The 137,323-nt window shown below is 49.5% G+C and overlaps 5 protein-coding genes, 1 long non-coding RNA gene and 13 other non-coding genes across 22 annotated transcripts; 10 read left to right on the plus strand and 9 right to left on the minus strand.

Annotated features, from left to right (window-relative positions):
- Positions 1-33,555: 33,555 nt before the first annotated feature.
- On the minus strand, positions 33,556-41,534 carry POFUT2 (protein O-fucosyltransferase 2). The gene is made up of 9 exons (XM_068196743.1): positions 41,356-41,534; positions 40,460-40,710; positions 39,278-39,422; positions 38,874-38,984; positions 36,678-36,744; positions 35,105-35,230; positions 34,375-34,555; positions 34,015-34,138; positions 33,556-33,726 (listed from the first exon to the last, which is right to left on the minus strand). Exons 1-9 carry the CDS (start codon positions 41,532-41,534, stop codon positions 33,573-33,575), a joined length of 1,338 nt encoding a protein of 445 aa, XP_068052844.1. The 3' UTR covers positions 33,556-33,572.
- Position 41,535: 1 nt separating this feature from the next.
- Positions 41,536-42,325, minus strand: YBEY (ybeY metalloendoribonuclease). Of its 2 annotated transcripts, XM_068196755.1 has the most exons (3): positions 41,943-42,323; positions 41,789-41,857; positions 41,538-41,674 (listed from the first exon to the last, which is right to left on the minus strand). In XM_068196755.1, exons 1-3 carry the CDS (start codon positions 42,279-42,281, stop codon positions 41,588-41,590), a joined length of 495 nt encoding a protein of 164 aa, XP_068052856.1. In that variant the 5' UTR covers positions 42,282-42,323; the 3' UTR covers positions 41,538-41,587. The 2 variants fall into 2 exon arrangements, with proteins under 2 accessions (XP_068052857.1, XP_068052856.1); XM_068196756.1 differs by lacking the exon at positions 41,789-41,857 and having other exon boundaries at positions 41,536-41,674; positions 41,943-42,325.
- Positions 42,326-42,551: 226 nt separating this feature from the next.
- On the plus strand, positions 42,552-64,464 carry MCM3AP (minichromosome maintenance complex component 3 associated protein). The gene is made up of 29 exons (XM_068196742.1): positions 42,552-43,410; positions 43,496-43,719; positions 44,365-44,443; positions 45,696-45,843; positions 46,853-47,049; positions 48,042-48,181; positions 48,544-48,741; positions 48,956-49,224; positions 49,403-49,565; positions 50,127-50,287; positions 50,765-51,009; positions 51,817-52,007; positions 52,657-52,757; positions 53,584-53,715; positions 54,342-54,455; positions 54,604-54,756; positions 55,174-55,371; positions 55,718-55,786; positions 56,512-56,646; positions 57,041-57,194; positions 58,358-58,616; positions 58,941-59,038; positions 59,810-60,200; positions 60,321-60,578; positions 61,063-61,192; positions 61,822-62,016; positions 62,641-62,791; positions 62,911-63,857; positions 63,944-64,464. Exons 1-28 carry the CDS (start codon positions 42,567-42,569, stop codon positions 63,067-63,069), a joined length of 5,556 nt encoding a protein of 1,851 aa, XP_068052843.1. The 5' UTR covers positions 42,552-42,566; the 3' UTR covers positions 63,070-63,857; positions 63,944-64,464.
- Positions 64,465-64,646: 182 nt separating this feature from the next.
- Positions 64,647-64,728, minus strand: TRNAS-GCU (transfer RNA serine (anticodon GCU)). Its single transcript has one exon. It is a non-coding gene; the product is annotated as a tRNA-Ser (tRNA).
- Positions 64,729-64,913: 185 nt separating this feature from the next.
- TRNAM-CAU (transfer RNA methionine (anticodon CAU)) lies at positions 64,914-64,986 on the minus strand. The gene has a single exon. It is a non-coding gene; the product is annotated as a tRNA-Met (tRNA).
- A 133-nt stretch (positions 64,987-65,119) lies between these two features.
- TRNAS-GCU (transfer RNA serine (anticodon GCU)) lies at positions 65,120-65,201 on the plus strand. Its single transcript has one exon. It is a non-coding gene; the product is annotated as a tRNA-Ser (tRNA).
- Positions 65,202-65,932: 731 nt separating this feature from the next.
- Positions 65,933-66,004, minus strand: TRNAP-AGG (transfer RNA proline (anticodon AGG)). Its single transcript has one exon. It is a non-coding gene; the product is annotated as a tRNA-Pro (tRNA).
- A 1,352-nt stretch (positions 66,005-67,356) lies between these two features.
- TRNAA-UGC (transfer RNA alanine (anticodon UGC)) lies at positions 67,357-67,428 on the plus strand. The gene has a single exon. It is a non-coding gene; the product is annotated as a tRNA-Ala (tRNA).
- A 254-nt stretch (positions 67,429-67,682) lies between these two features.
- On the plus strand, positions 67,683-67,764 carry TRNAS-UGA (transfer RNA serine (anticodon UGA)). Its single transcript has one exon. It is a non-coding gene; the product is annotated as a tRNA-Ser (tRNA).
- Positions 67,765-69,515: 1,751 nt separating this feature from the next.
- On the plus strand, positions 69,516-69,587 carry TRNAP-CGG (transfer RNA proline (anticodon CGG)). The gene has a single exon. It is a non-coding gene; the product is annotated as a tRNA-Pro (tRNA).
- A 2,348-nt stretch (positions 69,588-71,935) lies between these two features.
- TRNAP-AGG (transfer RNA proline (anticodon AGG)) lies at positions 71,936-72,007 on the plus strand. Its single transcript has one exon. It is a non-coding gene; the product is annotated as a tRNA-Pro (tRNA).
- A 172-nt stretch (positions 72,008-72,179) lies between these two features.
- TRNAA-UGC (transfer RNA alanine (anticodon UGC)) lies at positions 72,180-72,251 on the plus strand. The gene has a single exon. It is a non-coding gene; the product is annotated as a tRNA-Ala (tRNA).
- A 12,190-nt stretch (positions 72,252-84,441) lies between these two features.
- TRNAA-CGC (transfer RNA alanine (anticodon CGC)) lies at positions 84,442-84,513 on the plus strand. The gene has a single exon. It is a non-coding gene; the product is annotated as a tRNA-Ala (tRNA).
- Positions 84,514-84,814: 301 nt separating this feature from the next.
- Positions 84,815-84,886, minus strand: TRNAP-AGG (transfer RNA proline (anticodon AGG)). The gene has a single exon. It is a non-coding gene; the product is annotated as a tRNA-Pro (tRNA).
- A 2,019-nt stretch (positions 84,887-86,905) lies between these two features.
- Positions 86,906-86,977, minus strand: TRNAA-UGC (transfer RNA alanine (anticodon UGC)). The gene has a single exon. It is a non-coding gene; the product is annotated as a tRNA-Ala (tRNA).
- A 332-nt stretch (positions 86,978-87,309) lies between these two features.
- Positions 87,310-87,381, minus strand: TRNAP-AGG (transfer RNA proline (anticodon AGG)). Its single transcript has one exon. It is a non-coding gene; the product is annotated as a tRNA-Pro (tRNA).
- Positions 87,382-87,881: 500 nt separating this feature from the next.
- Positions 87,882-93,947, plus strand: FTCD (formimidoyltransferase cyclodeaminase). 2 transcript variants are annotated; one of them, XM_068196737.1, is made up of 14 exons: positions 87,882-88,084; positions 88,836-89,019; positions 89,379-89,507; positions 89,620-89,708; positions 89,926-90,105; positions 90,195-90,332; positions 90,625-90,756; positions 91,424-91,485; positions 92,161-92,290; positions 92,402-92,563; positions 92,946-92,989; positions 93,052-93,208; positions 93,489-93,584; positions 93,758-93,947. In XM_068196737.1, exons 1-14 carry the CDS (start codon positions 88,031-88,033, stop codon positions 93,842-93,844), a joined length of 1,644 nt encoding a protein of 547 aa, XP_068052838.1. In that variant the 5' UTR covers positions 87,882-88,030; the 3' UTR covers positions 93,845-93,947. The 2 variants fall into 2 exon arrangements, with proteins under 2 accessions (XP_068052838.1, XP_068052839.1); XM_068196738.1 differs by having other exon boundaries at positions 87,883-88,084; positions 93,070-93,208.
- Positions 93,948-94,058: 111 nt separating this feature from the next.
- On the plus strand, positions 94,059-96,238 carry LOC137477657 (uncharacterized). The gene is made up of 3 exons (XR_011001133.1): positions 94,059-94,932; positions 95,319-95,354; positions 95,602-96,238. It is a non-coding gene; the product is annotated as an uncharacterized lncRNA (long non-coding RNA).
- Positions 96,239-97,836: 1,598 nt separating this feature from the next.
- On the minus strand, positions 97,837-121,339 carry COL6A2 (collagen type VI alpha 2 chain). 2 transcript variants are annotated; one of them, XM_068196739.1, is made up of 28 exons: positions 121,126-121,337; positions 116,952-117,088; positions 115,671-116,269; positions 115,177-115,197; positions 114,464-114,529; positions 114,001-114,054; positions 113,875-113,919; positions 113,650-113,676; positions 113,302-113,328; positions 113,135-113,179; positions 112,865-112,918; positions 112,395-112,457; positions 112,046-112,108; positions 111,472-111,561; positions 110,615-110,677; positions 110,172-110,234; positions 109,985-110,047; positions 109,455-109,517; positions 108,986-109,036; positions 108,611-108,646; positions 108,181-108,243; positions 107,889-107,951; positions 107,659-107,694; positions 107,399-107,444; positions 107,120-107,272; positions 106,498-106,950; positions 106,181-106,219; positions 97,837-99,209 (listed from the first exon to the last, which is right to left on the minus strand). In XM_068196739.1, the coding sequence occupies exons 2-28, from the start codon at positions 117,058-117,060 to the stop codon at positions 98,602-98,604; spliced, it is 3,063 nt and encodes a 1,020-aa protein (XP_068052840.1). In that variant the 5' UTR covers positions 117,061-117,088; positions 121,126-121,337; the 3' UTR covers positions 97,837-98,601. The 2 variants fall into 2 exon arrangements, with proteins under 2 accessions (XP_068052840.1, XP_068052841.1); XM_068196740.1 differs by lacking the exon at positions 97,837-99,209 and adding an exon at positions 102,301-103,576 and having other exon boundaries at positions 121,126-121,339.
- Between the last annotated feature and the right edge of the window lie 15,984 nt (positions 121,340-137,323).

The raw sequence follows: 137,323 nt of genomic DNA on the forward strand, positions 1-137,323 counted from the left end.
AGTGGAGCACAGATGCTCAAAAGCAGCAAAGCTGAAGAGCCTGGCTCAGCTTCACTAGTGTGCAATTGACTGACTGCGAAAAACAAAGCAGCAGAGCACCGGGCTTCTGGGCGCTGTGAAGGCAATTGCCAAAACCAGGCAGCTGCTCCTTCCCAAGCACAGGCAGCTGCCTATGTTCTTGCTTGTCGACAAACTCACCGCTGCCCTTCTTTTCAGCAGCTGCCACCGTCTTCTGTGCATCTCGGAGCCTCTGGCGACGAGCAAGACTTGCCAAGGTGGGACGCATCAGGACCAAGTCAAAACCCAGGCAAGTTGTCCTGGAACGCTTTCCATTCGCTTGCCCAGAGTGAATTCAACAGGCAGGAGAGCGGCAGCCACCGTCCTCCGGCAGTCGGAAGGCTTGGCACACAAGCCCGCTTCTTTGCGGCTTCGTTCTTCGCCTCTTCCAAGCAACCGCGATCTCTGCTTCTCGGAGGCGAAGAAGCGGCTAATTCGCGCACAGCTCAGTAGAGCGCCAGCGGAGTGCTCCGGAGCGCCGCTTCAAGCCGAAAGGCGCCGGGAAGCGGCACTTCCCTCCGGATAGCTCCGGAGCCGCGCTTCTGCTTCTCTAGTCATCTCTAGCTTAGCGAAAAGCTTTCCCACTCCTTTTGGCAAGGGGAGAGTGTACCTGCACTGCACACTAACCACGGTTTGCAAAGAAAGAGGATTTGCTGCACATTCCAAGGACACGGCTCTTTCCGAGGCAATCTGCAACCTGCTGTCAGATGGAAGTGCTCTCTGCCCTCTCCTGCCCAGCTCTAGATACTAGCGGGCACTTTCCAGCCTGGCCGAGGCAAACAACCTCGAGAGATGTCACAGAGCCTAAGTGGAGCACAGATGCTCAAAAGCAGCAAAGCTGAAGAGCCTGGCTCAGCTTCACTAGTGTGCAATTGACTGACTGCGAAAAACAAAGCAGCAGAGCACCGGGCTTCTGGGCACTGTGAAGGCAATTGCCAAAACCAGGCAGCTGCTCCTTCCCAAGCACAGGCAGCTGCCTATGTTCTTGCTTGTCGACAAACTCACCGCTGCCCTTCTTTTCAGCAGCTACCACCGTCTTCTGTGCATCTCGGAGCCTCTGGCGACGAGCAAGACTTGCCAAGGTGGGACGCATCAGGACCAAGTAAAAACCCAGGCAAGTTGTCCTGGAACGCTTTCCATTCGCTTGCCGAGAGTGAATTCAACAGGCAGGAGAGCGGCAGCCACCGTCCTCCGGCAGTCGGAAGGCTTCGCACACAAGCCCGCTTCTTTGCGGCTTCGTTCTTCGCCTCTTCCAAGCAACCGCGATCTCTGCTTCTCGGAGGCGAAGAAGCGGCTAATTCGCGCACAGCTCAGTAGAGCGGCAGCGGAGCGCTCCGGAGCACCTCTTCAAGCCGAAAGACGCCGGGAAGAGGCACTTCCCTCCGGATACCTCCGGAGCCGCGCTTCTGCTTCTCTAGTCATCTCTATCTCAGCGAAAAGCTTTCCCACTCCATTTGGCAATGGGAGAGTGTATCTGCACTGCACACTAACCGCGGTTTGCAAAGAAAGAGGATTTGCTGCACATTCCAAGGACACGGCTCTTTCCGAGGCAATCTGCAACCTACTGTCAGATGGAAGTGCTCTCTGCCCTCTCCTGCCCAGCTCTAGGTACTAGCGGGCACTTGCCAGCCTGGCCAAGGCAAACAACCTCGAGAGATGTCACAGAGCATAAGTGGAGCACAGATGCTCAAAAGCAGCAAAGCTGAAGAGCCTGGCTCAGCTTCACTAGTGTGCAATTGACTGACTGCGAAAAAGAAAGCAGCAGAGCACCGGGCTTCTGGGCGCTGTGAAGGCAATTGCCAAAACCAGGCAGCTGCTCCTTCCCAAGCACAGGCAGCTGCCTATGTTCTTGCTTGTCGACAAACTCACCGCTGCCCTTCTTTTCAGCAGCTGCCACCGTCTTCTGTGCATCTCGGAGCCTCTGGCGACGAGCAAGACTTGCCAAGGTGGGACGCATCAGGACCAAGTCAAAACCCAGGCAAGTTGTCCTGGAACGCTTTCCATTCGCTTGCCGAGAGTGAATTCAAGAGGCAGGAGAGCGGCAGCCACCGTCCTCCGGCAGTCGGAAGGCTTCGCACACAAGCCCGCTTCTTTGCGGCTTCGTTCTTCGCCTCTTCCAAGCAACCGCGATCTCTGCCTCTCGGAGGCGAAGAAGCGGCTAGTTCGCGCACAGCTCAGTAGAGTGGCAGCGGAGCGCTCCGGAGCGCCGCTTCAAGCCGAAAGACGCCGGGAAGCGGCACTTCCCTCCGGATACCTCCGGAGCCACGCTTCTGCTTCTCTAGTCATCTCTAGCTTAGCGAAAAGCTTTCCCACTCCATTTGGCAAGGGGAGAGTGTACCTGCACTGCACACTAACCGCGGTTTGCAAAGAAAGAGGATTTGCTGCACATTCCAAGGACACGGCTCTTTCCGAGGCAATCTGCAACCTGCTGTCAGATGGAAGTGCTCTCTGCCCTCTCCTGCCCAGCTCTAGGTACTAACGGGCACTTTCCAGCCTGGGCGAGGCAAACAACCTCGAGAGATGTCACAGAGCCTAAGTGGAGCACAGATGCTCAAAAGCAGCAAAGCTGAAGAGCCTGGCTCAGCTTCACTAGTGTGCAATTGACTGACTGCGAAAAACAAAGCAGCAGAGCACCGGGCTTCTGGGCGCTGTGAAGGCAATTGCCAAAACCAGGCAGCTGCTCCTTCCCAAGCACAGGCAGCTGCCTATGTTCTTGCTTGTCGACAAACTCACCGCTGCCCTTCTTTTCAGCAGCTGCCACCGTCTTCTGTGCATCTCGGAGCCTCTGGCGACGAGCAAGACTTGCCAAGGTGGGACGCATCAGGACCAAGTAAAAGCCCAGGCAAGTTGTCCTGGAACGCTTTCCATTCGCTTGCCGAGAGTGAATTCAAGAGGCAGGAGAGCGGCAGCCACCGTCCTCCGGCAGTCGGAAGGCTTCGCACACAAGCCCGCTTCTTTGCGGCTTCGTTCTTCGCCTCTTCCAAGCAACCGCGATCTCTGCCTCTCGGAGGCGAAGAAGCGGCTAGTTCGCGCACAGCTCAGTAGAGCAGCAGCGGAGCGCTCCGGAGCGCCGCTTCAAGCCGAAAGACGCCGGGAAGCGGCACTTCCCTCCGGATACCTCCGGAGCCACGCTTCTGCTTCTCTAGTCATCTCTAGCTTAGCGAAAAGCTTTCCCACTCCACTTGGCAAGGGGAGAGTGTACCTGCACTGCACACTAACCGCGGTTTGCAAAGAAAGAGGATTTGCTGCACATTCCAAGGACACGGCTCTTTCCGAGGCAATCTGCAACCTGCTGTCAGATGGAAGTGCTCTCTGCCCTCTCCTGCCCAGCTCTAGGTACTAACGGGCACTTTCCAGCCTGGCCGAGGCAAACAACCTCGAGAGATGTCACAGAGCCTAAGTGGAGCACAGATGCTCAAAAGCAGCAAAGCTGAAGAGCCTGGCTCAGCTTCACTAGTGTGCAATTGACTGACTGCGAAAAACAAAGCAGCAGAGCACTGGGCTTCTGGGCACTGTGAAGGCAATTGCCAAAACCAGGCAGCTGCTCCTTCCCAAGCACAGGCAGCTGCCTATGTTCTTGCTTGTCGACAAACTCACCGCTGCCCTTCTTTTCAGCAGCTGCCACCGTCTTCTGTGCATCTCGGAGCCTCTGGCGACGAGCAAGACTTGCCAAGGTGGGACGCATCAGGACCAAATCAAAACCCAGGCAAGTTGTCCTGGAACGCTTTCCATTCGCTTGCCGAGAGTGAATTCAACAGGCAGGAGAGCGGCAGCCACCGTCCTCCGGCAGTCTGAAGGCTTCGCACACAAGCCCGCTTCTTTGCGGCTTCGTTCTTCGCCTCTTCCAAGCAACCGCGATCTCTGCTTCTCGGAGGCGAAGAAGCGGCTAATTCGTGCACAGCTCAGCTTTCCCACTCCATTTGGCAAGGGGAGAGCGTACCTGCACTGCACACTAACCGCGGTTTGCAAAGAAAGAGGATTTGCTGCACATTCCAAGGACACGGCTCTTTCCGAGGCAATCTGCAACCTGCTGTCAGATGGAAGTGCTCTCTGCCCTCTCCTGCCCAGCTCTAGGTACTAACGGGCACTTTCCAGCCTGGCCGAGGCACACAACCTCGAGAGATGTCACAGAGCCTAAGTGGAGCACAGATGCTCAAAAGCAGCAAAGCTGAAGAGCCTGGCTCAGCTTCACTAGTGTGCAATTGACTGACTGCGAAAAACAAAGCAGCAGAGCACCGGGCTTCTGGGCACTGTGAAGGCAATTGCCAAAACCAGGCAGCTGCTCCTTCCCAAGCACAGTCAGCTGCCTATGTTCTTGCTTGTCGACAAACTCACCGCTGCCCTTCTTTTCAGCAGCTGCCACCATCTTCGGTGCATCTCGGAGCCTCTGGCGACGAGCAAGACTTGCCAAGGTGGGACGCATCAGGACCAAGTAAAAGCCCAGGCAAGTTGTCCTGGAACACTTTCCATTCGCTTGCCGAGAGTGAATTCAACAGGCAGGAGAGCGGCAGCCACCGTCCTCCGGCAGTCGGAAGGCTTCGCACACAAGCCCGCTTCTTTGCGGCTTCGTTCTTTGCCTCTTCCAAGCAACCGCGATCTCTGCTTCTCGGAGGCGAAGAAGCGGCTAATTCGTGCACAGCTCAGTAGAGCGCCAGCGGAGCGCTCCGGAGCGCCTCTTCAAGCCGAAAGACGCCGGGAAGCGGCACTTTCCTCCGGATAGCTCCGGAGCCGCGCTTCTGCTTCTCTAGTCATCTCTATCTCAGCGAAAAGCTTTCCCACTCCATTTGGCAAGGGGAGAGCGTACCTGCACTGCACACTAACCGCGGTTTGCAAAGAAAGAGGATTTGCTGCACATTCCAAGGACACGGCTCTTTCCGAGGCAATCTGCAACCTGCTGTCAGATGGAAGTGCTCTCTGCCCTCTCCTGCCCAGCTCTAGGTACTAGCGGGCACTTTCCAGCCTGGCCGAGGCAAACAACTTTGAGAGATGTCACAGAGCCTAAGTGGAGCACAGATGCTCAAAAGCAGCAAAGCTGAAGAGCCTGGCTCAGCTTCACTAGTGTGCAATTGACTGACTGCGAAAAACAAAGCAGCAGAGCACTGGGCTTCTGGGCACTGTGAAGGCAATTGCCAAAACCAGGCAGCTGCTCCTTCCCAAGCACAGGCAGCTGCCTATGTTCTTGCTTGTCGACAAACTCACCGCTGCCCTTCTTTTCAGCAGCTGCCACCGTCTTCTGTGCATCTCGGAGACTCTGGCGACGAGCAAGACTTGCCAAGGTGGGACGCATCAGGACCAAGTAAAAGCCCAGGCAAGTTGTCCTGGAACGCTTTCCATCCGCTTGCCGAGAGTGAATTCAAGAGGCAGGAGAGCGGCAGCCACCGTCCTCCGGCAGTCGGAAGGCTTGGCACACAAGCCCGCTTCTTTGCGGCTTCGTTCTTCGCCTCTTCCAAGCAACCGCGATCTCTGCCTCTCGGAGGCGAAGAAGCGGCTAGTTCGCGCACAGCTCAGTAGAGTGGCAGCGGAGCGCTCCGGAGCGCCGCTTCAAGCAGAAAGACGCCGGGAAGCGGCACTTCCCTCCGGATACCTCCGGAGCCACGCTTCTGCTTCTCTAGTCATCTCTAGCTTAGCGAAAAGCTTTCCCACTCCATTTGGCAAGGGGAGAGTGTACCTGCACTGCACACTAACCGCGGTTTGCAAAGAAAGAGGATTTGCTGCACATTCCAAGGACACGGCTCTTTCCGAGGCAATCTGCAACCTGCTGTCAGATGGAAGTGCTCTCTGCCCTCTCCTGCCCAGCTCTAGGTACTAACGGGCACTTTCCAGCCTGGGCGAGGCAAACAACCTCGAGAGATGTCACAGAGCCTAAGTGGAGCACAGATGCTCAAAAGCAGCAAAGCTGAAGAGCCTGGCTCAGCTTCACTAGTGTGCAATTGACTGACTGCGAAAAACAAAGCAGCAGAGCACCGGGCTTCTGGGCGCTGTGAAGGCAATTGCCAAAACCAGGCAGCTGCTCCTTCCCAAGCACAGGCAGCTGCCTATGTTCTTGCTTGTCGACAAACTCACCGCTGCCCTTCTTTTCAGCAGCTGCCACCATCTTCGGTGCATCTCGGAGCCTCTGGCGACGAGCAAGACTTGCCAAGGTGGGACGCATCAGGACCAAGTAAAAGCCCAGGCAAGTTGTCCTGGAACGCTTTCCATTCGCTTGCCGAGAGTGAATTCATCAGGCAGGAGAGCGGCAGCCACCGTCCTCCGGCAGTCGGAAGGCTTCGCACACAAGCCCGCTTCTTTGCGGCTTCGTTCTTCGCCTCTTCCAAGCAACCGCGATCTCTGCCTCTCGGAGGCGAAGAAGCGGCTAGTTCGCGCACAGCTCAGTAGAGTGGCAGCGGAGCGCTCCGGAGCGCCGCTTCAAGCCGAAAGACGCCGGGAAGCGGCACTTCCCTCCGGATACCTCCGGAGCCACGCTTCTGCTTCTCTAGTCATCTCTAGCTTAGCGAAAAGCTTTCCCACTCCATTTGGCAAGGGGAGAGTGTACCTGCACTGCACACTAACCGCGGTTTGCAAAGAAAGAGGATTTGCTGCACATTCCAAGGACACGGCTCTTTCCGAGGCAATCTGCAACCTGCTGTCAGATGGAAGTGCTCTCTGCCCTCTCCTGCCCAGCTCTAGATACTAGCGGGCACTTTCCAGCCTGGCCGAGGCAAACAACCTCGAGAGATGTCACAGAGCATAAGTGGAGCACAGATGCTCAAAAGCAGCAAAGCTGAAGAGCCTGGCTCAGCTTCACTAGTGTGCAATTGACTGACTGCGAAAAACAAAGCAGCAGAGCACCGGGCTTCTGGGCGCTGTGAAGGCAATTGCCAAAACCAGGCAGCTGCTCCTTCCCAAGCACAGTCAGCTGCCTATGTTCTTGCTTGTCGACAAACTCACCGCTGCCCTTCTTTTCAGCAGCTGCCACCGTGTTCTGTGCAGACTTTCAATTCTCCTCTTTGTTCACCAAAAAATACTTTTAAATTATAAAATCCTGTGGTTTGCGAATAATATGTGAACTGTATGTTTGTAACCGAAAATTATGTTGGCTGTCATATATAGTTTAAGACATCTCATGGACTGTGTGGAGTGTTTATATTATCAAAGATGAGAAAAAGGGGATGGTCCTTGTGTTTAGCTGAATTTTTACTGAGTCAGAAGTTTCTGTTGTTTACAGCTCTAAAGGTCAGGGTCTTGATCTGCAATGCCTTTGTCACAGAACAGAAGTTTAAAGATGTCAGATATAGTGCCAGCCATGGTATGTTGGCTCTCAAACATGCAAATATCAAATACAACATCAACACATTATGTTCCATTCTTTATTAAATGCTTTAGGATTTAATGAAATCAAATGCAGTATCTGGTATAACAGCACAGCTTGTTCTTATGGATTTACGTGCTAGAGAGAAGCAAACAAAGTTACACTATCAGTGAATTATCTACCATTAGTTTGTCTAGAAGGCTCTTCACAAGCTGTTCTTTTCGCTCTTGCTTATTGCAGTAACAGGGGTTTTTATGTCTGACATTACTTTCTTTTTATATGGTTCACGAACAAAAAGAACAAATCTTGCAAGGTTATCAGTTCTTTCACTGCTTAGCCTGTAGTTCAGTTTTATCTTTTCCCAGAAAGATCAAACTCGTTGAGACTAGTTTGTTAATTCCCAGATGTAGCACAGCCTAATCCCTGAGGTTTGTGCAGGAATGTGCTAGTTCTCCATTCCCTTAATTCTTCTAATGAAAAATAAATGTATCCAGTGTCATCCTGGTGAAAACTAATGCTTGCTCTTTTCAGTCATCTATAAATGTTGAAAAAGAGACAACCCTATACCAGACAAGCTCTTTGGAATACATACCATTTTTTTCCCATGTATTTGTGTGAATGCATGCTGCAGATGGCTCTAGGCATAACCACAATGTCAATACAGTTCATGTGTTGTTTTTCTTTCTTAGCGTGTGCATGCAGTTACATAGCCCTGCAGGTTAGGAACCAAAATATATTGCACATCAGCAATTTCAATGTGATCCTAAACGTTTTGAAGAACAGCTGCTGCTCTGTTCAAAGACTACTGAGAAGCCCTTCAGGAGAAGAAAAACTCCTGAATGGTTACAGCAAATGATTAAGTTTGACAAGCTATTTTTAATGCAAAATTGGGAGCTACTTTCTCCCTAATGCAAAATGGGTATCAGACTTCTGATCTAAAGAAGGCTTTGCAAAGATTTAATTAAATAGTAGCATTGGAGCTTAAACAGCAGAAAGCAGTACAAGTTAATTGCTGATTTTGTTAAAGGTTTAAGATGTATAATAATAACACAGAAGAACAGATACATTCCTACTGTTTCCTTTTAAGTGTTACTATCTATTAGCAGAGGATAGATCATTTTCTGGAACAAAAATGTGCAGACTCTGTTCTGCCTTGACAGTCCAACAGAAACTCTACCTGCAGACATCAGCAACTTGGACCGGCAACTTTTCCTTACAGGGAAACGGACCGGTCTTTCTCTCGAGGAGCCTGTGGCCTTGACTGGCCGGCCGCCTCCAAAAAATCCAAACGATTAAAGATATGTCCCAGACCTAACCTGCCCCCACCACAAACTTGTGCTGCCCTGACAGTCCCAAGAGAACGCTATAAACTGACATGAGGAACCTGGGCTGGCAACTTTTCGTTCAAAGGGAAAAGGGCCGGTGTTTGTCACTCTGGGCCTGTGGCCTTGAGTGGCCGGCCGCCTCCAAAAAATCCAAACGATTAAAGATATGTCGCAGACCCAACCTGCCCCACCTCAAAACCTGTGCTTCCCTGACAGTCCCAAGGGAAACCTACAAACTGACAGCAGGAACCAGGGCTGACCATATATCTTTCCAAGAAAAAATGGCTGGTGTTTGTATGAAGGGGCCGGTGGCCTTGAGTGGCCGGACGCCGACAAAAAATCCAAACGATTAAAGATATGTGCCAGACCCAACCTGGCCCCACCTCAAACCTGTGCTGCCCTGACAGTCCCAAGGGAACCCTACAAACTGACATCAGGAAACTGGGCTGGCAACTTTTCCTTCACAGGGAATACGACCGGTGTTTGTCTCCAAGGGCCTGGGGCCCTGAGTAGCCGGACGCCTCAAAGAAATCCAAACAATGAAGGATATGTCCCAGACCCAACCGGCCCCCTCCTCTAACCTGTGCTACCCTGACAGTCCCTAGGGAACCCTTCAAAGTGACAGCAGGAACCTGGGCTGGACACTTTTCCTTCACAGGGAAAAGGGCTGGTGTTTTCCTGCAGGGGCCTTTGTCCCTGAAAGGCCGGACACCTCCAAAAAATCCAAACGATTAAAGATATGTCCCAGATCTAACCTGCCCCCTCCTCTAACCTGTGCTGCCTTGACAGTCCCAAAGGAAACCTTACTAACTGACATCAGGAACCTGGGCTGGCAACTTTTCCTTCACAGGTAAATGTGCCGGTGTATGTCGTCAGGGGCCTTTGGCCTTGAGTGGCCGGCCGCCTCAAAAAAATCCAATTGATTAAAGATATGTCCCAGACCCAACCTGCCCCCACCTTAAATTTGGGGTGCCCTGACAGTCCCAAGGGAACTCTACAAACTGACATCAGCAACCAGGGCTGGCAACTTTGCCTTAACAGGGAAAAGGGCCGGTGTTTGTCTCCAGGGGCCCGTGGTCTTGAGTGGCGGGCCGCCTCCAAAAACTCCAAATGATTAAGGATATGTCCCAGACCAAACCTGCCCCCACCTCAAATTTGTGCTACCTTGACAGTCCCTAGAGAACCCTACAAACTGACATCAGGAACCTGGGCTGACAACTTATTCCTTCACAGGAAAAATGGCCGGTGTTTGTATTCAGGAGCCTGTGTCCCTGAGTGGCCGGCCGCCTCCAAAAAATCCAAACAATTAAAGATATTTCCCAGACCTAACCTGCCCCCACCACAAACTTGTGCTTCCCTGACAGTCCCAAGGGAACTCTACATGCAGACATCACCAACCTGGACCGGCTGCTTTTTCCTTACAGGGAAAAGGAACCGGTCTTTTTCTCGAGGATCCTGTGGCCTTGGGTGGCCGGACGCCTCCAAAAAATCCAAACTATTAAAGATATGTCCCAGACACAACCTGCCCCCACCTCAAATTTGTGCTGCCCTGACAGTCCCAAGGGAACCCTACTAACTGACAGCAGGAACCTGGGCTGACAACTTTTCCTTCACAGGGAAATGGGCCAGTCTTTTTTTCGAGGAGCCTGTGGCCTTCAGTGACCAGCCGCCTCCAAAAATCCAAATGATTAAGGATATGTCGCAGACCCAACCTGCCCCCACCTCAAAACCTGTGCTTCCCTGACAGTCCCAAAGGGAACCCTACAAACTGACAGCAGGAACCAGGGGCTGACCATATATCTTTCCAAGAAAAAAATGGCCAGTGTTTGTCTGAAGGGGCCTTTGGCCTTGACTGGCCGGACGCCTCCAAAAATCCAAACGAATAATGATATGTGCCAGACCCAACCTGGCCCCACCTCAAACCTGTGCTGCCTTGACAGTCCCAAGGGAACCCTACAAACTGACATCAGGAAACTGGGCTGGCAACTTTTCCTCCAAAGGGAATACGGCCGGTGTTTGTCTCCAAGGGCCTGTGTCCCTGAGTAGCCGGACGCCTCAAAGAAATCCAAACAATGAAGGATATGTCCCAGACCCAACCGGCCCCCTCCTCTAACCTGTGCTGCCTTGACAGTCCCAAGGGAACTCTACTGCAGACATCAGCAACCTGGACCGGCAACTTTTCCTTCACAGGGAAATGGGCCGGTCTTTTTTTCGAGGAGCCTGTGGCCTTCAGTGACCAGCCGCCTCCAAAAATCCAAATGATTAAGGATATTTCCCAGACCCAACCTGCCCCCACCTCAAACCTGTGCTGCCCTGACAGTCCCAAGGGAACCCTACAAACTGACATCAGCAACCAGGGCTGGCAACTTTTCCTTAACAGGGAATACGGCCGGTGTTTGTCTCCAAGGGCCATTGTCCCTGAGTGGCCGGCCGCCTCCAAAAAAACCAAACGATTAAAGATATGTCCCAGACCCAACCGGCCCCCTCCTCTAACCTGTGCTACCCTGACAGTCCCTAGGAAAACCTACAAAGTGACAGCAGGAACCTGGGCTGGACACTTTTCCTTCACAGGGAAAATGGGCCGGTGTGTATTCCTGCAGGGGCCTTTGTCCCTGAGTGGCTGGACGCCTCCAAAAAATCCAAATGATTAAAAGATATTTCCCAGACCTAACCTGCCCCCACCAAAAACTTGTGCTGCCCTGACAGTCCCAAGGGAACCCTACAAACTGACATCAGCAACCTGGGCTGGCAACTTTTCCTTAACAGGGAATACGGCCGGTGTTTGTCTCCAAGGGCCTTTGTCCCTGAGTAGCCGGATGCCTCCAAGAAATCCAAACGATTGAAGATATGTCCCAGACTTAATCTGCCTGCACCACAAACTTGCGCTGCCCTGACAGTCCCAAGAGAACGCCATAAACTGACATGAGGAACCTGGGCTGGCAACTTTTCCTTCACAGGGAAAAGGGCTGGTGTTTGTCTTCAGGAGCCTTTGTCCCAGAGTGGCCGGCCGCCTCCAAAATATCCAAACGATTAAAGATATGTCCCAGACCCAACCCTGCCCCCACCTCAAACCTGTGCTTCCCCTGACAGTCCCAAGGGAACCCTACAAACTGACAGCAGCAACCTGGACCAGCAACTTTTCCTATACAGGGACAAGGACCGGTCTTTTTCTCGAGGAGCCTGCGGCCTTGGGTGGCCGGCCGCCTCCAAAAAATCCCAAACGATTAAAGATATGTCCAGACCTAACCTGCCCCCACCACAGACTTGTGCTGCCCTGACAGTCCCAAGGGAACACGATAAACTGACATCAGGAAACTGGGCTGGCAAGTTTTCCTTCACAGGGTAAAAGGGCCGGTCTTTTTCTCCAGGGGGCTGTGTCAATGACGGGCCGGCCGCCTCCAAAAAAAATCCAAACGATTAAGGATATGTCCCAGACCCAACCGGCCCCCTCTTCTAACCTGTGCTACCCTGACAGTCCCTAGGAAAACATACAAAGTGACAGCAGGAACCTGGGCTGGCAACTTTTCCTTCCCAGGGAAAATGGGCCGGTGTTTGCCTGCAGGGGCCATTGTCCCTGAGTGGCCGGCCGCCTCCAAAATATCCAAACGATTAAAGTTATTTCCCAGACCCAACCTGCCCCCACCTCAAAACAGTGCTGCCTTGACAGTCCCAAGGGAACTCTACCTGTAGAACATCAGCAACCTGGACCGGCAACTTTTCCTTACAGGGACTAGGACCGGTCTTTTTCTCAGGGAGCCTGTGCCTCTTGAGTGGTCGGCCACCTCCGAAAATCCAAATGATTAAAGATATGTCCCAGACCCAACCTGCCCCCTCCTCAAATTTGTGCTGCCTTGACAGTCCCAAGGGAACCCTACAAACTGACATCAGCAACCAGGGCTGGCAACTTTTCCTTCACAGGGAATACGGCCGGTGTTTGTCTCCAAGGGCCTGGGGCCCTGAGTAGCCGACGCCTCAAAGAAATCCCAAACAATGAAGGATATGTCCCAGACCAACCGGCCCCCTCTTCTAACCTGTGCTACCCTACAGTCCCTAGGAAAACCTACAAAGTGACAGCAGGAACCTGGGCTGGACACTTTTCCTTCCCAGGGAAAATGGGCCGGTGTTTGCCTGCAGGGGCCATTGTCCCTGAGTGGCCGGCCGCCTCCAAAAAATCCAAACGATTAAAGATATGTCCCAGACCTAACCTGCCCCCACCCACAAACTTGTGCTGCCCTGACAGTCCCAAGAGAACGCCATAAACTGACAAGAGGAACCTGGGGCTGGCAACTTTTCCTTCAAAGGGAAAAGGGCCGGTGTTTGTCTCTCGGGGCCGGTGGCCTTGAGTGGCCGGCCGCCTCTGAAAATCCAAATGATTAAGGATATGTCCCAGACCCAACCTGCCCCCACCTCAAACCTGTGCTGTCTTGACAGTCCCAAGGGAACCCTAACAAACTGACATCAGCAACCAGGGCTGGCAACGTTTCCTTCACAGGGAATACGACCGGTGTTTGTCTCCAAGGGCCTGTGTCCCTGTGTAGCCGGACGCCTCAAAGAAATCCAAACAATGAAGGATATGTCCCAGACCCAACCGGCCCCCTCTTCTAACCTGTGCTACCCTGACAGTCCCTAGGAAAACCTACAAAGTGAGAGCAGGAACCTTGGCTGGACGTTTTTCCTTAACAGGGAAAATGGGCCGGTGTTTTCCTGCAGGGGCCTTTGTCCCTGAGTGGCTGGACGCCTCCAAAATATCCAAATGATCTAAAGATATGTCCCAGACCTAACCTGCCCCCACCACAAACTTGTGCTGCCCTGACAGTCCCAAGAGAACGCCATAACACTGACTTGAGGAACCTGGGCTGGCAACTTTTCCTTCAAAGGGAAAAGGGCCGGTGTTTGTCTCTCGGGGCCGGTGGCCTTGAGTGGCCGGATGCCTCCGAAAATCCAAAATGATTAAGGATTATAGTCCCAGACCCAACCTGCCCCCACCTCAAACCTGTGCTGTCTTGACAGTCCCAAGGGAACCCTACAAACTGACATCAGCAACCTGGGCTGGCAACTTTTCCTCACAGGGAATACGACCGGTGTTTGTCTCCAAGAGCCTGTGTCCCTGAGTAGCCGGACGCCTCAAAGAAATCCAAATAATGAAGGATATGTCCCAGACCCAACCGGCCCCTCCTCTAACCTGTGCTACCCTGACAGTCCCTAGGAAAACCTACAAAGTGACAGCAGGAACCTGGGCTGGACACTTTTCCTTAACAGGGAATACGGCCGGTGTTTGTCTCCAAGGGCCTTTGTCCCTGAGTAGCCGGATGCCTCCAAAAAATCCAACGATTAAAATATGTCCCAGACTTAATCTGCACCCACCACAAACTTGTGCTGCCCTGACAGTCCCAAGAGAACGCTATAAACTGACAAGAGGAACCTGGGCTGGCAACTTTTTCCCTCACAGGGAAAAGGGCTGGTGTTTGTCTTCAGGAGCCTTTGTCCCAGAGTGGCCGGCCGCCTCCAAAATATCCAAACGATTAAAGATATGTCCCAGACCCAACTGCCCCCACCTCAAACCTGTGCTTCCCTGACAGTCCCAAGGGAACCCTAAAAACTGACAGCAGCAACCTGGACCAGCAACTTTTCCTTACAGGGGACAAGGACCTCTCTTTTTCTCGAGGAGCCTGCGGCCTTGGGTGGCCGGCCGCCTCCAAAAAATCCAAACGATTAAAGATATGTCCCAGACCTAACCTGCCCCCACCACAAACTTGTGCTGCCCTGACAGTCCCAAGAGAACGCCATAAACTGAAATGAGGCCACCTGGGCTGTGCAACTTTTCCCTCACAAGGGGAAAAGGGCTGGTGTTTATCTCCAGGCGCATGTGGCATTGAGTGGCCAGACGACTCCCAAAAAATCCAAAGGATTAAGGATGTGTCCCAGACCCAACATGCCCCACCGCAAACCAGTGCGGCCCTGACAGTCCGAAGGGAACCCTACAAACTGACATCAGGAACCTGGGCTGGCCACATTTCTTTCCAATAGAAAATTGCCCGTCATTTTCTTAAAGCTCCTGTGGCCTTGAGTGGCCACAGGACTCCAAAAAATCCAAATGATTAAAGCTATGTCCCAGACCCCACCTGCCCCGACCGCTAACCTCTGCTGCCCTGACAGTCCCAAGGGAACCCTACAACACTGACATCAGCAACCAGGACTGGCAACTTTTCCTTAACAGGGAATACGGCCGGTGTTTGTCTCCAAGGGCCTGTGTCCCTGAGTAGCCGGACGCCTCAAAGAAATCCAAACAAGTAAGGATATGTCCCAGACCCAACCGGCCCCCTCCTCTAACCTGTGCTACCCTGACAGTCCCTAGGAAAACCTACAAAGTGACAGCAGGAACCTGGGCTGGACACTTTTCCTTCCCAGGGAAAATGGGCCGGTGTTTGCCTGCAGGGGCCATTGTCCCTGAGTGGCCGGCCGCCTCCAAAATATCCAAACGATTAAAGATATTTCCCAGACCCAACCTGCCCCCACCTCAAAACAGTGCTGCCTTGACAGTCCCAAGGGAACTCTACCTGCAGACATCAGCAACCTGGACCGGCAACTTTTCCTTACAGGGGACAAGGACCGTGTCTTTTTCTCGAGGAGCCTGTGGCCTTGAGTGGCCGGCCGCCTCCAAAATATCCAAACGATTAAAGATATGTCCCAGACCCAACCTGCCCCCACCTCAAACCTGTGCTTCCCTGACAGTCCCAAGGGAACCCTACAAACTGACAGCAGCAACCTGGACCCAGCAACTTTTCCTTACAGGGACAAGGACCTGTCTTTTTCTCGAGGAGCCTGTGGCCTTGGGTGGCCGGCCGCCTCCAAAAAATCCAAACGATTAAAGATATGTCCCAGACCTAACCTGCCCCCACCACAAACTTGTGCTGCCCTGACAGTCCCAAGAGAACGCCATAAACTGAAATGAGGCACCTGGGCTGGCAACTTTTCCCTCAAAGGGGAAAAGGGCTGGTGTTTATCTCCAGGCGCATGTGGCATTGACGTGGCCAGACGACTCCCAAAAAATCCAAAGGATTAAGGATGTGTCCCAGACCCAACATGCCCCACCGCAAACCAGTGCGGCCTCTGACAGTCCGAAGGGAACCCTACAAACTGACATCAGGAACCTGGGCTGGCCACATTTCTTCCAATAGAAAATTGCCCGTCATTTTCTTAAAGCTCCTGTGGCCTTGAGTGGCCAGAGGACTCCAAAAAAATCCCAAACGATTTAGGATGTTTCCAAGACCCCACCTGCCCCGACCGCTAACCTCTGCTGCCCTGACAGTCCCAAGGGAACCCTAAAAACTGACATCAGGAAACTGGGCTGGCCACATTTCTTTCCAAGGAAAAAAGGCCAGTGTTTGTCTCCAGGGGCCTGAGGCCTTGAGTGGCCCAGACGACTCCAAAAACTCCAAACGATTTAGGATGTGTCTCAGACCCAACCTGCCCCGACCGCTAACCTCTGCTGCCCTGACAGTCCCATGGGAACCCTACAAACTGACAGCAGCAACCTGGCCTTGCCACATTTCTTTCCAAGAAAAAATGGCCGGGTCTTTATCTCCAGGGGCCTGTTGCCTTGAGTGGCCAGACGCCTCCAAGAAATCCAAACGATTAAAGATATGTCCCAGACCCAACCTGCACTCACCTCAAATTTGTGCTGCCCTGACAGTCCCAAAGGAACACGATAAACTGACATCAGGAACCTGTGCTGGCAAGTTTTCCTTCACAGGGAAAAGGGCCGGTCTTTTTCTCCAGGGGGCTGTGTCCATGAGTGGCCGGCCGCCTCCAAAAAAATCCCAAACGTTAATGAATTATTTCCCAGACCCAACCTGCCCCCACCTCAAACCTGTGCTGCCTTGACAGTCCCAAGGGAACCCTACAAACTGACATCAGCAACCAGGGCTGGCAACTTTTCCTTAACAGGGAATACGGCCGGTGATTGTCTCCAAGGGCCTGTGTCCCTGAGTAGCCGGACGCCTCAAAGAAATCCAAACAATTAAGGATATGTCCCAGACCCAACCGGCCCCCTCCTCTAACCTGTGCTACCTTGACAGTCCCAAGGGAACCCTACAAAGTGACAGCAGGAACCTGGTCTGGACACTTTTCCTTCCCAGGGAAAAATGGGCCGGTGTTTGCCTGCAGGGGCCATTGTCCCTGAGTGGCCGGCCGCCTCCAAAATATCCAAACGATTAAAGATATTTCCCAGACCCAACCTGCCCCCACCTCAAAACAGTGCTGCCTTGACAGTCCCAAGAGGGAACTCTACCTGCAGACATCAGCAACCTGGACCGGCAACTTTTCCTTACAGGGACAAGGACCGGTCTTTTTCTCGAGGAGCCTGTGGCCTTGAGTGGCCGGCCGCCTCCGAAAATCCAAATGATTAAAGATATGTCCCAGACCCAACCTTGCCCCCACCTCAAACCTGTGCTTCCCTGACAGTCCCAAGGGAACCCTAAAAACTGACAGCAGCAACCTGGACCAGCAACTTTTCCTTACAGGGACAAGGACCTCCTCTTTTTCTCGAGGAGCCTGCGGCCTTCAGTGACCAGCCGCCTCCAAAAAATCCAAACGATTAAAGATATGTCCCAGACCTAACCTGCCCCCACCACAGACTTGTGCTGCCCTGACAGTCCCAAGAGAATGCTATAAACTGACATGAGGAACCTGGGCTCGGCAACTTTTCCTTCACAGGGAAAAGGGCCCGTGTTTGTCTCTCGAGGAGCCTAAGGCCTTGGGTGGGCGGACGCCTCCAAAATATCCAAATGATTAAGGATATGTCCCAGACCCAACCTGCCCCCACCTCAAACCTGTGCTGTCTTGACAGTCCCAAGGGAACCCTACAAACTGACATCAGCAACCTGGGGCTGGCAACTTTTCCTTCACAGGGAATACGACCGGTGTTTGTCTCCAAGGGCCTGTGTCCCTGAGTAGCCGGACGCCTCAAAGAAATCCAAACAATGAAGGATATGTCCCAGACCCAACCGGCCCCCTCCTCTAACCTGTGCTACCCTGACAGTCCCTAGGAAAACCTACACAAAGTGACAGCAAGAACCTGGGCTGGACACTTTCCCTTCCAGGGAAAATGGGCCGGTGTTTTCCTGTAGGGGCCTTTGTCTCCTAACATGGCCGGCCGCCTCCAAAAAATCCAAATGATTAAAGATATGCCCCAGACCTAACCTGCCCCCACCACAAACTTGTGCTGCCCTGACAGTCCCAAGAGAACGCCATAAACTGACTTGAGGAACCTGGGCTGGCAACTTTTCCTTCAAAGGGAAAAGGGCCGGTGTTTGTCTCTCGGGGCCGGTGGCCTTGAGTGGCCGGACGCCTCCGAAAATCCAAATGATTAAGGATATTTCCCAGACCCAACCGGCCCCCTCCTCTAACCTGTGCTACCCTGACAGTCCCTAGGAAAACCTACAAAGTGACAGCAGGAACCTGGGCTGGCAACTTTTCCTTCACAGGAAAAAGGGCCGGTGTTTGCCTGCAGGGACCATTGTCCCTGAGTGGCCGGCTGCCTCCAAAATATCCACACGATAAAGATATTTCCCAGACCCAACCTGCCCCCACCTCAAAACAGTGCTGCCTTGACAGTCCCAAGGGAACTCTACCTGCAGACATCAGCAACCTGGACCGGCAACTTTTCCTTACAGGACAATGGACCGGTCTTTTTCTTGAGGAGCCTGCGGCCTTGGGTGGCCGGCCGCCTCCAAAAAATCCAAACGATTAAAGATATGTCCAGACCCAACCTGCCCCCACCACAGACTTGTGCTGCCCTGACAGTCCCAAGAGAACGCCATAAACTGACATGAGGAACCTGGGCTGGCAACTTTTCCTTCACAGGGAAAAAGGGCCCGTGTTTGTCTCTCGAGGAGCCTATGGCCTTGGGTGGGGCGGACGCCTCCAAAATATCCAAATGATTAAGGATATGTCCCCGACCCAATCTGCCCCCACCTCAAACCTGTGCTGTCTTGACAGTCCCAAGGGAACCCTACAAACTGACATCAGCAACCTGGGCTGGCAACTTTTCCTTCACAGGGAATACGACCGGTGTTTGTCTCCAAGGGCCTGTGTCCCTGAGTAGCCGGACGCCTCAAAGAAATCCAAACAATGAAGGATATGTCAGACCCAACCGGCCCCCTCCTCTAACCTGTGCTACCCTGACAGTCCCTAGGAAAACCTACAAAGTGACAGCAGGAACCTGGGCTGGACACTTTTCCTTCCCAGGGAAAATGGGCCGGTGTTTTCCTGCAGGGGCCATTGTCCCTGAGTGGCCGGCCGCCTCCAAAATATCCAAACGATTAAAGATATGTCCCAGACCTAACCTGCCCCCACCACAAACTTGTGCTGCCCTGACAGTCCCAAGAGAATGCTATAAACTGACTTGAGGAACCTGGGCTGGCAACTTTTCCTTCACAGGGAAAAGGGCTGGTGTTTGTCTTCAGGAGCCTTTGTCCCAGAGTGGCCGGCCGCCTCCAAAATATCCAAATGATTAAAGATATTTCTCAGACCCAACCTGCCCCCACCTCAAACCTGTGCTTCCCTGACAGTCCCAAGGGAGCCCTAAAAACTGACAGCAGCAACCTGGACCAGCAACTTTTCCTTACAGGGACAAGGACCTGTCTTTTTCTCGAGGAGCCTATGGCCTTGGGTGGCCGGACGCCTCCAAAAAATCCAAACGATTTAAGATATTTCCCAGACCCAACCTGCCACCACCTCAAACATGTGCTGTCTTGACAGTCCCAATGGAACCCTACAAACTGACAGCGGGAACCAGGGCTGGCAACTTTTCTTTAACAGGGAAAAGGGCCGGTCTTTGTCTCCAGGGGCTGTGGCCCTGAGTGGCCGGCTGCCTGCAAAATATCCGAACGGACGAGGATATGTCCCAGACCCAACCTGCCCCCACCTCAAACCTGTGCTCCCCTGACAGTCCCAAGGGAACCCTACAAACTGACATCAGCAACCTGGGCTGGCAACTTTTCCTTAACAGGGAATACGGCCGGTGTTTGTCTCCAAGGGCTTTTGTCCCTGAGTAGCCGGATGCCTCCAAAAAATCCAAACGATTAAAGATATGTCCCAGACTTAATCTGCCACCACCACAAACGTGTGCTGCCCTGACAGTCCCAAGAGAATGCTATAAACTGACAAGAGGAACCTGGGCTTGCAACTTTTCCTACACAGGGAAAAGGGCTGGTGTTTGTCTTCAGGAGCCTTGGTCCCTGAGTGGCCGGCCGCCTCCAAAATATCCAAACGATTAAAGATATGTCCCAGACCCAACCTGCCCCCACCTCAAACCTGTGCTGCCTTGACAGGCCCAAGGGAACCCTAAAAAGTGACAGCAGCAACCTGGACCAGCAACTTTTCCTTCAAAGGGAAAAGGACCGGTCTTTTTCTCGAGGAGCCTGTGGCCTTGAGTGTCCGGCCGCCTCCGAAAATCCAAATGATTAAAGATATGTCCCAGACCCAACCTGCCCCTTCCTCAAATTTGTGCTGCCTTGACAGTCCCAAGGGAACCCTACAAACTGACAGCAGCAACCTGGACCAGCAACTTTTCCTTACAGGGAAAAGGACCGGTCTTTTTCTCAAGGAGCCTGCGGCCTTGGGTGGCCGGCCGCCTCCAAAAAATCCAAACGATTAAAGATATGTCCCAGACCTAACCTGCCCCCACCACAGACTTGTGCTGCCCTGACAGTCCCAAGAGAACGCCATAAACTGACATGAGGAACCTGGGCTGGCAAGTTTTCTTTCAAAGGGAAAAGGGCCCTGCGGCAGAGCCCTCTTTCAGTCCCCCCAAACTGTTCTGCTAGCTCAGCCTTGGGGACTTCAGAGGAGCAGTGCCACAGAAACCAGGAGAGAGAGGCTCGTTTTCCAGGTGTTTATTCTCTGGTGGTATGCAGGAAAAGAGACCGAACAATGGCGGGAAGGTTTTTTATCTAGGTCTGGGTCTAGGGGGGCTGGAGCTATCTGGCACTCAGCCAATGGGGTCTAGCTAAGGTTAAGGGTCATTCGGACATTCCTATCTGTGGGGCCCAGCTGCAGGGTACCCACTGAACTGCAACACCTCCCTCTTTTTTGTTTTAAAAGGTTATAAGAACATTTGATTCATTTGGACCCTAAGCGCGGGTTTCCCCACCACTTACGGTCCTTGGGGTAGGTATGCTTTTTTAGGTTTGCCAACTCTATGTGATTGACTTGTGAGGTAGAAATAAGATTTGTGATGGCTCTGAAAATCACGCGACGCAATATCCCGAACGCTATGGTTACAAGGAAAAGGATAATTACAAATAACAGAATTGTTCTAAATACAGAAATCCACCATCCCGTGATTCCCCCACCCTTAAACAGTTCTTTGAACCAATTCTCAGTTTCTTGCTTCACTTGTCCTATCATCTTGTTCATGTTTCGAAGGGCAGCATGGATGTTTGGAGCTTTTGCAGTCAGGTTCATGCAGCACAGTCCTTCAAATTCCTGGCATTCGTGTCCGTGCAGTAACAGAAGGAAATCTATAGCAGCACGGTTTTGCAGAGTGGCCTGTCTGGTAATTTCCTCATCTTCTAGGAGGGAGCTGATGGCAGTTGATGTTAAATTTGCCTGTTTGACCACCCAGCACTCTAGATGTCCCAATTCACCTAGAGCTTTAGCTGCTGCTACCCACGGAAGGAACAGGGATACAGCAACTCTTTTTGACTTTGCCCAATGGAAAATATCTGCATTACAATTTGGGTCCAAAATATCTGCACTCCTCTTTTGAATTTTATTTGCCGATTTGTTCTTGTGAGTCCATTCCCCTATTAAAGTTTGATTGGGTGTCAATACAGACAACCGCCCTATGGTACATGGCCCTCCTAGAAGCCGAGATGGAATTCCTGCCCATGCTCTGTCCCCACAAACCAAAAACAATCCCTTAGGGAGACTTTTGGGACTAGAATGTGATGGATTGTCTACTGCAATATGGCTTATGTTACGACACCACCTTCTTGCAGTAAACTCTCCTCTATATTGTTTTATAACGTGGTACTCATGAGTGTTAGAAACTTGAGAGAGACCTGAAAAATGCATGCAGTAAACTGCAGGTGAGGATCCCAATAACTCTAATTCTTGGGGTTCCTGCCCTGCCTTAGGCAAATTCCGCAACCACTCCCCTAAGAGTCTCCTCTTCTCCTCAACCTGCTTCTGTTGCTCTTGTTGAGGTCGGGGAGTGGATTCTGGAATTTCATTGGACCTATGTTTATCCAAGGCCGCTGGAAACTCTCCAGCCTGCAATGGAATCCCTACCAGACAGGTGGACATAGGATTCTTTGCTGCTGCCGTGGACAAGCATATATTTTCCTGCTGAAGTGTTTGAGCCAGGGTTACCCAGACGTTTTGGCGTGGCTGAGGGATGATCCATGTGTCTACCACACTGTTCAGCATTAGCAAGATGACAACTTGGATGGGGTTCATCCCACGATTAAGTGGACGGTATGTTTTCTCTAAAAAGGAAACACAAACATTTTCAGAACATGTTAAAATTTCTATTTCTGCCGGAAGGTTCACTTAGGAAGAATCTCCTTCCTCCGTCCGACGGCGTCTTCTCTTTGCAGCATCGGCTGCTTGCTTCTCATCCCCTTCTTTCTGACCTGGATTCTTGGGGATAAAAGGTTTTACCCACTTCTGTGGAATCCACCTAGGGCCTGAGGGAGTAGTCACACATGCATAGCCTCGACCCCAGGTCAAGAGCTCATAGGGTCCCTTGGTTTCCCAAGTTTCTGGATCCCTAATCAACACTGGTGGACGCTGAGACAATTTGAACTGTTCACCACTGTTAAAATGCCGTGTCACTGGTGGACTCATGTTTTCAAATGAACAATTCAGAAAATTGATGGTAAACATGGCTTTACAGAGCTTCTCCCGTGGAGACATCCACGCTGTGGAGTTGCTCTGCCTGTCTAAGACCTTCTTGAGCGTTTGGTGAGCACGCTCAACCACAGCTTGACCTGTGGGGGAGTGGGGAATGCCAGTCTTATGTTCCACTCCCCACTGCTGGACAAATTCTAGGAATTCCTTGGAAGCATACGCTGGGCCGTTATCAGTTTTAAGTGTGCGTGGAACTCCCAAGACAGAAAATGCTTGCAATAGATGTTGCTTAGCATGCACTGACCTTTCTCCTGCATGAGCTGAAGCATACATTGCGCCTGAATATGTGTCCATGCTTACATGAACATATTTTAGGCGACCAAAACTAGGAATGTGTGTGATGTCTGTTTGCCACACCTCACAGCTGCCAAGGCCTCGGGGGTTAACCCCTACGCCCATCGATGGCACAGCCTGAAGCTGGCAGTTTGGACAATTGGCCACAATGGCTCGAGCCTGGCTCCGTGTTAGCTGGAACTGTCGAACCAGGCCAGGCACATTCTGATGATAATGCTGGTGACTTAGCTTTGCCTGTTGGAAGACATCAGGGAGACGTGCTTTCTCAACTGGTGCAGCAAGGGAGTCTGCATGACGATTCCCCTCTGCTATTTCACCTGGCAAATCGGTGTGTGACCTCACATGCATCACGAAATACGGGTGCTCCCTGTGGGAAATTAAATGAATCAGCTTGGTGAGCAAATTAAAGAGTTGTTCATTGTCTATTTCTTTGAGCACTGCCTGCTCCGCTCTGGATACTATCCCTGCTACATAAGCTGAATCTGTTATCAGATTAATTGGTTCTGAGAATCTCTCAAAAGCTCTTACCACTGCAGCCAGTTCAGCCACCTGGGGAGATCCCTCCACATACTCCACATCAGCTTCCCAATACTGGGTCTGTGGATTTCTCCAAGTCATCACCGACTTGTGGGACACCCCGGATGCGTCTGTGAACACTGTGAGAGCCTTGAGTGGTCTCGAGCTCCTCTTTTGCTGAGGAAGGAGGTGAAATTCCTCATTAAACAGCTTATGAGACGGGGCATGGACTGATATTTGTCCCTTGTAGCTATCCAGAGATAACTGGAGACTGGCATTGCTCTGGAGCAAATGCTCGAATTTTTCATTAGTCAATTTCTCTGGAGAATCCTTCCCTTCTTCTGCAATTTTGAATGGAAGGTGAATACATGCAAAGTCACAACCCGCCAATTCACACAATCTCACCCTGGCCTTCCAAATCAGCTGTGCCATGAGCTCTTGTGGCTCAGTGATGGTCTTGGATCTTTGGTGAGATATGAAAACCCATTCTATGATCAAGAGTGGATCTTTTTGTCCCTTAACCCACTGAAAAATCAAGCCATGCAGATGTGGTGGCCTTCCTAGAATTATGAATTGAAAAGGTGTGTTTGGCTCACACCTATGAGCCTGTCTCTCTGACAAGGCCTTCTGTACCTTTTCAAGTGCCTTCTTTGCCTCTGGGGTCAGTTCCCTGGGAGAGTCCGTACGCCTTTCCCCCTTCAATAACTTAAAGAGAGGACCTAACTCCTCATTTGTGAGACCTAACCAGGGTCTTACCCAATTCAAAGACCCACACAAGGAATGAAGGTCTGCTAGTGTCTTGGGGTTACAATCGATTACCAATTTCTGCGGAACAACGGTCCTTGCAGTGATTTCCAAACCCAGGTACTTCCAAGGTGGCATCCTTTGAACTTTTTCTTCCTGCATTTCAAATCCAGCAGAGGTTAAAACCTTAACCACTAGGTCAAGCGTGTGTTGGAGTATTGAGTCCTTGGGGGCACACACAAGTATGTCATCCATGTAGTGGAGGATGATAGCATCCCTTCTCTCTGCACGTACTGGAGACAGTAATGATGCTACATATTTTTGGCATATGAAAGGACTCACTTTTAGACCTTGAGGCAAAACTTTCCAGTGATAACGTTTCATTGGTGTCTCTCTATTGCCCGTGGGAACTGAGAATGCAAACCTTGGGGCATCTTCAGGGTGCAGTGGAATTTGGAAGTAACAGTCCTTGATATCTAGGACAGCCAATTGCCAATCTCGAGGGAGCATTGTTGGATTAGGCATCCCTGGTTGGAGTGGTCCCATGTCCTCTACAATTTTATTTATTTCTCGAAGGTCATGGAGTAATCTCCATTTGTCCTTTCCCGGTTTCTTTATTACAAAGATTGGGAAATTCCAAGGGCTATCTGTCTCTTCTATATGCCCTTGTGCCAATTGTTCCTTCACAAGTTCCTCTAGCGCCTTGAGTTTCTCATTACTCATTGGCCACTGTGCCACCCATTTCGGAGTATTATCCAACCATTTTAATTTGTGAGTGGGGCGCCTCACAGTGGCTATTTTTAAAAATCCTGGGGTGTCTTAGGAATGACCAATTTGACTCCCCACTGGGACATGGTATCTCTCCCCCACAGTGGTGCCTTGTAATCTACAACGAATGGACGGACACTGGCTACTTTTCCATCCGGTCCCTCTATTTGCACCATGCTTTTTGAAATTTTCGCTAAGGTGGTACCTCCTATACCCTGAATTTTGCCTGCCACAGGTTGCAATTCCCACTGTGATGGCCACATGGTCTTAGGTATTACCGTGACGTCTGAGCCTGTGTCTAAAACCCCCTCCACATGGAGGCGGTCTGCTCCACAGGCCAGGTTACATCCCATCGAAGGTTTATCTTCTCCCACCACTTCTGCCCAGTAAATTTCTGGTGGCTTCCCTTCTGCAGTGATATCTGCTGGAACAGGAATAGCCTGGGCAATAATTTGCCCCTTTTCTAAGTAGAATGGTGGGTGTGTACAACGGGCTAGAAGCATTAAACCTTTTGTTTTTCCCTTAGTGTTCATGGGAGCTATCTCAATTTCCATTGGTGTGTGTGCTGTGTCCCCAAGAACAAAATACTCACGGTCCATGGAGTTAACCTTCTGGTTTTGTGAGCTGTTAGACAGGTCCACTATAATGACTTCCCAATCAGTAGATCTGAAATGAAAACCTTTAGTAGTTACTAGGTGATATCGGCCTGGCGGCTGCCGTTTCTTATTAATTTTTACATTTTTCTTTTTTCTCCCCCCCCCACCCTGGGTCCCGCCCTCCCCCTTAGCTGTTGAGAGAGTGGCGTTCTCCCGTGGGGGTCCCGCTACATTTATATCTTTGCGCGCAGTTGTATTGTTCGCGGGAACGCGCTGTTTAGTCAGTTTTTTTGTTTGTTGAACTTTTTCTGTGTCTGGTTTTGTGGACAATTTCTGGCGAAGTGGCCTGGTTTCTTGCACCGGTGGCAAATGAGGTGTTGTTGTTGGTCTGATGCCCTCGGATTCGTCCTTTGTCGAGGCATCTCTGTTGCAGCAGGCTGCGTATGCGCTGTCCCTGTACTTCTGTCAGGATTACCAAGCAGTGCTGCTTTCCTGGTACAAGCGTCTATCATTTGTGGAAGAGTAGGAGGTGGTTCTAAAGGTAAGCTTAAAATAATCCTCCGGCAGGTATCATTCGCGTTGCTTAAGGCCATCTCCTTGATCAGTTCTGCTTGTATCCCTGGGTCTGATACCTGTCTCTCCACCTGTGTTCTGAGACGATCCACAAACTGCAAAAAAGGTTCTAAAGGAAACTGTTTAATTTTAACATAACTGCTTTTAGCTTCCGTGGTTGGTAACTGATAAAACGTTTTTTGTGCAGCTGTGCAAATCCTATTTAGAATTTCCTTAGGTAATGCTCTAGTTTGTTTCTCTGGAGTTTGCCACTCGCCTTCCCCATACAGGTGACTCATTGTCAAAGGATTTCCCTGATTGTCACTTGCTGTATTAGGGTTTTGTTGTAGTTCCTGTAAAAGTGTTGTTAAAGTGTTTTTCCACCAACTATCCCATAAATCATATTCTGAAGGGGTTAATAAGCACCTGAATAAATCTTTAATATCATTGGGAACCATTTCATTTGAATTAAAAGTTGCTCTTATCATGCCTTTGAAAATTTCACTAGACCTGCCAAATTCTCTTTGAATTTTGCAGACTTCTTTTTTATCCTGATAAGAGAGTGGCTGGTAGGTTCTGTTACCGTTTCTCCTCCCAAGATAAACTACAGGAGCAACAGATGGAATAATCTCTGCAGCTAGGTCTGAGCTATCTCCAGTTTTAGCTTCCCCGGGGTCGGTATCTGTGCTCTGACCTTCCCCCCAGGGCCTGGGCAAAGGCTGCTCCTGTCCTGTGTCCCTGTGTTCCCTCCCCCTGCCGGTGGTGCGGGCTGCCTCCCCCTCCCCTCCCCCTCCCCCGTTTCCCTGGTAACCCGGTGATAAGCACAGAGGAGGTGGGGGAGGTAGGGGCGGAGGTGCTCCGAAGGGGTAGGGATATGGGTAAGGATAGGGGTAGAGATAAGGGTTTAGGACTGGGTTTTGCAAACTCCCAGAATTTTGGGGGGGTGTTGGAATGTGTTCTTTGTCCTCTGCCATGTGCTCACTGGAATGCTGAGGAGAACCCTCTATAAGTGAGGGGTATAATTTGGATGCTGTTTTTTTCTTTGGAGGATCAGAGGTATCTGGTGTTGGTTTACTCTGGGGTTTTTCCTCTGACTGTGTGTTTTTTTCTGCTTCTAAAAGCTGTTTTCGGGCTTGTAAAAATATCGGAATAAACTGAGAAGCCCTATCCTCTCCATCTTCAATTTTTAATGTCAATGTGTGTCCTATTTCATCCCAAAAGGAAACTGAGTTCATATCTTGAATATTAAATTCTGGTATTTCTGTTATTAGCCAGCAAACGAATTCCGATATCAGCTTTTTTGAAAATTTAGCATTGATTAAAATTTCGTTAAGGTGTTTAATTATTTTCTTCTCTAGAATTGACATTTTTCCACCCATCTTGTTGTTTTAGATGTCTTTTTGTTCACTCTCTATCCCTAACTTAACGCAGGACTATATCCTTCTCTCCGCCGCGGGGGAGAAGGGAGGGGGGTGGGGGGGGGGCCCGCGCCGCCACGGGGGGTCCCTCCCGCAGGGTTTTTCGGTCTCCCCGGCTCGGGAGAGGTGTCCCGCCGCCTTCCCTGGCTTCGGTTCCCCGTCCCCGTTTCGTTCACCCCCGATTTTTCGGGCTATTCGGGTCGGAGCGGCTCCCCGCCGGTCCGAGGTCCGAACAAAGACACGCCCACTTTTCCCCACAAGCGGCTGCCCTGGGTCCTACGTTCTCCCCGCCGCCGCTTTTAACTTCAGTCCCACCCCACCCTGGTCGCTCCCGGGTCGCGAACGGGGGGGCTTACCCGGACTCCGTGGGGTCGTCCTGGTGGAGTTAGGGTTCCCAGCTTCAGACCGGCTCTTCTCTAGGTGCAGAGAAGAGGTCCCGACCTTCTCCTCCTAACTTTTAACCCCTTAAAGGCTGCTAAAAGTTACAAGGTAGCTGAACAGCCCAAAATGCTTTTGAAATCCTGAAATCAGGACTTCCAGCTGTCCGTGGACTCTAAAAAGACCACGTTGGGCGCCAACCTGCGGCAGAGCCCTCTTTCAGTCCCCCCAAACTGTTCTGCTAGCTCAGCCTTGGGGACTTCAGAGGAGCAGTGCCACAGAAACCAGGAGAGAGAGGCTCGTTTTCCAGGTGTTTATTCTCTGGTGGTATGCAGGAAAAGAGACCGAACAATGGCGGGAAGGTTTTTTATCTAGGTCTGGGTCTAGGGGGGCTGGAGCTATCTGGCACTCAGCCAATGGGGTCTAGCTAAGGTTAAGGGTCATTCGGACATTCCTATCTGTGGGGCCCAGCTGCAGGGTACCCACTGAACTGCAACAGGGCCCGTGTTTGTCTCTCGAGGAGCCTATGGCCTTGGGTGGGCGGACGCCTCCAAAATATCCAAATGATTAAGGATATGTCCCAGACCCAACCTGCCCCCACCTCAAACCTGTGCTGTCTTGACAGTCCCAAGGGAACCCTACAAACTGACATCAGCAACCAGGGCTGGCAACTTTTCCTTCACAGGGAATACGACCGGTGTTTGTCTCCAAGGGCCTGTGTCCCTGAGTAGCCGGACGCCTCAAAGAAATCCAAACAATTAAGGATATGTCCCAGACCCAACCGGCCCCCTCCTCTAACCTGTGCTACCCTGACAGTCCCTAGGAAAACCTACAAAGTGACAGCAGGAACCTGGGCTGGACACTTTTCCTTAACAGGGAAAATGGGCCGGTGTTTTCCTGCAGGGGCCTTGGTCCCTGAGTGGCCGGACGCCTCTAAAAAATCCAAACGATTAAAGATATGTCCCAGACCTAACCTGCCCCCACCACAAACTTGTGCTGCCCTGAAAGTCCCAAGAGAACGCCATAAACTGACTTGAGGAACCTGGGCTGGCAACTTTTCCTTCAAAGGGAAAAGGGCCGGTGTTTGTCTTCAGGAGCCTTTGTCCCAGAGTGGCCGGCCGCCTCCAAAATATCCAAACGATTAAAGATATGTCCCAGACCCAACCTGCCCCCACCTCAAACCTGTGCTTCCCTGACAGTCCCAAGGGAACCCTAAAAACTGATAGCAGCAACCTGGACCAGCAACTTTTCCTTACAGGGACAAGGACCTGTCTTTTTCTCGAGGAGCCTGCGGCCTTGGGTGGCCGGCCGCCTCCAAAAAATCCAAACGATTAAAGATATGTCCCAGACCTAACCTGCCCCCACCACAAACTTGTGCTGCCCTGAAAGTCCCAAGAGAACGCCATAAACTGAAATGAGGCACCTGGGCTGGCAACTTTTCCTTCAAAGGGGAAAAGGGCTGGTGTTTATCTCCAGGCGCATGTGGCATTGAGTGGCCAGACGACTCCCAAAAAATCCAAAGGATTAAGGATGTGTCCCAGACCCAACATGCCCCACCGCAAACCAGTGTGGCCCTGACAGTCCGAAGGGAACCCTACAAACTGACATCAGGAACCTGGGCTGGCCACATTTCTTTCCAATAGAAAATTGCCTGTCATTTTCTTAAAGCTCCTGTGGCCTTGAGTGGCCAGAGGACTCCAAAAAATCCAAACGATTTAGGATGTGTCCCAGACCCCACCTGCCCCACCTCAAACCTGTGCTGCCCTGACAGTCCCAAGGGAACCCTACAAACTGACATCAGGAAACTGGGCTGGCCACATTTCTTTCCAAGGAAAAAAGGCCAGTGTTTGTCTCCAGGGGCCTGAGGCCTTGAGTGGCCAGACGACTCCAGAAACTCCAAACGATTTAGGATGTGTCTCAGACCCAACCTGCCCCGACCGCTAACCTCTGCTGCCCTGACAGTCCCATGGGAACCCTACAAACTGACATCAGGAACCTGGGCCGGCAACTTTCCGTTCCAAGAAAAAATGGCCGGTCTTAATGTCCAGGGGCCTGTGGCCTTGAGTGGCCAGACGCCTCCAAAAAATCCAAACTATTAAAGATATGTCCCTGACCCAACCTGCCCCCACCTCAAATTTGTGCTGCCCTGACAGTCCCAAAGTAACCCTACAAGCTGACATCAGGAACCTGGGCTGGCAACTTTTCCCTCAAAGGCGAAAAGGGCCGGTGTTTGTCTCCAGGCGCCTGTGGCCTTGAGTGGCCAGACGACTCCCATAAAATACAAACGATTAAGGATGTGTCCCAGACCCAACCTGCCCCCACCGCTAACCTCTGCTGCCCTGACAGTCCCATGGGAACCCTACAAACTGACATCAGCAACCTGGGCTGGCCACATTTCTTTCCAAGAGGAAATAGCCGGTCTTTGTCTCCAGGTGTCTGTGGCCTTGAGAGGCCAGAGGCCTCCAAGAAAACCAAACGATTAAGGATGTGCGCCTGACCCAACCTGCCTGAAGCTCAAACCTGTGCTGCCCTGACAGTCCCAAGGGAACCCTACAAACTGACATCAGCAACCTGGGCTGGCAACTTTTCCTTAACAGGGAAAAGGGCCGGTCTTTGTCTCCAGGGGCCTGTGGCCTTGAGTACCCAGATGATTCCCAAAAAATCCAAACGATGTAGGATGTGTCCCAGACTCAACCTGCCCCCACCGCTAAACATTGCTGCACTGACAGTCCCAAGGGAACCCTAAAAACTGACATCAAGAACCTGGGCTGGCCACATTTCTTTCTAGAAAAAATAGCCGGTCTTAATCTCCAGGGACCTGAGGCCCTGAGTGGCTGGACGCCTCCAAAAAATCTGAACTATCAAAGATGTGTCCCAGACCCAACCTGCCCCCACCGCTAACCTCTGCTGCCCTGACAGTCCCATGGGAACCCTACAAACTGACATCAGGAACCTGGGCCGGCAACTTTCCGTTCCAAGAAAAAATGGCCGGTCTTAATGTCCAGGGGCCTGTGGCCTTGAGTGGCCAGACGCCTCCAAGAAATCCAAATGATTAAAGATATGTCCCTGACCCAATCTGCCCCCACCTCTAACCTGTGCTTCCCTGACAGTCCCATGGGAACCCTACAAACTGACATCAGCAACCTGGGCTGGCAAGTTTTCCTTCACAGGGAAAAGGGCCAGTCTTTGTCTTCAGGGGCCTGTGGCCTTGAGTGGCCAGACGCCTCCAAAAAATCCAAACGATTAAAGATGTGTCCCAGACCCAACCTGCCCCACCTCAAAGCCATGCTGCCCTAACGGTCTGAAGGGAACCCTACAAACTGACATCAGGAACCTGAGCTGGCCACATTTCTTTCCAAGAGGAAATAGCCAGTCTTTGTCTCCAGGCGCCAGTGTCCCTGAGTGGCCAGACGCCTCCAAAAAATCCAAACGATTTAGGATGTGTCCCAGACCCAACCTGCCCCAACCTCAAACCGGTGCTGCCCTGACAGTCCCAAGGGAACCCTACAAACTGACATCAGCAACCAGGGCTGGCAACTTTTCCTTCACAGGGAAAAGGGGTGGTCTTTCTCTCCAATGGCGTGTGATCCTGAGTGGCCAGACACCCCCAAAAAATCCAAACGATTAAGGATATGTCCCTGACCCAACCTGCCCCCACCTCTAACCTGTGCTACCCTGACAGTCCCAAGGGAACCCTACAAACTGACATCAGGAACCTGGGCTGGCAACTTTCATTCCAAGAAAAAATGGCTGGTCATTTTCTCCAGGGGCCTGAGGCCCTGAGTGGCCAGACGCCTCCAAAAAATTAAAAGTATTAAAGATGTGTCCCAGATCCAACCTGCCTCCACCACAAAAATGTACTGCCCTTACAGTCCCAAGGGAACTCTACAAACTGACATCAGGAACCTGGGCTGGCCACATTTCTTTCCAAGGAAAAATGGCCGGTCTTTGTCTCCAGGCGCCAGTGTCCCTGAGTGGCCAGACGCATAAAAAAAATCCAAACGATTAAAGGATGTGTCCCAGACCCAACCTGCCCCAGCCTCAAACCTGTGCTGCCCTGACAGTCCCAAGGGAACCCTACAAACTGACATCAGGAACCTGGGCTGGCAACTTTTCCTTCATAGGGAAAAGGGCCGGTGTTTGTCTCCAGGGGCCTGTGGCTTTGAGTGGCCAGACGCCTCCAAGAAATCTAAACGATTAAAGATATGTCCCTGACCCAACCTGCCCCCACCTCAAATTTGTGCTGCCCTGACAGTCCCAAGGGAACCCTACAAACTGACATCAGCAACCTGTGTGGGCCACATTTCTTTCCAAGAAAAAATGGCCAGTCTTTGTCTCCAGGGGCCTGAGGCCCTGAGTGGCCGGACGTATCCGAAAAATTCAAACGATTAAAGATGCGTCCCTGACCCAACCTGCTCAACCTCTAACCGGTGCTGCCCTGACAGTCCCAAGGGAACACGATAAACTGACATCAGGAACCTGTGCTGGCAAGTTTTCCTTCACAGGGAAAAGGGCCGGTCTTTTTCTTCAGGGGCCCGTGTCCCCGAGTGGACAGACGCCTCCAAAAATTCCAAACGATTAAGAATGTGTCCCAGACGCAACCTGCCCCACCTCAAACCTGTGCTGCCCTGAAAGTCCCAAGGGAACCCTACAAACTGACATCAGGAACCTGGGCTGGCAACTTTTCTTTCCAAGGAAAAAAGGCCAGTCTTTGTCTCCAGGGGCCTGAGGCCTTGAGTGGCTGGACGCCTCCAAAAAATCCAAATGATTTAGGATGTGTCTCAGACCCAACCTGCCCCGACCGCTAACCTCTGCTGCCCTGACAGTCCCATGGGAACCCTACAAACTGACATCATGAACCTGGGCTGGCAACTTTTTTTTCCAAGAAATAATGGGGTTCATTGTCTCCACGGGCCTGTGGCCCTGATTAGGGGCATTCTCCAAAAAATCCCAACGATCAAGGATGTGTCCCAGACCCAACCTGCCCCCACCTCTAACCTGTGCTGCCCTGACAGTCCCAAGGGAACCCAAGAACCTGACATCAGCAACCAGGGCTGGCCCCTTGTCATTCCCAGGGAAAAGGGCCGGTCTTTGTCTCCAGGTGCCTGTGGCCTGAGTGGCCGGCCACCTTCAAAAAATCCAAACAACAAAGGATAGTCCCAGACCCAACCTGCCCCCACCTCAAACCTGTGCTGCCCTGACAGTCCTAAGGGAACCCTACAAACTGACATCAGCAACCTGGGCTGGCAACTTTTCATTCACAAGAAATAATGGCTGGTCTTTGTCTCCAGGGGCCTGTGGCCCTGAGTGGCCTGAGAGAACCTTGTACAGATATGAAATGCTCCAGCAGGTGAAGCTGGGTTGAACTGGTGCATCCTGGGTATTGCTTTGCCGCTTCCCATCACAGCTCTGCAGCCAAGAGGCCCCTGTGGTCTGTAGCAACCCATCTGGTGCATGTGGGACCACAAGGCAGCAGGAGCAGGACATACTAGAGACCTAGGTGCAGCAGACACATAGAAATGCTGTGAGGTCCAGAGACACTGAGCAGTACAGTTACCCCAGCGTGTCATACAGTTACAGCGTGTCATAGCCACGCTGGAAGGGGAGCGGGAACTGAGAGTACAGGACTGGGTCATACTTCATTCCAAGGTCATTCCCCATGATTTTTCCTTATTATTTTGAACTCTAACAGTATCAAAACCTTTGCATTTCTCTGTGTTTAATATACAATTTTCCAATGAGCTGGCTGCTCACATTTTTTCTCTCTTTCACCACAAAATCGGTTGTAAGTTGTTTTTGGATCAAATCCCAAGATCTCCCTTTCCTCATGGATTCGGAAGGAAAATGTTGAAACTGAGGTGCCTATAAAATACCTACAGAAAAAAATCAAAAAGGGTTTGTGAGGGAGGGCAAGTTTTTAAAATGCAAGTAATTAGATTTCAGTCCAATGAACTTCACTGTTCAGTGAAATGATATGATAATAAAATTATCATATATACACACAATATAACCATTATACATCTATTATACACATCTTTATTATATAATTGATTATATAATGTCTTACAGTATTTGTAAAGAAGCTTGGGCCAAAAACCATATTCAGTTTTGTGACAGTGCTGAATAATAAGCTTTGGCTGAATAAAAGTCAGGTTTGCTACCTTGCATGTGCGCAAATCCACTGGTCAATCACAGCCAAGCCCCCATCCTTATAGAGTTCCAGCTCCTCCAGAGAGGGTTCAAACCTCACCATCTCAGGCAGCAGTTTCTTGAGCAGTTCAATCTCTTAAAAAACAAAGGATATTAATTTATCTCTACATTATGAACAGCAACTTGCTGCTGTCACACAATGTGTTTAAGGAAACTCTGGGTGAACTGTCACAGAGCAAGTGACACAAAAATCTACCAACAAATTTTACAATTCAGTTGCTGAAATTCACAGCATTGCAGGGAGAGGAGCCAGTGGTAATTGCTGCACTCCTCAGAAGTTACCAATCCTGAAGTGACTGTGATCTGCCTACCTTCCTCAACAGCATCAGTGGCTACAAAAACTTTTTCAAGTTTAAGTGTCTCCAAGAGGCTGTGGATTTTCTTTACTGCTCCTTGCAGGGAAGGCACGTCTTCTCTGTGACCCCAAATGAAGTCTCTCCTTCTGAGATGAACCCCAAGGTATGGGCCACCTAGAGCTGTACCTGTCTTAACCTATGAGAGAAAGATTGAAACTTTAAAACTTGAGAGTATCACTGTTCACACTGAAAAGCCAGAATGCATCATCTCTGGATAAGGCACAGAATCTCTCTAGTTGCAGACAGAAATTTTTAAGTATGGACTGGAAGTAGCTTGGCACACTTGTTGTAACATTTAGGTGGCCACCATCATGCAAGAGAAACTGGAGTGCCAAATCTTTGTAAGCAAAAATTCCTCTCCTTGACCAAATAAATCTTCAACTGGCAGGTGGCAGCTGAACTTTACACCCACACATAGTGCTGAAAACAGGACTAAATTCAAGTTTCCTTTACTGAAATGAGGACAACAAAGATCTGGCCCTCAGAACCAGTCAGGCACACTTCGACAGACCCTGTTAGCTTGTGTCACACAGGGAGAAGAAGGTGCATGAGGAACATGTGTGTCTACCTCGATGTGATCAGAAGAGTGCCACTCACATGTGCCTTCCAACATGCCCTACAGCACATTGACAGGAATACACAAATAAAATATTTGTGATGGAGAACAGACTGTTAAGGATTTTACCTTCATCTGTGTCCAGTCCTCCTTGTATTGAGTCCTGTCTGCCTCATCAGTGGATTGAAGGTATTTCTTCCTAAACTTGTCTCCCACCACGCGGAGGTGTTTAGCAAACACCATGCTCCGACGGGTCTGTTAGAGTAGGAGCAGACACTGAGTCAGAAAAAGTAGAGTTAAAAATGAGTAGGTGGAGACAGTTTCACACACACAGCACTCCCAGGATGCAGTTACTTCTGGTACATCTATGCAGTACTCTAAGCAACGATTTTATCCAAGCCTTAATAGTTTATTTCTAATTATCACCACATTTATAACCAGTATATTCACCTGCCCCTGCAATACACAGGTATAGGGAGGACACTGCAGTTATTTACACAGCAGAACACATGATACACCAAATTAAATACCCCAGCAATATACCTCACTTCTGGCAACAAAAGCTGGGCAAACACTTTAGTGTGCAAAACACCTGTAAGAATAAAGCCTGCTTTAAAAATATTACACATCTAGCCACAGACACGCCTATGAAATTCGGTGGAAAAATGATGAAAAAGGAATTCTTTCCTTAACCTGTGAATAAGAATCTCTAAGATTCTGTGATGCAGTTCCCACTGCACACAGCCACAAGCAGCCTTTTTATTAACAGGTAAAAGAATGAAGGAAATCCCAAATATTCCCTTTTTGTCTGCAAAGAAACAGAGAAGGGAGAAATACTTCTCAGAGAAGCATGGAAAAAAGAGAAGAGGCCCTGGGTCCAAGCTGCAGTGAATAAATTTTTGTTTGGACATCAGGCAAAACCACTGGGGCAATGTTTAAAGTGCCACTGCTAAGAAATGTGTGTTATGGAGCCATGTGGATTTCATGTCTGTTCTTACAGGACAAGTCACACTCAAATATGGTACCTGGGTTGCATTTCTTTCCTTGAGACATTACTCTTAATGCGTAATTCATGGCAGCAAACTACTGTTTGGTCCACTTCTGAAAACATGCCATATCTCAACTGAATAGCCAGGTATTTACAAGACTGAGGTAATTTGTGTAATTTGTTTTGTAGTATCATGACAGTCAGTTTTTCTTAGGAATTTTAACTATATCAAGCACTCCATATCATGCTCCATTTTCCTGTCTGAATCTTAATATTTTATTAAAACGTTTAAGAGAGGAATTATTTTACCACAGACCTTCGCCTTGAAACTCATGGGAATTTTGCCTTTGAAGCCAATGGGGAGGGATTTGGGACAATAATGATCACTTTATGGAATTCTTTCGAAAAGACTAATCTTGAGGTTGACTAGGTAAGAAACTGCTCCCTTCTGACTGCAGATGTCTTATATAGGGGGAGGTCCTTTTAATCACCATGACATGCAGCACTAGGCCTTTAGGCACAAGACAGCAGGGCAAATTTCTGTGTCACATTAATCCACAGCAGCCTGAAAACCATGTTAGCACACATTGCTGAAACAGAAGACACAAGTGACTTTCAAGACAAGAAACCCAAGGCAAAACTGAAGCACATGGTTACTGAATTTTTAGCAGAGCCAAGGAAAAAGTCTAGACAAGCTATCTGTAAAATACTCACATTCCAATAATCTTTCCCTCCGTAGTGGTCATGAAGAAGGTTTTCAGCTCTGTCTAACATCACTGACCTATTGAAAATTGTAAAATTGAGTGAAGCTCCCTTAGGAATAGAATTTACATTATGACTTTTCTTTACACATTTGCTAGGATAAAGCACAGACTATAGTCTGTTTGCTAAGGGAATGTGGGGAATGAGGGACCGGCTCCTATGAGGCAAATTCTAGGTCTCCACAAGGCAAATTGTGACCCACAGTCTGCTAGGGAGAGAAGGCAACCATGCCACTCCCTGTGGCATACTCTCTCCCCTAATAAATGGTATCCTGACTCTGAAAGTTAAACACTAAAAAGCATTAACCACTCCTCACAGTCTTTGTAATAGCTGCTATGGGAGACATTAGATTTCTAACAGGGAGAGTGATCCAAAGGGGAGAAGTGACCTGTGTGATAATGCTCAGCCTCAGAGCATTTCTTCTTCTGGGAGGAAGCAGAAGATCGTGAAAACAAACCCAGAGAAGGTGTTTTCCACATGCAGAATAAAATGTCCTAGAGCAAAACAACAGATCAAAGAACACCTACAACAACAAAGACGCTACCAAAATGTATGGTAGTAGGCAGCAGCTTGCCCTTCTCATAAATAAACACAGTTCAGCATTGTGTACTGGAAACATAACTGCACTATCAAAGTCCTAAGAAGCAGAAGAGATTTTTAGAGCTTCAAGTATTCCAGAGCATAAGAGATGTAGATTTAGCTTGTGAGCACACTGATAGGCAAACACACAGAGAAATGCTTCTGCTAAAAGGGTCATTATCTGCATCTCCTTCCACTAAAAAGAGAGGAAGAAGATAACCAATCAACTTTGGATTATCACTGCTGATCATCAGCTGGACACGTGCACGGAAGGCCCTAAATCACCTGGAAACAAACTACACTGTGCTGGTGAAGAAGAAGCATGCATCTAACAGGATGATTGGAGGTGATTGAGGTTACTAACTGAAATGCATTGAGAAGTTTCCTTGAAGTGACCACACTTGAGAGGTAAAAACCCAGTCCTAGGATCACACAACTGGTTTTCTAGCCAGAAGGGCAATATGGGACATCAGAGCTCTGAACAATCATAGCAGTTTGAAGACACTGCCACACATGAAGTTAAGGGACATCTCATTGACATTGCCTAACAAGATTTCCTGACAGCCTTCATTAAAGGCTTTTAAGAAAACTAGGCACAGAAAGGTTCTTGCATGGATTAAAAAAAAAAAAAAGTTTAGAGACAGGGATAAATATATGGTTCTCATTGCAGAGGGAGGTCACAAGTGGACGGTCTCTTCACCATATTCCTAAACAACCTACAGAAGGGCATGAAATTAGGTGACAAAGCTTAACTATTTTAAATTCCTCAGAGCAGCTAAGGCCAACTATGAATAATTAGAGAAGTCTGATCACTGGCCAATGAAGTAGCAGATGAATTCTAACAGAGGAGTGAGCATAGTAAAAAAAACAAAACCTGGCTTCATCTAATGGTCTTGATGGTCAGGAATGAGGACGGTTTGATGCAACCATCAAGGCAACACTCAGAGATGAAAATAAGGAACATGTGTCTCCAGAATTAGCAGAAAAAGAAGAGAGCACTTGACAGAACATGAATTTGTACTGCAATGTAACAGGTTTACCCACACTCAGTGTGCAGGATCCTGCTGAACTGGTTCGGTAAGTTTCAGAGATTGGCAGTGGTGACAACCAAAGGCATGGAATGACTTTCACATGGAGAACAACTAATGGAGCCAGGACTCTTCCCACTGCAGAGGAGACTAGTGAGGGGGCATGTGCCAGAGATGTAAAACATGTGCTGTGGAGTAGAATATGGAACAGCTGATGGTTCAGCATCTCTTCCACTGCATGATCTAGGGGATATTTGATGATACCTTGGAGGTATGAGTCACAAAAGCTGCCTGAGAGAGAATACAAAGGAGTTGAAGGCTATTTGCTCTTAGGTTTTAGCACTGCAATCTTTAACTAAACTTACAGTTAAGTGTTTCTTACACTCTAAATCCCTTTTGTTATTATTTTAACAGAGTACAATAATTCAGTGATGAAGTGTCTCAACAGTGGACAAGCCTTTAAATTCCCCCTGTTCTTCCCACCCAGCAATGGGGTTGAACAACAATAATACAGGAAAAACAGTTATACAAGGCAACTCACTGTGCTGAAGTGTTCTTCAGAAGGATGGGAGCCACAACAGAGGCAGATCCTTGGACAGACAAGCAAGAGACATTTAGGCCTCGTGTTTCCTTGTAACCCCAGAACCAGCCCCTAAAAGGGAACACAAAGGATTAGTTCACAGGCTTGTATTTTAAATTAATGCCATATATAGAACAAAACATCCTAAAAAACTACATATGTTACAAATAAACCAGCCATCTCCTTTATGCTGCTTTTCTGTGTAGCAACAACTTTATAGAATCAGATCTTCTCATACCAATACAACATTTTACTTTTCACGGGCTTTTTAAAAACAAAGTGAACTCCAAGCACCAAGATATCTACAGTAGGCAAATATCTCTCTGAATACAACTGAAAAGACCAGAAGGAATGCTTGATGTTACCTGTAGTAGCCATGTTTGTCTTTGGAGTACATAAGTTGATCAATGCATGGTTTTTCATCTATTTTTTCTTCCCATGTTCCTTCTTTCCATCCTTCTGCATAGCCTTGTAGCACATAAACCTGTTCAATAAAGGGCCCACCTGACTCTGAACAGAAGGCAAAGCAAAGGATTTGTAAGCATTAAAACCCACACCGTAAAAGTATGAACAAGCATCAGTTGCAGTAAAAAATCTGCTAGAAATGCTAATGTTACACTACTCTCTCTTCCCAGTTTTCCCTATGAAAAAGGAAAGGAAGTTCTGTGAGAGCCAGAAAAGCTAAAAGAGTCAGGCAATGTGATCACCTGCTAGCCCACCCAGCTCTGTGCGATTTATTGTGCCAAATGTAACAGAATCACTGTCACCTGGGTAAAACACACTACGAAGCACATAGGTTTTCAGTGCTGTAAGCAGCTACCACAGGAGGAGTGCCTCCAAGAAAAATGTCCAGTACAAGTCCTTCTTCCCCTAAATATTAGGGTCTCTACAAGCAATTTCTTGGAAAGCAGGGAACAGGAACAGAGCTCTTTGCAGAGGTGTGACATTTGGTGGCCTTTATTTCCTTTGCTGAACATGCCAGTGTGCAGTGTTCACCAAGTGAACATTTGGTGATTAGCTCAACGTGGCATTAAATCCTAAAGGAACCAACTTCACTTTCTTATGGAAAAACTTTCTTTTAGACACAAAAAGCAAGGGGTATTTAAAATATGCACAATATCTATGTTGAAAAAGTAAGTTCGGGGAGAACCTGCTTTACAATTTTACTGTCCAACCACCACATCCAGGAAAAAGGTGACTTGTCTGTATTTCAACAGGCTGCCTCTCTCCTTATGGTCTTGTCATTATGGTCAAAACCACACAGAAATACCACAGGTGAATTTAACCACAGGCATTAATTGTCTATCTCTGGGGGTCCCAGAAGTCAAGGGGGCAGCAGTGCTACATCAAACAAATATATGTTTGATGCCAAATAATTGGGTTATTCCATCCTAGTGGTTGTGTAGCTCAGCAAAACTCCTTCCCATCCCTCCTCTTGCCACCTCTATGATTTTTTTTACATAAAAGGATAAAAGCCCCTATAAGGACAAACCTATTAGAAATCATATCAAATATTTAGTCATAGATTGCATGATCCTTTACGCCACCTGCAAGGAACTGCTCATATTCAATGACAGGGATGTTCCTGTTGAGGCTTGGGATATCAAAGAACTCGGACCAAGCCAACCGGATCTGGAGGATGTCAGGGCTCTGCCAGTGATAAAGACGTCCCCAGGGAGGCAGAACCAACACCCAGTTTTCGCTTTTCCGCAGGGTCTTAAGAAGGGAAGCAATGCGCACGTAGACATCTCTGCGAAGGTTGAACCCTTCAGGGGGGTTTACATCATACAAAAGGTATCTGGGGAGAACAAAGGAATACCATTTTTTCTGGGAGCACATTGAGGCTATTACTCGTTTCTCATTTTTACCCTACAATCCTGTGATGAAACTGTTGGGAAGAAAGCTGTTGCTCTTTTTGAGTTTGTGGTAATCAGAAGGGGAAGAAGTATGGGAAGTCAGAACAGTGTGTGCTGCAGGGGTTGGAGGGGCCACTAGGGTCTTCTGGAGCGGTGGCACATGCCAGGAGCCTTTCTTGCAGCAGGTCAAGGAGTGAAAATCTTGCTCATCCTGAGGGTAACATGGGGTATGTGGTGAAAATGGTGAAACCACGGGCATGTAACCAAGGCTAACTCTTGTAAACTGGACACAAAGGCAGGAGGACATGCTCCAGAGAAGTAGGGGGAAAGAATGCATCTAGGAGCTGGCTGATCCCTGTGGTGTCCGTTACAACTCAGGACATTCTACAGGCGAAAGCTCTCGGGCAGCTGCTATGACACCTTCCAAAAACGACCCAAAAAAGCACCAGTAGGCGAAGGAGGCCCTTTACCAGCTGATGGCCGAGACACGGCAGGTCGCCTGTGCAAGGGGACACCGCACGGCGGGGGGAGATCCCAGGGGGCAGGACCGGCCCGGGGTCGGACGCGGCGGGGCCGCCGCATCTCACCTGTTGCGCGAGGCGGCAGCGGCGACGGGCAGCGAGGAGGCGGCGTGGCCAGCGCGGAGGGCGGCGGGCGGCGGCTCGGAGGCGGCGGCGAACGATGGCGGGAGGGCGAGCAAGGCCAGGCCAAGCAGCAGCAGCGGCAGCGCCGGGGCACAGCGGCCGCCGGGCCCCTGCGCCGCCATCCCCACGCCACGTCCGGGGCGGCGCTGGCGGAGCCCCAGCCCTTCTCAGTCTCTCAGAAGAGGCCGGCTGTGAGGGGCCGCAGGCAGGAGCCTGTGATGCGGTTCAGCTCCTCCAAGATTTGCGCTTCCTTCTGGTACATCTGCGGGAGCAGCGGCGGTCAGCACCGGGCGAACGCCGGTTCTCGTCACCGGGGCCTCCGGTCCACCGCATGGCGGACCCCGTACACCCTCCCCGGCCCCAGCGCATCCCGCACCTGCTCCCACTCGGGTTTCGTGTCGTGCCGGTAGCCGAGCAGGTGACACAATCCGTGGGCAGCCGTTACCTGCACGGGGGGCGGGAGCACAACAAGCATTAACGACCGAGCCCCGTGCCCGCCCCACCGCCCGCCAGGACCGAGCGGGGCTCACCGTCAGGACATCGTCAAAATCCTCCCCGGTTTCGCGGCACTGCTGATGGATGTATTCCACCCCCAGGAAAATGTCCCCCAGGTTGTACTCGCTGCGGCAACACGGCCGCGGCAGCTCCCCCGCCACCACTTGGTAGAACGGGAAAGAGAGGACGTCGGTAGGCTCCGGGCAGTGTCGGTAGACGCCGTTCAGTCGCTGCATCAACGCGTTGCTGGAGCAGACTAGCCCCACGTCGAAGCGGGAGGCGCCCAGGGCGGCGCGCAAGGCGCACACGGCGCGGCGAAGCGGGGCCCGGCGTACGGACACGGCGCGCTGCGCATTCCGCAGCGCCACGCTCATGGCGGCACCACCGCCGGCCCCCGACAGCCCGCGAGGACCCCGCCCACCACAATGCGACTCTGTCCTGAAGTCCCGCCCACCACCACCTCCATTGTCGAGACCACGCCCACTCAACGAGCCCACCCCTGTACAGGAATCCCGCCCACCCTCCTGTCCAGCCGTTAATTTGCCCGCCCAATTAGACCACCACACCGCAACGCTCCGCCCACCCGTCTCCCCGCCCCTACTGTTCTGCTGCCGCCGTAGCCCCGCCCACTTTTCCACTACACTCCGTCGATCCGCGTCATGGCTAGAGCTTCTCCCCACCGCGCATGCGGGTCCCGCTTCGTTCGGCGGTCCGAGGCCACCTCCGTAGCGATGTCGGCGCGGGGCCCGTTCCGTAGCCCGCCCTCCTTCCCGCCGCCGCTGCGCTTCGGGCAGCCCGCCGTGTTCGGCCAGGACGACGGCCCCGCGGGCCTCTCCTTTACGCCCGCCGCCACCTTCGCGCCGCCCTACGCGCTGGGCCAGGCTCCGGCCCCGGCGGGGAATGCGGGATTCTGCTTCAGGCCGCCCACCAGCCTGGGCGGCTTCCCGACCTCCAGCGAGACGTCGGGTGGCGGCGGCGGTGCCTTCGCCGCTCCCGAGTTCCGCTTCAAGGCACCCGAGAGCGCCGCCGCCTTCAAGCCGCTGTCAGGCGGCGAGGTGGAGAAGTGCCCGGCTGCCCCCGCGGCCTTTGCTTTCTCGTCGCCCTTCGCCTTCGCCTCTGAGACGGGCCCCGAGGCGGCGGTGGCGCGGGAGCCTTTCACGTTCTCACGTCCCGCTGCCGCTTTGGGGCGGCCGGAAGAGAGAGGTCTGAGGGCGCTGCTGGAGGATCCGGGGGAGCCGCCGTCCAAGGGGCTGAAGCGGAAGGAGGAGCGGGAGCGCTCGCCGCGGCGGGCGGCCGCGGCGGGCGGGCGGGCGGCGGCGCCGCCGGAGAAGAGGGCGGTGATGGTGAGCCGGCCCCGCGGCGGGATCCTGTTCGGCCGCACGCTGGAGGATCTGCTGCGCAGCCAGGCCCGCGAGCAGCGGGAGCGCGCGGACGGCCCCGAGGCCGAGCGAGGACCTGCCGAGGAGGCGTCGTCGGCCGAGGCCCGGGAGCCCGCCCGAGAAGGTGGGCGGGAGTCTGGTGGGGGGTAGCCCTGCCGCCCGGGTGTCTCCCTGCTTGCTGACTGCTGTCGTCTTCCTTCTCGTCACAGATGCGGCCCCCACCGTCTCTGCTTGCCGAAGCCGCTGCAGCGAGAGCACGGAGGGGCTGGGGGGCCTGCCAGCCGCCGAGCTGACGGCTGTCCAGTGCAAGAACATCCCTGACTACCTCAACGATAGGACTGTGCTGGAAAGACACTTTGGCCAGTTCGCAAAAATTCGTCGGATCATGACCAGGCGTAATAAAAAAATGGCTGTTCTCCACTTTTTTGATCATGTGAGTATCAGAAGTGGCATAACTCTTGGAAGTTTTCAGCCTGGAGAAGTCTTCAAGGATGCCTTAGAGCCCCTTCCAGTGTCTAAAGGGGGGTTTACAATAAAGAGGGAAAGCAACTTTTTACAGAGATAGACTGGAAGAGGACAAGGGGAACCAGTGTAAACTAATAGAGGAGTTAGATGTTAGGAAGAAATTATTTTAAGGTGATGAGGCCGTGGCATGGGTTGCTCAGAGAAGCTGTGGCTGCCCCATCCCTGGAAATGTCCAAGATCAGGTTGGATGGGGCTTGGAGCAGCCTGGGCTAGTGGAAGGTGTCCCTGCTCAAGGTGGCGCGGGGTGCAGCTGAATGGTCTTGCAGGTCCCTTCCAACCCAAACCAGTCTCTGATTCTATGAAGAAAGACTTAAATCTGAGTGCTTGAGGTGGGTGCAGCACTAATGAAAACTACACTCTTGTTTGTAGAAAAGTGACAGGTTTTTTTGTGGAGAACAATTCAGCTGATTGCACGTAGGTCTTAAGTGAGGTTAAAATACAGCAACCAGAATGTTTTGGTAATCGGTAAATGTTTCTGTGGCAAAAACTGCGCTGCGTGTTTGAGTGTTGTGATGCCAATAGGTTTCCATGTTCTGCTTTTGTTTCCTTTCAGGCCTCTGCAGTTCTTGCCAGAAAAAAAGTGAAAGAGTTGCACAAAGACATAGTAACATTTTGGCACAAGAAGAAAACAAGTAAGTGTGTGTTTCCAGACTACTGAATGATGTATAAATAGCTTGCCAACTGCTCTTTTTTTTTTTCCCTGATGTGCTGAGGATGAAACCTAAATTATCTCTTAGTAGGAGATATCATGGTTGAATCCTTAATGCAGTCATACAGTAGCCATATGGTGATGTTCATCCTTGTGCTTCTGTCCAGAAGTAGGATGTTCTTTGGGGGTGTAAGAAAACCCAGTCTGAAATGCCTTGCTACCTGCCTCAGATCGTGGACTGGGATGTGGACTTCCAGCTTTCAGGAGAAGGTTCTGAGAACCAACCTAAGGAAAGTGTCCTGAGAATCTCTGCAGTGTCTCCTGAGGTTGCTGTTCTGTGCATCAATAGTTAGATGCCGTTTGAACCAAAAAAAAAGTGAACAACCTACACAGTTTAGAAGTGGAAAACCTGGATTCCAGAGCCTGCTTGGTATTAGGGCAAGAGGGGATTATTCAGTCTCCAGGGAAATACTTATAATGTCAAGTACTTCCCTTTCTTTAGCTCCATGAGTGCAGTGTGTGTGCCTGTGAGATCCTAGCCTGTGGGTGCACTTCAGCTGCCAGCACAGCTTTGACCAACCACAGCCTTGCCTTCCAGGAAACAAATAGTTGCTGAGTTGTCTCCCCGAGAATTAACATCTTGAAGCAGCAGCTCTAGGGCTGCCTCATTGCCAGTGTCATTTTATCATGGTGTTATGTTTGTGGCAGCATTCCAAAATAGCTATTCTGGGAGGGTTCAAGAAATCCAGCTGGTAGAAAAATTGTCTCTGGAAGAAGAAATTCTCCCTTCCTGCAAGTGTTAATTCATGCCAACCTGAGTCTAAGCTTGGATATGTGAAATAAATACTTTCAGCAGGAGCACATGGAATTGTGATTTATGCAGGTGAAAACAGGTGAAATAGATTTTGTATCCCATAGGGAGTTAAGACTTGTGGATTATATCACAAACCTGAGAGAACTGTGATTCAGTTGAGGACTAGACGTTATTTACTGCTAATTACAGTTATTGCTAAGTGATATTGTCTTGAAAAATACTTATTCTTTATAGAACGATGACCTTGATAGCAATTAGTGGAAACTTGGTACAGCTCCTATTGCAAGTTCATGTGGAAGTTTTGCATGCATGTACAAAACTGGGAGTCTTAGTTTTCATCACCACCTCCATGGGGCCAAGAAAGAGCTCTTGCTTAAACTACTTGGCAGGTACCTGGTTTCGTATTTACATGTAATTTCAGGTCCAGCAAAAAGAGAATTTTCATCCAAGGAGAAGAAAGCAAGTGAAGATGAAGGAAGGCAAAGCAGTGAAGAGCAAAGCTATCAGCATTCCCCTCTTAGAAAACCTTTAATAAGATCTTCTGCCAGCAGTGTCATGCCTGGGAGAAGGTATGTCCCCTCCTCTGGGAATTCGCCTGGCAGGAAATGGGAAGCTTGGAGAAGAATGGTGATCACTGTGTGCCAAATATGGTCACATTCTTTTCAGGGAGGCTGCTTCCCTTCTTTTCTGATTTGTCTGAATTAGAAACACTCATCTCTCACACTTTGTCAGAAGGATATTCCTAATGGTTTATTAGGGTCTTCTATTTTGGTGAAAGTAAAAGATTTTGTTCATAAAAGCACCTGTAGTATGAGGTGTGAGGGAAGCGAACAAACAGTGCTGAGCCCAACTAGGACTGAGCAGTAATGACACTGTTTGTGGTTGTGATTCGATGAGCTTCTCAAGCAAACAGTTTCCTTTGGAGGTAATTAGAGCTCTGTGTAATGAGGGTCTCATTTTTGAAATAGTTTGGATCATTGTCTCACTTCAAGTGATCAGTCTCCCTGGTTTGTGGCAGTCACAGAAGTGGCAAGCCAGTCATCGTTGTCATACCTCAATGGTTTGTCTAGTCTGACAAAAGTGATTTGATATGTATAATCATATAACTATAAAATTAGTAATATGTTGTGAAGGAATCTGTATTCCTTGATTTTAAAAGCATGTTTGTACTTGGCCCTGTAAAATCTTTGAATAATCTCTATTGCTGTAGAAAGCACATTGGTTTTGTCTCCAGCAAGCCAGTTCCTAACTTAAAATACAAATTACTGTGCCATAATGTTGCAAAAGGCTACAAGACCCATCCATTTTTGTCTCCTGTATGACACTTTCACTTTTCCTTTTCTGTTCATTTCTCCACAATGCCAGAACTCTTGGCAGCGTTGTCAGGGTAGTGCTGAGGATTTAACCAGATTAACTCCTGGGGCTGGCATTAGCGCAGCACATCCATACATTGTTCATGTTTCCCTGTGAACAAAATACTCTTCTAAAGAGATGCTAGCATCCTAAAGAACAGTGAACTGATTAAGACTGGGGCATGCGCTAATGTATTATTATTAATAGAAAAGTCTTCTGCTTTAGTTCTCCAGCAAAGAAGCCTGGCCTTCGAAAAACGCTGCAGTTTGAAGCAGAGCTGTTTGATTCCAGTTCTGAAGGGCAGAGCTCGGAGGGCTTGGGGGCTTCGCTGTCATCACTCAGTAACCTGGTGGGATTGGTGGCTGAGACATCTGAGGAGAGGTATAGGCTTTTGGACCAGAGGGACAAAATCATGCGACAAGGTAATTAACATAAGTTAGTTAGTGTGTCATCTGCTTCTCTGCTGGAAAGAAGTGTTTGGGTTTTGTGGCAAAGCTGTTGTGATATTATGGAAATGGCTTAAAAGAGAGTTTAATGTAGAACGGTCTATAAAATACTCTCCCAGTGTATTATTTTCTGTTTTTTTTTTTTTTTCTTGTAAAACACACAAATCTGTTCTACTTATTGCATGTGCAATTTTTTCCCTTTCCCTTGTGTAAAGGGAAGGGCAGAATGTCCATTTTCTGTGAAGGAGGGCACATAGAGAGATTTTGCATCTCTATAGACTCTTTAAAGAAGGTTACTCAAAGCCTTAACTGCATTTCGTAGAGCCATAGATAGCAGAATTATTTGAGTTGAGAGGGGCCCTAAAGCTCATCCAGTCCCACCCCCTTGGCATAGGTAAGGGACACCTACTATCCCAGGTTGCTCCAAGCCCCATCCACTTCCAGGGGTGGGGCTACTACAGCTTCTCTGAGCAACTTGCGCTAGTGCATCTAGCATTTCTCCAAATTCAAACTACTATATAGCTGAGAATTATTTCAAGAAATGTCCTTCTGTTTCACAGTGGTGGTTGTAAAACCTTCCATGCTGTTCTTGCAGTTTCAAAATTGATCCAATTTTTAATTTAGGATCCTATTTTTAGTATTGACAGACTTCTTGTCCACTCAGTGCAGAATTTTGAAATTGCTGTTCCTTAGGACAGAAAACATTGGGTGTCTTTTAAAAGCTTCAGTCTTTTCAGCAAAACTCGCAATATGTGCAATACTTGGACAGGCCTCACAGTGGGGAGAACCCCACCCTTGTCCATTTCTGACTATACCAAAATTTAGGTACAGCCTTGCATGCTCAGGGCTGTTTTGGCACATCAGGGTAATAGCTTATTGTGAAGAAAAAAAGAAGAAAAAGCCCCAAAACCCAAGAGATGCTTAGTGTTTGTTCAATTATTTCTGTGGTTTGTTTTTTTTTTTTTAAGCTCGAATAAAAAGGACTGATCTTGGCAAAGCAAAAACTGTTGTTGGCACTTGCCCAGATATGTGTCCTGAAAAGGAGCGTTACATGAGGGAGACAAGAAGCCAGCTCAGCATCTTTGAATTGCTTCTAGGAACTGATAAGGTATGAGATTGCCAGGATATCAGTATGTCTGATGCTCATTGGAGCTGTCAGTATTGTTTAGCTGATTACAGGGGTAATTCTGGTGCAAAAATTCTGTAGGCTGTTTAATTATTACCTTTGAATTCCCCACTGGAAAACGATATTTGCTTTTTCACTCTGTCATGTCTTTTATTCAGTTATTTAGGACTATAGTTCTAAAGCTGTAATTACATATATGTAATTCTCTATAGCTATGTATTGTCTTAAAGGTTCTGAGTTTGAGACTAAGTCAACTCCTTACTGAAGTTAAAGGCATGGGTGGGATGAAATCCTCTTTACTGCTGGGAAGTTGTACATACTTAGGTTTTTATCCACTCTTGCAGGTGAATCATGCAGCAGCAATCAAGGAATATAGCAGGTCTTCAGCAGATCAGGAGGAACCTTTGCCCCATGAACTGAGACCCTCTGAGGTGCTGAGCATGACCATGGACTATTTAGTGACAAATATTATGGATCAAGGAGAAGGAAACTACCGAGAATGGTATGACTTTGTCTGGAACAGGACTCGTGGAATAAGAAAGGTAAGCACTGTGGATGTAGGTGTTTGGTGATAAAAAGCAAAAGATCCCATCATGCTGTGAAAAAAGGAAGCAAAAAGCAATAGTTGTTCAAACGTTTTGAATTGCAGAGTGACTCAAAGCACAGTGAAATGGGTTTTCCAGAGGTAGTGCCAGGTGACTGCACTCTTCAACTAGTTTAAAAATACACGTAATGCATTCTTTTTCATTCTGTTAGGATATAACCCAGCAACACCTCTGCAACCCACTGATGGTGTCTCTGATTGAGAAGTGCACTCGCTTTCATATCCACTGTGCTCACCACTTGTGTGAAGAGCCCATGTCCTCCTTTGATGCTAAAATCAACAATGAGAACATGACTAAATGCCTGCAGAGCTTGAAGGAGATGTATCAGGACTTAGCTAACAAGGGGATTTACTGCAAGAGTGAAGCAGAGTTCCGAGGTTATAATGTCTTGCTGAATCTCAACAAGGGCGATATCCTCAGGTGAGAACAAGCCATCATTTGTTTTCTCTCTTTACCTCTGGGAAGAATTGAGTTTAGAATTAAATCCAGACAAATTGTAATGCTCCTGATTTTAATTCTGTGCTGTTACAAGTTGCTCTTGAATTGTGATTGTTCAATATTGAAACAAAAGTTTTATCCCTGTCTTTTGTCTCTACAGAGAAGTTCAACAATTTCATCCAGAGGTTAGAAACTCACCTGAAGTTAGATTTGCAGTTCAAGCTTTTGCTGCACTAAACAGCAACAATTTTGTGAGGTTTTTCAAGCTTGTGCAAGCAGCTTCCTATATGAATGCCTGCCTCTTACACTATTATTTCAACCAGGTGAGGAAAAAAGAGATGGATATTTTAAAAACTGTTTAATGAGTAAGACAGTCTGGGATTTGGGGGAAAATCAGCAGAAAACTTAGTAGATACTAAGCCATAAAAAAAATACCGTTACTATTTCTTTAAAAGTGTTAAAAAAAATATCGGGACCTTTCTGCTGTGATATGAAAGGCAAATACTGAAAATGTTCTTTTTTTTTTCCTTGTAATTGTGTACATATAAATATTTCTCTGAAACACAATTTGGTAGCAGAGAAGCAGGCCTGAGAGTCCTGCAAAGAAATGTGAGTCTGCACTTTCAGAAGACCTTGCAAGGTGTTTTTTCTACAGAAGAATCACAAAGGGATATGCTCAAAACAAATATCATGAAAGAGGAACAGAAACTAGAAGCAAGTGCGTAGAATTTAAAAAGAAAGTTGCAACTCTAAATAATTGTTTATGTGGATACTTGATGACAAAGTATTGGTGTATTTAAACATGATTCTCACATTTATTGTATGCTTTATAGTTTCTTTTGCATTCTTTCCTAGTAGTTATGTGGCTTTTTCTTTTCCCCCAGATTCGTAAGGATGGTCTCAAATCCCTCAATATTGCCTACACTGTGAGCACCCAGAGAAGTACAGCATTCCCCTTGGACCACCTCATCCGCATGTTGCTCTTCAAAGACTGCGAGGAAGCAACTGATTTTATAAGTTACTATGGCCTGAGTGTATCAGATGGGTAAGTGTGAGGAAAATGATGCTCGGGGGGGGGGGGGGTTAGCCTGATATCAAACAAAGGCATAATGTGGGGGAGCTGCTCCTGAAGGTTGGAACCAGAGAAAGAATGGGCCAAGAACAGGGGATGAGTCTCCATAGGATATAAGGACACAGTTCTACTTCATGGGAAACTGGCATTATAGTGATGCCTGTAAGGTGGGATAAAGCTGAACAGTGCAAACCAACTGTTAGAGGATGTTGGAGGACAGCAGTTCACAGATAAGTGTATGCCATGAAAATCCATACATTGTAAGGTGTGTTCATCCAAACTTGGAATTTTGAGAGACTGGGAAAGGAAAAAAAAACCTTTGAGGATGCCAGTTAGTCATCTATTCCTGTCAACATTCTGTTTCAAACCAATGAGTTTCAGAAATGAAAGCCTGTACGTTACTGGAACTTTGTGGACATATGCCTGGTTGTTACTTTTGATTTTCCCCAGTGGTTACGTGGAGCTGAATCGCTCGGCTTTCCTGGAGCCAGACGGATTACCCAAACCACGGAAATCCCTGTTTGTCAGCCAGAAGCTCACTGTCTCTGTTGGCGAGGTTGTGAATGGGGGGCCCTTGCCCCCAGTGCCTCACCATGTGCCTGTGTCCAGCTTCAATGGGCAGAACAAGTACATTGGTGGAAGCACCTCCATGGATCAGGCTAGCAGCAGCCAAAAACCCAGTGTGGAAGCAACAGGTGAGAGCAAACCTGCATTATAGGTACTGCTCAGAATACACTGTCGAGGCAGCTCTGTGAGCACGTTTATTGTACAAAGCAGAAGCTGTTAGTGGCTCAGAGATTGAAACTGCATGGCAATTTAGATGTAATGAAAGGATTAGAATTTAAATCGCAAGAGAATTACAGAATGGTTTGAGTTGGAAGGGACCTTGAAGCTCATCAAGTTCCACCACCCGACATGGCAGAGGCACCTTCGGCTAGACCAGGTTACTGGGGTGTGTTTATGTATCCGTAAAAGCCAAGAACAACCTGATTAATAAAATGTATTTCCCAATTCAGGAAATTCTCTGTTGAGCCAAATTTTGCCAACATAAGTGGAAATAACAAATGTTTGACTACTTCAGAAAACCAACTTCCCTTTGCAGTTTACATGTTTTTTATTTGCAGCTGTTTGTTGCCTCTGTGTGTATAAACATGTCAGTTTTCAGGTTAGCTGAATGTGTGCTTTTCTGTCCTTGCTGGAAGTACAGATAGTGTGTGTAGGTGCCAGGTGTGCCTGACTTAAAACAGTTGCTTTGTTGGAAATACATGTGCTTGGTAATGAGGTTAATGTGCAATTAAATGTTTAAATGTTTTGTATAAAACATTCATAAATGTAAATGAATTTCTATGATATATTTATAACTTTAAGGCAACAAACTGCTCTTAAGGATTTATTTTATGACCTGCTGAGTTTTATCAGACAAGCCATTTTTTTGAAGATAAAATTTGCTTCTGTTTGTGACTGATCTGGATTCCTTATTTTTTCTCCTTTTTCCTCCCAAGAAGGAAGAGTGGAAAGCAGAGGTGTGGATTTAGAGGCCACAGCAGTGAGAGTCCAGTCCCCATCTCATCTTCTGCCCTCGTTGTTGCCTCGTCAGCTGGTGCCAGTCCTGCCCTCTGCACAGCCCATCTCCCAGTCTGCTGCACAGCCTGAGCCTCCCCTTTCAAAGCCTCAGCCTGGTTACTCAGATGAGGTAGGGAAATCTAAACTCATCAGGAAATATTTGGGAAAGATCTGTGAAATATAACAAAAGGTAATCAAGTTCTTATGGTATTTTTTTTTTCTGGAACATGCATGTATGTCAAATGAGACATGACAAAAGTTTCTTGCTGTGGGTACATGACCACTGATGCTGGGTCTTGAATGTGTATCCCATCTACCTGTGCTGTTTTTCTCCCTCCCACACAAGTTTTTGTATGCTGATGCTGAACCAGTCTCAGAGTGTGTCATTGCTTTGTACAGTACAGTTGTCATATTCTATCTAGATGATGGCAAATTTCAGTGAAGGGTAGACCTGATAATTTGGAATTAAATCAGCTAGAATGGAAGTCTAAAGTAAGAAAATAGAAGTCTCTCTTCAGTTATGGTTTCCTGATTTGATTTGCCCACATTTATTACAAAAATCTGCTTTTGTTTCTGGGCTGTTACTAACCTTTTAGATAGTCTAAATAGTCTGAATTTTGCAGGCTGTTGTGTTTGCTTAAGTTGGCTCAGTTTGTAAGCAGAAATACAGATGCTGCTGTGAATTACAGTCAGATAAGGAAGGCTGGAAAGCCTTACTCCCAGTTTACTCCTGAGAAGGGCCACACCTTGTTTCAGCTGCTTCCTCTGCTGTGTTGCAGGACATTGCCGAAGTGGTGGACGGGCTTGTGCATGATGTCCTGAAAGGAGAGTGCAGAGAAGTGGGCAGAGCAGGAGCAGCTTACGTGGCTGCTGCTATCTGGTAAAGAGCATTTCTTGCAGGTTCCCCTGGAGTCTGTCACCACAGTTGCCCCTTGCCATAGCAGCACCATGTGTGAAGGTGGTAAAACTAAGCACTGTCAGGTCTGTGATGGAGACCATGTTACTCATGCAGTGGAAGGGAAAGCAGACCTTTCTTCAGATGTCTGTCACATCCCAGCTCTAGCCTTAAGGGAAGGCTGACCCAAACCTCTGGAAGCTTTGTCTGGTTAGAAACCTCTGTCATGGAAGGGAAGGTGCCCAAAGGGGGACAAGAGGAGCAAGTCCAGATCTGGCTGCTTCTCTGCTTCTGATAAATTTCCACTCCAGGGCAGTTGGTAGAGTTATAGATGTGGGATGTGACCCAAACAGTTGTTGTTCCAGCACTGTTTGAATGGGGATAGCTGACCCAGGCTGACTAATGTCCATTCCCTGTGATGCCATGGTCAGCAATGAAACTGGCTTAGAGGAAGAAATTGGAGATTTGTGGCTTTCAGGGTGGACATTGATTGGGTACTGTCTGTGTATTGCTCTTCCCATGGGAAGTGATGACTGGCTGCATTTACTTTGCTTGATGGGGGAGTAAGGGTTTTGCCTTTCTGTTTTACAGTCTGTATGTATTTCCATCCACAAGTTTTCCTTTTTTCTTCCTACTTTCTTCCCTGTCCCAGTGTGGGGAGTGGAGTGAGCCAGTATCAATGTGTGTGTGCTTGGCTAATGGCTAGAGTCAGCCCACCACAGAGAGCAAGGTGTGGTTGAGAAAAGTATAGACCTGGGGCTTTGAATGAAACAATTCTGGCTTTGAGAAGATATTTGCTGTTTCTGCACAGTGCCTCAGAGGCCACCGTTGAGGAACTTGTGACTGTGGTGATGGGGGAGATCCTCAGAGAAGTGGCTGGAAACATGCTTAGTGTGGAAAGGCAACGTGTTCAGGAAGAACGGCGCAGAGTGGAGGAGGAGAGGTGAGGCACTGCTTTGGCTGTGGGGCAGAGTGGGCTAGGTAGACCCCAGACAACGTAAGGACAGCTGGTGCCAGCCTGAGTCCTTGTGCCTCTGCTCAAGGCCCATGTTTTTCTGCCACAGTGGCAGAATAGCCTCACCTTGAACTCCCCTGGGGTTGTACAGGCAGGGTTCCCCTCTGCATTCTTGGGTGATCTGCTGGTTAGCATTTTGGTTGCCTCGAAGCCATGGTGAAAATGGTGGGTGGGAAATTTAGGAACTTTTATTTACCTAGAGCTTCTGGAGAGGGACATGCATTTGCTGTATATGCAGGAGCTTTTCCTTCTGAGTGAGCTACTTGTTTGTAGCTTACTAGGGTAAGAATAAATAGAATCCCCAAATAGTTTGGTTTGGAAAGGACCATAACGATCATCTAGTTCCAAGACCCATCCATGGGCAGGGATGCCACTCACTAGATCAGGTTGCTTAAGGTGTTTTTGAGGGAAACCTGACTCCATGCAAAACTGTTTATTTAGAAACCAGATTGTGGGAAACAATTTTAGGCAGATTAGGTCTTTGGCAGTGCATGTAGTGCTTGTGTAACTAAGCACCATTTTTGCCGATGTAAATTTTTTCTTTGTCCTTCCAGGCAAAAGCAGGAAAGAGAAGAGTTAATAAAGCAGTTGAGCCAGTTGCTGGGTATGGAATTAATGGAAGAAGTAATACAGGAAAGTGTTAAAGAAACTTCAGTCAATGAGTTAAGGTATGTACAACGTGCTGCATGCTGTAGTTTGCTTTCCCAAGGGTTTCCTAAATGTCATGGACTTCCCTGTTTGCATCTCAGCCCACTGAATTGGCATTTGCTGGAGGTCTTCACCTTAGCAGTCTTGGTTTGTTTTATTTGGAACTAGATGTGCCTTAGAAAGAGACCGGCAAGCCCGGATTGCCCGGTGTTCAGAAGAAGTGTGTGGCCACTTCATGGAGCTCTTTCTGGAGGATGAGATTTTCCAGATTGCCAAGGAAACCCTTCAGGAGCTCCAGTGTTTTTGCAAATACTTAAAACGGTGAGTTACCACCCTGGGACACGGCTGCTTCACTTGGGAGCATTGGCATGGAGCAGTTAACAGAGATGGAACTTCCACTGTCTGGTTATGTCCTTTCTGAGACAGTTTTTTCTGTCTTATCTCCATGATAAGGTTAGACCTTACAGTCTTAGTACCAGCCTCTGCTAAATTACTGTATGTGGAGAGGGGATCACATCTTGTTGTAGTCAGGTAATGAGCTTGGTAGGGGATTCCAGCTTCATTCTGTCTAGAAACTTGTAGTAGTTTATCCTTGTATTGTTTCTGCTGATCACTGGTTTTCCTGCCCATATGCTTGGTGTGTTGTGGTTGTTGGGGTGTTCATTATACAAATATCTTGTGACAGAGGTCTGCAGAAGAGTTCATGAATGGGACCTATTTATCTGTTGTTTTCCAAAGGTGGAGGGAAGCAGTGGCAGCTCGGACAAAGTTGAAACGTCAGATGAGGGCATTTCCAGCTGCTCCCTGTGGCTTGGATTCCAAACATCAACTGAAAGCACTGTCCCCCAGTGCAGAGTGGCCTGTAGCCATGGAGAACTTGTGCCAGAGATTTGTAAACCTGGGGAATGGAGGAAAGCTAGGAATCTCTTGCACGAGGTAAGAGATATTTCCAGTAGCATCAGTAGGGAATCTGGTTGATTTTTGGAAGATAAGTTACCAAAAATTCTTTCATTGTGAATGTTAGTTGGTTTGCAGAACTGTTTATTCTTCCAAAATATAGCTTCCAAAAATATTTTGGAAGCTTTTATAGCTTCCAAAATACTTTCTCCATAAATGTCATGACCAAGACTGAAAATCCAAATAAATTCTTCTGGTAACAGCAACGTTCTGAGGCCTCTGTAATATTTCCCAGGCCTCAATGTTCTTAGATTTGTTGAAAGTATGTGTTTTATACACATACTTATATACATAAAATATACAGCCAAGAATATTTTGTTTCCAGATTGAACTTGCTGAGAAACAAGACAGTGCATGAAATTAAAGTTCAGCACTTCTACCAGCAGTTGGTAAGGTAGGCTGGGGTTTGGTTCTTGTGTTCTTTAGAAGCAAGCTGCAGCAGATGTGCCAGAGATACCAGAAGTTGCCAGAAGGTATGGCTAACCATGCCCGAATATCTGCTTGCAGCCTTGCTTCTTGGGAGTATTTTGGAATAAGGGGAACAGGAAGGTCATAGAATCATAGGATGGTTTGGATTGGAAAGGACCTTAAAGATAATTTTGTCCATTCCATCCCCCTGCTATGGGCAGGGACACCTTCCACTAAATTAATGAAGGTGTTGGAACAGATGATCCTCCTGGGTGTAATTTTAAGGATCTGATGGGTATTATGGGGTGTGACTTTGTACCTGGATGGGATGGAGCCTGGGATGGGCTATGGGGGGAGAAGAGTAAATGAGCTATCAGTGACCTAGCTTGCGGTTGGAAGGTATTGATTGAGATGTTTGAACTGCAGCAGAAGGCCTGGCTTCCCATGGCTCCTCATGCTCTCCAGTGGCCTGGGTGTGTGTTGGATCAGTGTGGAAGTGAAGCAGTACACATATGCTCCTGAAATCCCCAGAGTAAGGCTCATATGTCAGGTTTAGCAGCTGCAGTTCTTAAAGGATGAGCAACAGATCCAAAGAATTAACTGGTCAATACACTACAATATTGTAACTTGTTCAGTGCAAGACAGACATTGCTCAGCTGGGAAAGAGCCCTGGAGTGGATCTTTTCACCAGTTCTTTTGTCTCTCTTTAAGTGAGTTAGCTTGGACTCCCCTGGATCTTGTCTCGTTAATCACGGAACATATTCCAGTTGAACAAGAACAGGTTTTTTGGAAGGCGCTCTTGGTTTTGCCCAGTGATGATGCATATTCCAAGGATGATCCCAGTAGGTATGTTGAAGAGTTGGTTGCTGGGTCCCTTGCTCAAACAGGGCAGACTTGTTTTATTTAGCTAGAAGAACATTAGTAGTACAGTTCTTGATGTAATTTTACCTGTACCATGTCAGATTTCCAGTTTTTTTTTTCTCCAGAGCACTCTAAACAATATAGCTGTGATTTATTACAGTGATCTGTATTTTTTAACATTGTTTAATTACTTTTGCTCATACTGAAAACAAAACCTTGATAGATGATAATTTATAGCTATTTATTAGGTCTATTTATTTATAATAACCTAAATATATAGGATTATGATAGATTGTGGTAGCTTAGAGGTGCTGTTACTAAAACTAAAATGCCAGTTTCAACAACAAAAACCCCCAAAGCTCTATTTGTTGTTTGCTAGGATACTGACGGATTGGCTGAAAGCCAAGTTTATGGGACACAGAATCAGTGAGAAAAATGCTTCACATACAGAAGGCAAAATTCAAACGCTGACGTTATTTAGTTCTCCTGGCATGCAGGGGACCAGAAGCATTAAAGTCAGTGTGTGTATAAAGGTAGGTGAGAACAATTTAATGATATCTAAGAGGCCATAAGAGCAAGGTAGGCTCTTTTCCAGTGGATATTGTTTCCTGTCAGATGGAGGGAGATGATACTGGGATGGTGTCTTGGTTTGAAAAGACAGGTGTCCTCTAAGGAAGGCAGGAGCCTCCCTTGAAATGGAAAATGCAAACCCTCTTCCTCTGGATTATAATTTTGAAATTAAGGGCCTCTCAGGCAAAGATATTGGAGTAGGAATAACAGTTCTTTATTAGGCAAAAATAAAAATTTAAAAAAGAAAATATAGAAATAAAATGCAGTAATACAAAAACAATGCTGACAGTCAGAATATGACCTGACACCTTGTTGGTCACCCTGTGGGGCACTGATAGCAGTCTGATTAAATGGTGGCTGTAGTTTTCCTGGATGACAGATGGGGTTCTGTTGAAGCTATGATCCTGTAGGAAGGGTGTAGTTTTCCTCTGAAGTTCCAGTGGTGGTGTGGATAGGCCTGGTCTTCCTCTGAGAATCCAGTGGAGAAGAAAGCTGCTTCTCTGGCTATCCAGGCTTTTCCAAGCCTGACGGTGGTGTTCCAAATCTCAGATTATATCCAGGAAGGAATGTTTGGCTTCTCCCTCTGGGCAGAGCATCTCACCATGGGATGATGTAATTTTATTAGCCATGCAGTGACACTCAGTGGCCTATTAACAGAAGATATCTCCTGGAGGGAGGATTGGTTATGGAGGAGATAAAGAAAACTGCGTGGCTCAATTAACAGAAGATAACACCCCATGTCTAACAGATGGCAATAGAATAAATACCCCCACATAGCCACATCTTGCATTTCCAACCTAAGACAGAGGGATAGAGGGTAATTGAAAAGGTCTGAAAAAAGATGGAGTTTTTTTTCTTTGTTTTCAATCAGCTGAGAAATACCTGGATTAGTAGAACATGAATCATCAATTCCTGGTCCCAAAGCAGGTGCTGAAGGGCACTTCTGTGCTCAGCTCACCTATCAGACACATTCATGTTGGCCTGACAACAGCTTGTTGTCTTAGGTTGTGTAGAGCTCATGGAAAAGGATGTCAAAGCTGAATGGCAGTGACAATATCTGCAGATTTTGCTGTGGAAATAGCTTTGTTTAGCTACATTATTGTTGTCATCTTTGTTGCCTGTCTAGGTGGCACATGGTGCGCTCTCTAACTCAGAGCTTGATTTGGCTGAGACACAAAAGGACTTGCTTGGGACCAGTGGCCTCGTTCTTCTCCTGCCCCCCCGAGTTAGCAGTGAAGATATTGCAGAAGATGATGTTTACTGGCTTTCAGCTTTACTGCAGCTGAAACAGCTGCTTCAGGCCAAACCTTTCCACCCTATAGTTCCCTTGGTGGTTCTAGTCCCCAGTCAGAAAGAGGAGGCTGTGGAGAAAGAAGTAGAAGATGGTATGTAATTGTTTTTGTGTCTTGAAACAATGAATGTTTAGGGCTGCCTGAAGTAGAAGTGTTGTGACTAGTTCAGCCTCTCAGTTACAGTTAAAGCAAGAGGCTGTGAAGTAGAGTGCATCCCAGAGCTTTCCTAAAAATCTTGAGGCCTTAAGAGCTCACCAGTTTTGGCCTCCAGTTTTGTTTCATACACATTATTTGATCCTGAGAGTCCGTGGGCAGAGATGGAGGAGAGCAGCAATGCAGTGAATGTAATGCAGAGCATGTGGCCCAAGGACATGTGTTCTTACTCTGTGTACATGATGAGTTTTCTTATTTTTTAAGGTTTGATGCTCCAGGACTTGATTTCAGCCCATCTTATTTCAGACTACACCATTGTAGAGCTCCCAGGCTCTGTCAATGACTTAGAAGGCACCAGAATGGTAAGAACAGCAAGATGCAGGAATTATTTTCCCTTATTTGTGACTGTTCTATTTTCACTGACCAGAGGTCAGTGGCATTTGCTACAAGAAAAAAAAAAAAAAACCTGAAAACTGCACTGAGACCAAAATTAATGGATTACTTAAACCCACTCTTGTCTGCCTTGCCTGTGTTGCTGCCCAACAGAGGAGTGCTGGTGGTGGGTAAACCATTTTATCCTTAAGGTCTTAGTCCTAAAATGCTGAAGACTCTTTGTAGCTGTTCTGCTGCTGTGAGATCATCCAGAGTTAGACCATCTTGGTTGATATGACTGAGATGCCTCTACGTTTCATGTTCTGTACAGGAATTCGATCATACAGATCTCTCCCTGACAAGCCCAGAGTGATGCTCCCCAACAAACCCTCACAACTTAGGTGTGCACTTCAAGGACCACCATGATCCGACATGATACAGTCACCCTGGGCTAATTTCTGTGAACTGTCCAATTTTTCCTGGATAAGTTTTCAACAACCCCAGCATCCTGCAGCAGGGAATTCCACTGCATACCAAACAGCCTCTTCTTTGTCTGTTCCTGAGCTTGCTGTGTGGAAATTCAGTTTGTGGCCACCTAGCTGGAGAATTATTGTTGTAAATATAAGTTTGATGATGCCTGATTTATTTACCTTTTGCTGCATATTCTCTTGGAGAATGTTATTCAAACTTCGGGTTGAATCCTTTGTTTGTCCTGATCACTGCAGAGCAGTTTCTAACCCTCCCTCTTTTGTGTGTCATAGGTCTCTGCAGCTGTGGGCTGGCTGGTATCCCACTGTCCTGTCTCCCTTGAGCTTTGCAGCCAGACCCTTCAGGAGTACATTGAGGATGGGATTGATGGAGAGTTTGGCAAGCGTTTCTACCATGACTGGAAGGAGAGGCGTTTAGCTGGGCTGCCATCCCAGGAGCCTGGGGTCATCATAGAGCTCTACAACAGTGTGCTGCAGTTCCTGTCAGATGTGGCATCCTCAGAGCACTTTTATGACTTGTCTTGGCCTGTCACAGAGTTTTCAGAAGCAGGGGGTAACAAGACGTTGCCCCACCTGCAGTGGAACATGCCAGATCACCTGGCTTGGCTGAAGAAGGCTGTGCTGTCCTTCCAGATCCCATACCTAGATCTGCCTCCTATAGGCGGTAGGTACTTCACACTCTAATATCTTCTTGGCGGCACGTTGTTCTCCAAGATATGCCTGTGCAGTGTTGGTTCTGTCACAAATTCTTGCAATTTACTTTGATTTTTTTTTTGTTCCACAGCTCCTTGGCGTCCTGTTTGCCACATGATTTTTCAGTATGTCTCTCAGATTGCAAATTCTTCCCATACTCAACCACTGATCCAGTCTCAGGTGGAGAATCTGCTGAGCAAAACTTACCAAAACTGGAAAACCAGAACAACTGGGAACTCTGATGAAGATGGACCTTCTGTTGATGAGATCCCTTGGGATTGTATCTTGGCAGTCTGTATTGATCATAAACTGAGAGACTGGAAACCACCCAAACTGCCTGTTGCTCCAGGTATTGTATCCTCCTGTGGCATGGATGATGCTTCTTTTGTGATGGTATTTAATGCACTGCCAGTGGTGCCTTTCCATATGGCAGCAAGTGATGTGTAGCAGGGAGGCAGCTGTGGTCTTGCTGTGTTCTGCATGTGTCTTCCCTTTGGAGTGTGTTTTTAATATTGGTTATGGCTTGACTTGATCCTGTGACTACAAATGTGGATCTGGTTAGAGTCTTTCAGCCCTGCCCTCCCAACGGGGGACGGTTTGAATCAAGCAAAGGCCAAGAGTTACCCTTCAGTAGCTGTGTCAGCAGGGAGGGCAGGCTGCCACAGTTAATTATCACTTCTGTTGATTAATGAAGATTGTCCCAGACTCTGTTTGAAATCTATTTGAAAGTGAACAATTGCTCTTTTCCCAAATTGCCTTTTTAATAATGAACTTTTCTTCTGAAGGCGAAAACCTGTGAAAATTATAAACGTTAGGTTTGGGTTTATTCACAGAAGCTATAAGCAAAGATGGTCAGATTCGCGTGTACTTCTTCAAGGGGCATTTAAAGAACTACAGCGTGCCTTTCTCATGGGATCAAGCCAGGCTGCGGACACAGGAGGAGATCCGGCAAGGCCACGAGAGGTGAGGTGGCCTGCACGGTGCTGAAAAGTAGCTTTTGACATCCTCCCAGAACCTGCTTGTGTACATCTCCGTAAAATGATGTACAAGGCTGTGCTGAAACAGAGAGGAAGTAGATTTTATTTGTACAGGATTACTCAGCTCTCAGAGAAATGGATTGCTTGGGGAGTGCTGAAAGTATAGAAATTAACTTCTGCCAAAAAAACCCCTGCTACTGAGGCTTTGGAGTTGTGCAAAGCACGGTGGGAAAACAATGTGAATCTGAGAAAATGATAGGTTGAGGGGGAAGGATGCCTTAGAGCTGTGTGACATTAAAGTGAGATGTCGAGTCTAGCTCACTTCCCTAGCCATGTTCAGATGGAAGCCACTCTCTTCCCTCTTGGAAGCTTAGCTGCAGCTCTTTTGTGTAGTGGTTGATGTTTGAGGTGAATCCTATGCTCCCGTCAGATTAGTTCTTCTCTCATCTCATGCACAGGTGGTGTTGTGTTGGACCCTGGCCCAAGGGCATTATTTCTCCAAATGGTCACTTCTCACTCCCTGCTATTTCCAAGCTTCAAGCTGAGAGGGAGAAATCAACACACTCATACAAATTCATGTGGTTTTGTTTACTGTTTTTTTCCTCCCCTCTTCAGATCAAAGATAAAATCTCCCAAGTCTTTTAAGAAACCCTGCAGTATCTCCATGCTGCCACGTCAGTATGGCTCTGGAATGAGCATGCTGCCAGGTCAGGAAGTGAGCATTCCCAGTACAGATGAATTCAGAGACACATCCTTGGCCCAGCAGCATCTGTTGGTACAGTTGCAACTGGAAAAAATAGAAAACAGGAGGTAAGTTCCCAGAGCAGCATCTTTTCCTTGCAGCTTCAGCCCAGAGTTGTAAACAATTTGTCACTTTTATGGAACAGCAAGTTAAACTGTGCTAGAAAAGAGCCCAGACTGTCTTGAGTTCCATCTGATTTCATCAAGCACATCAGGGCAGTTCCCTACTATTTCCTTCTTGCATCAGGGGAACAGTCCAGGATGGTAGAAATTCTTGGAGTTGTCAGGAATGGTTGGAAACTCTGTGGTTAGTCATGCCACCAGAACTGAAGCAGTACAGTGGTCTGTGTGTCCCCCAGTCTCACAAATGTCTATAAAGTCCTCTCTGGAATGTCAGTTTGTAGCAATGAAGATCACAAAGATGAAGAACTAAAGCTGTTGAGGTTGGTCCAGGAGGCTTTTGTCTCTTCTGCCTTTCCATAAGTTGAGTCTCTTCAGTCTGCGTGGCTCCTCTCTGTACCACAGTCCTCTGTGATGGATTTTGATAGCTGCAGTGGGGCACAACAGAATGTTTTGAATATGGCTGTGGAGATCAGATACTTCTGAATCCAGAAAACCTCTTAGTGTAACGCACTGGTTACAGGGACAAAGCCAGGCTGCCATCTGACTCGTGCTCTTGCCCTTCTCATCCAGGTTTGAAGAGCAGCTGCACCAGTATCTAGCTGAGGATATGAAGCCCCTTGGGGATCTCCTGGGTCTTCCTCTCTACCTCCCTCAGTCTCTGCTCTCCACCCCAGCTGCCACCTGCCCCTTGGTGAAGAGTCCCATGTCAGCTGCTCAAGAGGTAAGAGAAGGCAATTCTGAGCTAAACTAAAGCTTTGAGGAGTGCAGTAGCTGCAAAACCTGTAGTGGGAATTAACTTTGGGAGAAAGTCTCAGTCTCATCTCTTTTCCTTCTGCCCAGGCTGGGAGTCAGGAGGAACGCAAGATTCCAGAGCTGGAGCAAAGCTCTGCGCTGTCAGACAGACTGAAACACCTGCAGCAGCTCCTCAGAGCCACCAAGGAGGCTGAGGCTGCCTCTGAGCTCCATCTCTCTGCTCTGGTGGACATGGTGGACATTTGAGCAAAGCTGAGACATGGAGACTCAGAAAAGAAGTCCAGGTCCAGGTGATTGAACAGATGTACTCCTGGGCATGTTCCAGAACAAGCAGGTGGTCTCCTGGGATGAGAACATGGAACAGCTATGGGGCCTGGGCCCTTCTCACATGGCTGCAGTGCACAGGGCGAGCGTGCCATGGATGGTCTGGGACTCCTTCCTTTTCTGCTCTACAGGCGCAGAGATGAGTCAAATTCTTTTTCTTGGAAGGCCTTAAATTACAGTGGTGGTTTTTCTTTCTCCCAGCTCTCATTGTGGGTAAACACAGCTTCATTGGGTTCAGCTGTAGGGTAGCACAGGCCCCTGGGAATATTGGAGCAATTTCTGTCCACAGCCACAGTCCCTGAAATGTTATGTCAGTCTGTGCTTTCTTCATGCAGGAACTGCCTTGCAGCAGCACTGTGGTTTGAAATTCCTATTCTGTTTCTAGGAATGTCAAAACGCTCATTCTCAAGTTGGAGCAGCACTTGCCCATGAGTTTTGTACTTCTTATTGCTCAGTGCAAATCCAGAAGGATTTTTGTTATTCTGGGCCCAAGTTCTATTTTATTCAATGTTTTCATCATTAAAAATAGTTGAGGTGCTTATTCCACAGATTCCAAGTCATGCTGGAAAACAGGATGCTTCCTTCAGTCTTCAGTAAATAGCTATGGAGAAACAATTTTCCTTTGTTTTTAGAAGAGCAAATAGCCTGCATTCTCCAGCATTTAAAAACTTCTGAAAGTTGAAGGCCCTTGGTTTTGGTCTAATTCCTTTGTTTTTAGAAGAGCAAATAGCCTGCATTCTCCAGCATTTAAAAACTTCTGAAAGTTGAAGGCCCTTGGTTTTGGTCTAATTCCCAGTAAATAATTTGAAGATGTACTTCATGTCTGCAGTACTCCTATACAGTTCATATTTTTCTTATAAAATCAGCCAATTTTTCTCAAACAGAGCCTTCTGCCAGGTTGAATATAAATTACTGCACTAAACTGATTATCTTGCATGCCCAACCCAGCTTGAAATCCTCAGTAGTCTGAAACTGTCAATTGCCTTCCAAAAAAGTAATTTTACAGTTTTTTAAAATAGCATTTCATTTTAGTATTTCTCTTAAACCCAAAATAGCAATAGTAGCTTAATGCTAAGTTGAAATAAATTTAAATTTGAAAGGGTGTGCTTTAAGATTCTTCCTGCTCCATGTGCTTTTGTAGGGCTGAGTTTTGTTGTTTAACTGGTTCTATGTGAAGGGAAGCCTGTGCTCTGCTTTTGATGTTCTCACTTTGCTTGAAATTCAGCTGTCAAAACCCAACAGAGCTTTGGGAGCGTGGCTTATACTATTTGCTGTAAATCGTGTTTTGTATCTAATAAAATTTTTCGTGGCTTGAAAGGTGCCTCATTCCTCTATAAAGGCTCATGGTACGGGATGCTTTCAAGGGGGAAGGGAGTGGGGAGGGAGGCTGCTGTTACCCGGGGAGTATCTGGGATACCAGTGCGGGGGGCTGGTTTCGCTCCCGGCCTCTCGCATTGTGTTTATCTGTGGATGGAGGACCCGGGGCAGCAGCAAAATCCCGACGAGGGTGGGATTCGAACCCACGCGTGCAGAGCACAATGGATTAGCAGTCCATCGCCTTAACCACTCGGCCACCTCGTCCCACCGAGTGCTGCGTTTTCATCGGTCTGTCCCGTGCCTTAGGCCTGTTCGCGCCTTTAAGAGCCCGATCGCCTGGGAGCCGCCTGCCGCGGGGGCCGGACGAAAGCCTCGGTAGTGTCCGCGCCGGGCGCTCTGCGGAGCCACCTCGCGTGACCACGGGGAAACAAAAAAAGACCCTAAAAAGCTGCCCTCTCTGAGGCTCGAACTCAGGACCTTCAGATTATGAGACTGACGCGCTGCCTACTGCGCTAAGAGGGCGCTGACCAGAAACATTGGTATTGGGCCTCCAGCGGGTGAGCAAGTGACGAGACCGGGACGGGCCCCGGGGCAGGGCGGGAAGGGGCTGCGGCGGCTGCGTCAGGCCACCAGGGGGCGGCAGACTCTGTAGTGAGACGAGGTGGCCGAGTGGTTAAGGCGATGGACTGCTAATCCATTGTGCTCTGCACGCGTGGGTTCGAATCCCACCTTCGTCGGAATTTTGCTGCCGCGCGGAGTGAACTGCGGAACCTCGAGGTGGGCTCGGATTCTTGCGGCACACGGGAACTCGGCGGGGGCGGGAGGGGAAATGGTACCAGCAAGTGCCTGGTCTACACTGGCATCTGCATCCTCCGCAGGATCAAAAGTCACCCGTGCCCTGGAGATTTTGGGAAGGGGATGGCAGAAGAAATTGACATAGTGTCTAAAGGGCCAGCCAAGGTCCTTATGTGGAGGGGTGGGAAGTCTCTATCCAAGACTCATAGAGAAGAAAGAACTTAGAAATCCTTACATGAGCGATTACTGCTGAAAGTGGCTTTTGAGCAGTCAGGCGATAACCTTCCAAAACCTAGAGTGCAATAGGGAAGTAAACTGGGACAAAGGAAGTGTGAGACCGTGGATGGATACCCTGGATACTGTGGGGAGAGCAGGCAGAGAAGGTATAGGAGGGTTTTTCCCATCAGAGTCCTTGGTAATTATGCCCGTTCATTGTTACTGGGAAAAAGATGCAGCAAAGTGTGCAAAAGGCAAAAAATAGGGTCACTCTGGAGGACCAATGGGTTGGGACTCCAGGGACAGGGCACAGCTCCCTCTGACGCTCCGTGTGCCACGCTAAGCTCAAAGCTCTACGGGTATCCCTGAGGGGTAAAAATCGATGTCCGGGTCCCGTCGGGCTCTGCACCGGCCAGGCGAGAGCAGGGTGGTGATGCCCAAAAAGAAGGCAAAAGAAGGGCTCGTCCGGGATTTGAACCCGGGACCTCTCGCACCCTAAGCGAGAATCATACCCCTAGACCAACGAGCCGACCTGCGCGCTTCTTCCCGCGCCCCGCCCTCACCTGGCCCGGCCCGGCCGCTGCGCGGACGCCGCTGCCCGGGCACCCCAGCCCGGGGCCGCTCCCTGCGCACGGCCCGCGCCCGCAGCCCCGCCGGGACACTGCGCCATCAGCGCCACGCACATGGCACCCCCACACATCCCGGACGCCCGCACCTCCGCACCCCGCCCCGCACCCCGCCGGAGGCACCACTCTTCCCCCGCTGGACCGTTGGTGCTGTGAATCCTGCTCACAGTAATGGGTTTTACCTACCTGGATGGGACTCCTGGTGGTCATGGCCTGTTATTTTTCCCCTCCTGCTATCAAGGAATAAGTAGCATCAGAGGGCAGGGAGTCATGGACCACTCACTCTGGGGTCAGGGGATATCCTCCCGGGGATGAGGTTCTCTCTTTTTACTGGCAGGCCAGCTGGGACCCACGCAAGCCCAGGGCAGTGGGGCCAAGGTGCCCAACAATGCAGGTTTGCAGTGTGTTTACACCTTAAGGTGTGATGAGACATGGGTCTCACTCCTAGAGGAATTGTTGCTTTGGTCAGAGCCTGTCCTGTTTTTCTCTGGAAGTACAGAGCCCTCTGGGGTCTTCCGGTTGTTCCCCTCCAGTCACTGCAGCTTAGGGCTCAGCAGGATGGGTAGGGCAGCTCGAGGGCATGAGGTGTGGCACCTACTGTGCACCACTGCTGTCCCCCCACTCCTGGGCCTGCCATGCCCTCAGGTAGTACCAGTGCTTTTGGGCGGGGGGGTCTGTGGGGGGCTCTGCCAGCCCCACAACAAACAGGGAGGGGTCTGGAGAGGCAAAATAACGTAGAGATGCTGGGGGTTGATCCCAAGGCCTCTTGCATGCAAAGCAAGTGCTCTCCCACTGAGGTACATGCCCTTATGCAAGGACAGGGTGGTGCCCAAGAGTCCCTGCTGTCTTCATGGTCCACCTGCCCCTGTGGCCACTGGATCCAGGGAAGTTATGCACCATGGACACCTCCAAATACCAGCCCCACCTCCTGGGCACCGTAAGATGATTTCCTTGTTCCAAGCTGTGCCAAGGGGCAAAAGGCAACATCGGCCACCCTCCTCAACTTCCAGAATTGGGGGGCACAGATCTGGGGCATGATCCTCACTTAAGGTGTGAGAGGTCCTGGGTTCAGCTCCTCGATGACCCCACCTAACTTCTTTGTCTGGCACATGGGACTGCAGCATAACCAGGACTCTGGCACAGAGGGCTGGGTTCCCCTTCCTGGCTGGGTGGGCAAGATGGACCCCCCAAGGCTGGCATGTGTGTGCCCCAGGGATGAGGGGACCCAGCCAGGTTGTCTCCCAGCCTTGCTCAGGGGGATGTAGCTCAGCAGGAGAGCACTTGCTTTGCATGCAAGAGGCCCTGGGATCAACCCCCAGCATCTCCATGTCTTTTCCCCTACGAGAGCTGCTGTATCCCTGGGCATCCTTGGAGGATGCTTTCCTGTGCTGCCTGTCTCATGGCCAAGGCACCTGAATTTTTTCCAGCCATCAGTAAATATTCCTGTATGTTCCCTTTTCTCAACCCTCCAGGTGTGGGTACTGGGGCTGACCAGAGCCCCACACCAGGCTGGGGGATGGCATAACCTGAGGCAAAGTGGGGTGTCCCCATTTGTTGCCACCTGACTGAGGGGTACCAATGGCTGTGATGGCTGAGGGGTGAGAGCATTGGACTTGAAATCCAATAGGGATTCCCTATGCAGGTTTGAATCCTGCTCACAGCAATGGGTTTTACCCATGGCTGGATGGGGTTGGGTGCCAGGGTGACTGACTCCTTCCCTCAGGATTTTGATCCCTGGAGAGCAGTGGACAGGGAAGGGGCAGTGCTCTTGCATTGGGTGGGCTTGTGGACTCTAGGCTCAGCTCCTGTATCACCCCTCCTTTTGGGCATCTGTGGCCAGGTGTGGTCTCTACGGTGTCAGGGCAAGGACGGGGAGGCACTGCCCGGCACACCGGGCAAAGGCAGCCTCCCTAGCTGGGTGGCCCCTGGGATGGGATGGTCCCATCACTGCCAGGAGCACAGTGTTGCCCAGTGCCTATGGGCACAGGCACAGCTCAGCCATGGCCAGGGCTGGTTCCCTCCTGGGTTGGGAAATAGCTGTCAGGGCAGTGGAGGCCATGCTGCCACTGCAGCCTCAGGGGGAAGCTCTGCCATGGTGCATCCCTCACCTTTGGGGAGCCCTTCCAGAGGCAGATGCAAGTTTATCATCATTGGCCTGTGGAGGAGGTGATTTTGAGGAGGGAAAAAAAAAGCTGGAGGTGCTGGGGGATGAACCTAGGGCCTCTTACATGCAAAGCAAGCATTCTCCAACTGAGCTACATCCCCTGCCTGGGCTCTCCTTCTCTGGGGATTCTCCTGACCCCCCTGTTCCTCGTGGCCCCATTTTTAAAATCAGGCAGACACAGCCTATAGCCATGCTGTGCTGGGCAGAGTGGGAGCTTCCGACAAAGTTTAGAAATTCCCATTGAATCATGAGGTGCAGAGAGGAACCCCTGGCTTTCTAAACTTTTCAGAGAGGAGCCTGGGTGTAGCTGGATCCAACCTTAGCCCCAGATTTTCCAGTTCATCTCTAAAATATTGTATAGGTGTAGTAGAAACTTTATACAGCTTTATCCTGCAGGATTAAAAATAAATATTAAAATAAATACTTACACAAATACATATTATTTATTACGATTAGACAAAAAAAATATTAATCAGAATCATTTACTACAAAATACAGGTGCTATAACAACTATCACAATATAGTGCACTGTGAAGGAATATTGAAACAATTATATTAAAGCAAATATATTAAACCTGCCAAAACAAATTATTAAGTAAAGGTTGATATTTCTCACCCAGAATAACCAATGACTGGGGGCAAATCTCTTGTGCTCAGCCTTAAGGAGTGACCTTGAGGAGTGTCTCCACCCCAGGGGGGAATTTCCACACATACACTTCAAGAAAGGATCTGTCAGAAAATCCTGCCATTCAAATTTGGGACTTTTATACTATAAAAGAATGGACTTTTCTGGTGAGCCAGATATGTCCAGGCCAGCTGTGTCAGCTCAACAGCTATAATAAAGTTATCAGTAATATTACTTGTTTGTTCCTTTATCCAGATATTTTACCAGATCTACCATATCTTCATCTCACTATCAGGATGTTTAAATTTGAGGTTGATGAGTCAGGCTGGTTTCAGCTTTATTCAACATCAAAAGCAGTGTGACCCCTTTTTCTTCATTTAACTCTGATGGTTTGGGAAATAGAGCATTGTTTGAGTTGTTTCCGCCATTCCAGTCTCTGGCATTCCAGAGCAACCTGTGACATATGCCCAGGTGACATCCCCAAAGCCAGGAAAGAACAAGGGTGACCTCTCCATGGTGTCCATCCATCAGAGACAAACAGCTGCCACAGAGCCCATGCCACCCCAGGCAGTTCTGTGAGTACTTAAACTAAAAAAAGGGTTTTCTCCTACCCTTGTAGTGTGTTGGCTCGTTGGTCTAGGGGTATGATTCTCGCTTCGGGTGTGAGAGGTCCCGGGTTCAACTCCCGGACGAGCCCTTTTTTTTGGGCACCCAGGGTGCCTTGGGATGTGGTGGAACCAGGGCGGGGGTGGAGGGCGGGAAGCAGTGCCTGCAGAGCAGCGATGGGCACAGTTTTTGTGTGGCACCTCCTTAAACCAGGAGGAGCGCCTTGGAAGCAGCAATGGGAAGAGTGCAGTGCAGCCTGTGACAGTCGGGTTTGGAGCCGTGGGGGCAGAGTGGGGCGAGGGCACTTGGCCAACTCCCCTTGCTGTTGCACAGGGAGATGTAGCTCAGCAGGAGTGCACTTGCTTTGCATGCAAGAGGCTCTGGGATCAACTCCCAGCATCTCCACGTCCTTTTGCCTCTCTACACTCCTCTCTGATGGATTCAGGGCTGCCAGAGACTCCCCAGATGCCCCACAAGGAATCCCTGGGGCTGCCTGGGACCACCTCTGGCCTGAGATTGCCTCCTGCCGCCCCAAGGCAGGCAGCAAGGAAATGCTAGTGCAGATCTCCCTCCTTACCCTTGATGCTATAGAGTGTGGAGGCAGCCAGAGTGCCTTCCCCACGGGGCTCACGGTGTCTCTTGGGGGGATCACCGGTGCTGGGGGGACCAGCCAAGTAGCAGGGGGGTGCTGGGTGCCCAAAAAGGAGGGCTCACCCGGGATTTGAATCCGGGACCGCTTGCTTCCTAAGTGAGAATCATACCCCTCGACCAACAAACCAGGCTGCCCAGGGGCTGCTCGACACTTCCTTGCTGCCAGGCAAAATGCCACTTCACGCACACACTGCCACACGGGGCCCTGCCTGCACAGGGACCCGACACACACACACCCCTACAACCCTTTACGCCCCTTCCACACCTCACACACGGCACCAACTCACACTGCCCACACTGCTCACTGCACTCCCCCTTTATCCCCCACCCCCAGCACCGCAGGACCCCATGCACGGACAGCCCCTGGCACACAGACACGGCCACTTGCTGCCACTGAGGACAAACACCACTCACAGGACATCGCCTTTGCAGGATGCCCCACAGCAAAAGCTGGCAGAAAAAAAAAAAAAGAAAAAAAACAAAAAAACACAAAAAAAAACCAAAAAAACCCCAGCCACTCCAACTCCTGCAAGGGACGGTGAGGGTCTTTGGGGTAGAAAAGAGGGGCTGGGGGGTGGGAGATGCTGGACCTGACATGTCGTGGCCACAGCAGGAGGCACCTCCCTGCTCCCAGAGTGTGAGAGGCCACAGAGAGCCCCGGCTACCCCCAAACCCCCAACAGGGTCTGGGAGAAGTAGAGTGGGAGACAGAAGGGGTGCATCCCAGCTAGTTGGTCTAGAGGTGTGATTCCTGCTTTGGGTGCAAGAAGTTGTGGGTTCCAGACAACCTCTACTTTTGGCCACCCACCATGTCCAGCACTGAGGGTGACCTTTGCTGGCTGGGTACATCCCTGTGGGAAAAGCAGACTCTAAAGGGCTGGTGGCAAGATGCTGCTGGGGGAGAGAGATGTGGCTCAGATCAACCCTTAGCATTTTCATGCCCTTTTGCCTTCTCAGCCACCTCTCCGCTGGTTGCAAGGCTGCCAGAGCTGCCCAGGAAAGGCTTGGTGCTGTGCCAAGGTTGGGTAAAAATCTCCTGGAGGCTGCAGAACATAGGAGACCTTTTTTTAACTTCCCCACGGGGCTCAGGGCATCTCTTGGGGTGAAGATCGATGCTAGGGGGAGCAGCAGCTCAGAAGGAGGAGGGTAGTGGGTGCCAAATAAGCAGATTTACACACAACAATTGAATCCAGGACTTATAAACGCAAATTTGACACCCACACAAATGAGGCGGGCTACACTGCACTAATATATCCCACAGATATGGGACAGGGCTATGAGGAGTAATAACGCTGAGGGGATCCTCAGGATGTTCCAACTCCAGCATGCAAATCCTGTAGAAGCCCACCCGAGAGAGAAGAGAGGTAAGGGCTTAGGGCAAGACTTGGCTGCTCATGCATGACGCTCGCTGCTTCAAGCTCCTCCCGGGACTCCGAATGGGGATATCAGGTAAAACCCATCGCTGTGAGCAGGATTCGAACACTGCTCAGAAAATCCCTCCTGGATTTCGAGTTTAACGCCTTTACCACTCGGCCATCACAGCACCAACGGTCCAGCGGGGGAAGAGTGGTGCCTCCGGCGGGGTGCGGGGCGGGGTGCGGAGGTGCGGGCGTCCGGGATGTGTGGGGGTGCCATGTGCGTGGCGCTGATGGCGCAGTGTCCCGGCGGGGCTGCGGGCGCGGGCCGTGCGCAGGGAGCGGCCCCGGGCTGGGGTGCCCGGGCAGCGGCGTCCGCGCAGCGGCCGGGCCGGGCCAGGTGAGGGCGGGGCGCGGGAAGAAGCGCGCAGGTCGGCTCGTTGGTCTAGGGGTATGATTCTCGCTTAGGGTGCGAGAGGTCCCGGGTTCAAATCCCGGACGAGCCCTTCTTTTGCCTTCTTTTTGTTCCAGCCCTCTCACCACTCCAATGACACCTAAGGCACCCGCCGTGCCTGCAATGACCTGAACCCCCTTTCCCCAGCTTGCGCGCCAGGCCAAGGCAGCAGACACAGGCCTTTTCTCGGAGGGATGAGAGCACCAGGGCACACCTTGCGTCAGGGGGATGTAGCTCAGCGGGAGAGCGCTTGCTTTGCATGCAAGAGGCCCTGGGATCAACTCCCAGCATCTCCACGTCCTTTTGCCTCTCTACACTCCTCTCTGATGGATTCAGGGCTGCCAGAGACTCCCCAGATGCCCCACAAGGAATCCCTGGGGCTGCCTGGGACCACCTCTGGCCTGAGATTGCCTCCTGCCGCCCCAAGGCAGGCAGCAAGGAAATGCTAGTGCAGATCTCCCTCCTTACCCTGATGCTATAGAGTGTGGAGGCAGCCAGAGTGCCTTCCCCACGGGGCTCACGGTGTCTCTTGGGGTGACTATTGTCTTTGTGTGACTCTTGGTGATGGGGGGAGCAGCCAGAAAGGGAGATGAGACTATAGCTGTCACCTCTGGGCAGTGTAGGGTGGCAGCTGGAACAGCTCTGCCTGGGCAAGGGGAGGGGGCAGCATGTCACTGTAGGATCTGGGGACCGCCAAACCAGCGGGTGGTACTTACGGGATGTGTTGGGCTCCCTGTGCCAGGGCCTTGGGTCAGCACCGGGAGTGTTCCCAGCAGCAAAAAGAGATGGTGTTTGCAGCTGGGGAACCCCAAACCTGTGGGCAGAGAGGTAGGCAGAGGGTCAGGTGTTTTAAAGAGCACTCAGTGCCAGGAGGGCCAGTGGATGTCATGGCTCAGCTGGTCAAAGCACTTGTCTAGTAAACAGGAGATTCTGGGTTCCACTCCCAGTGGTGCCTCAGCCTGGGGGAGTATTTTTCCTCCCTGTCCCAAACTGGGGGCACTGCTGGGCGTCCTTGTCCTGCACTAAGCACCGTCAGTCCTCAGCTCTCTGTCCCCTGTCAGGCCCCAGTTCTCTGTCCCCCGTGACTCTACTCTGGGTATAAAATGTTTCCTTCTGCTTCCTCTCCCTTCTCACTTCACATTGGAGAGTTGGCCTAAACTGTTTCCAGAAACCAGGAAATTTGGGAAATAAGAGATACAATATATGCTGTCTGGACCCCTCCCATCTTCCCTATTACTTTGCACCACTGGTGTGGAATCACATAAGAAAACCCTCTGGACACAATTTGGGTGTGGGTGCGTAATGGAGATGCCTGGTGCATGTGTTTTCATGGCAACAATAAATGCCATGTTACCCTTTGCCACCCCATGGACACAGAAGGGAAGAGGGAGAGGGGCAAATGAATCACAAATACTTGCTTGTCTCCCTGCCCTGCTGTGACAGGGGCTGCCAGGGCTCTGCCTGCCAAGCCTTGCTCACCAAAGGACACCCTGAAAAACCAGCTCCAGTATTGCTGTGTGCAAGAAAGGACCAAAGAAAAAAATTTGCTAAAACAAATTTTGCTAAAAAGCACTCCCACCAAAGAGGATGAGGTGGCTGAGTGGTTAAGGTGATGGACTGCTAATCGATTGTGCTCCGCATGTGTGGGTTTGGATCCCACCCTTGTTGGGTCCCCTGCAAGACATCATTCTGTGCAGCTTGCCCCATATCTTCCTGCTCTCTGTGTTTTGCTCTCCTGTGTTAAATACACGTTACACCTGCTCCTGGACTGCTACTCCCATGGGCTGAGCCTCCTCCTGGTAGCTCAGGGACTGGTGTGGCCCTTCTGTGCAATGCCCCATGAAAGCAGGGTGCCTGAGCCCACCTGCCAGCCTCTCTCCTGCCATCCCATTGCCTCTTCTCCAGGAGTATTGAACTGTAGGCAGGGAAGGTTAGGACTGGCCATCCTTGGGCATTCTCAGGGATGCCGCCCTGGATGTCTGTGGCATGTCCCAGAGGTGCTTGTTCTGGGGATGGCATAGCTACTGTGCACTGGCACCTCTCTCCTGTGCCTGGAGCAGTGCTCACAGTGGAGATTCCTGGAGACAGGAAAGCATGACCAATGGCAAGATGAAGAGGAAAGAGGTAAAACTGCTTCTGGAATCTCAGTGGTCTTGCAGAGAGGAAAGCCCTGCATTTGGCAGTCTGGGCTTTGAGGCACCTGGGGAAAGGTATCATGCCAGTCTTGCCAGTGCTTTCCCATTCTCCCCTCTACTCCTTTCCACTGATGAGGATGTGACCAAGCAATGCCATGGCTTCAAAGCAAGGTGAGGATGCTCAGGCTTAGTTGCCCACACCTTTTTGACCTTCACTGTGGCTACATTTCCTTCCCATGCCTTGGGAAGATGTCCCTGAGGACCAGTGAGAAGCTGCTTCCCTTCATCAGCATCTCCTGAGCCAGAAACCATGACCAGGCTGCTGGGAAACAGTGACCCCATCCCATTCCACTGCCATGAGATGCTGTGGTGCTTGTCCAGGTCTGCAACGCCAGGAAAGGGGGATGTCCCTGCCTGAACAGCCAGGTGCCTTGCAAGGGATCTGTGTGAGATTTCCTGGGAAAAATGCATTAGTTTGGGTCCAGCCCTGCACAGAAACCAATTTGCAGCTGGAGATGATGAAATGGACTGGGGTGGTGGGTGCAGAGGTATGGCAGGGGGTAGGATGGGACCTGGGACTTGCAAGGCACAGGCAGCCAGGAGAGGATCCCCACTGATTCCCTTGGTACACCCTTCAACCCTGCCCTGGCGCACACACATGTCCCTGTCCTGGTGAGTGGTGACGAGTCCTCCTGAAGGGAATGTGCCACTGTCAGGGGTGCTGTGGGGCATCAGCCCACCCAGGGACCTGGCAATTACAGGAAACCTTTGGCAGCATGGAGCTGGATCATCTGCAGCCCCGGGACAGTGCCTGGAAGCTGGAGCCTGGGTCTCTCCACTGGCACCCCTTGGGCTCCCTGGGCTGCACAGAGTGGCCCCGGAGCACCCCAAGTCTGCTTTGGCAAGGACACAGGCAGCCAGGATGATCTGTGCCTGGGTCTGGCTGCATCAAGATTGTGCCTTCTGGCACTGGGGTGTCCCACTCATCCATCAGCCATCTGGGAGTGGTCCCTGACTGTCCTGCTGCCAGGAGGCAAGCCCTGAGTGAACGCCCTGGATGCAGACATTCCTTGGAGATGGGATGCTGTAGGTCTGTTGCTGCTCCAAGATGTGCCCATGCCTTTGGCTTTCAGGAGAAATTTTAGGACAGGGGCAAGCTCCCACCATCCAGTCAGTCTCAGATACATCCAGCCCTTGGGTCATTGGAAATCAAAATGCAAAATGCTACTGGGACTGGTGATAGGAAGGGAAACATGGATTATTGATCCTGGGCCATGCTTTTTGTGTCCTTACCTGCAGGAAGGGGCAGTGCTGAGGTGACCACACATCCTGGATCCATGCAGAAGTTAAGAAAATGGATCTGACATGTTTCGTTTGGTGAAATTTTCTCAGGTTTGAGGTTCATCCAGAGAAAGTCACATCTCAAGCAGAAAGTGCTCATTCCCTGAAATGAATATGAATTGGAAAATTCACTCTTTGTTTATCTCCCAAATATCTGCCCTTTCTCCTGCTGTTTTTCCTTTTTAAAAATTCAATCACTACAAAGATCTGATTATTTTAACTTCCTAACATGTGCCTTTTGTTTCTCCTGCTGTCTTTTCTAGGAAAAGGACTTCTTTCAGTCCACAGATCTGCTCACATTTCACAACATTTCCCCTCTGAGTGCCCCATTGCATTTATCCCAAGCATCACTGCATCTATGAATATTATTCTAGGACATGATGGTCCAATGTGAGCAGAACTTCAAATGCTTAAACTGGATTTCAAAACTGAAACACACAGTGAGGCTGCAGTTCCGAATATCCCACCCTATGCCTGGAAGCCTGCAAGAGAGTCACCCAGGGAGGGCTGTTTTCCTGAGAAAATGGGAGTGCACAAGACACAGAACAAAAAAAAAAAAAAAAAAAAAAAACACAAAAAAAAAAACAAAAAAAAAAAAAAAAACAAAAAAAAAACCACAAAAAAACAAAAACAACAAAAACAAACAAACAAACAAAACCCAACAAAAACCCAAAAAACAAAAAAAAAACCAACCTGATTGGTAGAAGAAGGGTTTTGTTCTCAGGCTGTGGGGTCCAAGGTGCACTTGTGGTACCAATTTATTATTCAAGAGTGGTGCAAAAAGCAGCACAGTAAAGCTTAAACTAAAACCTCATCTTTTCCTGCTTGCCAAGTCACCATTTAGGAGATTATGAATGATGAACCCACAGCATCCTGCCCTTCTCCAGGAGCTGCCAGGTTGCTTCTCCCTGAACCCCATGTCCTCTGCTGAACCTCAGAAAACCTGATTTCTTTTTTCCCCTTCCAGAATGATGTTAAAAAATATCTGAGTTCGACCTCAGAACCTTGCAAAGGCTTTGTTGCCGTGACAGGCAGCCAGAGAGGAGTCACTAGGGACCATTCAGACCGATCCATTGTGGCCAAGTCATCTCAAGAACTCAAATGACTCCCCAAACCCCACAAGGCACATCTTTAACAGGATGCTCACATAGTAAGTGTCCCAGTACTGTCAGGGTTTATTCCAGGGCAGGACATGTTTGCGCTGTCAATTGGGCTCTGCTGGTGTGAAATAAAAAGCCTGTTTCAAACTTTCCTTGCCTCTAAAGCTCATGATGGCTCATCATGGTCCTGCTTGGGACCACATCAGCAACTCCCTCTCCCCACTGTGAGGGTGATTCACGTTTAAGTGCCGGTTGAGATGTTTGGGATGTTTAGTAGCTAACAGGCTTCCAGCAGAGCAATCCTCGATCCCTAGTGTCACACCAGAGCCTGTAATTACTGTAATTAACCCTGTCTTGACTATGTCACTCCATCACAAGGAAGGACACCTGTGACCTTCTGGCTCACTGCTACCACCCTATCCAAAAAGTGGGATGGGGGGGGCTTCTTGGAAGTCAGCTCCCTGCACAAAATCAGCTTTTAAAATCTGATGTGCCTTCCAAGCAGGACTTATACTCCAGGTGTGAGGAATTAAAAAAAAAATCCTCTAAGTGCATCCAAACCCATAACAAATTGTTCCTGCTGGGGTAGGTCACGTCCCTGTGTCCACATCGCTCATGTCCTCACTCCTGCAGCCCCTCAGCTTTCCTGCCATCCATGAGACTCCCGGCACAGGATTTCAATCCAAATGGATGTTTCTTACATTTTGTTTACATCTCTGGTCTCATCTCAGGTGCATCAGGGAGCTGAATTGGTTGTGCTGAAAGGAAGGTGGGGATATGTCTGCTCTAAATTCTGCTGAAACACTCTCCTGCCTTGTGGCATAAAGACCTAAAATGTCCCTTGGCCTTAGGAAGGAAGGTAATTAATGCCTGTAGCCCAAATCATTTCAATCTTACTCAGTATTACATGGAAGCAAGACATGAGAGATGAAAGAAGGAACTGCTTAATCAGTCAGGGGAGCTTTCCAGGAGAAAACTGCTGGTTGTTGGGGAGTTTCAGGATGAAGGCACACACCCACTTCCCTGGGGGGCTGGGCCACTCTATAAAACTGTGGGGACAGTGCTTGGCCCCACCACCTGCTCCAGCTGCCACCACTGCCACCTCCGTCTGGGTAAGTCAAGACAGGCTCCATCCGCCTCACCACCCCTCCCTCTTCCCTTCCAGCTGCACAAGACATCAGGGAAGGGTGTATTTCTGCCCTAAAATGAAGAGTGCCAGGGCTTGCACTCTGTAGGATGCAGGGCTTACAGAGTCTGCAACCAAATAATCAGTTGCATCCTTCATGATTTTCCTTGCTGAAGGAGAAAAACAAATTCGAACAGGACATGCCTGGGTTGCAGAGATCAATGTGTCCCTGTTTATGGATGGGCATCAAATGTCCCTTATATTTTGGGATGGGATGGCTCAGATCATGTTGTGTTGATTTAAGTGGGTTTTGCTTCAACCACATGCATCTTGTGACCACCTTGCTTGCAAAAGGTGGTCCTGCTCAGAGCAGGAGTGGGTCTGCTCTCTGGTCCCAGCACCTGGGGTCTCCAACTTTCCCAGACCAACCTACAGCTCAAACAAAACTCCCCTCATTCTCCCGAGTGGTTTATGGGGCAAGGTGGGGGGAAGCTTTACTTTGGTGTTTCTAAACCATCCAAATTCACCCTCTAGCTTGCTCTCCCATGCCTCTTAGTATAGGAGGTATTGTGTAAGGGCTCAGCAGGGACAGACTGGCCTCTGCCTTGCTTTTACATCTCAACTCTGGCTTTCAGGTGCACATCCTTGCCAAACTATGTCCTGCTACGACCTGTGCCTGCCCTCCTCCTGTGGTCCCCGGCCCCTGGCCACCAGCTGCAACCAGCCCTGCTTCTGCCGCTGTGGGGACTCCACTGCCTTCATCCAGCCACCCACGGTTGTGGTGACGCTGCCCGGGCCCATCCTCAGCTCCTTCCCGCAGAACACCACGGTGGGATCCACGGCGTCGGCAGTGGTTGGGAGCTTCCTGCGCTGCTGCGGCATCCCTGTGGGCTCCCGGGGGCTGGGCAAGGCAGGACTGCTGTGCTTGGGCACCAGGCTGTAGGGTGTCCCCAGCAGGCTCCTCCTCCTGCCCATGCCAGCGGTGTGGTCAGGAAAGGCAAGGAAAGTACACCACCAGGATTGGGGGAGAGGACTAAGGAGATGCCCCTGGGTTTCCCAGCAGCTGCCCCAGGAGGACAGTAGCCATGTGAGCTTGTCACTCCAGACCATGCCTCTGTACACCTTTATCTCACTCAAGTCTTTATATTTCCATGTTCTACACGGCATTTGCTACTGGCTGGGCAATAAATGCTTCTAGCAGGCTGTAGATGGCAGATGATAATCATGGGGTGGTGGGGTGAGGGGACACCTTGTAGGGATCAGCTTGTCCCAAAGTGGGGCTATTTGTTTATTGAGCACTGGAAACGCACTTGTACTCTGAACTGGTTCACTCTCCTTCTCATTAAAGACTTGCTACATCATAACCTGAGTCTTCTGTTGTTCCTTGTTAGGAGCCTAGAGGGGTGACCTTCTCTGGAGGCAGCTTGTTTCTGCTGGCGAGGTTTGGTTTTTACATGAAATGAGGGTTTCTGCTGCCCAGCTCTTCCCTGCGCTGACAGACGTGGTGGTTTGCCAGGACCTATCCCAAGGCAACTTTCTTATCCTGGAAATCTCTCCTCCTGCCCCACGGCAAGCACCTGCTCAGGGAGAAATTCCTGCAGGAGCACACTTTATTGTCTGTTCCCTCAAGGACCTGGGAATGTGAAGGTTTGACATTTCAGAATGGCATTTACTCTGCATTTTGCAGTGATATTTTGGGGGTCTGAGCTAAGGAGGTGGGCATGGAGTCAGGGAAAAAAGGTAGAAGTGGGATTTTTGGGAGATGGGCTTCTTTCGATGGGCCTCCTATGCTAAGCTCACACAGCGTTTAATGGATGACCTCAAAGAGTGAAAAAGAAGAGACAATAATTACTTTATGGATAGGGGACACTAATGTCTCTGGAAGATGTCATTAATTGAGTAAAGCCTCTTTTTAAGATGCCAGGGGTCATCAGGCAGAACCTTTTCAGCTGATGAAAGGAGGAATAGGAATATTTGCATAAAGTTTGTGAGTGTTTATAATGAGGGATTATGCTGAGCTTGAAAGCCTTTAACCAAGCTCAACTGGTTTTATTGCCCAGAAGACCTTTGCTGAGGTGCTCCTAATTTGGAGAAAATTTACATGGCAATTGCTCAGAAGTCAGTACATCAGGAGAAGGGAGGTGTCTTTCTTCCAAAGACTGCTCAGATATTTTTATCCCAGCTCTGGCAATTGACTGCAGAGATAGGATGCAAATTTTTGAATTAAAAAATCACAAAAAACTTTGAAATTCCAGCAGAAGTTTTGTTGGGAAGCTGTAGGTCTCTGGACCTTGTGCAGCTGCCTTTCTCAAGGCTGCTGCACCGAACAGTCCAGGAGGGAGCAGGTGGACAGAACAATGACATTTTTATGTAGCTTTGCACTGAATGACTCCACTGGTGGGGTTATATAGATTTTAATTTTTTTTTTTTTTTTTTTTTTTTTTTCTTCCTGAAAACCCAATGTCTACAAAAATCTACACAGCTCCTTGATTTGACTTGAAAATTGTGGTGTCTTAGTGCAGACAGTCGGGGAAATGAGGACCTCAGTGCCTTTCAGCACTGCGTATCCTGAGGGTCAGGGGACTCTGTCTCCCATGGGGGCCATGACTCCAACTGAGAGCTGTGCCCCCTTGGCTCCCAGCTCAAGATCAGTCCTGAATTCACCATTTTCCCCCCTAAGCCAGCCCTTGCCCCAGGCAGGACCCTCCAGACCTGCTGGTCAGGCCCTAAATACAGGTTTCTGTAGAGGCAATGCAGCCAAAGGCTCCAGTGAGAAACACAGAGCTACATAACAAGACAGGGATGAAATATATTGCTCAGCAGGTGGAAGCACATGTAGGGAAAAAGCTGAGTCCTGGGTTTTCGTCCCAGCATTGCCTACCTATAGCATTCAAAAGCAGCAGAAGCATTTTTGAGAAGAGCCTTGGAGTATGGCCCAGGTGCCACCCTCTGGCCATGCCTGTTGAGGTTTATGTCTCCTGCCCACTTCCCATCTTCTCTCAGCTGCTTCATGATCTTGGAGGAAACCTGTTCTCTGTGGTCATTCAGTAGCCTCGGGCTCCTGAAGGACAGGTACCTTCCCACCCTGGGGGTGTATGAGGTGGGAAGGAGAGGGGAAGTCAAGGTTTGAGGAGGAGCAAGCACAGAGAGCTGTTGTGGAAAAGGGGAGATTGCTGTGATTGCAAGTGAGTGGGACCATTCATAATGGAGACTTTGCCTGTGTAGGGTTAGGGATTAGGAAAAGATTCTTTCCCCATAGGGTGGTGGGGCACTGAACAGGCTCCCCGGGGAATGGGCACAGCCCAAAGGCTGCCAGAGCTCCAGAAGCATTTGGACAGCCCTTTCAGGCACAGAGTGGGATGGCTGGGGTGTCTGTGCAGAGCCAGGATCTGGACTTTGATGATCCTTATGGGTCCCTTCCAGTTCAGGATATTCTGTGATACTATGGAAACCCCAGGCAGCATGGTGCTGGTGGTAGGGCTGGGATTGGTGGTGGTTGGATTATTGGTGGGTCAACACAGCACATTGATCTGCAGCTTCTCTGCACATCCAGGTGAGAAGATAAAAATCGTGGTGCATCACAGCAGTGGGAGAGGATGAAAAGACAGATCCACCACCTGTGCCTTTACTGGCTTGCCAAAGGTGTATTCCAGACCGGCACTGGGGCACTGGGCTGAGGGCAATGCTAGGAGGGTGAGCTGCATCAGCAGGCAGGATCCCTCATCCTCCACACTGGGGCAAGGACTTCTGGCCAGAGCACTTGGGGACACACCTGGAGCCAGCCAGGTGAGAGACCGAGCCCCTGGAGCTGGGTACCTGCAGGCATGGCAAGCAGAGAGATGGGACTTGTGTGGCCAGTCCCTGGATGTGTCCAAGGCCAGTCTGGATGGAGCTCGGAGCAGCCTTCCAGATTGAGGAAGGGGAGAGAAAGTGGCTGCATGGCCAGGATAAGAGGGAGGAGAGGGCACCACTGAGGATATCCCACCCCACACACCCATGGATCAAGCACAGGGCAGGGACTCAGAGTGCCCTGCCTGCCACACCTAGGGAGCCAGACAGACAGTGGCTCTGCCAAGGGCTCTGGTTCTTCCCCAGGGCTGGAGATCCCATAAAACAGGAAAATAAAAGTCTGCCCACATGTGTGAGTCAAGGGGGAAGAAGCAAGCAAATTAAAAGGCACAGGCATGCTGGTCTGGCCCTCCTGGTACTCCCTGTAGGAATGGGGCTCACAAGACTTGCATCCTGCAACTCTGTTGGCTCCACCAGCACTGTGTCACCCTGAGCCCACATCACCAGCAGACATTGCTCCTGGCTGTCCTACACCCTCCTCTGCTCTGAGTTTTTGCTGTGGAGGGCAGCCCTCAGGGAGAGACTGGAAAGAGCTCAATGAAAGTGGAGCCCAGATCCCAACGGTTTGCAGGGTCCTGGGAGGGAATCTAAGTTTTAAACTCAAGAATTGTTTGATTACACATTCTAGACCTGCTAATTCACGTTTGCTGAGAGGTGTCTGCATACCTCACAAAGAGGAGAAGTGTGATGTCGCCCTGATTTTTTAAGATTTTCTAAAGCCTTCTGAGTTTACATTCTTGTAGCAAACTTTCTCACACAACTTTCTGCAAATATCTTATTGCTTTGCATTCCTTCATAGAGGTGGAGAAATTTGATGGACTGGTGGTTTGTCCAGTGACATTGGAGGGGTGGCACTTCCACCCTCCAATCCACTGTCACCTTTGGAAAACTATAAATGCTGGAGTCAGAAAAATAAACTTGCCTTTTTACCTTGACAATAGCAGTGGTTCGCGTCATGCTTTCTCGTGTCCTGTAGTGACAGTGTGATGTAGTTATTGCTGTGTGGGGTAGCTCCTGTCAGCGCTGGTTATGTGAGATTGAAGGAGCTGGGTGTCTGGGGGGGTTACAAGACCTAGAAATCATGGGGTGCAATGTTTCCTTTTCCTGCTCCCCTCCACCCCTCTGTGATATGAAAGGCTGTGGATGAACAAACCTCCCAGTTCCCCTCAGTCAGTTCAGGGAGTTTGGATGGGGGAAATCTCTGCTGTGGCACAGCCATGTGTTACAATCGGCATTGGAGGCTCGCTGCTGTCTGCAAATCATCTCTTTGCACTGTTCTTCCTGTGTGAAGGGGGGTCCCCAGCAGCTGGGGCTCCTGCAGCAGCTCATCTTCCCACCCCAGCACAGCTACAGCAGCCCAACCCTCAGGAACTGTGTTTTGGAAAATTCCCCATGTCCTGCCCTGGAACTGTGCCCCTGTGGCACCCCATAGGAGCACCAGCACCCTGGTGACCCCCATGGGAGATGGGAAAAAAGAGCAGCCAGTTACCCAGCACTCGCAGCTCTTGTCCATCAGAAGCCACACCAAAGCCACACTGGGATCTGTGGGGTTGTGACATGGATTGGAACAGGGATGGTCCCACATCCTGGCTTGGCAAATTCCTGCAGGCAGTATGGAGCTTCAAGGGTTGGCAGCAAAGGACCACTGGAGCAGGGAATGTCGCACAGCAGAAGAGTGCTTGCATTGCATGCAGGAGGCCCTGGGATCAACCCCCAGCATCTCCGTGTCCTTTTGCCTCCCTGGACTCCTCCCTGCTGGATGCAGGGCTGCCAGAGTCCCATCAAAATGCCCTGGGGTTGCCTCCTGGCATGGCTGGCCTGGAAAACCCTCCTCGAGGCTGTGGGTGCGCTGGGGAAAAGCACAGCCTCAGCTGTACCCCGAGATCCAAACTGTAGGGCTGGGGAGGCAAAAAGGGATGCAGCACTCCAGATTGCTGGTGTAGGGATAGGTGTCTTGCACATTTGCAAGAGATCCCGAGTTCAACTCCTGGAAAAACCCTCCTTTGGATACAACACCTTGTCCTGGTTTAGGGCAAATTTGGGAGAAAACCTTCAAAAAGGGCCCCCTCCATAAAGCAAACCCACATGGCCCCTCCCCCCAATCAGTTTGGGAAGAATTTCCTCAGAGAGAAGTGGAAAAAAACTGTTTATTTAACAGGCAAAGCACTCCCCAGGACAAGAAGTGAACAATACCAGATGACTAAACTCATTTGCCGCTCTGATGATATGACAAATTCAGAAAATCTCTCCAGTAGGTGGTCGCTCTTTTATCAGTCCCTTTGGCACTGGGAAAGGCTGCTGCCCCGAGCAGGCCACAAAGTGCGAGCTCTCGGTGTTTCCCCACGTCCCAGTCCAGAGCAGGTTTGAACGGATCCAAGAAAAGGGAAAGAAAACCAGTTAGGGGAAAACTTGGACTGCCTCAGCTAGCTAAAGTAACTAAAAAGCAAAGGAGGGCCCTGTTCTGCCCCATATGTGCCCAGACAGCACAGTGAAGTTCTCTGTTCCAGCAGAATGTGGAGGAGTGAGTGCAGGTTGATAACAAAACTCCGTGCTTCTTCTCCCTGCCTTCGCTCTCAGAGCCAGTCTTTCAGGCACAGAATCTAATATCCAGCATAAAGAGAACACACGGCTGGGGATAAGAGCATCATAACGTCACCCTAGGACACCCCTCCATTTTGGGGGAAACCCCTCCTTTGGATAAAGCCCTGGCTTTGGATACAACCCTTTGTTAGGACAGCTCCTCCTTTGGGACTGCACCCCTGCTGCTCTTTGCTGACCAGGTGTAGGATGATCAGCCCTTGCATCCCCCAGCTCCCGGCAGACAGCATCCCGTGGGGTGGCTGTAGCACCTGTTATTCAGCTAACATTGCTTTTAGCAGATAAACACAACCCCTGTAGCACCACGAAAACATGCCCTCCAAAACCGCTTTGGACGGGGGATGTAGCTCAGTGGGAGAGCGCTTGCTTCGCATGTAAGAGGCCCTGGGTTCAATCCCCAGCATCTCCACGTGTTTTGTGATTTCCCCCCCCCCCCTCCACTTCCACCACGAGGTGGCGACGATAAACTCCTTTTACATCAGGTTTGCCCAAAGGCGATTCCATGCACCATGGCTGTGCCGCCCATTCACGGCCGAAATACAGCACGGACCCCACGCTCTGCCGTCCCCTACTGCCCCAGCAGCCCCTTCCCCACGCAGGAGAGGACCAATCCCGACGATAACTGGGCCATGTCAGGCCCCCATGTACCCGCTGCAAGGCAGCGTCGACCCACGCGTGTCTGGAATCTAGCGACGAGTGCCCAAAAAGAAGGGCTCGTCCGGGATTTGAACCCGGGACCTCTCGCACCCTAAGCGAGAATCATACCCCTAGACCAACGAGCCGAGGTGCCCAGATTGGAGGGGGCGTGTCCCACACCCCCCACCTTTGGCCTGGGACATCCCAGACATTTCCGCACTTCCTGGCAAAATGCAGCACGGTGCAGCCCGCCCCCACCGTGCCCCCCGTGCCATGAGGCACCGGCGGTGTGACGGCCGAGACATAAAGGCGTTGGACTCGAAATCCAGTAGGGATTTCCTGCGCAGCTTTCAGTCCTGCTCACAGCAATGGATTTCACCCAACGCCCGGATACCATGCTGCGAGTGTTGGGGTGCCCTTGCTGGGGTTCCCGGTAGAAGCTGATAGGAGACGGTCATTGGCATCCAGCACAGCCCCGTGCAGGGGTTTTGATGCCCCCGGGGCAGTGACACACCCGGGATTCTCCAGGTTTGGCAGACCCGGGAGAGGTGAGGAAAAAGACACTGAGGGGAGTGGCATAGGGAGGTGGAACTGTTTCCCATCTTGCTGAGTGGATGCCTTCTCACCACCCTGTCCCACATCTCTGGCAGAGCAGTGCATCCTGCCTTGTTGGTCCAGCTCCCAGAAGAGATTTTGGGCACCACTAGCCCTCCTTCCCAGCTGCTCCTCCCAGCACTGATGTGCACACTTAGAGGCACCCTGAGATTCGTGGGGAAGGAAAACAAAGTGCTCCAGTGCCCTGCAGCCTCTGGGCAAGGTAGGGAAAGAGCCATGGGCATTTTTGCAGAGGCTTGAGGTGCCAGGAGGTAGCACCAGGCCTTTCCTGGAAAGGGAGCTCTGGAAGCCCTGCACTGGCAAAAAGTAGTCCGGGGAGGCAAAAGAACATGGAGATACTGGGGGTGGGTTTCAAGGCCCCTTCCATGGAAAACAAGCACTCTCCCACTGAGCTACACCCTCTGTACAAGAGCAGGGAGGGGGCCCTGGGATGCTCATGCTGGGGTGGGGAAACCTTGGTTCGGGGTCCCTTCCTGGACTCACCATCTTGGGCTGCTTTAGGGATCCAGACGAGAGAGACATCGCAGGGGAAACCTGCATTTGCGCCAGGGAGGAAACCATGTGGTGACTGGATGGGAGTGGAGTGTGCAAAGAGACATGTGGGGCCCTCATTGGATCACCTGGAGCAGCCCAATGAGGCAGCCGGGGCTCTCTGTGGCCTCTCACACTCTGGGAGCAGGGAGGTGCCTCCTGCTGTGGCCACGACATGTCAGGTCCAGCATCTCCCACCCCCCAGCCCCTCTTTTCTACCCCAAAGACCCTCACCGTCCCTTGCAGGAGTTGGAGTGGCTGGGGTTTTTTTGGGTTTTTTTTGTGTTTTTTTTGTTTTTTTTCTTTTTTTTTTTTTCTGCCAGCTTTTGCTGTGGGGCATCCTGCAAAGGCGATGTCCTGTGAGTGGTGTTTGTCCTCAGTGGCAGCAAGTGGCCGTGTCTGTGTGCCAGGGGCTGTCCGTGCATGGGGTCCTGCGGTGCTGGGGGTGGGGGATAAAGGGGGAGTGCAGTGAGCAGTGTGGGCAGTGTGAGTTGGTGCCGTGTGTGAGGTGTGGAAGGGGCGTAAAGGGTTGTAGGGGTGTGTGTGTGTCGGGTCCCTGTGCAGGCAGGGCCCCGTGTGGCAGTGTGTGCGTGAAGTGGCATTTTGCCTGGCAGCAAGGAAGTGTCGAGCAGCCCCTGGGCAGCCTGGTTTGTTGGTCGAGGGGTATGATTCTCGCTTAGGAAGCAAGCGGTCCCGGATTCAAATCCCGGGTGAGCTCTCCTTTTTGGGCACCCAGCACCCCCCTGCTACTTGGCTGGTCCCCCCAGCACCGGTGATCCCCCCAAGAGACACCGTGAGCCCCGTGGGGAAGGCACTCTGGCTGCCTCCACACTCTATAGCATCAAGAGTAAGGAGGGAGATCTGCACTAGCATTTCCTTGCTGCCTGCCTTGGGGCGGCAGGAGGCAATCTCAGGCCAGAGGTGGTCCCAGGCAGCCCCAGGGATTCCTTGTGGGGCATCTGGGGAGTCTCTGGCAGCCCTGAATCCACCAGAGAGGAGTGTAGAGAGGCAAAAGGACGTGGAGATGCTGGGAGTTGATCCCAGGGCCTCTTGCATGCAAAGCAAGCGCTCTCCCGCTGAGCTACATCCCCCTGACGCAAGGTGTGCCCTGGTGCTCTCATCCCTCCGAGAAAAGGCCTGTGTCTGCTGCCTTGGCCTGGCGCGCAAGCTGGGGAAAGGGGGTTCAGGTCATTGCAGGCACGGCGGGTGCCTTAGGTGTCATTGGAGTGGTGAGAGGGCTGGAACACGGGGAATAACTGTGGGGCAGAGGAGGGAAGTAATTTTCCAGGCCCGAGGCCATGTAAGGAGTAGTGTGCCGGTGTGGCACGAGTGTGTGGGCCGGCGGCTGCAATGGCGAGTGCGAGTGGGAATGTGAGGGCATGTTTGCAGTGTGTTGTGTTGTGGCCATGGTGTGGCAAAAGAAGGGCTCGTCCGGGATTTGAACCCGGGACCTCTCGCACCCTAAGCGAGAATCATACCCCTAGACCAACGAGCCGAGGTGCCCAGATTGGAGGGGGCGTGTCCCACACCCCCCACCTTTGGCCTGGGACATCCCAGACATTTCCGCACTTCCTGGCAAAATGCAGCACGGTGCAGCCCGCCCCCACCGTGCCCCCCGTGCCATGAGGCACCGGCGGTGTGACGGCCGAGACATAAAGGCGTTGGACTCGAAATCCAGTAGGGATTTCCTGCGCAGCTTTCAGTCCTGCTCACAGCAATGGATTTTACCCGGTATCCATGGTGGAGGTCCTGCAGGGAGCTGTCCCCTCCGCTAGGAATAGTTGTCATGTTGCAATGACTTGTCTGTACCATGTGGTAACCACAGCCTCTTGCTGACGGCAGCAGATTTTTTTTCTGTCATCTTTTAATTGCTGGTGGTGATTGCTGCCATCTGGCCCCACAGAACCCTTTTGCCCAGAGCTGCTCCAAGCACGGCAGGGCCAGTATGATCGTGTTTATCCAAACCCTTTTCTGTCCCCTGGCCACAGATCGATTCGGTTAATGAGAAACTCTGGCTTGGGAAAGAGGCAACGTGCTGGCTTCTGAGAGGTTTTCGCTCTGCAGTGAGACGGGAAAGGGCAGGAAACCCCCAGGGAGTGAAGAGCTGAGCCAGGGGCTGAGGGCTGCAAGTACACCGTGGGACCATGGCCAAGCTGGTGGAATGCGTCCCCAACTTCTCAGAGGGGAATAACAAAGAGGTGAGGGAGTATGTGGAAGGGCTGAGGGGTGGGTGACAGGCTGCTGACAGCCAGGTTTCCCCCTGCAGAGTGGTACCCACTGCTAGACTCTGCCATGCCTCCTTTGCAGTGCTGTGCACCTTTCACTACTTGGCTAGTGCCAAAAATGCCTAAAGATAGCTTTGGCTCCCTTATGGCACCTCGATAAGAAGTAGGGGCTGAGACCTCTTCCACCATTGCCAGCGGGTTGCTGTAGCACCAGGTCTGGTCTTGGTCTGGGATACCCCAGAGAAATATTGCTTGCAGTTGTTGTGCCAAAACACGCTGTCAAGGTTAATGGAGTCTGTCCTGGGCATCAGCCTTCAACTGAACTCTGGCTTTGCCAGTGGCAGGAAAATTTAGCAAACCCAGCATGACTGTAAAAGCACAGCCTCCTCCAGGGAAGAGGCTTAGCAGAGCCAAATGCATTGGGAAGCTAGCAGGCGGATGTATCCTCAGGAACAGCAACTTGTGGTGGTGCTCTGTGACATGCAGCAGCAGCCAGGTGTCTCTCCCCCACCATAGTGAGTTTGGGGAGCCAGGGGTGCCCTGAACCCCCTGGGTGGGAGTGGGATGCTTGTGCAAGGCTGCATCCCCACTGATCACAGGGCCATTCTCAACCCCATTACCAATGGGAAGGGGGAGAGCTGAGATGCCTCCTCTCTTGAAAAGCCATGGCTCTTGTATAGTCCCAGCCATCTCAACCCCCTTGCTCCCGTCTGCTGTCTGGCAGGTGATCGATGCAGTGGCACAGGCCATCTCCCAGACACTGGGATGTGTGCTGCTGGACGTGGATGCCGGCGCCTCCACCAACCGCACTGTCTACACCTTTGTGGGATCCCCTGAGGCCGTGGTGGAAGGGGCATTGAGCGCAGCCCGTGTGGCTGGGCAGCTCATTGACATGAGCCAACACTCGGGTGAGCCTGGGAGAGGCCCTGGGGCTGGGCTGGCACAGAGGGGACTGCCGTACCGCTGAGACCAAGCATGGCACTGGAATAGGGACTGTGGTCACAGGGCCACAGTCAAAAGTGGTCACAGTTAAAAAGGTGTTTGCAATGCTCCCAGGCACATGGTGGGATTGTTATGGCTGCCCTGTGCAGGGCCAGGGGTTGGACTCAATGATCCTGGTGGGTCCCTTCCAACTTGGGTTAGTCTGTGATTCTATGATTTTCTCACAGCAATGGTGTCCAGTCTGGAAGAGTGTGCAAAGATGTGTTCTCCCTCCTTGTCTGCTTGTTCTTCCCACCTCCCATTCCTATATCTGCCCCACCACCAGGTGAGCACCCTCGGATGGGGGCCTTGGATGTCTGCCCCTTTGTGCCAGTGAGGAACGTCAGCATGGAGGAGTGTGTCACTTGCGCCCACATTTTCGGGCAGCGCTTGGCAGCAGAACTGGGTGTACCTGGTGAGTGGGGTCAGGAACCTCTCCACATTCCATCCCATCCTGCATGATTCCAATTGTTGGAGAAAGTGCCAGCCCCTGCCTGGCGGTGCTCACCCCCAGCTGTATCTTGCAGTTTACCTGTATGGAGCGGCAGCACGGCACGAGAGCAGGAAAGCCCTGCCCTCCATCCGTGCTGGGGAGTATGAGGCGCTCCCTGAGAAGGTGAGCCTGGTGGTGGCACAGGCTGGACAGACCTGACCTGTACTTCCCTGGCTTCAGGGAGCATGCTGGGGGCTGATGTAGTCCTTTTGCACCAAGAGGAGCTGGTGACACAAGTGGTCATGGCAGATTCCAGCTGGGGAGGGAGATGCCCTCCTTGGGAGGATGGCATGTGCTCCTGGGCGGTGCCAGCCCACACACTCTCTTCCCTCCTCCCCAGCTTGCAAAACCAGAGTGGGCTCCCGATTTTGGGCCCCCAACTTTCGTCCCCCGGTGGGGAGCCACAGTGACGGGTGCCCGGACCTTCCTTATTGCGTATAACATCAACCTGCTGTGCACCAAGGAGCTGGCTCACCGCATTGCCCTCAACATCCGTGAGCAGGGCCGCGGCCCCAACCAGGTACTTCAAGAGCACGGGGCACTCCAGGAGCACGTCTGCCTGTCCCCACACCTCCTGGGCTGTGCCCTGAATGTGGCAGTTGTTGGCAGCCTGGGCGCTTGAAGAAGGTGCAGGGCATTGGCTGGTATTTGGAGGAGAAGAACATGGCCCAGGTTTCAACGAACCTGCTGGACTTTGAGACCACGCCGCTCCACACCATCTATGAGGAGATCTGCCAAGATGCACAGGTAGGTGGCCTGGGGTGCTTGTTCCCAAGGGGGCTTCCCAGAGGAGGCCTCCCACCAAGTTTTCTTCCCCACCATCAGGTCAGGCTCTGGTTTCTCTCATGCTTAGCTCAGCCAAAGTGCTCAACACCACAAAACCCCCAGAAACTCAGCAACTTGCTGTGAGCCCCCAGCTCCTCTGTTGAAAGCTTTTCTGTGAGCTTCCCATGTCCTGGGAAGGGATGAGGACCACCAGGCTGAGGTAGTAGTGGCAGCAGGGCTCTGGGGAAAATCACATTTCTGATGTCCTTTGCAGGAACTGAATCTCCCTGTGGTGGGGTCTCAGCTGGTAGGGCTTGTTCCCAAGAAGGCCATGCTGGATGCAGCTGACTTTTACATCAAGAAGGAAAAACTCTTCATCTTGGAGGAGGAGCAAAAGATCAGGCTGGTAATGGGGCTTCTCCTGATACCAGCACAAGGGTGGGATCATGGGAGAGACACATCCTACCCCCCACCAGCCTCCCAAAGTGGCACTGCGCAGAGATTTGGGACTGCTCAGGCCTCAGGCGTGACACTTGTCTCCAGTGTGGATTTTGCGGGGGGACAGCAAGTGGGACAAGTTGCTTTATTGTGCTGAGGATGCCAAGAGGCACAGGAAGCAGGAACCACAACGCATGAGGACTGAATGTGGGTAGCAGCTGCTTGTTTTGCCTGCATGGAGGCCAGGAGGGGAAGGAGGTGTACCCAGAGCTCAAGGACAGTGTGTGGCATTATGGGAGGCTGTCCCAGGATGGGGAGTAAGCTGGAAAGGAGGAGACAGGCTCTGCTGTTCCACGGCAGGTCCCTCCTGCTGTGGACTCCTGGACTTTTCCAGCCTGTGGGAAATGGGCTAGATAAGAGCAAGCTAATGATTTATCGGTACAGCTCCCAGTCAGTTGGAGGTGACCACATACCACCCCCGAGTCTGCAATGGGATGGGCTGGTGGTGGCAGCTGTCCTCTCCGTGGGTGGTGGCCCAGTCCCAGCTGACTCACCCATGGTAAATTAGCAGTGGGGAATGAGGATGCAGCAGGACTTACATGACAGGCCTGACACAGTGGTGCTGCTCCTTGCAGGTGGTCAGTCGTCTGGGCCTGGACTCCCTGTCTCCATTTCACCCCCGGGAGCGCATCATCGAGTAGGGACCCACATCCTACTTCTTGTCATGGTGCCCATTCCTCCCTGGATGGGGGGATCCTGATGCCTGCATCCTACACTCAGCTGGTTTTTGGAGTGGTGGCTGCTCCCAGCTCCTCTTCACCACTTGGGGACACCTCTGCTGGGTGTTGTGCAAGAGCAGGGTGGTCCCTGCGCCCAAATGCTTATGGTTGTGAACATGGAGTGGGGGAAGTCAAGGTTGCTTCAGCAGGCAGTAGGAGCAGGTTTTGTGGCCAGATTTGAATGTTATATTTCTTACCCTATGCCCATGCAAAATTTCACTGCCTCTGGTTCACATGCTGCAGTACCTGGTGTGAAACATGAGTCTGTGGGGGGAAAGGAAGGGAAATCCATCCACAAGGTGAATTCCTTGTCACCCTTCCTGGGCCATAGCTACAGGGGCGTTTCTGTCCCACCAAATGCTACTTGCATCAGCCCAACCTGGCTAATGCAGAGCAACTCCCACACCACTTGTGTTCATCAGATGTCCCCATGGGATTCCCACACTTTACCCTCACCCTCAGGCTGAGTTTTTTTGGCTTAGTCCCCTACTCATTCATGGGGTTGATGCTGGAGAGGGCAGTGCTGGGTGAGAAGGGTCTGGGTGGTGGTGGTGTCCCTGCACCTGGAGGGCTCTAAAACACCTGTTCTGCAGGTACTTGGTGGAGGCAGGAGAGGTGGACGGGGGGCTGGTGGCCAAGCCACTGGGTGCCTTTGTGCGAGCAGTTGGAGCGAGGTCAGCAGCGCCGGGAGGAGGCTCTGTGTCTGCAGCTGTGGGAGCCCTGGTATGTGCCCCACACGAAGACAGAGGCCTGGGGGTCCTGGCTGTGCCAAGGGGAGCTGGCATGGTGGTTGCAGTGGGCACTGTGTCCTACTGGAGTTATTTACCCTGGCAGGGAGCAGCGCTGGGCAGCATGGTGGGGCTGATGAGCTACGGGAAGCGGCAGTTTGAGGACCTGGACCCCATCATGAGGAAGCTGGTCCCCCCTTTCCACCAGGCCATGGAGGAGCTGGTGGCAATGGTGGATGCCGACTCCCGTGCCTTCAGCAGCTACATGGTGAGGTCCCACCAGAGGAATCCTTCAGGGAAAAATGAGGTCTTTCCAGCTGGGAGGAGGGCTGGGATTGCTGCCCTCTGGATTCCTTAGGAGCAGGGCACTGACCTTAGAATCACAGAATCATTAAGGTTGGAAAAGACCTCCAAGATTATCAAGTCTGACCTTCTACTGAGTACACCCATGCCTACTAAACTATATGGCAAAGTGCCATTTCTGCTTGCCTTTTGAACACTTCCAGGAATGCTAAAGCCAGGGCCTGGGGAAGGGACATTGTCACATAAGGGAGTTTTGCAAGAGCACGGGAGCTATGGGATCTGCCCCGACCCCCGATGCAAGGCACAGTCTGGGTGATGGCAGCAAACTTGCTTTTCTTTGCCTGCAGGAAGCCATGAAGCTGCCCAAGAACACCCCTGAGGAATGGGAGAGGTGAGCTGGGCTGGTGGGGACTGGCTGACTGTGGGGGCATAGCCACGCAGCACTCAACCCAGGGCTGTCCCCCCTCCCAGGCGCACAGCTGCCATGCAGCAGGGGCTGAAGGCAGCCATAGGGGTGCCCTATGGCCTGGCAGAGAAGGTGAGCAGGCTCTGGCCCGCTCTGAAGGAACTGGCACGACACTGCAACCTCGCCTGCAAATCTGACATCCAGGTATGGCCCCAGCTCACACACACTTGTCCTGCAAGGTGTTCCCTCATGTCCTGACCTCCAGGATACATCTCTCCAGCTGTGCTTCCTAAACTGGCCCGTGGCTTCCACCCAGTAATTCTTTGGTAGCCACTTCCTGAGAATACCAACAGATCGGAAAGCGCTGCATGCTGCTGGGTGGTCCAGGGTGGGAGTCCTGCAACATAAGGGTCTGACCTGAATCTGCGCCGTATGGTGGAGCTGATTCACCAGGAGAGCTTCCCGCAAGCCTGACTTTTCCCAGGTGGGAGCCAAAATGCTGGAAGCGGCAGTGTTCGGAGCTTACTTCAATGTCATGATCAACCTCAAGGACATCACGGATGAGAAGTTCAAGCTTGTGGTGAGCCGGGCTGCGCGGGCACCCCCTGGCGGTACGGCTGAGGGGTGGTGGAGATGGCGGTGACGCCCCAGAACCCCTCATGCCCCTTTGCCGCCGGCAGGACACGTAGGGTGCACGGTGGATGGCTCTTCTGGCCTGTCGAGTGGCAAATTACTCATCTTATCCTCACACAGATGTCACAGAAGGTGTCCGGGCTGCTGGAAGAGGCGAAGCAAGGCTCGGCGGTCGTGCTGGCACTGCTGGACAAGCGGGTGGCCTGAGAAGGGCAAGGGCTTGGGAGTGCTCTGGGGGTTCTGCCAGTGGCAAATACATCTGGGAAATACTCTTGTCCCTGCCTAGTCTCTGTTGGTATTTGCCTCTGGAGAGCTGGTCTGCTCAGGCACATCCAGCATCATATCCCCTGGCCTTTCCGTGGACAAGGGGGATTTTTACTGTCTGGGTCCATCCTCTGATCCCTGGGGCGGCTGGGTAGACAATTGGGTTGGCAGTGCCTGGGACTACAGTGATCCTAACAGAAGGGATGGCAGGATCCCTGTAGCACTGTCTGCAAGGAGATCCCTGTGCATAAACACCTCCTGACCCTGCACAGTCCCTGTGTCCAGAAATCCCCATGAAACACCCTCCTACCCGAGATCTGGGGCAAGGCCTGGCACAGTCCCTTTCTGCCAGGTGTCTTTCAGGCTGTGTGTGACCATTCCAACCTGTTGAATTGCCTGGGAAGGGAGCACTGCCAAACATGAGGCACCATCAGAGGTGTGAGCAGGGAGATGGGGTAGGTTGAGATGGGAGAAATCCTACACCCTCCTCATAGATCCTCCAAGAGGAAAACCTGAAAATCAGGGCACCCAGCCCTGCCTCCTGTCCCTGTTGATTGGGTGTGTCAGCAGATACTGTGTCCTCCACCCGCACACCGCAGCAGCACCCTGAGCAGTGTCAGCCCCCCACACCCCACTGTCCCACAGCCACATCTGTGGGAAGGTCACCCCTGTTCCTAGACACTGTGCCTGAACAGGGAGCACCGAGTCAGGGTTCATGGTGGGGTCAGCTGACTCACTCCATCCCTCCCTTGACGCTGGGAGCTGGAATTACCGCCCTCCATAGCCTGTGTTTATTATCCCCTTTGTGGGACCTTTGTGCTGGCTGGGAGCGGTGTGTTGACGTTTCTCGTGTGCCCATGGTGACGGCGCAGTGTCACCTCTCTGGTGTCAACCCTGCCGGCCGCACCCCTGCTCAAAGGGGCAGGGCCCCACTATTTAATGGATGCCCTACAGCCGGGAGAGCAGTGCCAAGGACAGGGATCCCGAGTGCTGCCGGTGTTGCTTCTTCTGGGAACTTTTCCACAGGTTTGGTGGGTGCAGGGCAGCATGTGGGCAGCGGGAGCATGGGCACCCGTGGGCCAGGGTGCACTGTCCCCATGGTGGGCACTGCACCCAGGCATGTGTCCTCAGTCCTCTGTGGCCCATGAGGACACAAGTTCGGCACCCAGGCTGGGCCAGTGTGGATTTATTTCTATTAACAATGGAGACCACATGCCTGGGCTTTGGGGGTGCATGGAGGGCGTGGGGGGACAGTTGCTCCGGAGGTTGGCGGTGTCACCAAAGGAACAGGATGGCATTCTTGGGGAAGTGAGCATGGTCCCTGTGCTGGGGGCAGACATGTGGAACAGAGGAGACTGATGGCCAGGCGATGTCCCATGGCAGGAGGTGACTGATGGTGCCTGTCCTTCTCTTTCAGCTTGGATACCACTGAGGATGTGTGACCCCAACCAAGGTGAGGGACTGTAGGGGCGGGCAGGGCTGCAGGTACCACACACTCATCAGGGCTTAGAGGGGAGCTCTATACCATGGCCACATACACCTGGGAGGTTTACCTGAATCCCAAAGGGGTGTGGAGTGTCCTTTGTGAGGAAGAGGTAGACCAGGGTGGGCCCTTTGGGTGGAAGGGTACACCAGCTCCCTGCACTGTCTGTCTGGGGAGAGCCTGTCTCTACTCACTAACAGGCTCCTCTTCCTCCTAGGCCCACCACAACCAAACCTTGCAGTATGCCCTCCCGCCCCTCCAGGATACCCTGGTCCTGGCACAGGCTCCTACCCTGGTGGCATTGCAGTTTGCCCTGCTGCCCCTCCAGGACACCCCGGTCCTGGCACAGGTCCCTACCCTGGCGGCGTGGCAGTCTGCCCCCCACACCCTGCTCCACCTGGCCAACACCCCCATGGGCATCCCCCGTTGGGGCATCATCCCCACGGGCACCAGGAGCACCATAAGAAGCACCATAAGAAGCACCATAAGAAGAAGCACTGCAAGCACCATGAAGGCAAGGTAAGAGTGGGACAGCAGTGAACTCTTCCCTAGTTCTGCTGAGGACCTCCTCCAGCATACCTCAGTATCTGGCCTAAGCAGCTGGGACTCTCCTCTCCTACCCTGTAGTGGCTGGAGCAAACTGCCCAAACATCAGTGGCTTTTTTTAGATGTGGAAACTCATTAGAATAATAAATAGGCAAGAATGAGTCATATTAAGTGAGTAATTTGAAAAGCAATCCATTAAATTCCTTGAAGCCATTTAAAGTGGCTTGGGGCACACCGTGCAGTGTATTAAATCCCAGGACTTTGTTCTGCTCACTTAAGTGCAAGTCGTGCTCCCATAATGGACATTCCCTCAGTGTCTTAAAGAAGAGGAACTGTTGGGCTCCTCCTTAAAAACAACAACAACAAAAAAAAACCCTCACAAAAAACCAAACCAAACCAGAACAAAAAAAGAGAAGCAATTCCCTGTGCTTAGAGTAGATTCTGCAGAAAATGTCATTCCAGGGATGGGCACCATCCTGAGCAGGTCTGAATGAGGAGCTGCTAAACAAGGCCCCATTTCCAACATTGGAGGCAGGAGCATGTCTCAAATGAATCCTACCAGCAGCTCCTCTCACTGGGAAACAGCTCTGGAAGTGACCTGCTGTGACGCTGGTCCTTGCTGGCAGAGAGCAAGACCTTTCTGAAATCTCCTTTATTGACCTTAAGAGTCTTGTAAAAAAATCATAAAATATCTCCAGCCCTCCCACAGTATGGGGCAGCCACCACAGGGTCACTAACCCATCTCAGGAATGCTGTGACAGAGGCTCGTTTCCCTGCTGTCCTAAAGTTGTTTTCCTTCCCCAGCCCTCTGGTGGCTCGTGCAGCTCAAGCAGCTCAAGCAGCAGCTCTGACTCTGACTAAAGGTCTGGTATGTCCCACCTGCTCCGTGGTGATCAGCAAAACATGAGGCCAAACTCCTCGTGGGAACCCCCTGCATGTCACTCCCCTCCTTCCCCCTTTCCCTTGGAGCAGTGTTTTGCCTGCTGAGTGATTTTTCTTGTGTGTAAGAGATTGTAAAACCTTCGACCTGGAATCTCCAAGTCAATGGACAACATTTCCACCCTCTGTCTTTTGGGAGAGCCTGCTGAAAGTCATCACATGCTGTTTTCCAATCTGCTGGTGTGTCTGTGTGTTTTTTCCTGGGCAATGATGCTGGCTGATAACATGGATCCCATAAAACTCCTTACATTCCGTGTGAGCTTTCCCAGGTGTAGAAGAGGGAGTGGCTGGGGGCTACTGTAATTATGTGAGCTGCCATCCTCCATGCCAGGGTAATAATTTATAGGAAAAAGCTCACCATGGCAGAGGGATTCTCCCATGAACAGATGAGGAGCATGAACAGCTGGAAGTATTCAAGACCAGTGCTTGGAGCAATCTGTGTCCCTGGCCATGGCAGAAGGAGTGGAATGAGATGATCTTTCAGTTCCCTCCCAACCCAAACCATTCTGTGATTCCATGATTATCTGGATTTACCAGCTTGAAACCAGGAGAATCAGCTACTCACTTAAAATAATTTTAAAAATCCCCACTGTTGCAGCCTGAATTGCTGCTAGTGAAGTCCATGGTAAGGAAGCAGAAAGGGCCTTTGCATAATATCCACAGATGTTTAATTCAGCCGCACGGTGAGATGTTCAGGGTCCAAGGCACACTCATCGGGAAACTCCAGGATTCTCTGCCGAGGTGCCCCAGGGGTGAACCTGGTCTCGGGGCAATACAAAGATAAGGGCCAATCAGGGGATAGGGAGGGGGTGGCTCAGGGACATAGGAACAGACATAGGAACAGGGGACAGCGCCAATGGAGTCTTAACAGCTTTTTGAGGAAAGCTTCGTGTGTCTCCCTAACCTAGGGGATGCCCCCCAGGGTCTCCACACCCCACAACTACAGAAAGAAGAGGCTTTTCTAGGATAGGTTGGAAAAGGTTTGTTTATTTTTGCAGACAGCACAATTTGAGTTCAAATCTGGGCATTGCTCAGCAGATACTGGTGGGAGGAAGGTACCATGGATGCTTTGAGCTTCCTGGGATGACTGGGAGGCAGCTCTGGTGGCTGTCCAGTATTTTGTTGATGCTGGGAGTCATGCTGCCCCTCTCAGCTGAAATTCTGAGTGCAGTAATAGATGAGCAGGTTCTGATGAAGGGCAGAATAACAGAAGGAATAAAGGCAGGTATGGCCCACAGGAAAATAAAGATCTTAGAGATTATTTTCAAAATTTAAGATAGATAAACCCCCCAAAGGAGCATCTGTGGAAGGCAGCAAAACGTCTCACACCATCCTCCTGTTCCCAGAAAGGAGGAGCAAGAGGCACTGAGAGATATTGAGAGTTTGAGTTATTCATTGGTCCTGCTACAGTGGAAAGGTTTCCTCATCTCTGATAAGCCCTCATAGGATTACAGTACATACACAAGTCATGGCTTGGTGTGTGCAAAGCTTTACAGAAGTACTTCATATGGCTCTGTATCCTGCTTTGATCTGGGTTTAAATTAGCACCATAAATGTATGATACATGACTCTTCATCATGAAAATCAATAAAAAGCTCTGGATTTTGGTTAGAAAGGAGGACCTAGAGGGCAAGTCTTCAGGGCTAGCAACCATACAGGGGGAAGAAAATACAACAGGTAATATCAGGTGTATGCATATCAGTGAGAGAAGGATTGTGCATATGCACTTCTTTTAACAAATCCACCGAATGAACCTGTCGAAGAAGCTGGGCTGGAAGAGGCTGTCATAGTCCTTCTCCCGGAAGATGGCTGCCTGGTCCCCCAGGCCAAGCTTCAGCAGGACATCCATGTCCACATCGCTCCCCAGAGCCAGCACTGTGGGCATGACATCTTGCTTCTTCATGGAGTTGATGGCCTCCTCCAGGTTCTTGCTTCCTGTGATGCCGTCAGTGATGAAGACAAAGGAGAGCTCGGCATTGCGCCGGGCAAGTCGCTGCCCGTTGCCTGGGCTGAGCACGATATTGTTGATGGCGTGGATGATAGCTGACCCAATGTTGGAGGATGAGTCCAGGTACTTGATCTGTGCCAGGGCGTCGGAGATCTCAGTGAGGTTGTGGGTCAGCGGGAAAACCACGTTCTGGTCCCGCTCACTGCCATATTGCATCAGTGCGATCCGGGCATTCATGTGATCGCTGCTGCTCCGGGCCAGCGTCAGCTGCCGGGCCACATCCTCCACGAAGCGGTGGGCACTCTGGAAGTTCTGCTCTCCAATCCTTTCCGAGCCGTCCAGCAAGAAGACGACATCAACAGGGCGCTGGGTGCACTGGGCTACAGCAAGCTCTGCAGGGGGAAGAAGAAGACAGGAGCTGGGAGGATGAGAAAACTACAGGATAATTTGGACTGGAGTTGCCTCTGTGCATCCTTGTCCAAAGAAGCACCAGCCCAATGTCACTGCCAAAGCCTGTCTTTACAGCTTGAAATGTAGCTTGGAGCTACAAATGGAGCTTTGCTTTTGATGCCCTCGGCCACTGGGTATTTAATGAATGTTAATTCTGGGGCTGATGGCAGACCCTTGTGAAGTTAGACAGGCCTGTGCATTTCAGTCCCAGAATTATGCCCACTGCCCTGCATCAATTTCCAGCTCTTATTTGTGAGAGGAATATCCAGAAATTAATGGCAAGCAGCACCTGCAAACCTCTCAGTTACTTCAGGAGAGTGGTTTACTCTCAGAGTTACTCTTATCATAAAATCACAGAATCAGAGCATCTCAGAATAGTTTGGGTTGGAGGGAACCTTAAGGTTCATCTTGTTCTAGCCCCCTGCCATGGGCAGGGACACCTTCCACTAGACCAGCCAAGCCCAGTCTAGCCATATAGAATATATGAATATATGCAGTGAATAAACTCAGGAAAAAAAAAAAACAAAAAGGAAAAGAAAGTAGCTATCTTTTGAGTCAGCTGATAGGGACCATTATTTCCTCCCTTTTCTGTAGCTATTGCATTCAGTGTTCCTCTGAGTTCCTCCTGAGCTGGCAGCAGGGCAATGCCCATAGCTCTCTCAAGTAGCTCTGTGGGTTTGAGACTGAATCTTGAAAGGGTGAAGTCCTGAAGATGTTGCCATGTTGTTTTGCATCCCTGGCAAGGAACAGGAGCTTCTGGAGCAGCCCCACCTTGAGCATCCATTTCTGGCAAAAAGGGGTAACCTTGGGGGTAGAAGTGTAACGTTAGATTGAATTTCCACACAATGAGCGAATCCAGCCTGACAAAGAGCTTCCCTAGTGCTGAACAGTGCTATGCCTGGGTCCAGCATAGAACCGGGAAATCACAGAATTGGAATAGTTAGAAAAGACCTCTGAGATCCTCAAGTCCAACCATTAACACTATTGTGTTAACCTCTAAACCTTAAGCACCACATCTCATTTTTTGAACACTTTCATGGATGATGACTCCACTGTTTCCCTGGGCAGCCTGTTTCAGTGCCTGACCATCCTTTCAGTGAAGAAATTTCCCTTAATATACAACCTAAATCTTCCCTGGTGCAACCTGAGGCCATTTCCTTTTGTCCTCTCACTTGTTATCTCCCTTCTGTTAAAGCAATAAAGGCACATACTCACCTCTGCCCAAACTTCTGTGAGAAGTGTTGTGTAAAGGCACATTGATGCTGCAGTTCCTGGTACGCAGGCACAGCTGCCACAAGGATACCTTGCCTTGGCAGCACCTGCACTCCTGGTCTTCACCTGCTCTGAGCAGCCATGGAGGGGGAAAGGCAGGAAGGAATGCCCCTTGCAACCACACAGTGCAACACCTATGTGAGGGTCTGTGAAAGCAGCTGGGAGCAGGGGCTGTGCATCGTGTTGGGGCAGCGTTAACAGCCTCCCCCAAGGCCTGCCCACATGTTTTTTAAGACAACAAGAAAGCCTGAAAAACTCCTAGCTAAGCAGAGGGCAGCATCACTCCATGGAGCTTCAGCGAGAGCGCAGTGCACATCTGATAGGAGCATTCCCCAGGCTCGCTGCTCAGCCCTCACAGCTGAAGAAGGCTGCCTTCCAGTGTTTGATAAGGTGCCTTTACATATGAGTTATCCCAAGGGAATGTGAGGTAGCAAAGCCTTGGGTTTGTCCTGTTCAGTGTCAGGCTCTGGTTGCAGCTTGTTCCCATTTCTGAGAGGCTGAGGACCTGAGCACCCTTTCCTGCAGCAAGATTCTCATCCTAACTGGAAGAGAAGCTCTCAAAGGCACCACCACGAATTAGGCCAACCAAAATCTTCCTGCTGTGCTTTTAACTGGTGCACTGGTCCTTTTCATGTGGATCATGAATGCCTGTGGCTCACAGCTGAGGATGTCTAACAAAGGCAGCAAAAATAATCAGAAATACCATTGATTTTTCTGCCATCAGTGTGTGCAGAGCAACCCCACCCATTCACATCGTCTTCCTGCTTCTTCTAAAATCCGAGGAACTTGTATTTCCTCTATTCTTTCCCAGTGTTGACAGTGGAGATGAAATTGAGGTGGGGACTGGCATCCCAGACCTTTTTGGGGTTTCCCCCTTTCCCAGCCCCTCCTGTCTTTGGAGAGGCATGGACCATCCTTTTCACAGCTCCTTATCTGTCCTTCCTTCGCCTAAGAGCTTCACTGAAGGAACTGCTACTGTGACGAAGTCCATCTGTTTTTATCAGAGGGTTAACTAGGATTATGCTCAAAAAAACACTCCTTCACCCATTTGTCTCTAACAAGAACAAGCACAAATACTCCTCATGCAAAGAGACATTTTCTCCCTCTCCCCACCTCTAAAGAGCTGAAGGGTTCTGAGAGATAAAAGAATTTGTTTCTAATGTTTTGCTAGGAATAAATGGCCACTGTGTAATGAAATTAAATAAAATCAACACCCCCTTTGCTGAAATTTTCCTTAATTCTCTCTTTGTTTGGCAAAATGTCCCAGCCCTGAGATCTTTTCGAATCAGTGGGGTTTGGGAGCTTTTCCTCTGGCATCATGGCTGGAGCAGCTTAACTACTCTGAGTTCAGCCCTTCATCCCAGCAGGCTAAGTCATACTCATTTTGCAGTAAAAAAATCAAAAGAGAGGGAGTCAAAAATCAAACTCCAAAGGGAGTTTGGCTTTGCATAGCCTATGTGGAATATGTGAATTATGACCAGAGTTAGGCAGAAGCTGATCTTTTTGCTTTCACCTAAAACACAGAGCACATCATGGAAAGCCCTCACAACTCTTTTCTCTCTATTCTGCACTGATAGCAGTAGAGTTCTCTGAGCAACTTTTCCCTGGGAGGAAAAAGTGCTGAAACCTCAGGGGAACACGGCAATGAGTGCAAAGCGGGCAATTCCAATGGCTGAGCTTGGCAATTGGCTCCACTTTTTACACCTGGAAATATTACAGCCACATCCCTGAAGATAGCATATCTCCCTTCTGCCCATTAAATATGACATTTTCTCAGTATACTTTATTGCAATAATACTATGTCAGTCAGAGTAAGCGCTTCTACTCCTGTGTCTGCACACGAAATCCCACAACCTCTAAACAGAGCTTGAGAGCAGTAAAACTGGAGGTGGGAATGGCACTGGCCTGCCTGACTTTGTGCAGCCAGGGGCAGCTGAGTGGATGGAGATACCAGGCCTTGTCTAAACGCACATACCTGCAGTGCAGGTGGTGGCTCTGTGGTCTCTGAGCCAAAGCAGCACTGGGTGTGGATTGAGTAGGCTCTACTACATCAAGCTTGCTTTTAAACAACTCACATCTGTCAAGAAGTTTTGCTTTGGACCACTTGGCCCCACATGACAGAATATCTGCCTTTTGTATATGGAGAGGTACATGTTGTGGATTATGACAGAGGAAGCAAAAATGTACAAGCAGAGAAAAAGGGCAGGGGAGCCCACAAAGCTTCTGAGAGAAGCACTGCCCAGGTGACAGAGCTCCCAATAGAAAGGGAGGGTTGCTCCTTCACCCATCCTGCTTCCTCCATCCCTCCACACCCCCAGCTGCCCACGAGGGGTTCCACAGAGACACAGTGGTGAGCAGGGATGCACCTTGCTTAGTAAGCCTTGCAGGACCCAGAGAGAGCCTGTGGTAACCAAGAGAGAGGATGCAGAGGATGCTTTAGAGGGGGTCCACGAGGACATATGCAGGAAGGCGTGGAGAAAATTCATCATTAGGCTCTCGGCAAAAAAGCAGCAGTCAGAACAAGAGCATTCCTTGACATTGCTGGGGAAAGCCACTATGGCTAAGCTGGAGGGGGCTGTTCCTTGTGTCCTGTCTACAGCTGAGTGCAACCAAGCCATTCCACTGCCTCTGTCTCTCCTGAACTAAAAGCATCTTCCCCTGTGCTGTCCCCTCTGCCACACAGGAATGATGAGTTCCACCTCCACTCAGCCTCCATCTCCACGTGACCCCCAAGAGAGGTCTCAGCACAGCCCTAGCACAGTCTCTGGGTCCCCCACAATCTCACTGTGCACCATTTTGAAGGTGTCAATGAACAAGTCCATCCACTCTTGCCGCTCATTTCCAGTGGCAAACTTGGCTTTTTCGGCAGTAAAGGCCAAAGTGGCCACCAGCTGGGTGTACATGCTGGGGTCCCGGGATTCCCGCGTGGAGTTTAGGAACTGGGCGATCGAGTGTATGGTGCTGGGGAAATCTATGTTGACTCCCTCTTCCATGGGGTGGAAAATAAGTGAGTTTACTCTCCCAGGGTTCCTGTCATCTGCAAGTGAGCGTCAAAAGAATATTTTCAGGGCTTGCATCTCTGAAAGCTACCTGGCTTTCCTACTTGCACTGCACCAGAGAAGAACAGAGCTAACAAGTACAGAGAAGTAAAGATCAAAGCCAGATTTTAAATCTTTCTGCCATTTGTATCTAAGGAACCATGAGATTTGCCCTGAAATCTTTCCCACATCAACCAAGTGACTCCAACAGATTACACAGAACCTGAACTCCCCAGTTCCTACTGATCTGGCATAGGCACGATGGAGAGGGAGCAGTGCTCAGGAAAAAGGCCACCTCCTTCTGCAGATGGGATTCACCCATCATGTAGCTTAGGACTGTGCTATGTGCAAACTGCCCACATGATGCTGTAAGGCAGAAAGACATCTAAAGGATACCATTATGTGGCCTCCTTGCCTTGCCCTCAGCCCTTAGGGCAGTGACTGCAGTCAAAGCCGTGTGGTGTCTGGAGTTGTCAGAACCCTGAGAGCCTCTGTCTGTGCTGAATTTAACTTTGAATAAAACCCCAAAGCTCAAAGCAAAGCGTTTTGCATCGTTTAGCAAGAGCCTCTCAAAATGTAATGCAGTTTCTATGAAGCAAGTGGTTAGTTCAGATTTGCTCCACATTCAACCCTCCAGCATCCTGTTAGTACAGCAGTAACTGATGAGAGACAAGGGGCTGTGCTGAAAATGGGAAAATCTCAGGTAAAGGCCTGAGGCAGCAGGAGGGGAAGTCAGGCTCTATGTGGTACCTGTCCCTGCCTGTGCTATGCTGGCAATACCCAGGCTGAAGCTGGGGCAGTTGATTTGTCCCTCCAAGTGTCAGAACCACCACGCTGAGCCATGGGGCCAAGAACGGGGCTGATTTAGCTGCCTCCCTGACCTGTCTGTTTGGCCAGCTCACAACACACGCATTGGATGTGCACTGGCTCACTCGCATTCTCTCTGAAGGGCACTGTCTCCACCCAGAGGAACTGCATGGGAATTGGCAAGAGCTCATGGGATGTTCTGAGAGAACCAGAGAAGCCCCAGGCCTTGTCATGTGCCTTATGTCCCATCCCATCCAACACATTCCATTGTTCCATAGGGAAGTGTGACCACTGTACATCCTTCTAAACAATGATAGCAGCGCAGCATGGACCAGCCAGTGTGGTGGGTGGGAGGCTCCTTGCCCAAAGATTCCTGAACCTATTACTTAAAATTTCATCTACCAGACCTAGAACAACTTTTGCCCATGCTGAAAGGGCACTTTGACAGGAGGCCAACCTTACCCAACCACATCACTCTGCCTGCACTTAGCCTGGTTTGTGTATAGCAGGGCTTAAGGGATTCACCAAAGAGGGAACCCCCTCAGATGCCTCCTCAAGCCATTTCTGTTCTGATTCACAGAGCTGCCAGGCACCAGCGAACTGTTCTCACCTTGCATCAGGAACAGGAACACCCAACTGCACTACAAGGAAAGGACTGACAACTTTGCCCTGCTTTGGAGGGCTTTGATGGCCCAAGCCTGGGAGAAACAAGTGTGCCACTACTTGTGTTCCTCAGAAATGGGAAAGCTGCAAAGACCAAAACCTTTGAAGACACCTAAGCAATCACCAGTGTGGCCTGGGGATGTCACCTCCTTGTGAACAGATTTGCAGGCAAAGCTCCTCAGAGGACACAGCAGAGGAGCTCAGCATCACAGTTGCACACTGTGTCCCCGGCATGGCCAGGTGCAAATACTCAAAATACCAGCAAGAGATTTTAGACATGAATAATTATAGATTTTCTCTGGATTTCTGTGCATCCTGGGACCAGTTTTCCTTTCTTTTGCATGGAAACAAAGGGACTTGCTTAAAAATGAAAGTTGATATTCTGTGTAAGGCTCAGTTGAAGCTGAGAACTGTGACAAAAACATTCATGGCAAGAGAAGAGATAAAAATTGCAGAATGGGCAAAACTGTGGTCCTCTATAAACTTTGTGTATCAGCACAGAGTTCATCTATAGTGTTTAGACACTGGGATTCAGACAGACAGGATCTCTAGGAATTTGGGATGCACATCTACCCCTTAACAAGCAAAATGTGAGCCAGTAAAGCTACCTTCAGCACACAGAGCACCAGAGGATCCTTACTGTCTTTTCCTTTAATACAACACCTTGAGTTAATTGTTAATTAAATACAGCCAGCATTAGAGAAGCCAAAGCTTTAGGTCCACTACGTTGCCATTTTCCAACTGATCCCTAATATCTGCTCTGCCTGTCACTCCCAAGGAGCATTCTGCTAAAATGGTCATGTGAGTGGGTGTTTAGCAAGGAGATTTTGACTTGAGTTTGGAGGTCAAAACCTGGTGGCTCCCAGGAATTTGGATGGGGAGAAATATCAGGGATGAGCCATGCTGATGCACTCACAATGCACTTGTACCTACCAGTGCAGAGAACTCAGAGACAGGAAGACGGCAGGAGATGAAACCCTGGAGCCTCTCCTCATGTAAAGTAACACTATTTCCCAAACCTCTGCCTTCCAAAGGGATTGAACAGGGTTGCACCCCTGTCTCCTACTCCTGAGCATTGCGCAGTCTCCCCCCAGAGTCTGTGTACATGGCACAAAGCTGCTTGTAATGTTTACCTGTCTGGCAGGGCAGCTCGGGGCAGACGACCTGTGGATCTGGAAGCGAAAGAAACAAGGAAAACTGAGCCATGTGTTGCCATCCCTTTTCACAGTTTGCACAGTCAGAGTGGCAGGACAAAGTTTCTTACAAGAAACAACAGAGGACTGCCCCAAAACGTTGGTCTGTATCTGAGGAAGGACTCTTAGTTCAGGGCTAAGGTCAGACTCCACTATGGATGACCCAGATGCTGGCCAATATACTGGTACCCATCTCTGCCCCCCTCCCCAAACCCTGGGGCTCAAAACTCCAGCTCCATGCAAAGACAGGGACAGACCTGGGCAGAGCACATCTTCCATCTTGTCAATGAACTCCTCTGCCACTAGGTCTGAGAAGAGCCTCATCTTCTGGACTCTCTGGGGTTCATTGCAGGCAATGGAGACCAGGGTCTCACTCTGCTCTGGCTGGTCGAACATGTCTCCTATGCCGATGGTGTTGACCACCACATCTCTACCACAAAGAGCCCCGAGGTTCTTGTCATCATCCCGGGGGTCGTAGCGCCCATCTGTGATCACCACAGCGAACACTTGGGCTTTTTCTCTCCTGCTTTCCTTGATGAGCTTGTTGTAGGCAAATTGAAGGGCAGATGGTGTCCAGGTGCCTCCAGCGATCCACTCCAGGCGCTTTACCGCTTCCTTGAAGCTCGACAGGGAATCAATGCGCTCATCGTCAAGCTTGATAGCTTCAAAAGTCCCTTCATGACTGTACTGTACCACCCCAACACGGGCACCTGCCAAAAAAGTGTCACATTACTTGGCTTTGCATCCTTGGGAAAAAGTGGACAGAGCCAAAGAGCTGCCCAATGGGTCTGAAAAGACATGGAAAATAACCACTGAGGTTGAAAGGCTCCAAGACCCTTTTCTTTTCCCTATGCCCCTCTGTGTCCCCAGAGTCCAGACCTGTCTGTGACTTGGGGTCCTTGGCAATAGAGCCCAGCCTGCTGACCACGTTGATGACAAAATTCTTCTCCAGGGTGAAGTTGGTGTAGCCGATACTCTCAGAACTGTCTATAACGAACATGATGTCCAGGGCACCGCAGCGCTTCTCACAGTCTGGGGAGAGGGGCAGGGGGAGGGAAGCACAGGCGTCAGTGGTGCTGGGAACCTTCTGGTGACCCCCCTGTCCCAATCCCTCATGTGGTTGGTCCCCTTCCCTGGGGAGATGTGACATCAGCTCACCACAGCATCCGCATGTCTCTCGCACGTAGGTCATCACATCGCAGTCCTGCCAGGAAAGGGATGCAGGATGAATGCTTCCCTCTAAAGCAAAGGCTACCCTTTCCCTTCCCACCCAGCCAGCCCTCTCCCCTCTTTCCCTGGCTCCCATGGGAAGCCACCTCTGTCAGACAGTAGCAGGACTTGATGTCCTATTTTGTTCTTGGGCTGTGCGCAGAAAAACCATGATTGCCCCAGGAGGAAGAGTAGCAGAGGTTACTTACAGTCAGACCAGGATCTCCTGGTGGGCCAGGGGTCCCCTGTAAGAAGAGCACAGGGATTTCAGGCACAGTTTTCCCAAGAGTTCTTTTTCTGGGAACTAATTGTCAGAGCCGTCAAAAATATGTCTTTTTGCAGAAGGGGAAGGAGAAGGTCCACTGTGAGCCAGTGGACACAACTGGCAGTTGTGTCCCTCCAACAGCATCTGCTCAGACACAATGCCATAGGACTGTACCTCAGGGCCTGCTTCACCAGGTGGACCACGCTGTCCAGGCTCTCCTCCTGGGCCAGGATCACCCTGGGGAAGAAGTAAAGAAGAGTCAAATATTTCCTGGGCAATGTTGGTAATGCAGCCCCTGGTGATCAGCCCCGGTCAGCCCCAGTCCTGCTAAGCACAGTCACCAGCATGCCACAGCTGAGCTTGGGGACAGGTACCAGGCAGAGAGCAGCAGTGTCATCCCCAGCACACATGGCAGCAGTGTGGGAGGGAGACACTGACCCTGGGGTAGTGCAGGGAGTCTGCTTACCGGCTCCCCCTTCTCTCCTTTGGTCCCTTGTACTCCTTTTGGTCCAAGCTCACCTCTTCCTCCCTGCTCAATGGAAGGAGAAACTGATCCGGCATGGAGCACATCTGGATGTGCTCAGGCAGAGGCTCTGCTGCATCACAAACACGTGCCTGCTTGGCCTGGGAGAGCATCCTCTAAAACAGCAGCTCAGAGCACAGCAAACAGTGTTTATACAGGCATTAACAAAAAAAAAAAAATTCTGCAACACATTTTTCATATAATTTCAAAAGGAGATGGGCTTGGGAGATATAATCTGGCTTCAGCTGCAGGGAACATCCAGGGCAGTTGCTGGCAGGGCCGGATCCTTAGCCATTAACCCAGGGGGCTGGGAGACAACTCCTTGGCATTCCAGTCAGTACAAAAAACAGGTGATGGAGATAAACACACTCACCTTGGGTCCTGGCTGCCCCTTCTCACCCTTGTCACCCTGCAAAAGGAGAGGAGGAAGAGATCAGCAGCTGTCCAGGACTGGCCCCACGCTGTGCACCAGTACACCCAAAGATTGCAGTGAGGGGCAAAAAGTTGAAGAGCAGGCTGTAGCTTCAGGCTGATGCTTGAGGGACCATCACCATGATTGGAGCTGGGGTCCCCAGCACCTGATGGACTGTGGCCAGGTTCAGTCCTGGGGTTGAACCCTCTTTCTCCTTCACAGGCTTCACACATCTGTGACCCTGAGCATTTTTCTTCCTCCTTCCCTGTTTGCTCAGATCCAACAGCAACATCCACTCAAACAGATTTCCTCATGTGCTGGATGAGGAAGACATACCTGAGGTCCTCTGGGTCCAGGGTAGCTAAAGCCAGGCCTGCCTCTGTCACCCTTTGGTAGAAAAAAAAGACTAGTGAGATACCAAACCTGCCTTCTGACCTACTTCTGTCTGTGACAGTTACAGCCATTTTCATCTTCTCTGGGTGTGAGACACCACCAGGAGACAAGACTCTTGCAGCTGGCCCTGAAGTACTGGGAACAGCTGGGCAGAGCAAGGATCTGGGGGGCCTTGGGGATGTCATGTGCCAGGGATGCCCCTGGGTTTGCTCAGTGAGGAGTTTAATCAGAGCTGCCTTGGTCAGAGAAAGACTTATATCTCTGCCCCATAGGGAGGCTCAGGTCTGATTCTGCTTTACAGGCACACAAGTTTCTGCTGTGAAAATGACTATTTTTTTTTTTTTAATAATAAATAATAAATAGGAACACAATCCTGCCTTTCCAAATGTATAGGCTTATTCCTTAACTTTACCTTTGGTCCTGGCGGTCCAGCATCACCTCTTGGGCCCAAGTCACCAGGGTCTCCACGTGATCCCTGCCGGACAGATTTGGGGAGAAGGCAGGAAGTGAGTGAGGATGTTTCCTGCTTCCCCCCAGCACACAGTGGACCGTGCTGGAGAAACCAGCTCTTGAGACAGTGCTGCAGGACCATCTCCCTTCCTGGTGAGTTTACTGTGGCAGTGACTGTCTCAGCAGTGGGGATCCCATGTCCCATAGAGCCACCTGGATGTCACAGCACTACTGCCATAGTGGCATGATGGACTAAGCACACACCAAGGACAAATAGGTGCTTGTGGAGTCCCATCTTCTCTCTCCCCACTGACCCACCCACTCCAGAGATCCCTTCCACATTGTCATGGGAACACTCAATTTTTGAGCCTCCCTGAGAGAAGGTCGTGTAGGTTCTCCTTGACAGGGACAGTGCAGGCAGCTTGTGTCAGCAGAGCAAGTTCTCACCACAGAAGGAGGGCATGGTCACACACATGCCCAAGTGTGACTTACTATCCTGCCTGGCTCTCCCACAGCACCCGAAGGGCCTCGGGGTCCTGCTAGTCCTTGTTCTCCCTGCACAGCAAAGAAAGGCACAAGAACACACAGTACATGAGGAGGAAAGCCAGGCAAGCTGCCCTGGATGGCACCAGTGCTCCCCCTTCCTCCTGGCTGCCACCAAGCCTTGCTCCATGCTTACCCTGGCTCCTTTGTTTCCAACCTCACCAGGCAGACCACGACTACCCTCTGGACCAGGATCTCCCTGTGAGAAGGGAAAGATATTCCTGGTCAGGGATGTCTCCAATGCTATCTGTGTGCATGGCAGTTCTCCATGATGCCCTTCTCAAACCTGGTGTTTCTTGGTTTGAAACACTGTCAGGGCAGTATGTCCTCTGAATGTGTCTGTCAACCTTGAGGTTTGCTGCCCTTCATCCCCTCTCTGGAGCAAACCCTGGAGGAGGAGGCTGTACCTGGTGCCAGTGGCACAGTGGGAGCACAGCAGAGCGGGATCTGCATTCCCAGCTCTGGTACTTCATGGACACTGCATGGACACTGTATGGCTGGGCTGTAGCACATCACACACACTCCAGTCCTATACATTTGGGGCTTATTTGCAATAATGTGGGCAGTTGCTTCACTCACCCTTTCTCCTATGCCTCCAGGAGAGCCTTTGCTGCCTTTTGTCCCTGGATCTCCACGTCGCCCCTTGGCAGACACAGAAGTCACATAAATGGGGTGAGAAGATGGATGGCACCAGGCCAGTGACCCCTGGCTGCCCTCCCTCTTCCCTGTGGGCCCAAGAGATGTACACCTGCCCCCTAAGCAAGTGTGTTCCCAGCGGCAGGGGAGCAGGGATGCCCATGCTTCCTTTTGAGAAGCAACAGCCAGACTGTTGTTTCACCAGTGATCACAAACATGCCTGGTTCATTCCCTCAGGGTTAAAGACTATGATTTACTTCCAGCTCATCCAGTGTTGCCTTCCCCACTGGATCTTGCACAAGGGGACAGGCTGGCAGGGTTCTAGCCCCTTGGTGCTGGTGGAGCTGTGCCAGGGATCATCCTCTCCAACCCACTCCCCAGAATTTGCAGTGCCCCATCATATTAACTTGGGCCTGTGTGGCACCACTGATACGTGACACTGCCCTTTTCATAGAGCTCTGCCATTATGACCACCACATCCTGACTCTGAGCTCCTGCAAGGAGCCAGAGGTTTGGGGAACTTGCCAGAGTACAACCAAAGTGCCCCTGAGCATCCACAGAGGCCAGGGCTGAATGGTTATGTGGGAACACAGGATGCTTCTCTAAGGTGAATGGTTAACATCAAGCTTAGGATTATGGGTGTTCTGCTCTGTGAGGATGGGAGAGACAAGGAGATCAGCATCTGCACATCTTTTGGGATGCACAAAGCAGGGAGACGGGAGTTTCTCAGCACTCATCCATTAAACTGCCTCAGGTTCCTGCAGTGTGCCCAATGTCCAGGGATCTATTCAGCCACTTACAGCCTCTCCTTTGGGTCCAGGAGGTCCCACTTCACCTTTCCTTCCCTTGGTTCCAGCAGGCCCTTGAGCTCCAGGGTTGCCTGGAAGTCCCTTGGAGAGGAAAAAGAAATACAGTTTGTTGGAAGAGAGGTCAAGGTGTGCACACACCTCCCATTTTTATCCTGCGTCAAGCAGTCCTCCTTGAGCAGAAATGTATATGAGCACCCAGGTTCTGCTTCCACACACACAGCATGCCCGCATGGCACTGCCATGGGCAGGGCCTCCAGCCTTGGAGCAGAGTGATCCAGTGTCACCTTCCCTCCATCAGCTGACAACAGGTTTATCAACTGTTCCTTACAGCATCCATCCAGTCCTGCCTGAAGCCAGAGGGGCTGTGGCTACCGCATCCCTGGAAATGTTCCAGGCTGGGCTGGACAGGGCTTGGAGCAACCTGGACTAGTGGGAGTTGTCCTTGTTCATGGCAGGGGGTGGAACTGGATGAGCTTTAATGTCCCTTGCAGCCCAAACCATTCCGTGACTTTATGAACAGACCACAGTAAAACCCTGGAGACATTTGAATGCAGCATGAACCTACCGGGCTTCCTTTTTCTCCTGGGGGCCCCAGGGGTCCACTGCGACCAGGCCGGCCAGGATCCCCCTAAAACAGCCAGAGAGCCAATGATCATTGCCTGCCTCATCAGCACATTGTACCACAGGTAGCCCAAGGAGCAAGGCCAGCAAGGCCCTTCCCTCAGCTTCTGTGCCTGGTAATGAGATCCAGACCCCAAGGCCTATGAGCTCCATAAGCAGTAAAGAATTTAGGATATATATATATATATATATATATATATATATATAAATATGGGGAGTCCCCGTAAGCTGTCCCCACTGGCTGCCTCTCCTCACACCCTGCTGTCTGTCCAGAGTGTCCAGAGTACTTGTACCTTTATGCCTGCATCTCCTCTTTCTCCTTGGTCTCCTGCATCTCCTGGGTAGCCATCAGGGCCCTGGGGAGGGAAATTACAAAGAACCACACACTTCACATTGGGAACACTTTCATGCACAATAAATCAAATAAAAATGTCTAATTAAATAACATTTCTAAGCCAGTGCATAGAAAGTTACTCTAGAGGCTAAAGTAGTTTTTGCTTGTTACTAATGTTGATGAAAGGGTCAATTCCTCCTCCCTGTGTGGAGGGAAGGGACACCGGGGGCTCCCAGCTTGCTTATCCACAGAAAGGAGGCACAGAAAAACCAAACTGTGGTCCCATTCCAGGGATCCCAGGTCTGGGATCAGATTATACAGCCAATAGGAAAATGGGCCAGTAACCTCTTGTTGGCCATCTTTCTACCGATGTACCTCACTCAGCACCTACATAACTGATGTGCGGGTGAAAGAGTAAAGCATTCCTACCTTGTCACCAGGGTCACCCTTGCATCCAGGAGGTCCAATTCTCCCAAGCCTGCCCTGGAGAGATTACATTCAAAAGGAAAAGACTGAGAAGTTATAGGTGGCTGAAGGGAAAACACAGCTTTTCTTGCTGACAGTTAATAATGACCTTATCTGTCAACAGCCAGAGAACAAATAGCAAATGTATTCCTTAAACGGGGAGAAAAGGGGAGAAGAAGAAGAAACGGAACAGCAGCAGCGACATTACGGGGTGCTCCCAATGCTCCGAGTTACCTTCTGTCCATCTGTGCCATTCCTTCCTGCCAAGCCAGGGGCACCCTTGGATCATGGGGAAAAAAAAAAAAAAAAAAAAAAAAAAAAAAAAAAAAAGATCTATTAACACACAGTCCAAGGGTTTGGGACCTGGAAATGCATGCAAGTTAGAAAATGTTCTTTCTTACACGCCGTCCATCAGATCCAATTTCTCCCTGGGAGAAGAAGAGGACAGGAAGTCAGACATGATCTGCATCCCCCACCACCCTGCCCTCCCACCTTGGTCCCCATCCCCAACACCTGTCTCTCACCCTCCATTTACATCCTAAACCCATTCCCGCTTCACCAGACCGTGATCAAAGCCTGAAGGAGGAGACAGGCTTTGCGATGCCCTTGAAAATCCCTCCCCGGGTCCACAGTTACACATTAATAGGGTTGCTATCCTTCCCCATGACAGCTAATCTCTCCTCTGTGCATCAGAAAGGAGTGTGGTCCCTGCCATGTGCCAGCCAACCATTCCGCCTCTTCTTTCTCACCTTCTCTCCTTTCAGTCCTGGGACACCCTGGACAAAAAACAAAACAAAACAAAAAAAAAAAAAAAAAAAAAAAATCCCTGTGTTAGTGCCTGGGCAATCAGCAGGAGCTGAGGGCAGGGGTCTGGGATGGGAAATGGGCAGGTGTGAGGGAGAAGCAAAGCTCCCCTTTCTTTACTAAAAATCAGGGAATGCGAAGAGCTCAGCCGTCAGCTATGCAATTCTCACCTTGGGACCAGGGTATCCGATTGGACCTTCAATACCTGGGTCGCCCTTTGGGAAGGAAGGCAAGGAGCGTTATCTTGAGGTCATCAGAGGTATAGCAAACTGAGGGGAGGATTTTCCACAACTCACCTGTCGTCCCTTCAGCCCGGGGGAACCTGGCTCACCCATGTTCCCCTTTGCACCCTAAGGAAAGGAAAAACCCAGCATAAGTCCAGGCTTGGTGCTGACTGAGAAAATGGCATTTTCTAGGAGACCAGAGCACACAGAGCTGGAACAGGAGAGTGGGACACCCTTGTGCATGTGAGAGCTCTGCTCTGGGAGTGGGGAACTCAGCAACAACTGCTGCCTCAGTCCTGATGTCCTCAGGTGCTCTGGTGTTTCTCTGCACAGCTGGCAGTGCATCAGCCTTGGCACAAACATGGGCACACCAGTGCTGGCTGTGTCGCCCAGGGCCAAGACAGATGCTGGGGGGTATTTCCTACCTGGGTGCTACCTGAGAAGGCAGCTGAGGTGAGGAGAGGTCTAGGGCATGCTGCAATGGTTGTGGCAGGCAGGGGCATTATTGCCTTTCCCACAGCTAAGAGCAACTTACCTTCTGCCCTCGGTATCCCTTGGGGCCAGGTGGCCCTGCAATCTCCAGGCAGCTCATCTTGTAGCACTGAAATACAAGAAATTAAACTGAGGTACTGACAGTATGCATCCCAAACTCAGCTCAGCTCTGCACTCACAGCTCTCCACATGCCTCTCCCCATCAACTCAGAGCTAAAATCTATTGGGTCAGGGCTGAAGCAGCAACAAGCACACAAAGAAGGGCTGCCCGTAAATTAAGAGTGGAAAGTTGTCATGAGCATGCTCATTATAGCTTGGCTCTGGGCCCAGACTGGAAGAACAAGACTGCCAAGTGTTAGAGGTGATGGGGGCTTGCTTATCTGCCATCATCATGGGACTGGCATGTTCTTTGGAGCATCCCCTGCACACCCTGTGTGCCAAACTCTGCCTCTGTGGTACTAGCAGGGCAGGAGCTTCAGCAGAGGCAGCACTTATGTAATGTGCCTCTAAAGTGAAGAAATTAGTCTATTCCATAGACCAGAACCCACTGCAGGTGAGGGGGAGGCAGGAAGTGAGTCCAGTGTGCCATTACAACCCCTGGATAAGGGAATGTGTCCCTAGACTGTCCTGATCCACAGGTGGGCAGGGACCCATCCCATGCAGGTCCATGCTGTTCTGGGGTGTGAGCTGCTCTGCTCTAACTGGGGTAAATTAAACCTGTCATGTGGCAAAGGCATAGAGATGCTGCTCACTTACCTCGCCATAGGCTTCGTGTTTCTGCAAAGGAGAGAACAGGAGGAAGAAGATCAGTTAAGTTGCTCAGTCCCACAGGGGAGACAGCAGCTCACCCTTGGAGGGGAGTGTGCTGGTAAGGGAGAGGAGGTGCTAAAGGTCCCCTGGCTGTAAAGATGCCCTCTGGAGAGCCCCTGATTAACAGCGCCTCACAGCTGGAGTCTCAAAGACCAAGCTGATGGTGAATATGTGTCTCAGTGTGGCACACTCTTCCACATGCCCCTGCACGGGGACCAGGCTGGGGTATGGCCTGGTCTTCAGCAAGAGCCAGGACTAGGGTGGCAACCTGCCCAGACATGCTGGGAAATGGAGACACAAACCAAGGCATCCTGGCTAAGTACCAGAAAAAGGCTCCACTTTCCCTACTAGAGGTTATCTCCAAAAGCCAATAGAAGGGAAAGCATCTCCCATCTGTGAACTGCTCCTCTTGTGCCCCCTGTTCCCCTCCTTGCACCTACCATAGCCTGGATGATCCTGTCGATGGTGTTGACATCGATCTCCAGGGTGTCCCTCTGAGTGATGGCGTAGTTGTTGCGGTACAGCTCGTGTGGCAGGTTGGCGATCTCCCGCAGACCCTGCTCGTACACCTTCTCACTGGGGGCCACCGCAAACAGCTTGATGCCCATGTCTCGTGCCCTCTCAGCCTGCATCTTCATCCCCCCACAGGGGCTGCCCGTTACATGGCCGTCGGTGATGACCACCGCGAAGTTGACGCCATTGGCCATCTGGGTCTGGATCTGCTGGGTCATATTGGAGATCGCACAGTCCGTGAAGGTGCCCCGGCCCAGGTAATTGATAGCAGACAGCCTGGGCAGGTAAATGTCTTTGCTGCTTGTCAAAGGGCTGTAAATTTCTACCACGTCTGAGTAATGGAGCCCACCAAACTGCCAGGTGATGTAGACTTGGTTCTGGTAAAGCTCGCTCTCCAGTTTGTCGATGAACACGGGGATGAACCGCTTTATTTGGTCCACGAGGCTCTGGATGGGCACAGTCTGCAGAGCCACACTCTCCGAGGTGTCAATGATGAAGTAGACATTGATGGGGCAGTTCCTTTTTTCTGCATGGGGACATTTATTCAGACCATGTCAGAGCACTTCATGCACCCCCTTTGCTGTCCCCCAGACACCTGGACCAAGTGTGATGCCAGGAAAAGCACAAGTCTCACCTAGCTCTAGAAGTGACACTTGTGTTTAGGTCAGATTGTTCCCCAGTGACCAGGACTTCTAAGATCTGCTATAGAATCACAGAATAATTAAGGTTGGAAAAGACCTCTAAGATTATCAAGTCCAACCATTAATCCAGCACTGCTCAGTACTAAATCAATCTTGAAAATCTTGCTTTTTTTGGTAAGAGTCAGGCTGGACCCGTAAATCACCTCTGCAGTGTAACTGAAAAGTGAGGAAATCACCAGATTTAAAGGGAACAATTTTCTGGTCTCAGATAGAGAGCTGACTGCTGGAGACTGACTGGTGTTTGTTACTGCACCTGCTGGGAGAGACCACCACTGGCAGACCCCAGCTCTTCCATCTCTAGCTCTCTGCACACCAAAGCAAACCTGGAAACATGATTTTGGGTGGAGGATGGTGTTCCCCACAGATGGATTGTTAACACAGGAGTGCAAAGGGCCAGGGGAGGTGGAATGTCCCAGTATCGGTTCCTGGTAAGTAGGTTCTACAACTGAACATTGTTTTTGTTAAAATTGCTGCCCACAAAGGTGACCCAAATTATTTGGTTAATACCTGCACAGGAGGTAGGACTGACACCTCCAACATCCACATCAAGCTGAGCGGCACGGAGAGGAACTAGAGCCACACAAAGGAGAGTGGGAAACAAGGCTTGTCCAAACATCTCAGCAGCCCCTCAGGATATTCAGATGCTTGTGGGAAAATACAAGTTATATGTTAAACATGATGCACAATCTCCTGACTCTGCTGGCATGACACAAAGACAGTCAATGCTCCCTGTAAACCCACAGAAGGAAAGGACAAATAAAAAACCTCTTGAAGAAATGCACATCTTCAGTGCTCAACCCATCACCATGCCTCCAAGGCCCAGCTGCATATGGGAGTTTATTTCATGTAGGGTTATGACAACTTAAAGCTGCAGAAGAGTTAGAGATCTGGTCTGAAAAGTTCTTAGGAATGTATGGAAGTGTTCAGAGGTATGTGGGATTTGAAAGGATATTCTCAGGCAACATTTAAGCAACACTTGTCATCATCATGGAATATGGAGGAAGGGGAGATGCTCACCTTTGTGTCCAGATGACCCCAGAACCAACCAACATGGCCCTGTTGTGGCCCAGAGATGCTTCTCTGCATGGTAGCCAGCTCAACACTAACCAAAAAGGGGCATGTGGGATGTCTGTTATGATAAAAAGACCTGAATCCAGTCCAAAAAGACAGCTTCTTTCTTGAATGTTTTTTTTGGGGTAACTTTTGGAATAGTCCAAGGCTTGAAGGGACACTGAGCATGCAGTGGCAATGGCAATGCAGGGGAAAGGCAAGTGAGCAATGCAGCTAAGTTCTGCCACAGCTGCCTGAGGAACAGCACTACTGTAGAATACAAGCAACTCAGCCCTCCCTGGCATCCCTTGAGACCTCTCTCTACATGGTGCCCTAGCTCTTGCCTGGTGGGACATGTCCTGTTCCAGTTTACAGTGCCAGCTGCAGTGCACCACAGGCTTCTGCAAACTGGTTTATGCTGGCAAGGTAGGTGTCAGTACTGCTGAGACCCTACAACAGTGACAACCTTCCTCCACACAAGGGCTTGTGCTTATGAAAGAATTTGGATTCTTCAGTCTAGAAAAGGAAAGGCTCAGGGGTGACCTTACAGCACTTGCTAGTACCAAAAGGGGCAACAAGAGAACTGGAGATGGACTTCGGGCAAGTGCCTGGAGTGATAGGACAAGGGGGAATGGCTTCCCAATGCCAGAGGGCAAGGTTATGTGGTGTATTGGGAAGAAATTGTTCCCTGTGAGGATGGGGAGGCCCTGGCACAGGTTTCCAAGAGAAGCTATGGCTGCCTCATCCCTGAAAGTGTCCAAGGCCAGGTTGGATGGGGCTTGGGGAAACCTGGTCTTGTGGACGGTGCCCTTGCCCATGGCAGGGAATGGGATGGGATGGGATGGGATGGGATGGGATGGGATGGGATTTCAGGTCCCTTCCAACCCAAACCATTTTACGATTCTATGATGTCCCTGCACAAGTCAGTGTGGCTAAACTTCCACTGTGCTACAGAGAATAAAAGTGGTATGGTAAGGATAAAATGCTTTCATGCTAAACGGGTGTTTTAGTTAAGATCAAGATTTCACCCCTCTAAGCCTACTGCAGATTTTCCTTGTTTTGTTTGCCCTTCATAAAACAGGGCTGCAGGAGATCCTGATCTTTTGTAGGACACAACAGCTTTGAGCCTTCAGACAGCACCATTTTAGAGCCAGCCTTTAACTAAGGAAGATGGAGACATTAACTTTTGGAGAGGCTGGGAGCACTGAGGGCTTTGGCCAAGTGTCTGACTCATCACTGCATGCTGAGTTTAACCACCTCTCTCTCTCTCCCTCTTGTTTCCCTCTGTGTGTGTGGGTGGGAAGGCACTGTAGAGCAGAGCAGTTGGCCTGGTAACCAGGGCCAGCTCTGGCACAGGACGGCTCCTGCCCACAATCCCTGGGGCCTGAGACTGGGTCAGTGAAGCACCACAACCTTGGACAGTGCAGAATAACAAGCAGGAAAGCGACTCCCGAAAACACGAGACACAACTCACTTCCCTGGGGTCCTCTTGCACCATCTCCTCTATCCCACTCTGCACCCTGAGCTACGTTAGTCTCCAGCTCTCCCAGCATCCCACCTGGTATTAACCCCCCTGGATACATGGTGGGGCTGTTGGGAGCTCCAGTACCCACCTCAGGGTCCAAGGCTGGGTTGGGCAATGCTGCCCATTTTGTCATCCTCGGAGCACCACCAGCTGTTGTGATGCTCTTGCAAACCCCATAACATTTGATATTTGATTTAAAGTTTCACCTGCCATTGAAAGATGCTGAGATAGAAACCTCAGATTTCACTAGTATTTCAGACTGTTTTCTGTATGTTGAATGCAATTTTTGAATACAAACAGTTCAAAAAACTAATGCAAAGAGAAAATCGGAAGCTGACTCATAATGCCTGGACACATGGGTCTGACCATCCTGTTCTTCCCTGACTTTTCTCTCTCTGCCAGAGCAGGACATTTGTTCCTATGAAGCCTTCTCTCAGTATTTGTATTTTTGAGTGCATCACCTCTTTTGCCATGAGATGCACACAAGGGAAAAACAATAGGGAATCTCAAGCAGTGGATCGTCTGAAAAATTTTTGAGGGCACTGTTTTGCACCATTCTCCCTGAATGAGGGTCTGTGCTCCTACCTCAGGTGCAGAAAAATGCATAGTCTTTGCTGGTCCCACACGGTGATCCCAGGTGATCTGGCTGTTACACACATAACTGAAAAATATATGGATTTGTCTAGACAGAGCCCTGCAAAAGAGTGGCCTTGCAGGAGGACCCAAGTTCTCTGCTTATTTCTCTTCCCAGCACGAGCAACTGAACCAAAAGTGGTATTACAGCAAAAAATTTACTTGCAGTGGCTCAAATGTGCAAATTATATCTGGTTATTTGCACTCTCACATCTTAGAGCAAATCCCAACTATTACTTTGAACAGATCCCAGTGCAGTGGAAATGTCACCTCATGAACCTGGCCAGGCAGAGCCATTGTCTGCTTTATCCTACACATTGATATTCCTGAAATTCCCCCTGGCGCACTATGTATGTCTCCTCCAATACCAGAACAGTCATTGTAACTGACCAAACTGTTCCCCAAATTCACAAAAATCGGGATGCGCTGCTCTCTAAGCTAACACTGCCTTCAAGGAACTTATCTAAAGCCACATAAACTTAAAGCCACACAAATTGCATTCCTCTCAAGGAAGGAGAGTTATGCTAGCTGTGCTAAAATATGCAGAATAAAGTTTGAAGCCTTCCTGCTGCTCAGTCCAAGCATTTTCTGTGGCCATGACCAGCATGCAATGCCTGTGGTGTCACTCGCTTGTGCATGCAGCATTTTCTCCACTCAGATGTTTGATAAATGAAACTAAAAAATAAAAATGTGTCCCATTTGGAACAAAACTCTTATAAATGCACCTCCTCTTCCTTCCTGTTTGTGTGCCTGTGGTTTGCACGCTGCATGAGGAGGGAATTTCAGTGCTGGTTGCAGCCACTAGCAAACTTGCCTTGTAATTTTCATCCCTGGGCAGAGCACCCAGGGGAGAGGTTTCAGCTACAGAGACTCCAGATCTTCCAATATAATTATCCAGGGATATCAGCCAGGGAAAGTTTGGTCTGCAGGAAGGCTGAGGGGAGCAAACCCCTGCCACTAAGTCCAACGAATTCCCAGGCATTCCTAAATGTGCTGCCAGCTCCCAAAATAGAGGAGCTTGTGCTGATGTAATTCAGCATAAATAGGAGACAGGGGCCACAGGTGAGTCTAAATCATATCTTCCGAAATCCCAAAACTCAAGGGGAAATCACACAGCAGAGGAGTTCTTTGCCCTGCTGCTATCACTTCACTGTAGCTGCTGAACTAATCCACCCCCTTCAACTGAGGGATTTTCTAGACCTGTGGCCCTGGCAGCTTGTGGTCCACACTGCTTACACCTGGAAAAAAAAAACCCAAAACCTTGGAAAAACACCAAAACTAGCCAAGAGCTGAAAGTAAAGGAAAAATTTATATTCTCTTATAGCATGTACTGTCTAAATGCAAAATAGGCACCTTGCTGGAAAGCCAGTAAGCAGCAGCTGAAATTTCAGAGGGATTTCTTTTATTCCCAGCTGGAGCTCTGTCAGTAAGTAGCCACAGAAGCCCTGAACTCGGAGTGAAAAAGTCTGCCTACCTGGAAAATTAGGTCATTAAAACTTCGTCCCCAAATCCCTCTGCAACGTAAGGAAAAAGGGCTCTATGGAGTGGCCGGTGTCAGGAAGGCTCCCGCATCCCCGGCTGGAGGGTGGCTCCCGGCTCTGCGTGCTGGGATGTGCGGAATGAGGGACCGGGAGGAGCAGCGGAGGTGTCTCCAGCCCAGTTCCGCTATTCCCCGGCCGTCTGAAACTGCCCTCTGAGTTCCTCCTCCTCCAAAATCGGCAGAGTCTTGTTGCAGTAGCTCCGAACATCCACGGAGAGTCACTGTGGGTCTACCGAGACCTGGCAGGCTCCTCTCCCCTCCGCTCCCACGCGGCTCGGGGTGGGCTGGGTGGAGGCTTTCCGCTCTGGAGCTGAAGGCATCTTTGTTTGACGCGAACTGGAAGAAGTCTCATTTTTCCATGATGAGAGGCCCCTTTTCGGGGTTGGCATTGATGCCCGACATCTTTATTTATACCATAAAATAGTCTTTCTCTTTCTTCCCCCCTACTGTCCTGCCCCTCTTTCCATCCTAGTAACGTGTCCTGAATGGAACAAATGAAAACAAGAACATTCCAAAAAAGAGCAGCTTGCACAGTATCGTGGAGTCATTGCCCTTGCAAATATGCAAGCCTTCCTCAGAGCCAGCCAAGACTGAGTATTACCGGTTTTTATTAATTAATTTCTTGATTTGGGTTCATAGAACCATAGAATCAGGGAGTATCCTGAGTAGGAAGGGGCTCACAAGGAACATTGAGTCCAGCACCTGGCCCTACACAGAACAGCACCAAAAATCACACCATGTGCCTGAAAGCATTGTCCAAACACTCCTTGAGCTCAAGGACTTTGTTGTTGTAGTATTTTTTAATTACTTTTAAATTCACAAGGTCTTTTTAGCTCTGCTAAATGAATAATAGAGGCAAATGTCTGAACAAAAAATATGGACAACAGCAGTGACTTTCAGCAACACAGCCTGTTGTTCCTTGAGCTATAACTTTGAAGAGCAAAAGAAGGATTTTGTGAGGCTGTTGCTTTCCAGGGACCCTCCTGAAACTCTGAATGGGTTGGTCCCTTTTCTTCTGGAGCATCTTTAGTAGCGAGGAGGGGTCCAGCTTTTGCTGACAATGATTTACCAGACATCACCTGAGCAAACCATCCACCTGCCAGTGATCCAATGAATATGTCACATTCCAGGCCATTTGTTTTTCCTGCTTTGCTGCTGTGTCCAAGCCCTGTTATGTCCATGGGTACCTGTCAATGTTGCTTTCCATTCAATCCATTCAATGCAGTCGTTTCTAGGTGAACCTGCCCCTGCAGAAACTGTTTCTCTAGCAAGAAGCCTTATCACAAGCAGCTCAACAGCACATCTGTCCCTTGCAGTGCTGGTGAGTGCCCAGACTTTGGAGAGGAGTGGACCACTGACCCATACATCCACATCTCCTCTTCCTCCTCCCAGACTGGCATGTCTTGTCGTTTCTCTGCAGTTTCTTGAGCAAAGCACCTACCTTTAACTTTCTATGTGCAGTTCTTGAACTTTCTCATGTCAAATCAAAACCTTTCCTTGCAATTTGATATGACAAAATGCCTTGTCCCTGAGAGGATTCCTGTATATTTTACAGAACAGCTCCCTGCTGTACACCTTGCCTCAATAAAAAAGGCAATCTTGGTATTTTTCATCTGCCCACATATCCATTTGCATGACATTTGTAGGAATATTAGCGTCTTTACACCTCTGTCATAGATGGGCACACCTGGCAAGTTCCTGTCTTAAGCTGGGGCAGTCTGACACACAGGCATGTTAAAGTGGTGGAAAATGGGGCAAAATAACTCAAAATATTCTGCTGCCTTTTTTTTTTTTTGTGTGTGTGTGTGTGGGGGGGGGTTGGTTTTTTGTTTGTTTGTTTGTGTTTGTTTTTGGTTTTTTGTTTGAGGTGGTTTTTTTTTTTGGGGGGGGGGGGGTGTTTGTTTTTTGAGTTTCTTTTACATCTTCTTTTAGAACTGATGTTAAAGGCCTGAGCTAGTTTTCTGTAATTGAGGGTTTTTTCCTTAAGAATGGGCTGAGGACGTACGAAGCTCTGAGGGAAAATGGGTGTGCTCTCTTTAGCTCCTTTTCCTAATCCTCAAATAAATTTCCTTTCTTTCTTCTTCCTTTTAGTGGAATGGCAGATTTCATGGAAAGATATTTTGCAGAGGATGTGCATGGATATGGATTAGTTGCCTTCTGTGTTGGACTTGGTGACCTTGCAGTTCTTTTCCAGTCTTAATGGTTCTATGATTCTATCTGACCTGCAAATTATCATTGCACCTCACAGAACACACTGTACTGAAAAGATACTGAGTATTCCACTATATTTAAAATGGAGAGAGAGGAAATTGAAGAAGATGAAGGGTGGAAAGAAAGACAAAAGCTTGATTGTCTGCTCTCCTCTACAACTGACTCTGCAGAATTGGAAGTAAGGCACAGATGGCTACTATTTAATTTCATTTCATCTCCTTGTAAACTGAAATGTGTTTTATGGTTTGTTTAGTTGTTCCTTTATAAACTGTGTATCTGCTCCTTTTTTTTTCTTTTTTTTAAATCTGACTTGTAGCCATTAATAACATGTGAACACCCTGTTTCAAACATGTGTGTACATGTGGTTTATGGGTTCTCTGGAAAGCAGCTACTGTAGTGCCTTTGTCTGCAATTGCAACCACCCTTCATGTCATTCTGATGTTATGCAGTGGTCTCCAAGGGTCTTGTTTTCTAACTGTGAGCAGAGAACAGAAAACTAGGCCAAAATTGTTAAGTGCTTACTGAGAACAATGCATGCTGGTTTTCAACTCTTCATAAGTATGCAGCAGATATTCTCAGCATTTTCACCGGTGACAAACAGAAGGATGGATTTTTTGCTTTTTTATAGTTGCCATTTTCTGAAATTCTTGCTTCCTATTCACAGAACCAAGCAATGCATTGGGTTGGAAGGGACCTTAAAGCTCATCCAGTTCCACCCCTGGCCTTGGCCAGGGACACCTTCCATTAGATAAGGTCACTCCAAGCCTTGTCCAGCCTGGGCTTGGACACTTCCAGGGTTGTGACTTTCAAGCTCAATTCATACAATGTGTTAGTATTCCTTCACCCCAACAGGCAAATCCCTACCCCTCTGAGGCTCAGGGCTGTCATTCTGCTCTTTGCCTTGCTGACCTCTCTCACCCCCTGAAGTGCCCCAGTCCCTTCAGACAGGGCTGCCTCCAACTCACTCATTTTTTAGCCAGCTCTTCCCTGTGTTTGTGTAGTGGGTCCAAAAGATCATCTCTCCTGGTTGGTTCATCCATCAGCTCCATCAGGAACCTGCCTTCAAACCATTCCAGAAACCTCTTTGTGGTGCTCGTGCCCATCCTAAAGATTTCTCCAAGATTTTCTGTGGCTCTAAAGATTTCTCCAAGAGCCTGATGTATACTTCATCCACCTCCTCTTCTTCATCAGGTGGTCTGGTGGTCTTCAGCAGAATCCTACTACAACATCCCCTGTGCTGGACCATATTCCCAAAACAGACTTGGCTAACTCCAAGGCATCTCTGGCAGATCTTGCCCAGGAGAAGACATCTATTAAAGGAACATATCTATGTTTGTGTGTATATATATATATATATGTATATGTATATGTGTATATATATATATATGTGTGTGTGTGTGTGTGTGTGTATGTATATATGTATATATGTATATAAATAAAAGAAAATAAACTTATTTTTCTGGATTAACCCAGTTCATGCATGTGAGCAACAGCCCCCACTGAGCCTGACATTCTCAAATTGTGGTAAGATGAGGCACAAAAGGGAATCTTTCTGAAGAAAAAAGCCAATATTCATTTTATACCATATTTTAGCAGCATTTCCTGGGATTTAGGCCATTAAAGCCAACTGCTCCAGGATGCTTAGAGAGTGCTCATGAACACACCAGTACAATCTGAGGCGTTGCATAATTTTTCCTATTTTACTATCCCAGTGTTAACTTTTCAGTCCCCTGTGCTCTTGCAGCTCTTATTTACTTAGCACCCACTTTTTTATATACAACTTTGTGTGCTTGCAAATTGTTGCTTGCCAACACATAAGGAAGGACTGTTTGCAGTTTCTAGAATTTTATTTTAAACAACCCTAAGGTTTTCCCAACCTACAGCACTTTTGAAGCTTTGACAGGCACAGGCCAATATCTGTAGCCTTGTGTTTTTTCTAGACTAGACTAAGCTAGAGCTCAAGATCCTTAGGGGGGTGAAGATATCCCAGGGTCTCTACACTGTGTAGATATAGTGGTGAGAAAGTCTGATTCTCTATGAGTTCTAATAATCTTCCTGAAATGGTTGTTTACATGCCATTAGTGTGGAGGCCCTTGCTCCAATATTTATCGCCTGCTCAAGATTTCCCTTCTCAGAATGTGTTTGAGGACAGCAGCTTGAAGAAGCAGCAGGGATGCTCCTGTGCCAAGGTGCACAATTTCTTTTGGCCTTTGGAGTAATTAAGGCCATAATTATGAACTTCTAGTAAAATATTGTACCTTCAGTTCCTCAGTCCAAGCTTATTGTCTAGAGCCAGCTTTTTACAGCATCTTCTGGAGCTTATCCCTTCTAGAAGGGGAAAGTCCCAGAGCATTTCTGGGTCTCCTCACTATCATGGAGGGGCTGGCATGCCATCTCGGGCATTTCAATACCAGAGAAAGAGAGGGTGCCCAGGGTTCTCCCAGAAGTGCCAGGCAGCACCAACACAAGATCATTATGTGAACACAACAAGCAAATTATTTAGGTTTAGGTTGGATATCAGGAAAAGGTTCAACTCCCAGAGGGTGCGGGGGAACTGACCAGGCTCCCCAGGGAAGTGGCTGCAAGGCTGCCCGAGCTCCAGGCGCATTAGGACAACACTCTCAGGGATGCACATGGTGGGACTGATGGGGTGTCCTGGGCAGGGCCAGAAGCTGAACTGGGTTGGTCCCTTCCTGCTCAGGGGATTCTTAGACTCTATGAAAAATGGGTAGACAGAGAACAGAGAGAATCGGGAAAGGACAAACTGAAGCACTTTCTCCCAGAATACTTTGCTTTTTACCAGTTTCCTAATCTGCTTTCTCCTCTTGCAGCACATTTTTTCCAGGCAGCGAGTCTGGATGGTTGAGTCCCAAAACTTGTTGACTCACTCAACCTTTGCATAGTGAAGCAACTGCATTCCAGCTCCCTGGCAGGGCAGGACCTTAGAGTGATGGCTGATGCCTCCGTGGCCTGGAACACATGCTGGATAATCCCAAGATATCTCTGTGGAGATTTCAGGCCATCTGTAGTTTTGCAGCCCTGGGTAGGGAGGGAAAAGAGTTAAAACACACAGTGTGAGTCTTTGGGGCTTCATGGTGCAATACAGCAAGAGCAGAACAACCCAGCTGCATTTGTTTTGTTTTCTTGTCACCCGAGAAACGAGAAGGAAAAAATTGCAGTGGTGTTTCCATGAAATTAACGGCAAAAAAAACCCCACATAGTTTATAGAGGAAACCTCATCCCCTTCCCTAGCCTTTTACTGGTGATGGTTCAGAAAAAAAGTACATTTTTTAAACTTAGTCACATCCCATCCCACCCCACCCATGGTCCTTAACACCATGTACAGACCTAGGAAAGAAATTTCATTTTTCTTCCTATCTAAACATTTGCTGGAGCCTGGAGGTGCAGCCTACAGGCGGCCCCCTCCCTGCCCCCACCCTTTGCCATGAAATGACTACTCTGGCTAAGGTTAAACTAAAATAGAGACTTTTTCCTTTAGATTTCAGCTAACTGCATGAATAATATTCCCTCAAGACATACTCATTATATTGAACCATAAATCTATGGGGACACTTTTGCAATGACTAATGCGTATAAATAGAAAGGAAAGGAATTCATTATTGCCTTATCCTGGGAAAAGAGGGGGCTGAAATGGAGCAGATAGGGAAAAAAAGGCTTTTTTTTTCTGAATCTGAGGGGTATATCAGTGTAGGCTGCTTCACTGGAAGGGGACTGGCCCTGGTTTCAGTGACTTCCCTCAGGCCGGGTGGCCTCTTGGGGGGTCACTAATTGAGCTGATTTATTTGGAATGCTAATTGTGTCTTTAATCCCAGCTTTGTCTCTGCCCGCGGGTCTTAAACAAAAAAAGTGTTTCCAACATTAGCCTTTGTATGGAGCTGAATCCTTGAGTCAGATTATATCTAATTCCCATTTCAATGAGACTCGTAAAGAGGATTTAGAAAGGAAATGTGAAAAAAAAATATCTAACACTGAAACCAGTGAGGGAGGTTGTGTTGGCTTTAGGGACCTGTTATTCAGATCCTAAAAGAAAATCCATCCGTGACTTCAAGCTTGCAGCTTGCTACTAAAGATGTTCATCAAGAGAAAGCATTAAACTGAGGTTTTTGAAAACCCAGAATCCTCTGGGAGGCTGAGGAATGAGCTCCTGCAGTGGTTGGGAGCTGTGTCTGGCAACTCACTTCCATTCCCCCAAACTCTCTGGAAGACCAGTGCAGTCCTGGAGCAACAGATTCCATTGCTACCCCTTTCATGACCTCAGTATGGGGCCAAAGTTTTCAAGGTTAAATTTCCAATCACAATAATTTGCAAAATAACTTGAAACCCCAAAATTTTGCAGCTGATTCAAGTCTTGCTAACAGTGTATGCCACAGGCACACACACACAGAGGTGCCACAGAACTGTAGTGAGACCCTTGAAATCTGTGTCCACCTCAACCATCCACACAGGAAGCAAAATCCCAACTTGTCTTCAGCCTTCCTTGGCCTGGCTTTATGTACTGAGCCCTTCAGGACTTACTTCCCTCCACCAAGGTGGAGGCTGCAGGCCTCCCGCTCTGCAGACATCCCTGTTTGGGGAGGGTGTGGGCATCCTCCCAACTTCTGTTCCTGTGGTTGCTGAGCTTTTCCACTGCCCCACGGCTGCTGCTCCTCACGTATTTGATGTGGATCCAGGGAACCCTGTGCTCAGCTCCCAGGTCACGTACAGCAGGGTGTTGCTTGTGCTTTTGGCACAACACTTAACACCTCCCCTTCCCATACACACATGCTGGAGTTCTTGCTCTAACACAAAACAAGGCCCTCGTCCCATTTATGGCTCTCTTTATGCTAAAGAAATTTAGAATTCCGTAATTAATTGTCCTCCTGGCCAAATACAACATGGCAATAAAAATTTCCCCTCTACCATCACATGAATGGGGAAAGAAAACAGTATTTGCACCAAATGTCTTAAAAGTTTGAACAGGAGTTTCAAGCATGTAAGAAATGTAATATAATTAGATACATAATCAGTGTTAAGACAAAGATTCTTATCTGAGCTGATTTCAAATGTGTTACTACAAAGTAACAACGAAAAAATCAACAAACAAACAACAACCCCCACAAAAACCCCAAAGCAAAACAAAATAAAAAAGGTTCATTATTAAATAGGTATTCCTCTGAGACAAAGCAAGTACTCTGCAGAATGAGTTAGGAGAGCTATATTCCATCCTTCCTTGGATTCCTTTCTGGATGGTACCTTAAATCAAGCCAAGAGACCAGGGTAACACGGAAGTTTAAATATTTTTGCTGGAGATGCAACATCCCCTTTTACCAGGGTAACTGAAATTCTGTGCACTTAATTGGAGCATTAACGTGAGCTCAATCTCCAACATCAAAGGAAATAATCTTGATCATGCACACAATAAATAACATCTTATGTTTATACTTGTTTTACTTAAGGCTGCCAGTGGAGCTGGAGTGCTTATCTGCAGTCCAAAGAGGCTTGAGATTTTCCAGCTTCAGTGTGTGATAAATAGAATGAAGTGTGAGGAGAGGAAAGTGCAGGCACGTACTCACTGGCTTCTACATACACTCCCTTTACATACAATTTTTTTTACAAACAGTCCTTCTTTTACCTACTGTTCTTCTTTTACCTGCAGCTCTTCTTTTTACCTAGAGTTCTTCTACCTACACTTCTTCACCCTCCCTTCTGTCCCTTCTCCATCCAGGCTCTGGCAGCCTCTATCTACAAATATGAAAATGCAAAGAGACACACAGAAATGAGGAAGAAATAATGCATTACTAATTTTTTAAAAATAACTGTCTTCTTGGGCATAGAAGCCAGAGTTTCATTTTACATTGAGATTTCCCTTGCATCACTCTAAGGAGTCCCAAAAGGGTTGGCATTACCCACCTGAGTGCCTCTTCAGACAGCAGCAAAACTACTGTCAATAAATTAAAAATGTGCTCTGCCATAAAGTCATGAAGTAAATAATTTGCACCTTTCCCAAACCTGTGATAGTGGTTGTGGCAGGTTCACCTGCTCACAGGAGAAGCTTCAAGGTTTAACAGCCGAACTTATGTGAGCATCCCCAAGAGCAGCACAGGTTTGCCTTCGCACACCTCACTGCCTCCAAGGCAGAGCCCATGACCTGTCTGCTCACCACATCTCTGTCAGACACTAAGAGAGGAAAGGTGAGTCTGTGACTGAGATACCATCCAGTAGACCCCATCCTTGGGGAGGCACAAGGACAAGCACAGTGTGAAAGGATGCTGTAGCAGGGATGGGGGAAGGAAGGACTTGCAGGAGCCACTGGAAGCCCTGTGTGGAAATCAGTCTCTCACATCCCTTCTGGGGAATCCAGATAATTGAAGGCTGTAGGAGTGCTTGATAGAAAACCCCAGACCAGGGATGAATAAGCTCTCCAGGCCTCTCATCAAGAACATATGGATCCCATTGAGAGACCATGGTGGACAGACACCTCTGTGGAGGAGTACTGAGGGCTGGCAGCAGGACACAGCAGCTGGGTTTGGCAAAGCCTTTGTCCTGATTTGCCTCTGGGAGCAAACAGCAAGCTTGCCTTCAGTCCAGGGTTTTGCTCTTGAAATCTTTGAGAAGAGGTGTGGGAGCACAGGAGATGCTAAGTCTATCTTTGTCCCTCAGCAGCTTTGGGAGTAGATGCTGCAGCTACCAACAAAATCCATGACTGGAGAACACCAGAAGTTCCAGCAAAGATTACAGACTGGGTTTGCTGCCTTGGAGCTGCTGACACCCATGAGCAGCCCCAGCCATAGTTTCAACAGCATTGTGTGACTTAAGGGTCCTTTGCCAGAACTGGGAGCTGCTTTCATGCAGCCCAAAGTCCACATTTCAGGAGAATATGTATTTAAGAGGTGCCATTCAGGTATGTGTTTGTATCATTTCTACATGACAAAGTCATTTATCATCATCACACCTTTAACAGATACAGTCCACAGGTGCTACCTTTCCTCATGGACAGTTTGAGTAGAACTCAAATTCCCTCATCCTACATGATAACAACCTCACCCTACAAAACACCAAAAATTAAGAAAGCGTTACAAGTTTAAACACACATAGGAGACAATCTCCATTCTGTGCCCCTGTGGAGGTCCTATAATAACCTCCATCCTTTCTCTGTGCAGAACAGACATCCCAAAACACATCCACCACCTGAATATTCACCTGTTGCAGTCTCCATGCCCTGTCACTCCATGGGGCTGCCCCTTAAAACAGCAGAAATGACCCACTGCTCCACATATCCCTCCACTTGTCCCTCCAAAAGATTTTTTTGCCCTGCACAGGACACTCTGTGTCCCAACAGCCTGTTCTCACAAGCCATCAGCTGCATCCCAGCCACTCCTATGTCCCAGCTCCATTGTAGCTCTCCATTTCCCTGTGCTAAATATTGGGGTACCCCTCTGTGTGGTGGTGTTCCATCTCTAGTGATGGAGGTTCCCCTCTTCTCTCTCTGGGGGCAGTTTCAGTGCTGCCTCCCAGCCAGGATTCCTCACTAGTGCACCATCAGCAACTACTTGGACTCCTTAAATCTCTAGCTGGACTTTCCATCCCTGTCAGGTAAAGGTCGTAGATCCAGACCATCAGGAAAGCACTTGGCACAGGACCCATGCCAGAGCAACTTCTGATCTGCGGGAAGTGCTCTGGGGTCTCACTCCTTTCTGAGCTTCTCTCCTGTTCTCCCTGTTTGGGTGGAGAAAGGACTGGGTTGGACTCAAGATCTTAGGAAAGGGATAACTTGGTGATTAGGGATGAGAGTGAGGGATTCTACACTGTGACGGGATGGTTTTAAGTAGCTCTGATCTTATTTTACTGAATCCTTGTCATAACAAGAGCTATAGACAGGATTTCCCTCAGCAGGTTCCAGCAATAACACTGTGTTTGTTCTTCCCACAGTGACTCCTGTGCTGGGGAACTTTTTTCACGAACAGGACGGGACTGCTGGGGTACATTTCTTGAGCTTTTATTGTAACATCAGCCTCATTACATGGTTGAGACAATAGATAGATGGCAAAAGCTCACATACAGATGGCAGCAGTCAAAGATTTCTTTGTTACAGGACATTTTAAAAACTTTCTAGCCAATAGCATATTGCTAAAGCTTACAGACAGTTGTTTTAGCTAATTACTAAAAGTATACATACACCTGCTTCACAAAATGCTTGCTTGTATGCTTTCTATTAACAATACACAATACATCATTATTAAGCTTAGAACCTTCTAATATCTTGCTAAGCATGTTTTCTTGCAGTCTTAAGGTCTATCTTAGCCAAGTCTAAAACTGAACCTGCTGTTTCATGTCCTTGCTTACTATAGTATTGTAGCATTTTCTACCTTCAGACTTTGCAGCTGCAACTAGTTCTAATTTTCCCTGCTCTTTCTGTTTCTGAGGCCGGCATTTCCAGCATTTTGAAAATCATCTTACCTTTACTATTTCCCACATTTCCCCCTCTCGGTACAACCAAAAAGCAACTGCGTTAACTTTGTTGCCTATTAACATCTTGCATTACATAGCTCTGCTATAATATGTATTTCTTTTTGCTTGTTTGAATTACCTCTGTTGTTTGCTTTAAGCCTTGCTTTTTTTCAATCACAGCAATTTTAATGCTGTAAAATATCTTGTCTGTTCAAAGGATATAAGTCAAATCCAGTCGTAGTTACTATTTACTGCTCTAGTAAGTCTCGTCCGTTCCAAGGGCTTAATTCAAAGCCTTCATCTGTGTCTATACTTGCATCCACAATCTCTGTAAGATCTTGAGAACTTTCTGTGATTCCATTTCCAACTTCTCTTTCTTGTATGATAAACTTTTTTGATAGTTTTGTCCATCATTTGTTGCACACACTGAACTATGCGAGGTACTACTACTAATATCACTACTAAAACAACCAACACATATAAACCTATTTTACAAAGTCCCCTCAACCAAGGTGTAAAGCTCCATCCTTTGAACAAATTGTCTAACCATGATTCAATGTCTTCTTTGATTTGAGCTGTTAAATCTTTCAGCTGTTGTATACTTTTGTGGATGTATACTTTTCAGAATGGTCAGACAAATTCATGCAACACAATCCTTCAAATTCCTCATAACCATGTCCATGTGCCAGTAAAAGAAAATCAATTGCTGATCTATTTTGAAGTGTAGCATGTCTAACACTGCTGATGTCTGTCAGCATATCACTGATTGCAATGGATATGACACTGGTTTGTTTACTCAGCCAACATCTAACTCGATCTAACAGTTTCAATGCCATGGCAGAAGTAAGTTGGGGTAGAAGTAAACCTGCTGAAACTCTTTTCACAACTTTCCAGGGCCTAAAATTGCTGTTACAATTTTCTTCATATTGATGTGCAAATCTTTTTCCTCTATGTTTTTTCTTAACCACTGTCTTAGCACCAGGTGCTAGAAGAGTAAGTTGTCCAATACTGCATGGACCATCTTCAAGGTGTGATGTAATGCCTTGCCAAGCTCTATCTCCACAAATGAACCGATGTCCTTTTGGTAATTGCCGTGGATATTGGTCAACCCCGGAAAGTCCACCCCAACTATCTGAGTAATTGCACAAAACACTTGAGTTTCTGTAAGCAGAGTAATTGGGAGTGACATTGTATTTTGGAGGATCATTCTCTTGCCAATTGTTATCTGAAAACATAAGACAGAAATCCATTGTTAAGGAAGCAATAATCTCCAAATCTTGGGGCTCAGAAGGTGCTTTAAGGAAGTTCTTTGGTCCAAATGTCCCAATCCGCCACAGGATTGCTCCTGTTGGCAACCTCATCTGATTTACTATTAAGTTGCTTTTTGGTCAAGGGATCATAATATATAGTTATCGGCCAATCTTTTACTGGCACACTGAATAGACAGGTTGAAAAAGGCTTTTCTGGATCCAAATTGGACAGACATATGGTGTCTGAGCCTGCTGCCTTGGCTAAGGTCACCCAAACATTTGTTTTTGGCTATTCCACAGGCAAATTTGCACTACAAGAAGCAAGCAAAGCTAGCCAGCACCAGCGTAACACTCAGTTTCGCTCTCTGTACTTGTTTTTCTGCTTTTGGACTCATCAGAGTGTTCTCGTGTCTGAAGTGGTTTGATGTTCTTCACTGGAGCCCACTTAGAGACACAAGCATACCCTTTGCCTCAAGTTATTAGTTGGAAAGGACCTTCAATTTGCCCTGTCTCAGGGTTTCTAATTCAAACAGGGGGATTTTTTTTCAGTTTCGCCTGTGTGTTATTTGAAAAATGCCTAAAAATTGTTGGATCGGGTTTTGTAAAAGAGCTGTTCAAAAAGTTAAAAACATATAAAGCTTTGCTCAATCTCATCTGTGGTGTCACCTCTACTCCCCCCTTCTGTTGATTTAGAATGTGTTTTATCATGTGATGTGTCTTTTCAATAATTGTTTGACTTGTGGGGAAGTGAGGAATAACAAAGGTGTGACAAACACTCCAATCCATTAAAAATGTGGCCACTTTTGGGGATATATATGTGGGGCTATTGTCTGTTTTTACTTCTTGGAGCACACCCAGTGAAGCAAATGTTTGAAAAAAATGTAGATATGTATGATTACTCATTTCTCTTGTGTGGACAGAAGCAAAAACCATACCTGAGAATGTGTCCACTGACATATGGATGCTTTTAAATTTCATAAAGGAAGGGTACTTAGTGATGTCTGTTTGTTATAATTGTAGGTTCTGTAAACTCTGTGGGTTGACCGCTCCTGTAGAAACAGGGGGTTGTACAAGTTCACAATTAGGGTAAGTACTAATGATAGTTTTAGTCTGACTTTTGGAAATGTGAAACAACTGTACAAGTGCTTGAGTGTTTTGGTGAAAAAAGGTATAATTCAGTTTTGTTTGTTTAAAAATTTATGGTAAAGTGTTTGAAACAACTATTGTCAGTTTATCTGTTCTTGTATTTCCTTCTGCTATAAATCCTGGAAGCAAGGAATGAGCCTTAATGTGAGAAACAAAATATTGGTGAGTTTGGTGTTGTAAAATTATATAAAGACATGAAAGCCAGTGATAATCGGGTATTATTACTAACATCCTTTAAAACTGATCCTTCTATTATTTTAACTATATTAGTAACATAAGCCGAATCTGTAATCAAATAAAAGGTTGTGGAAAGAGTTGAAAAGCCCTAATCACAGTAGCAAACTTAACAATCTGAGGAGAGCCTTCTATTGTTTGAATGTCTGATTACCATGTTTTAGTTGTTTGATGTAACCATATTATTACTGATTTATGTGTTTCCCCTGACCCATTAGTGAAGGGAGTTACAGCAAGCAAAGGTTCTTCACTTAGCATGGGTTTTTCTCTAAAACTCAATTTTACTTGTAACAATTTGTGGGCTGGATAATGAATAGAACAAACACCTGAAAAATGTCACAATGTATTTTGTAAATCATCTGAATTTTGCAATGCCCAAGCAAGATAGTATTTTTTCAGGGCTAAATAGATAACTGTAAAGTCTTGACCTGTTAAAGTTAGTCTTGTTCTGGGTTTAATTACGATTTGTGTTGTTATCTCCGTAGTTGCAAAAATTGTCTTTGGGGACTTGTAAGAAAGAAAAGCCTAATCCATTATTAACAAAAGATCTCTTTTAGAAGGGTCCCATTGAAAAATGAGACCATAAAGTTGTAATTTTTTTTCCTAAAACTGCAGGGAAGAAAAATTTTTCTGGAGCACGACAATGAGCTTGTCTTCTTTGGAAAGCTTACCCTTCCCTTCCCTCTCTATTGTTTCATGTCCTTGCTTACTATAATATAGTAACTTTTTCTACCTTCAGGCCTTGCCACTGCAGCTAGTTCTAATTTTTTCTGCTCTTTCTGTTTCTAAGGCCTACATTTCCAGCTTTCTGAAAATCATCTTACCTTTACTATTTCCCACAACTCCCTGTTCAGAAGTGCTGAATGCTATGATTGTGGAGGAATCAGCTCTGGCACAGATTAGGTGTTTTTGGCTGCAAAAATTGATGCTCTGTTGGCAGGAGGTTTCTCCAGAATTCCCATGTTTCTATAGAATATCCCAAACCCAGCCAAAGGTTTGAAAGGAAACAATTCAGACATGGTGAGGTTAACCGTAACCTGAGGAGGTCGTCAGGTCAGTGCTCCCATCTTAGCACCCTTTCTGTTAAGAAAGGAGGGCTGGGAGGGGAGTCCCTCCACCACCTGCAGCCACCTCTTTCACACACTAAATTTCCACAAAAATACATGGAACAGGAGCAAAAAGTACGGGATTTTCAGTGCCTTGCGGGAATCTGGCCTTAAATGAAAGATAAGTTATTTTTCCAGTCTGGTGCCCTGGGTGAGGAAAATTATTTGGGGTTTTTTCTCAGTTGTTATGAGGCATCCATGTTCTCCATGTGGGCAGGACATGGGGAATTGGCACCAAGACAAGTCACAAGATGGGGTGCAGCATCCCAATGCCATTCCCCCAGAGGCTTCAGCTCTAGGCATGGCAATAAGCTTGCAGCAGGCACATCCCTTTTCCAGCTCAGGTCATGACTCTGCTTCATCTGCCCTAAAGCTCTTTGTAAGCCAGGAATGCTTTTTTGCATCGCCTTGCCGGAGCAGAGTGCAGCGTAAATCTGCACATCTGTAACACCTGGAGGGAACCTGGATCCCACATGTTGAGTCCCTGTGACCACATCCTCTCTTCCCAGAAGCCAGCAAGGAGCACTTAGGAGCTATTCAGGATGGGCACAGCCCTGAGGGTCTCCAGCATCTGCTCTCACAGCCACCCCTTCTCCTGGGCCCCTGGCAGGACTAGTCACGACACCCAGCTGCTCGCAGGGACAACCAGGTCACGTGGCTGCAACTTTCTCCTTCTCAGCTTATCCGAGCCCTGGGCAAGGAAAATATTGACAACCATAATGACATCTGTGCTCTTGCTACCAGACAGGCACAGCACCCGCTTCTGGCAAAACAATCCCTTAAGGAATCCCTGGAGCATCCTGGGTGGCGTGTTTCTGTGAGAGAGGATTCAAATTTAAGGTATGAATATACACAGCTGGTTTCTCCTGATGTAAACCCACGGCTTCTCCCTTTTGGAGGCTTTCCAGATGTGTGGCCATTGGAGGCAAAGGGAAATAAAAAATCCCAGCCATAAATGGAAACATTTGTAAGGGACAGGGTCAGACCAGCTGCCAAGTCACAGTTACTGCAGGATGACTAAGCAGCAAAGTTGGCACAAGATCCTGCACTTTCTGTAACTGCTGCTCTTTCACACAGACAAAAACCATGCAGATGCTCCCTGCCACTCCTCCAGTATTCTTGGTGACCAGAAACACAAAAGCTTGGTGACCAGAAACACAAAAACACTGGGAAATAGTAAGCAAAGGGGTGACTAGCTCCTAAAGCCTGGCTCTGAGTATTCTGAAGCAGGGGTGGTCCCAAATCCAGCACGATTACTTTGAGATAAGAAGTCAGGAGCCATTTCTAACTTTACAAAGATTAACCCACACTTTTCAAGTCCTTTCTGAGTCAAGGTGATGCACTCAAGAGGGGAGAATACCCCTCTATAATTTTCCTTTGCCTTGTGTAGTGCTTTGGGACTGCAGAGTGAAACCCTGAAACCCTCTGAAACTCTGACTAAGCCAGGACTCTGCAGGGAGGACTTTCTGTTGCCTCTGGTGACAATGGGGACCATCAGGGTCACAGCTAAATGGTTAAGGCTGGCAGGCACCATTCAGTCCAAAGCCCTGGCTTGAGCAGGGTCAGCCAGAGCAGGATGCCCAGAACAGTGTCCAGGGTTTTGAGTGTCTCCACAGATGGAGAGCACGCAACATCTCTGGGCAACCAGGTCCAGTGTCTGACCACCCTTACTCTAAAAAAAAAACACTGCTTACTTGTGTTCAGGTTGAATTTCCTGTGTTTCAGTTTGTGCCTGT

This window comes from Anomalospiza imberbis, chromosome 7 (genome assembly GCF_031753505.1).
Source record: "Anomalospiza imberbis isolate Cuckoo-Finch-1a 21T00152 chromosome 7, ASM3175350v1, whole genome shotgun sequence".
NCBI classification, from domain to species: domain Eukaryota; kingdom Metazoa; phylum Chordata; class Aves; order Passeriformes; family Viduidae; genus Anomalospiza; species Anomalospiza imberbis.

Bases quoted from the DNA above. Each gene is read 5' to 3' on its own strand.
- POFUT2 (XM_068196743.1), bottom strand. From the start codon at position 41,534: ATGGCGGCGCAGGGGCCCGGCGGCCGCTGTGCCCCGGCGCTGCCGCTG. The intron at 40,711-41,355 runs GTGAGATGCGGC...TGTTCTCCCCAG, and splicing joins GCTGCCGCCTCGCGCAACAG to ATACCTTTTGTATGATGTAA. The intron at 34,556-35,104 runs GTAAAATCCTTA...TTTCTCTCATAG, and splicing joins AGGACTGGACACAGATGAAG to GTTAAGACAGGTACAGCTCT.
- YBEY (XM_068196755.1), bottom strand. From the start codon at position 42,281: ATGAGCGTGGCGCTGCGGAATGCGCAGCGCGCCGTGTCCGTACGCCGG. The intron at 41,858-41,942 runs GTGAGCCCCGCT...CCCCCCGTGCAG, and splicing joins ATTTTGACGATGTCCTGACG to GTAACGGCTGCCCACGGATT. The intron at 41,675-41,788 runs GTGCGGGATGCG...CTGCTCCCGCAG, and splicing joins CGAAACCCGAGTGGGAGCAG to ATGTACCAGAAGGAAGCGCA.
- MCM3AP (XM_068196742.1), top strand. From the start codon at position 42,567: ATGGCTAGAGCTTCTCCCCACCGCGCATGCGGGTCCCGCTTCGTTCGG. The intron at 52,758-53,583 runs GTAAAGAGCATT...GTTTCTGCACAG, and splicing joins TACGTGGCTGCTGCTATCTG to TGCCTCAGAGGCCACCGTTG. The intron at 62,017-62,640 runs GTAAGTTCCCAG...CTTCTCATCCAG, and splicing joins GAAAAAATAGAAAACAGGAG to GTTTGAAGAGCAGCTGCACC.
- FTCD (XM_068196737.1), top strand. From the start codon at position 88,031: ATGGCCAAGCTGGTGGAATGCGTCCCCAACTTCTCAGAGGGGAATAAC. The intron at 90,106-90,194 runs GTACTTCAAGAG...AGTTGTTGGCAG, and splicing joins AGGGCCGCGGCCCCAACCAG to CCTGGGCGCTTGAAGAAGGT. The intron at 92,291-92,401 runs GTATGTGCCCCA...TTACCCTGGCAG, and splicing joins CTGCAGCTGTGGGAGCCCTG to GGAGCAGCGCTGGGCAGCAT.
- COL6A2 (XM_068196739.1), bottom strand. From the start codon at position 117,060: ATGTTTGGACAAGCCTTGTTTCCCACTCTCCTTTGTGTGGCTCTAGTT. The intron at 112,919-113,134 runs GTAACTCGGAGC...TAATCTCTCCAG, and splicing joins ATGGCACAGATGGACAGAAG to GGCAGGCTTGGGAGAATTGG. The intron at 99,210-106,180 runs GTAAACATTACA...TTCCCCCTGCAG, and splicing joins CGAGCTGCCCTGCCAGACAG to AGCTTGCTGTAGCCCAGTGC.